Source organism: Heloderma suspectum, chromosome 7, assembly GCF_057233095.1.
Source record: "Heloderma suspectum isolate Gila_16-S chromosome 7, 16-S_ref, whole genome shotgun sequence".
In the NCBI taxonomy this organism is placed as follows: domain Eukaryota; kingdom Metazoa; phylum Chordata; class Lepidosauria; order Squamata; family Helodermatidae; genus Heloderma; species Heloderma suspectum.
The window spans coordinates 72,559,006-72,703,184 of NC_139464.1; the positions used below are offsets into that span (position 1 = coordinate 72,559,006).

At 42.8% G+C, this 144,179-nt stretch overlaps 1 protein-coding gene across 1 annotated transcript; it reads left to right on the forward strand.

Moving 5' to 3' along the window:
- Positions 1-26,502: 26,502 nt before the first annotated feature.
- Positions 26,503-104,456, forward strand: TAFA2 (TAFA chemokine like family member 2). Its single transcript, XM_084810614.1, has 5 exons — positions 26,503-26,608; positions 68,591-68,743; positions 70,131-70,255; positions 87,969-88,200; positions 102,341-104,456. Exons 1-4 carry the CDS (start codon positions 26,503-26,505, stop codon positions 87,978-87,980), a joined length of 396 nt encoding a protein of 131 aa, XP_084666740.1. The 3' UTR covers positions 87,981-88,200; positions 102,341-104,456.
- The last annotated feature ends 39,723 nt before the right edge of the window (positions 104,457-144,179 follow it).

Sequence of the window (144,179 nt, forward strand, 5' to 3'; positions counted from 1 at the left end):
AATAAAAGCTCAGTTAGTCTGTGGAAACTCACAATTGGTGTGATTGCCTGGAAGAGAACTGGTGGCTGAAGGAAGCAGTGCTTAGAGCTAGTAAAGGAGCAAGCCTTTGAGTCTGAGAGAACCTTATTGGAAGTTCTGAAGACCAGAGCTGGTTGCTGAGGGGAGTGGGAAGCCATGCTGTGAGTTTGTGGTAAAGCTTCAAGCAGGCAGCAGGGCCTAGCAGCAGAAGGTTTCAGGAAGAGGTCTGACCAGAGGAAATTTCAGCAAGAGTTCTTGACACTGAATCATCCTAGAAGCTAGAAGCAGCAGAAAGAAGTGGAGGCAGAGTACACCAGCTATACAGCATCTGTTCCTGGTTATGAGGGAATGGCTGGGGTAGAGTTTAGGGAGATCTGGTCTAGGGAAAAACTATTGAGAACATATTTGGTTGGGGAAGACTCTCTTGCATATTAAGAATGGCAACCAAGCATATTTAATCGAAGTACGTTTAAGCAATCTATTCTTTAAAGAGAGGATATTTATTCCCTTAGTAATAATTTTACTCATCTTTTAAGGTTGTCTCTAGTGGTGGTGTCAATCCCATGCTTACATCATAGGAACCAGGCTGTTGACTTTTTATATGATACAGGAGGTTTATTTTGGTGGAAGCAGTTGAAGATTTTATAGTTGAAACATTTCCTAACTGTAAAGTCTAATTTAGAACTTTATTAAAATTGTGGCAGGGAGTTCCATAGACCCAAGCCTCAAAGTTGTAAAAAGAACATAAGTCGGATAACCTACATCGTTCTGCCACATGTAGTGGCAGTAGCAGGATAACTGACGTGGTTTTGTCACAGTCATATAGTAATTTTGTTCCAACAATGAAGTAACCATTTATGTTATTCATGTGGTGAGATATGTACAGAACTGGGAAAGTTCCTCTATGTGTTTGAGTTCCCTGATCACCACAAAATCAATAAACGTCATGGTGGAAGAAAAACGCTACCTTTTGTTTTTTTGTACTTTAATGTTCCGCCTTATAAGATTAAAAGAAAATAATGTTTGCTGTGGTTTATCGATAGGCACACTTTTACTATGGGGGGAGGGGAGGGAAGAGGAAGGAAGTGTAGAACTTACTTAATTTAGAGACAGAGAATAGGTTTATTTTTTAAATATATATAATGCTTTTAAGCTGAAATACTCCCTATTATAGGAGATAATATTTTAAGAATCAGAACTGCTGCTATGTCAGATGGCATGTAGTGTTTGTACATGCAGAACATCACCTGCTTGATAAGACATTCATTTTTTAAGGTAAAATTTAAAGACATTTTTATTGTAATTTTTTTCATAAAAATAATACACGTAAATCAAAGAAAATAAAAACATAAATCTAAAGCGGACCATAAAATACAATATATATATTCTAACCAAAACTGAATATTATCATTGGGCCAAGCAGTCCTATAAACCAGTTTTGCTGGGGGTGGGGAGATGCAAGCTGGTCATGGGGCAGGCCTTTCCCCTTGTCTCCACCCCAGCCCTCTCCCCCAAACACTGTCCTTCCCCCGCACCCTGAAATTGCTGCCTCATATTCATTTTTGGCAGAAAGGCAGGATGTACAATTAATATTAATGTTACAATATATTATTATTAATAATAATATCATCATCAACAATAAGAGTTAATACCCCATGGCAGTAGCAGCCTCCCTACTTATGTACCCCACTTCCTCACAGTATAGGGTTCCTGACTGAGCAGAAACTGGAGGGGCAACTGGTCCGAGCCTTGAGAGCATCAAGGTTGCCAAAGCCAGATCATACTGGGGGAGGGAAAGGGTTCCCTATCTACCAATCCCTAGCAACAAAATAACACATGTGGCAGAGTCAAAGAGGTTTTTAAACAGTATGTGGCTTAGATAAGGTCCTTAAAAGAAAAGGCACATGTCTTGTGTTGCCAGGTGTTCACTCCAGCAGGGCTCCTGTGCCTTGAACAGATGCTCGACAAACAGCAGGGTAGCAAATTTCATGGTTCCCGCTCAATGCTAAGAACACCTTCACCTGTGGCATAACTGTCTTATCATGGAGCTTTCAAAGCTCCAGAGAGCTATAGCCCTATGCTGCATACCTTATAATCTGAGTTTTGGGGTCTCTGTGTGGGGCATATACTAGTGGTGGTATGCTGTGATTCGGTGGTGTTTTGTGCCAGATCCTATACGCTGCTGCGGCGAAGTGGTTGGGATAGTCATCACAAAGGGCAGTTTATGTTTTGATGCTTTCCCCTACCCCAGTGGTCGTGATCCAAGGCAGTACGCCATGCGGTGTAAGTGTGCTCCTCCTCTATGATGCTGCTCCTCCATCCACAACTCTGTCCTGTATTGGCCATTCAGCCAGCACAGAAGATGCACTGGTGGAATATTCCAGCATATTCAGGGAGTTGTGCTGATGCATCTGTCATAGCAGCAGCATATCTGGTGCTGGACCAGCATGGTGGGGCTTCAACCATATCCTTCAGCTGCTCAGGTGGTGAATTTCCAGCATAGGATTACACTTTTAGACTCATAACAGTCTTGGTTCTTGGGCATTTTGATTGGTAAAATTTTAATGAACTTTATGTTGGGAGTATGTCTGATGAAGTAGTATACAGATAGCTGTTTTGAATACTAAGAGCATTTATGGTACTGACATTTCGAAGTATTGCTATTTTTAAGATATACTTTGATTTCTTGGTAGATGTTCTTGAGCAACTATTTTGGGGTGATAGTTTTTAAATTATGCCTCTCTCCCCAACAACAGTATTAAAAATTAAACCAACCCCCATGGTGTTCCATATTTTGCTGAGCACTGATTGATCTCTTAAATCTTCATGTTTGCTCTGAGCATTTGATGGTCCATTTTTTATTCATCAAAGTGTAACACAATTTGTAAAACTGGAAAATTTCCATACAATTTAGCAGACTTCCTCTGAAAAAGGAAGTGACTATCGTTTTAAACAGTGTTAGAGGTGATGTTGTATGGCTAACATACAACACGTGAAAAAGACTGGTTACTCTAAGAGTTATACAATATTGTTACTCTAAGAACTATACAGTGTTTTATCCTCTCTACACAAAAGCAGGCTTCAGTTTATCATTGAGCAGTGTCAGCCAACCCCAGTTTATTGAAGACCAGACCTATGTTATATAGGCATTAGCCAACAAATGTTTGTTCCATTCATAATTTACAGTGTGGGTCGAGCACCATTTGTTTCTCCACCTCAGGCAGCAAAATGTCCTGAGCTGGCCTTGCGTACACCAATAAATATCTATATCTGAATCTGATTAGGGATTCCAACAGCCTAAATTAGATCTACACAATTGGGAGCGGGAGACCCTTCTCGATCTACAGGAAATCACCCAGAGATCTACCAGTAGATCCTGACCTATCTTCTGCCTATCGCTGCATTAAAGGATCCAACAACCTTCTCACTAACATTTTTAAACTTCATTTTTGCGGTTGAACACAAGATGGTATTTTTCTGTAAACTCTGAATGTCTAGCCATATTAGCAGTTGTACTGCAGTCAACACTTGCCTCAGAAATGTCACCTTTCAGTCTTCTTAAAAGGGGCATAAGCACTAACTTTTGATCAATATATCCCAGAGGCGTGAAAATACACTGGGAGTTACAATGGCTGTAGCTTTTTGTTAACTTCACAGTAGTTGGTTAAACCTCTCCACTGTTACTGCCTCACTGCAAATATACTGTAGCATTGTTGTCTTTTATCCTTTTTAAAAAGAGTGAAAAGATGACACATCTGCTTGTCACTCTTGAGTGGCAACACAGCTGTTAATGACTAAGAGAGGGTATTACATTCTTTTCTTGTATACTGTAATTGCTACCTTTTATATATCTATATCTATATCTATATCTATATCTATATATCAAGGTATCGGGTGTTCAGGGTGATGTAAGATAATTCAAATATGCAACTGTAGATCATCTACTAGCTACCATTATGTAAATTTTTCATACATTAGGTGCTGTTGAGCTTTTACTTATGAATATTGTAACCAATATTCAACCTGTGGCAAGCACTAATATAGTTGTATGTGAAACCAGCATATGTACAGGTACGTTGTGTAACTATTCACCCCCCTTTGACTTCTCCACATTTTGTTGTGTTACAACCTGGAATTTAAATGGATTTAATTAGGATTTCTTGTCTCTGCTCAGCACAGAATAGCCCATAATGTTGAAGTGGGGAAAAAATCTACATATTTTACAAAACGATTTACAAATAAAAAGCTGAAAAGTCTTGATTGCATAAGCATTTACCCCCTTTGCTGTGACACCCCTAAATAAGCTCTGTTGCAACCAACTGCCTTCATAAGTCACAAAATTAGTTGAATGGAGTCCACCTGTGTGTAATTCAAGTGTCACATGATCTCAGATTAAATACATCTATTTCTGGAAGGCCCCAGAGTTTGTTGGAGAGCATATCTAAACAAATAGCATCATGAAGACCAAGGAGCTATCAAAACAAGTCTGGGATAAAGTTCTGGGAAGCAACAGTCAGGGCTGGGTTATAAAAAATATATATCCCAAACTATGAACATCCCCTGAAGCACCATTAAATCCATTATTACAAAATGGAAAGAATATGGCACAACCGTGACTCTGCCTAGAGAAGGCTGTCCACCAAAATTCAGGGATCGGGTAAGGAAGGCATTAGTCAGAGAAGCAACGAAGAGGCCAATGGTAACTCTGAAGGAGCTGGAGAGATCCAGAGCTGAGATGGAAGAAACCGTCCATGGGACAACTATCACCAGGATGCTCCACAAAGCTGGGCTTTATGGAAGAGTGGTGAGAAGAAAGCCATTGCTGAAAAAACCCATATCAAATCCCATTTGGATTTTTACGAAAAGGCATGTGGGAGACACAGCAAACATGGGAAATGGTTCTCTGGTCTGATAAATTGAACTTTTTGGCCTTACCACAAAATGCTATGTGTGGCACAAAGCCAACAGTTCTCATCGCCCTGAGAACACCATTCCCACAGTGAAGCATGGTGGTGGCAGCATCATGCTGTAGGGATGCTTTTCATCGGCAGGGACTGGGAAACTGGTTAGGATTAAGGGCAAGATGGATGGAGCCAACTACAGGGCAATTCTAGAGGAAAACCTGTTTCAGTCTGCAAGGGACCTGGGACTGGGGCAGAGGTTCACATTCCAGCAGCTCAGTGACCCTAAACACACAGCCAAAGTTACACTGGTGTGGTTTAAAAACAAGAACCTGAATGTCTTAGAATGGCCCAGACAAAGCCCAACTCTCCGTCTTATTGAGAATTTGTGGCAAGACTTGAAAATTGCTTTTCACCAACGGTCCACATCGAACCTGACAGAGCTTGAGCAATTTGGCCAAGAAGAATGGGCAAGAATTGCAGGATCCAGATGTGCAAAGTTGGTAGAGACTTACCCCAAAAGACTCACAGCTGTAACTGCTGCCAAATATGCTTCTGCCAAGTATTGAATACTTATGCAACCAACAGATGCCAGTTTGTTTTTGTTTAATTAACTTTTGTGCTGCAATAAAAATATTTTGCACCTTCAAAGTGTTAAGTTTGCTGTGTGAATCAAATGGTAAAAATGCCAATTAAATCCATTTTAATTCCAGGTTGTAACACAACAAAATGTGGAAAAGTCAAAGGTGTGTGTGTGAATACTTATGCATGGCACTGTACAAACTTGCTAGAGCCCAAGATCAATAGAACATACATTTTACATTGCACACAAAACCATCGCTAGTGACTCAGTGTAGGGAAAACCTTTTCTTCATGATTGCTTCATGAAAGATTTCCACATTTGCTTTTAGCTTTTGTTAATGTAGCACTGGGAGTGAAATAGCACACAATACCTGAAGCAGTATAGTTTCTGACTGGATCCTTTGTGATTATATAGACTCTAGAATTGTCATTGAACTCTGGAATTGCCAGATCTAGTAACTGGATTTCAGGGTGTGTGTCCATTTTGGAGAACCAATTTCAAAATTCAGATCAAATTCCCAATCTATGAAATGGACCTCAAAAGGGAATGTGTGGCCTAGAACACACACAGTGACCTTACTGGGGACTTGTAAGAAAGGATGGGTGAGATTCATGCTGAGTGGATAAAAGGTTCTAGAAGGTCTTAAGCTCCCTTTGAATGCTTGATAAAATAATCTGGTGAATCAAGAACCTAGGTTAATTCAGTATTAATCTGATGATTAAAAATGAACATGGTGGACTGATAACAAAATACTTTAGTGTGGAGTGTTTCTTTTCAGGCTGCCAGTCAGCCATGCCCTTTCCAGTGATACTCCATTCCATTCCCCCTTCCCCACCTCCCACATTTTTACCCCAACTGACACTCAGCATTCTGTGATCGTTGAGCATGCTCAGGTCTCATTCAGCTCTCCCCCTCTCCAGGTTTCTTCTAAAGGTTTTTTTTTTTTGGTACCTCTGCAAATTTTGGGGTTCTGCCAAGTCTGCCAATTTTCTGCTCTTGTGTGTGGATGGTGCTGTTTTGGCTACATAAGAATTGACACTCAGAGAATGAGTTCACTGTTAGTATGTAGGATGGAACCAGGGCTGCCCCTCACCAGTGAACCCACCTTTAAAACAGAAAATTACTGTTTAAAACTTCATGTCAAATGTTATTTAAATGGATTACTAGTGTACAAAGACCCATTTCAGGTAACGTAACGTAACGTAACATTACAGACTATATTTGCAGTGTGGTTGCATGAAAAGTGTTAAATTCACCACCAGGCCCAAGGTCTTTTTTTTCTTGCCAGATAGTGCCTCCCAGTTCCATGGATAGAGTCCGACCAGACAGGTAGTTGACTCTTACTTCAACACTGGCGACAGGATAGCATCCTTCACTGCCCCTGAGAGCAGCCGGATAGCTTAAGTAGTGCAGTGCAGGCCGCACACAACTCTGTCCTCCCAGCATCTCCACACTGTTCACTCATCACTTTGCCTGTTCATCAGACCAGTGGTGCAATGCAGGAGCAGCAGCAGTGCCAGCATGTGCATGTGAGCAGAGCAACGCATGCATGATTCCTGCAGGACCGAATGGCCTAGGCTGGCGGCTTCTCTGTCTTCTCGCTTCATGAGGGGGCTTTCACAATGGCTCTGTCTGTGATATGGTGATATGGGAGAAGGCAACTAGGAAATACAAGCCTTGCTGGCATTGGGCTCAGGAAAAAGAACTTAAGGGCTGCCACCATCAGTCACCCCCCCGCCCCCGGTCCAGCATCCGGTGCCTGAAGTGACTGCGTCACTCTGTCTAGTTGTTGGGTTAGCTCCATAGTGGTGTTCATTAGCACTTTCAGTCAGAGAATAAGACCACCACACTCCACCATGTGATACGTTGTGATACATCATCTTTGCATGGATGAACAGGCAGTGATGGGGGGGGGGGGCGGAGCTTTCCACTGAGAATTTTCCAAAACTGGAGAAGCTGGATGAGGGACCTTGGACCCTTAGGGTCTGAGTAGGTAGATATGGGAGGAGCTGTTCCTTCATAACGTCTTACCTGGAGATGTTTGGAACCATTATGTTTGGAAAGAAACATCTGATATAAACTGGCCCTTAGAACCTAAAGATTACATTTGCAGTAACTTTCTTGCCAGCCTTTATTGTCTCTAAGATACATTCATTGAAGGATCAGTTCCATAATCAACAGAATCAGTATTTATTTTTTTCGTAATTTCAACCTGTTAATTCATTTATATACTGGCCTCTCTAAATGTTTGACATGGTTATGCATGGACACAAAGCAAGGTAAACCTTTGAATATCGGCACCTCATGTCTTGCACCTTTATTGACAACTGGTTGTCTTGGGATTATTAGTAATTTTTCCAGATATTCTACTCTGTGCTGGGCAAAGTCCATCAGAAAAGTAAACAAAATACAAGAAGAATTCAAAATATATTATTTTTCATCATTAAAATTAAATTGCTTTTTTTTCTATTGGATCATTGGTAGCTTCAGCTGAATGTGTGTTTTGAAGTATTCCAAATAGCACCTTGTTTTAACAACAAAATACCCCCGCCCCCAGACAATGCTGTATCAATGAAAAAGCAAACAGTATTTCATATGCAGCTTAACATGCAGTATCCAAATAGAGTTGTTACTTTCCAGTGCAGTCATATTACACATTGCTGTCAGTGAAATTGTCATTTAAACTGAGCCAGTGATAAGGAAGAATCTCAGCTGCAGTTTATAATAACAGTAATAAAAGAACTAGCTTCCTCCCCCCCCCCCCCAGTCAGTATGATTACATACTTAACCATCACCTGTATAGCTCTGACAAAGGTGCATGGAATTACATGTCTTCAGTACATTTTCTAGAACTGGAATCTGAATAATGTAAATGAAACTCAGGCCCAGCGTGGGGGGGCCCCAGCTGAACATGGTGCAGCTGCCACCACTATTCTCCTCCTCTTCTTCATCCAGCCAGCCATCCCACTAGCAAAACAAAGCACTGTGGCCAAGCAGGACCTGCAGGCCCCACAGCATCCCTTAAAAAAAAAAAAAAGACTTTCGGCAGCAGTGATCTTAACCAACCAGGTGATGCCTGGGGGCAGCGCATGGCCAATGAGGGCACATGGTGGTCTTTATGTTGCTCCTTTGCCCTCATTGGCTGTGCCCCCCCCCAAGGCAGCATCTGGTTGGTTCAGATTGCTGCTACTCAAACTTAAGAAAAGAAAAGAAAAAAGAACCTTTTAAAATTGTATGCTACAGGCTGGCACTTTACCAGCAGGGCCAGCTGGGTGAGGAGGACGAGGACAAGGAAGATGAGGAGAAGGGTGTGTGTGTGTGTGGGGTGGTGGTGGTGGTGGTGGTGGCGGTGGTGGCGGCTTGCTTCGGTGGGTGGCAGTAGGTGGGGTTTGGCAGCAATGGGTGGCTTGCGTGTGTTTGGGGCAGCAGGGGGGGCTCAGCAGTGACAGGCACCTTGCTTGGGTGGGCAGTGCGGGAGCTTCTGTAAGGATTGAGCCCAGCACCTTGCAGATGTGCCCCAAGAAGACATGGGAGCTGATTCTGAGTCAGATGGGGAAGTGGAGGTGGAAGGACTTGTCGAGCGTCAAGGGTGCAATTCTCCCGTGAGAATATCAGTGTCAGAGAGGATGAAGCCCAGCAGTAGACTAATCAGTTGGATTATAGCCTGGCTGAGCTGTCTTCTGAACTCATGGGAATGCAGGCATCTAGAGGAGGAGGCTGCATGGGTGGGTGGGAATAAGAGACCCCCAGAGTCAGACATCAGGTGAAAAGGAGGAGGAATGCAGGGTCTTGAGGCACTCTTAGGGACTTGCAGTAAGGGAGGTGACCCCATAGAAAGACCAACCTTGAGGGCAGGACTTAATAGGCCACTCAGTCTGAGAAGGGGGGTCTGTAGAAGCCAGCAAAAGTTTAGTAGCAACTCTCATGCATGTGTTTTCACCCACCATCAGAACTTGAGCACACTCCAGGAGAGAGCAGAGGACAGGAAGGCCTGGCGTGCTATGGTCCATGGGGTCACAAAGAATCGGACATGACGTAACGAGTGAACAACAAGTTACCTGAAGCCTGTTTGCTTATGCAAATCCTGGGTCATGCCCCCACTGGAGGAGTCCTCCTCAGAGGAGGAGCTAGAGGCCCCAGAAGCCCAGGCTACCCCACACCAGGGACTACCACCAGACCCACAGGAGCCTGAACCCTTGGGGGAAGTGGTTGCAGGGCCATCCCTGTCAGGAGAAAGGGACTGTGCCTCTGAGGCAGAGGCTGAGCCACCCCCTGATCCCAGGGAGCGTTGTCACCTCAAGCAACAGGCTAGTAGGGCTCCTGTGCAAAGGGGTGCTAGCCTCCAGAAAAGTTATCCTCAGGAGAAAGGGACTCCTCAGGAGAAGGCTCTGGAAAGGGAGCTCTGATTGCTGCAGCTGAGCTCTGGGTGGGGTCCAGCTGGCTTTGGGCTTAAAAGCCTTCACTAGAAACCTAGAAGCCTTCACTAGAAACCTTCACTAGCCAGGGTTGGAACAGCTTGGTCCATCCAGCCTCTGCTGTGTACCTTGCTTTCTGAACCATGTCCTGTGATTGATGGTCTGTTTACTGACCTTCTGGACTGCCTAATAACCCTGCTTCTGGACTGTGTAATGTACCTGACTGATTTACTGTGTTTGATCTCTTGTTACCTTGACAACTCTTGCTGTTGCCTGATCCTCACTGACTGACTGTGTTCTTGACCATTTGCTTGTCAACTTGACTATTCTATTGCATTGCTGCCTGGGGTTGGACTCGATGGTCTTATAAGCCCTTTCCAACCCTACTATTCTATGATTATTCTATGATTTGTTTACAAACAGCCAAGACTCAGAATAGAGCAGGACACCCTCCTAGAAAAGCTTGTTGTCAATTACTGCATAAGGATACTGTCTGTAGCCTGAAACAAGGTATGTTTGTTTGTAGTTTGCATAATAAAAGTAATTGACTGGAAACACGGCTTGACAGCTTGATTACAAAGAAAGCTAGGGCCCGGCACCTGACAGTTTTGGTGGTGGCAGGCAACTTGAGTGGGTGCGCTTTGGCAGTGACAGCCAGGCAGGGTGGGTCGTGGGTGGGGACTTTGGCAGTGGTCAGGGAAGGGGTTTGGCAGCAGGCAGCTTCAGTGCAGGGCCCATTGGCAGCACTATGCTGAGGTCACACTGGAGTTCTTTGTTTTTGTTTTTAGATCTAGCAACCAGTACTGTATGTTTATCCCATTGAAAAATGATGGAAATGGCTGGTACTGTGGTACTAGAGTAAAAAGCCCCTTAAAATAGAACAACTTCCTTAGAAGGAACAACAAGCCAACTAATAGAGGCACAAATCCATGGACTAGGCCTTTCAACAAACTGCATTTTCAACACTCTCCCCTATTCTACTCAGGATCATTATAGGAGGACCAGTTAACATCAGGTATGCCATCAGCAGCTTATTCACCAACATATCCTCCAATGTGACATATGCCAGGACCTGCCACCATGTCGTTCCGTGTTCATGTAGGTCAAGGATAAACCAGTCTGTCCCTGCAAAAGAGTATAGATAGAAGAAATGTAACATCAAAATGGCAGCACACAGAAACCAGTTGGAGAACATTTCAGTCTCCCAGACACTCTGCTGAACACGAAGTCACAATTTTTCCAATAAAAAGGTGTTAAAGGGAGATTCTAGTCTGAAGCTGCTAACCTACACTTCATTAGCAAATTTTATTCTGTTGAGTTCAGACTCAATTATGATTGAGTATCTTTCCTACCACTGAAAACAGTTGTCCTTTTTTAAGGTATTAAATTAGCATTGCAAGAAAGCAGGAGTAAGAAAAATAAACAAAGTGATTCAGTTAAAGCAATAGAAGGAAATAATACTGCTAAGCAACGTTGGATGTAAGATTTGAATTAATTCAGTTCAAGATTACCCACGGGGCTTATTGGACTCCAAAGTGACTTGCAGACAGAAAACCAAGCCTCTTGGAAATTCTGTGTTGAATGCTCATTTCATACATACACTGTGGTCCTGGATACGTGTTTCACTATTTTGGAAAGAGGTGACTCAGTACATACATACAATTTGATTCTAGCCCACAAGTGTTTATGCCACAGTTCATTTGTCTTCAAGGTACCACAGGCTGGCTTTCTCTACATCAGACTAATGCGGCTGTTCCTCTGAAATTAATTACAATGTTATGTTTTCCTGTTCCCCTATTAGATTAACATTCTGCTTGTTAAATTGAAATCTGAGTTTCCAAAATAGCAATGCTATGTGCTTCATTCTTGTCTACTGCCTATCTGCACAAATATCTTGGCAATTATAACTTTAATATGCTTTGCTGTCAATTGTATTAACTAATTAGAATTCTTATTGAAATGCACTGTAAAGTATATTTGTAAAATAGGTATTGCTCTGTATTTTAAAGACAGCTGTAAAGCATTAAATCAAGCTCTAGGACTCTCATATACTGCCAAATTACAATTCTTAGAGATAATAAAATAGCTGGCTTAGAGCCCAGAATTTGCCAATTAATTGTATTAAATGAAGAACTGAAAAAATAATTCTTTCTAATCCGTCATATAACAGGTACTGAACATAGTCCACTTTGTTTGAAACGAAGCTGTATGGAATGTCCAACAGCCTTGTGCCCAGTATCGGAGATCTTATGTTATATAAAACTCACAGAATTCAGTTAAAATAGTTTGTAGGTTGTATTTTCTTTGCGTAGACAGTGAGTATAAAGGCAACACAAAGCCTGTTTGAAATTGCTGATCAGCTTAATTATGTCAGTCTCTCATAACTTGTTCATCCATTAGAAGTGAAAGATAGGGGAGTGATACAGAATAATTCTGAAGTGTAATTCTGTAGTGTAGTGGTGAGAGTGATGGACTGGGAGCCGGGAGATCCGGGTTCTAGTCCCCACTTGGCCATGGAAGCTCACTGGGTGACTTTGGGCCAGTCACAGACTCTCAGCCCAACCTACCTCACAGGGTTGTTGTTGTGAGGATACAACGGTGAGGAGGAGGATAATGTAAGCCGCCTTGAGTTCCTTGCGAGAGGGAGAAAAGCGGGGTATAAATGCAATAAATAAATAAATAAATAAGTCTAAAGGAGAGGCAGACTGTTATGATTTTACAATAACTACAAGGAGCTCCAAGACAATCTATTTCAGGTATTATGTTTACATTAAGATTGCTAAATACAGACCTGAGAGGCACAGTGGGCTCCTGTACGTCTCAGTGCTAGGAAGGAATATTCCACCAGGTAAAATTTCTCCAATCACTGCAGTGGGAAACTGCACCTAGTATAGCTGCCTTTGATACAGCTCATCATTTCAGCTCAAGACATATGGCCTATGGCCATAGCAAGCTAAAAATAAAGATATTGGATAAAATAAGCCCAAAATTATTTTTTGCTTATCCCTCACATAGATCTGCACACACACAGAATATAATGTAATTTGTCCAGGTAACAATTTGACATGTAAGTATCATAGTAACTTGATATTGTTTTGCTACTGTCAGAACAAAGAAGGACAGCTTTGGCATTAACCCCTTTGTTATCATTTGCTAACAAGACTTCAGGGATGGTTTTTTTTGCTGGTTGGACCATTTTTTGTGTCACTTTTGGTAACAGGGAAAGAAAAGTGCTCCACACATCTTCAGAGATGGGGCAACTAAATATATAGTATGGAAAGAATGGTTTCTTTTCATCCCCTTTCCTCAGATAGAATGACACAAGTTAAAAGGGATATTTCTATATCTTTTAATTGTTTCATTTATTACATTTCTATACCACCCAATAGCCAAAGCTCTCTGGGTGGGTCACAAAGAGTAAAAACCTTAAAAATACAAGGTAGCACATAATATAACCTATTTACATACAAACAGACAACACACACACACACACACACACACACGATTTAATAACAATAACAAATCCCAGGACCAGATTAAAAACCTTATCATATGCTGCCAAATGCCTGAGAGTAGAGGAAGGTGTTACCCTGGGCCCTGTTTCCATGACAACGGAAGGAGAAAGGAAGAGCAGCTTACTCGCATTTTTCTAGGAGCCGCTTTTGGTCCGGGCAGGGCTCCATGGGAGTGTGCATCGTCCCATTTTAAGTCGCTTCTGCGAACATACTTCCAGGTAGGGTGAAGGTGGGGGTTGGAGTGAATGTCATCTGAGTGGCAAGGGTTGCTCAACCAATAAGAGAGGCTTTCCCCCACCCCAGGTTCTCCCCCCTTCTCCCTAACAAAAGTGTAAATTAGAAGCAATTACTTCTGATGTGTGCAAGAGAAGCCTCCTAACGAGCCCCAATCTTTCTATCCTGTTGCTGCGCTTGATCCCTGTAATGGGGGTGGGAGAAATGAATTACTTCCTATGTGGGCATTCGGGGGAGAAGCCTCATTGAGTACAATGTTACTTCTGAGTAGACACTAATTGGTTTGTGCTAGGAGTCACTGGGATGGGAGACAGGAAACACCCCTTGACTGGAGTCATGGTGAAAGGCACACCCCTGGGCAGGGCTAGCATACCCGCAATCAGTGCAGGGGTTGGGGCACACAGCAACTATACCAAGGAGAACCCGACGAGGAAAAGCATTGGACTTTAAGCAGTCTCAGGAAATCTGGTTTTTCCCTGATAAGCTCCGGGGTGGCTGCTGGATGGCCACAATCTCATCTATTCCTAATGATCTCAACATGCAGCCGGTTCAGAGTAGATTCTTGGTGGAAACACAGCCCTGGTGCCGAAAAGATAACATATTAATAATATTGCTGTAATATTGCTGAGGGCATTCACCAGTGTAGCATAGTGGCTAAGAGACTGAGCCATGAATCAAGATTCATGAAGTCCTCGATTCAAACCTCACCACTGCCATGAATTCACTAGGTTGAAAGCAATTCACTAAGTTCCATCCCCAGCACCCCACCTGTACAACAGGGATCATACTGACTTTCCTCAAAGGTTTCCTGTAAGGATTATGACATATGAATATATCTGAAGCACTTTGAACACATACATGTTAGGTATTATTGTTAGGTATTATGTGTATTTGCTGAAAACTAAGGAACATGAATGCTTTTCCTCAGTGGAAATTCACACAGAAAATTTAACAAAATTTCAGAGCTGTATTGAGAAATCTTGTCATCACATACCAAGGGACCACTCTTACATTTGACAATGTGCAGTAGATGAGTCACGTTGAATAAATATATCATTTAGTCTTTTATTGAACTCAGTTTTAGCAGGTAAATTTTAATCCTCAGAAAGTAATTAGCAGAGAAACCTTGAGATTGAATTATAGAAACAGTTTTTGATAACCAAAAGATCTGTGTAACAGAGTTTAATTGTAGCTGTTTAATTAAAAGAAAATCTTAGGAAGTCTTTCTCTTCTCTGGCAAATATATTAATTTATTCCAGTAGCTGAATATATATCTAAATGAATCCTAATTTCAGTTGGTAAGATGCTTGTTTCTGATCTCATTAATAAAGATGATATACTCCTAGGAGCACCTAATATAGTTTTCATGAATTATTCTGGAAGGATTCCAGTTCTGATGATCCATGGTATCCTCATAGTTTGTCACTTTACAAAATCTGAAGATGTAATTTGGATTCTAGAATGCTTGCTCCTATGAATTCTCCAGAATTTCAGGACACCACCACAAAATGGCTTCCATGGAAGATGTAGCTAGTGGGAACCTGGCTAGCTTCCTCAAAAGAGGTGTGTTGGGGGAAAGAACTAGTGAGGCTAGAGGTGGGAGGCAGGGGGAAATAGAAGGTTAGAAGGGAGAGAAAGAGCAAGGCTAGAGGCTACTAGAGGAGAGAAACAGCTAGATAAAGGAGTTATTGGGAGAGAAAGGCTAGGGGATAGGAAAGGAAAGAAAGAAGGAGGCTAGGGATGGGAAGGGAAGAGAAACAGTGTGGAAAGGGGCTGGGCAGAGAGAAATAGCAAGGCTAGAGGCTGGAAGTGGTGAGATAAGAGAAAGCGAAGGAGAAAGGTCTGTGGGTGGAAGAAGATTGGGTGAGGCCAGGAAGCAACTCTTTCCTTCTCTTCCTGCCTGCTGATCAGCTGTTCAGCAGCAGGTTCAGGAACAGGAAGGAGAACCTGACACCATAACATTTTTAAATTTTTTAAAAATTAAAAAATAATTTTTGAAGGGACAGGGAGTGGAGATCTTTGCAGGCACCGTTGGAGGTCCACATGGGCATCATAGCACCCATGGGCACTGTGTTGGGGAGCCCTGGCTTACAGCCTTTTCTCTTGAAAAAGCTCCTTTACCTATGATAACAACCTCAAGACCCTCTTGATAGGCTTCCTCCACTCACACAGCACCAGGCATTTTATTCATACAAATGCACACAGCTGCCTTTAGTAGCATACATCATACATCAACATTTGTTGCAAGTCCTACTTGCATGCTCTAGCACTGAGCTATGGCCCTTGAATAATTGCTGTAGCTATAAATGGATGCAAGACAGGGTTGCCAGGTCTAGACCTTGAGGTGATTTCTCTACTTTTAAGACACACAGAGAAGGTCCCAGGTTTGATTCCTGCCATGGATATTTTATTTTTTCATGTTTTAGAACGGGGTGTTGAAAAAATTGTGCCCTCGACAAGAACCTGACACCCTAACATTTTTCAATTTTTTAAAAATTAAAAAATAAATTTTTGAAGGGGCAGGGAGTGGAGAGCTTTGTGAGTGCTGTTGGAGATTCACATGGGCATCGTGGAGACCCCTGCTTTATATTATATACATATGTCTGTAAATCTCAATACAAGATGTCGGGGAGGGGGAAGTGGTCTCAGGCCATCAGTCTTCTCTCCATCTAAACTGGGGACCATATTCAGCAATAATAGCACAGGAAATAAATGTTTTAAACTCTCTACATTTTGTGGGTGTGTTTGGTTTTCCACACATACAGCTAACATTTACATAATTTAATGCTTCAAACTTGGGATCTTCCAGTTGCAGAAGTTTGTGGATGTGTGTGTGTGTGTGTGTGTGGTAGAAGTGATTCTCTGGCTTATGGTTTATGAGCATTGTGCTTGTGCATGCTGCCCAATTGCTCCCACTGTAAGTGGGAACAACTAAACAAACTATGGTCCTTCTGTCTGCAGTTTGTTTATTGTTATGTACAAAGTGGGAAGTCTAGCTTGTCCATCCACCAATAAGCCAGAATCGTAAGCCCCAGTTTGTTGTTGGCTTATAACTCTGGCTTGTCAGGGGAGAGATAAGCCAGAGTTCTCAGTTCACACATAACAGTAACCATGGACGGAAGTTCTGTGGTGTGTTGTACATGTAGTCCTCATTAGCAGTGGCCCCAGAACCCTGGCTTAACATTACATGCGAACCAGGGCAAAGAGTTCTGCTTGGTTGTTTTTCAGTGAAGCAGCCCATATAGACAGGCTACAATCCGTATCTATCCATTTCCAGATAGGTGTGGAAGTGTAGCATTTCTCTGAATGCTATATCCATTCTGCGAGCTGATGAAACAAGCAATGTTTTAAATTGTAGAGCAGTATACCTCATCAACAGGTGGGGCTAATGCTGTAACATTTCACAGGTAGCTCTAGATACATTCACTGTATTCACCATCAAGTTAGAGCTGACTAATTCTTTTAGTTGTTTTGTGTTACGGTTTTTATAGGGAACATGATATCTCTTGTTTATTCGTTGTTTTCTGTATTGCTATTGGTTACTACCCTATCTGAAAATTAATGAAGGTGAAAATTGCAATCAATTGTGTTACAAAGGCACTGATGCTAATCTGGGAGCACTGTTGATGAATAACGATACTGCCTTAGAAGAAACACCATTCATTAGAACCACAGTAGTTCTGAAAAGTGCGCCAACTATATTTTGTCATTATATTTTGTCAGAAAGAAGAAATATTTACCAAAGGGATTACTTTACAGCATACTAACACCAGCTTTGTGTTCCATAGGTTTAGGCAAAAATATAGTTTAATCAGTCCAAGTGCCTATACAGAATAGCATTATTTATTTAAGCTTTTCAGTGACTACACACTACTAAATAATTGAAGGTGATCCGAGTTGGAAAACATTTTTCCATGTTCTTGCATATTTTACTTAAATTTACATAGGTTGTAAATGCTTTTAACATGTCTTTTCTTGGCTGTTATATGTTCCTGTTCCAGTAAAGGCCACTCTTTCACAGCTGTGATATAGACTGAGTTGACACAGTCAGAATGTGTCAATGCTTCTCTGTCATTCTTCCATGGCTGAGCTTTCTCATAAAGGTCTCACTGTGTGGTCAGATTACTTTTAAATGTGTTCAACTATTCCCAAGAACTAGTGGCATTTTTGTTGTTGTTCAGTTGTTAAGTCATGTCCGACTCTTCGTGACCCCATGGACCATAGCACGCCAGGCCTTCCTGTCCTCCGCTCTCTCCCGGAGTGTGCTCAAGTTCATATTCATTGCATCGGTGATGCTATCTAGCCATCTCATCCTCTGCCATCCCCTTCTGCTTTTGCCTTCAATCTTTCCCAGCATTAGGGTCTTTTCCAGGGAGTTTTCTCTTCACATTAGGTGGCCAAAATATTTGAGCTTCAGCTTCAGTATCTGTCCTTCTAATGAGCACTCAGGGTTGATTTCCTTTAGGATGGACTGATTTGACCTCCTTGCAGTCCAGGGGACTCGTAAGAGTCTTCACCACCACCACAGTTTGAAGGCATCAGTTCTTCAGCGCTCAGCCTTCCTTATAGTCCAGCTCTCACAGCCATACGTTGCTACTGGGAAAACCATAGCTTTGATTATACGAACCTTTGTCGGCAAGGTGATGTCTCTGCTTCTTACTATGCTGTTCAGGTTTGCCATAGCTTTCATCCCAAGGAGCAAGCATCTTTTAATGTCATGGCTACAGTCACTGTTTGCAGTGATCTTAGAGCCCAAGAAAATAAAATCTGTCACTGCTTCCATTTCTTCCCCTTCTATATGCCAGGAAGTGATGGGGCCAGATGCCGTGATCTTAGTTTTTTTAATGTTGAGTTTCAAACCAGCTTTTGCACTCTCCACTTTCACCCTCAACAAGAGGCTCTTTAGATCCTCTTCGCTTTCTCCCATTAGGGTGGTATCGTCTGCGTATCTGAGGTTGTTGATAATTCTCCTGGCAATCTTAATTCCGACCTGTGATTCATCCAAACCGGCGTTTCTCATGATGTACTCTGCATATAAATTAAATAAGCAGGGTGACAATATACATCCTTGTCATACTCCTTTCCTAATTTTGAACCAATCGGTTGTTCCATGTCCGGTTCTTACTGTTGCTTCTTGTCCCTCCTACAGGTTTCTCAGGAGACAGGTAAGGTGGTCTGGTACTCCCATCTCTTTAAGAATTTGCCACAGTTTGTTGTGATCCACACAATCAAAGGCTTCAGCGTAGTCAATGAAGCAGAAATAGATGTTTTTCTGGAATTCTCTTGCTTTCTCCATGATCCAGCGAATGTTGGCGATTTGATCTGTAGTTCCTCTGCCTCTTCGAAACCCAGCTTTTACTTCCAGTAGTTCTCGGTTCACATGCTGCTGAAGCCTAGCTTGTAGGATTTTGAGCATCACCTTGCTGGCATGTGAAATGAGCGCAATTGTACGGTAGTTTGAACACTCTTTGGCGTTGCCCTTCTTTGGAAATGGAATGTAAACTGACCTTTTCCAGTCTTGTGGCCACTGTTGAGTATTCCAAATTTGTTGGCATATTGAGTGCAGCACTTGAACAGCATCATCTTTTAGGATTTTAAATAGCTCAGCTGGAATTAGGGATGGACGAAAGTCACTTACCTGTTCGCGGATTATGCTGATGCTGGGGGGGAGGCGCTCCTTCCCTCCCCCCCCGAATCCTGGCCGGCCGGCTCCGCTCTGCAGTAATTCTGCGGGGCCGCTGGCCGGCTACGCCAGCGGCCGGACATCCAGCCGCTGGCTAGCAGGGACGCAAATGGCAGCGGCCGTAGCTGCCGCCGTTTGCATCCCTGCAGTCAGCCGTGATTGGCTACGTAAATGTTTACGTAGCCTATCACGGCTGATTAAAAAACAACAATGCGCGTACGCAAATGGCGGGGCCCATGGGCGCCGCCATTTGCGTTCCTTATTTTGGCACGTCTAGTCTACATAAACATTTACGTAGACTACGGCGAAAATAAGGGGAACGCAAATACCGTGTTTTTTTTTTTAATCAGCCGTGATAGGCTACGTAAACATTTACGTAGCCTATCACGGTGTTTTTTAAAATTTAAAATACTGTCATCTCCGCTAGCTTTGTTGTTACTAATGCTTCCTAAGGCCCACTTGACTTCACTCTCTAGGATGTCCAGCTCAAGTTCAGTGACTGCACTATCATGGCTATCAGGGACATTCAGATCTTTCCTGTATAGTTCTTCTGTGTATTCTTGCCACCTCTTCTTAATCTCATCTGCTTCTCTTAGGTTCCGGCCTTCTTTGTCCTTTATCTTGCCCATCCTTGCACAAAACGTTCCCTTGATATCTCCGATTTTTTTGAAAAGAACTCTAGTCTTTCCCATTCTGTTTTTTTCCTCAATTTATTTGCACTGTTCATTTAAGAAGGCCTTCTTGTCTCTCTTTGCTATTCTCTGGAACTCTGCATTCAGTTGGATATATCTTCCCCTTTCTCCCTTGCTTTTTGCTTCCTTTCTTTCCTCAGCTACTTGTAAAGCCTCCTCAGACAGCCACTTTGCTTTCTTGCATTTCTTTTTCTTTGGGATGGATTTCGTTGCTGCCTCCTGAACAATGTTACGGACCTCCGTCCATAGTTCCTCAGGCACTCTGTCTATCAGGTCTAATCCCTGAAATCTATTCCTCACTTCCACTGTATATTCATAAGGGATATGATTTAGGTCATACCTGAATGGTTTAGTGGTTTTCCCTACGTTCTTCAATTTAAGCCGAAATTTTGCAAGAAGCAGCTCATGATCTGAGCCACAGTCAGCTCCAGGTCTTGTTTTGACTGACTGTATGGAGCTTCTCCATCTTTGGCTGCAAAGGACATAATCAATCTGATTTCGATATTGACCATCTGGTGATGTCCATATGTAGAGTCGCCTCTTGTGCTGTTGGAAAAGCGTGTTTGCTATGATCAGCATGTTCTCTTGGCAAAACTCTATTAGCCTTTGTCCTGCTTCGTTTTGTACACCAAGGCCATGCTTGCCTGTTATCCCGGTGATTTCTTGACGTCCTACTTTAGCATTCCAATCCCCTATGATGAAGAGGACATCTTTTTTTGGTGTTAGTTCTAGAAGGTGTTGTGGGTCTTCGTAGAACTGATCAACCTCAGCTTCTTCGGCCTCAGCAGTTGGGGCATAGACTTGAATTACTATGATGCTGAATGGTTTGCCTTGGATTCGTACTGAGATCATTTTGTTGTTTTTGAGATTGTACCCCAGTACTGCTTTTCCCACCCTTTTATTCACTATGAGTGTTACTCCATTTCTTCTAAGGGATTCTTGCCCACAGTAGTAGATATGATGGTCACCTGAATTAAATTCGCCCATGCCTATCCATTTTAGTTCACTGATTCCCAAGATGTCGATGTTCAGTCTTGCCATCTCATGTTTGACCACCTCCAGCTTACCTTGATTCATTGATCTGACATTCCAGGTTCCTAAACAATATTGTTCTTTACAGCATCGGATTTTCTTTTCACCACCAGACACATCCACAGCTGAGTGTCCTTTCAGCTTTGGCCCAGCCGCTTCACTCTTTCTGGTGCTACTTGGAAATACCCTCTGCTCTTCCCCAGTAGTATATTGGACACCTTCTGACCTGAGGGGCTCATCTTCCGGCATCATATCTTTTAGCCTTGTGATACGTTCCATGGGGCTTTCTTGGCAAGAATACTGGAGTGGGTTGCCATGTCCTTCTCCAGTGGACCACATTTTGTCAGAACTCTCTGCCATGACCTGTCCATCTTGGATGGCGCTGCACGGCATAGGTTATGGCTTCACTGAGTTACGCAAGCCCCTTCGCCACAACAAGGCAGTGATCCATGAAGGGGAGTGGCATTTTACATGACATTAAAAAGAGCCTTTGAGCTTTCCTTGAGCAATTTGTGCTGTGTGTGTCAATGCAGCATAAGACATATAAATGCACCATTTGTAAATGGAATGTACATTCTGGCTAGGATTTACTTTTGCAGTGCAAGGTAACCAGAGGCTTAAGGCTATCATTGCAGCCCATCTGTGGATTATAGTTCTCAAGGACCAAGGTGAAGCCTGGGTCAGGCTTCGGGCAAAAACTGACATTACTTTATATCCATATCTAATAGCTATGCCTTTTCCCCTTCATTTCCTCTAAAGTAGGTGTAGGATCCCAAATCTGGATCTTAAAAGCTTCCTACCCCCACACTAGGATCCCAATCCAGATCGGGGGGCCCACACCTACTCTACAGGAAAAATGGGGGGGGGGGAGCTGAAGCTGCTAAATACGGATTTAAAGTAATGATCGTTTTGCGTCACAGTATACTCTTCATTTCATCCACCATTCTCAGCTATAGTTTTCCAGGAGCTGGGTATGCCTTAGTGCTGCCCATTAGTCCCATGTCATATGTTTCCCTGAATGGCTGGAACAAACCACCTAGCGCCCTCCAGATATTTTGGACTATACCTCCCATTAGCCCCATCCAGGAATGCCAGTGGTCATGGATTATGGGAGTTGTTTTTCCTCCCATCCTTTACAGTGGCTGGCTAGTTTAAATTAATTTGTTAAATTCTGGTTTCCCCTCTCTTCCTTGGTTCTTGGACTGTCTAGCTGATAATGATTTCTAGGTTCAGACCCTGAGGGCCTCCTACCTCTGTTTCATAGAAGGTTTCATACCAGTACTGCAGCCTGGAATAATTTCACCATCTGTGGAACTCTTAAAAGCTACAGGAGATCCTCAGAGAGTAGGACTGGTAACCCTATGCCTTTTAAGCTCCCTGATGCACGTTATTCTGGCTTCCCTTCCTTCCTGCCATAACTTCCCTTCACTCTTTCATCACTGGGCTATAGGGAGGTTTGACTCCAGCCCAGTTTCCCATTTGGCCACTTGTTCCTTCAAATGCCCATCTTTCCACAAGCTCCACCTTTTCTAATACCATCGTACGTAACCTAGCGCCCTCCAGATATTTTGGACTATACCTCCCATTAGCTCCATCCAGGAATGCCAGTGGTCATGGATTATGGGAGTTGTAGTCCAAAACATCTGGAGAGCACCAGATTGCCTACCCCGATCTAATGCCTCTGTCTTCTCTGACTCACTTTCTACTCTCTCTCTGAGAGGCGATAGAGGGCAGAATGTAGTAGCTAGATTGGTAGAAATCAGAATATCCTTAAAATTAAAAGAATAGTTTGTTTAATCAGCTTTCCCTTTTAAAACACTCTTTTCCCTTCTGATTTTGATAGGCAGTGGAATATGTTCTTCTGGCGGATGGTACACTTCTTATCCTGCCTAGCATCAGTTTTTCACTGATGAAATGTGACCTGTTTGGGTTTTATTTTCATATTTTTCTCTATTTGAGTATACTGGCTTTACAGCTCTTTTGAAATGACTTTAGAGCTAGATTTGAAATGACTTTATAGCTAGATTTCATTGAATAGTATCACTGTTACATGATGGTAGAATGTTTTCTTCATGCCTATAATTTAATAATGCCTGGATTTGTCAGTCTATAATACAGCAGAGGATGATGTTTACAGCAGTCAAACATTCAGCTGACTCATTCACCCATTTTTTTGCTATAGATGCTAATAACAACACATGCGATAATGTGTGAAATGATGACTTACAGGAGAAAGGGTGGAAGCAAAGATCATCAGCTACAACAGATAAAGGGTGTCCCCCCCCCCCAAAAAAAATGTGTACACTAAGCACAGAGGTGAGGTTACCAAGTGGTAGGCTTTGCTGCTTGAAAACTTACCTCAACTGACCGCTTAATTAATTAATTAATTACACTTTTCTACTACCCAATAGCCAATGCTCTCTGGGCGATTCACAAAAATTAAAGCCACAAAATACAGCATAAAATACAATATAAAATATAAAAACTTAAAACTACGGTATAGAAGTAAAAGTACTCTATGACTTGAATATATGAAGCTGCCTTATACTGTCAGCCTGTTGATCCACATAGCACTGTCTGTTCTGACTGGTGGTGGCTATCTAGAGTGTCCAGAAGAGGACCATCTTTCCCAGCCCTTCTACCTGGGATCCTCTTAAAAACTGAAATGTTTGGGACTGAATCTGGGAACTTCTGACTCCAAGACATATGCTCTACAAGTGTGATGTGGGCATGTGGCCCCTCCCTGCTCAGAAACAAAGCTGTTTTCCTTGCCAACTCATTTACTAGACAAAATTTTTATTCCCAATCACATTATAAAACTGCTTAAATACAAGTCATGATTTAGAGCAGGGATGGGGAACAGCAGGAAGGGCAAAGGATAGGCGACATTCATTCACTTTTTTCCCTTCATTGCTTTTATATAACATTTGTTCTGGCTATCATGTTATATTGAGGGAATTATTAACAAAGATGACATTCCTGGAAAAGTCGTCAGATTTAACACTGCAAAATATTTTCAAGCTTTACAGCAAGGGTACACAACCACAGCATGCCGCCCTCCTGGGCCTTCATTATATCCCCCCCCCAATTCCCCCTTAGTGATCTCTTTATGCAGAACACTTTTTTCCTGCTGATGTTAGGAGTCAAGAAAAAGCAATGATCCTAATACAAATCACTATTTCCTTATCTCTGCTATTAGCAAGGAAAGAACTAGCTGTATCAGGATTGTGGGGATGTGTATATGCATGTCTGCATATACACATATAATTTATATGTACAGTGCCTTGCATAAGTATTCACCCCTTTACAAGAATAAATGTATTCTCGCCATTACAAGAAAAGTAAAAAAACAAAAACGCCCCTGTGATAGGCTACGTAACGATTAACGTAGCCTATCACGGCTGACTTTGCAGATCTAGCCGTGATAGGCTACGTTAATCATTACGTAGCCTATCACAGGGGTGTGTTTTTTTTTTCTTTTGAAGTTCGCGGCCGGGGAGACGGGGCGCTTCTCCCCGGCCTGAATTTCGGCCGGGAGAGGCGGGAAGCCTCCCCCCCGGTCTGAATTTCGGCCGGGCGAGGAGGGAAGCCTCCCCCCCCGGCCTGAACTTCGGGGGGAGCAGCGAAGCGCCTCCCCCCCACCGCGAAGCAAGCTGCGAGACCAGGTAAGTGACTTTCGTACATCCCTATTCACCTTCCAGCAGCTCAGTGACCCTAAACACACAAAGTTACACTGGTGTGGTTTAAAAACAAGAACCTGAATGTCTTTGAATGGCCCAGACAAAGCCCAACCATCTGACTTATTGAGAATTTGTGGCAAGACTTGAAAATTGATTTTCACCAACGGTCCACATCGAACCTGACAGAGCTTGAGCAATTTGGCCAAGAAGAATGGGCAAGAATTGCAGGATCCAGATGCACAAAGCTGGTAGAGACTTAGCCCAAAAGACTCACAGCTGTAACTGCTGCCAAAGGTGCTTCTACCAAGTATTGAGTTGGGGGTGAATACTTATACAACCAACAGATGCCAGTTTGTTTTTGTTTAATTAACTTCTGTGCTGTAATAAAAATATTTTGCGCCTTCAAAGTGTTAAGTTTGTTGTGTGAACCAAATGGTAAAAATGCCAGTTAAATCCATTTTAATTCCAGGTTGTAACACAACAAAATGTGATGTGGAAAAGTCAAAGGGGGTGGGAGTGAATACTTACGCAAGGCACTGTGTGTGCATGTGTGTGTGTGGTCCCGACCTCTGAGCCAGCGTTCCAGGCAGCCCTCAGGGCCATAAAGGGTGTGAACCCCTGATTTACAGACTCTTCCTGTGAATGTGTTCTGAATATGTGCTATTTATTCAGCAGCAAGTATATTTAGGATTGCAGCTTAGACTAAAAATTAGGAATCACCCTAATGATTATTCATGTGTTTGCTGTTTTGTAGTGTAGCACAGAACTACAAATTGTGAGAAGCATCCTGGGAAGATGGGCGCGTTAACATTAGTGCAGAAAGCTACACGTGTGGCTCAAAGCCCATACCTGTCTCTGATCAGCCATGTAGCCTTATGGGGGCAGAAGTTACCTGCCTTTTTTTTATCAGATGCACTACATCAACACAGTCAATCCTGTAATTCAGAGCTACCTGAACATGTGTACTGTAGTATGTATTGTTGCTTTACACTAGACGGGGGCAGTTTTGTTACAGTCCGTTGCCCCATTCGTTTGACCTGTGTGAGTCTAGATCAGGGGCTAGGAAATCTGTGGCCTCCCAGATGTTGCTGGACTACTCCCAACAGCCCCAGCCAAAATTGTAAATGGTCAGGGATTATGGGAGTTGTAGTTCAGCAACATCTGGAGGGCAACAGGTTTCCCATCCCTGATCTAGGGGAAGAGACTTCAGTGAGGAATTAAAAGGGCATTAAGGGTGCAATCCTATGCATGCTTAGACAGAAAAAAGTCCTACAACGCCCAGCACTCCCCAGCCAGCACGTTTAGACATTTTTTTTCTGACTAAACATGTATAGGATGCACCCTAATAGCCTTTTCCCCACATGGTATCCACCCTCCCCTTGTTATTATGTTGGTATAGTTAAAAAGCTAGCATTATTTGGGCTTGTGCCGTGGTAGCATCAAGAGGGAAGTCACCCCCTTTGCTGTCGGAAAGTATTGCCTACTCAGCTGAACACATGTAGAGCCAATATTGCAGCATTTTCCTTTTGGGCTAAAACGCCAGCTCAAGCAAATGAGGCAAGTTTGATCTAACTCTCTGGTAGGGCAGATAGACTAACATTCTGCCATCCATGCAGAGTGGCTGACACAAGGTTACCTGTCACCTATCTTAGTAATGCATTTTAACTACTTTTATAAAGTTGGAAAAAATAATAGATTGAATACTTCTGAACATTTTTCATTTTGTGTATTTTACTTTTCTCCCCTAGGATGAATAAAAGATACTTGCAGAAAGCAACAAAAGGAAAACTGCTAATAATAATATTTGTTGTAACATTGTGGGGGAAAATAGCATCTGGGGCAAACCATCACAAAGGTAAGAAACTGCATGGCATTGCATTGTATGGTACTCATGTGGCATTAATTTGCAGACTGCTTAAGACAAAGTGATCTAACTTAAAAGCATTTTTAAAAAATCATAAAATGATGCAATTGTTTTTTGTTCATTAGCTTCTTATGGTTTGGTTAATGTAGGAATCAGTGTTGAGAGACATTTCCTATATGTTTACGCCAGTTTCCTACAAATTATTTCTAAAAAAATGTTATGCTATGCCCATGCTGTTTAATGAATTCCTTTTTTCTTTATCACCATATTTTCTGTTTTGTTATCTGAAGATGGTAAACTTGAGAAACTGAATGAGGTTATAATAAAGTTGTTTCTCATAAAAAACAAATGCTATACATGAGTTCATGAATTGAGCCCCATAGAAAACATTCCTCAGTAACATGTGTGCTGCTGTAGCATCCCAAGTATATATGCAGATGAACTGTGTGAACAGAGTGTGTGGGCGTGCTCAGTAGTTTTGTCTGTTTTCTCTAACACCTAAGATAACTTTTTTCTGTAGTGTCTATAGAAACAGGGCTTTCCCTTTCTGGCAGTGCACTCCTTCAACTGGCACTACAGAATTATGTTTGAAGTTTGACAGGTTCTACTCTAGAGAGAGTTAACTCTCTCTCTCTTTCTCTTCTCTTTCACTTTTATGACTAGGGACCCTACTCAAGGGAACGGTATCCCTTGATTTATGGCTTAATAGGCAGAAGCTCACCAGTTTTGCCCGAATCAGAAGATGCTAGAGATGCTACTCATAGGTTTTGCTGTACGATACAGTTATGAAGTTTATTTCTTACTTTGTGGGGTCTGTACATTCTCCTAGTCAAGCTTTGAAAATTTGATTGCATAAACCACAGTGATTTAGTTAACAATATTGCAAATAAAAAGGGAGGGAGGGTTTGGCATGAATATGGACCAAACTAGACAAGAGATGGAAAACCCATGATACAATCTCCTGTTTCCATTTTTCTTGGAAGTCATTGCTGAAGTACAGGGGGAGAAGGCAATTTTGATTAGGGTTGCATTGCTGGGGAATGGGTTTTAAATTCTTCTGTACCCACCCTGCAGCTGGTTTTCTGATCTATCTAGCAGATCCTGGAATCACTATGAGAACCTCAATTATTGGGTGGTGTAGAAATGTAATAAATAAGTAAATAAATAAAATGTTTGACCCGTTGCAGAAAACATAGAGTGCTATGGCCTCTATTCATATTGGGCCCTCTTGTGGTGACTTGTAAGTAAGAAAGAAAATGCTTGGAAATATGATCATGTGCCAGGATTGATTCTTAGCACAGGGAGATAGTTAGCAGCTCAGATTCAGAAGAGGAACAGCCAGAACCGGGGGGTGCATTTTCCCAAGCCAGTTCAGATATGGGTAGGCATGCTTCTCAGGTTACTAACTCCCAGATTGCTGGACCTGAAGCCCCGCCTTGCACCCCTCTGTGAGAAGCTGGGAGGAGGATGGGGAGGAGGAGGAGAGTGGGGGCTGTGACCTAAGAGATGCTAGACTACAGCGCAGAGCTAAGAGGGAAACGTCAGGGGTGGAGCTCAGACAGTCGACCAGTTAACGATGAGTGAGAGGTGACATAGGGAAGCATCACTGGAAGGGCAGGACATCCCTCCCTAAGTCAGTCTAGCCAGCAAGCCTCACTTCAAACTTCAGGCAACATCGGTGTTCCCATGATTTGAATCCCCTGGAGGCATTCCTTTGTAGCCTGAGAGTTTTCGAGGATTTGCATTTGTAATGAACCTGTTGATAATGAATTAAAGGCCTGAGACTGAAGCCTCTTTATTTGTGTGTGTGAGTGCATCAGGAAAGAGAGGGCCCAAGGGAAACATGATATCATGGATTTTTGGTATTTTGTCGTGTTGGGTCCTAAAACAAATTATTGTGTCTCTGTAACCTAAAGAACATTTTATAATGTTGCTAGTGAAATGCCAGATAAGTGTTTAGTCAGAGTTATTAGACTTCCAGAACAATACCTCTTCAAAATACATAAAATGCTCAAAATTTTAAAATACCAGGGTATTTTGCAAATAACTGAATTATTGTCTAAGATAATAAGATTCAACTCTACGGGCCGATCTACATTGCACCTGCCATCGCAACGAAGTCGGGGTCCTGTCAGGTTAAACGCACTCACATTAAAACGTGATTATCCACACTCACCCATTTTCCCTGTTGGGGTTCTTGATCGAATGTGCGAGCTCGGTTCACACTCGAGAGCTGCACTATTTTCCTGCTCTTAAAGACAGCGACTCTCATTGGAGGAGCAGACACTCTCTTTGTTTCTGCTGATTCCCTGCCCACTGTTCCTCTCTTCCTCTATCCCTGTGTGTGTGTGTGTGTGTGTGCGCGTGTGCATGTGCGTGTGTGTAGGGATGGTGCGAGCATCCTGTTGGGGCCCAAAGCCCAGTGAGTGCTTGTCCCTTGCTTCCTGCACTGAGCAGGGGGTTGTTCTCTCCCTTCAAATGACACTAACTTTTACCGCCTTCTATCCCCTGCTTTGGCTTTTTTTTTAAAAAAAAATAAGGATCACAACTGAGTGCCTTTACACACACTGCCTTCCCCCCTGTCCCCCCTTCCCCCCCACATTCTCCCGGTAGTTTAACTGGTGCTGTAACATTTTATCATGGCCCCCATCCTGGGCACTCACTTACTTGGGAGTAAGCCACATTTAACTCAGTGGAACTTACTATTGAGTAGACATAAGATCACCCTGTAAGTCTGCAAGCCTCGAGTAAGCCCCATTGAACCCCATAGGGTGCTCTGGAACAAAAGAGGACATTGCTTCTAAGCTTGGTGGGATGGGGGATCAGAGGTGTCTCCCTTCATTGCAGCGAGGCATTTTACCCTCTACTCCCTCTGATGAGAAATGCAGAGGCAGGAAACACTCAGGTTGGGGGGGGGAGGTTGCTTGTGTCTTCAGAGACTGCCCAGTGAAGAAATTTATGCTTGTGCATGGAGGCATCAGGCTGGAGAAGCCCTATTCTTCGAAGATTTGAAGATCTGAAGATTTGAAGATAATGCCTTAATTTAAAAAGAAAAAAGAAAAAAAGATTACTTACAGAGTGATCTTATGTCTACTCAGTAGTAAGTTCCATTGAGTTCAATGTGGCTTACTTCCGAGTAAGTGAGTGCCCAGGATTGCGGCTGCAAGAAAACATTACAGCACCAGTTAAGCTAGAATGGGGGGGGAAGGGTAGGGGAAGGCAGCGTGTCTAAAGGCACTCAGGTGTGATCCTTAATTTTTTTTAAAAAAGCCAAAGTAGGGGATAGAAGGAGGTGAAAGTTTGTGTCATTTGAAGGGAGAGAACAACCCCCTGAAGCCTGATTCCCTTGCGGTCGTCAGTCTAAAATTCTGGCCAGGGCTGACCCTGCTCAGCTTCCCAGATCAGACAAGAGCCAGCAGCTCTAGCCCTCTGCTGGTTGGTGATAAAACTTCTAGTGCTAAGGAAGCTTTGCTATCAGTAGCTGGAAGAGCAGATGGGGGCATCTAGAGGTGTGATTGGACAGGAGGGAAATACAAACACCGCCATATATGGACAGGCATGGGAGGGGACTATGACCTTATAAGGTAATGAACACAGAAGAGCAGAGCACATGAATGGGAAATACCGGAATATCAGGGTATTGAAAGCGGGAGCACAGAAGTGGGAAATCCCGGTCCCAATTCGAGGCAGGTCCTGTGTAGTATGAAAGACGAGCGGTGAAACCTTATTGGAAGCGAAAGAAAATGTAAGTGTAGATTGGCCCTACGTTAGCATGTTCCACTAGCCGTTGCACTACCACTAGCAGAACAACTAGCATATGCAATACCTTGCTTAATGCAGTCATAATGAGTTATGCAACTTCTTGAAGAACGCCTTGTGAAACAGCTTGTGCAATACTGTAGTGAGTTTGTTGGTGAGCAATAAGGAGGAGTTCACAGCATTCCCATATGCTGTTGGTAACTACCTAGAGACTTGTGTAGCTTGGCCTAGCTGGCAGCTTTATGGTTAATAAGGAGACTGGACCTCTCACACAGGCTAGTAAATTACAGCTTTACCTTGAAGCTGTTTATGCCAGCTAGATGATGTCAGCTCCTAGATGATGAGATAGGTTTCAATTCCTGTGGGAAACAGGAGCCTCCCTTCTCCCGAGAAGAGAGAGTGTTTCTGTGTGCTAGTCTGTCAGCTCCTGAACTAGGGAGAAACCTATAAAATCCAACCTGCAGGCTTTGTGCTTTGGTCTTGCTCCATGGGGGAAAGCGCGCCATCAGCCTGGAGAAACTTGTGGCTCTAGGAATGACTACTCATCTACCTTGAGGACCCAGATAGACACCCAGCTATGACAGCTTCATGGGCTGATGAGAGGTGTGAGCTTCCTTCGCATATTTATTCTGCATCTATTTTCTATCAATAAACGGTCATCCTTTTGCACAAGCAGCCTTGTTTCATCTTGGAAATCCAAAATATTCTATTTTAACTGAGCCCCTGATAAAATCAGGACCCAAGAGCAATACAAACACCTTGTGAAATGACTTGTGCAGTGGCTCGCGCAAGTGGAATCAAAGTATTGAATTGACACTTGCACATGGATCAAAATAGGGTATCTTCAAGCACTAGATGCTTTATGGAATGACAGCATTGCACACAAGCCTATGTATTTGTAGCCCAAACAGATAATATCATCCAAGTGAAGTCAAGTGGGCCTTAGGAAGCATTAGTAACAACAAAGCTAGCGGAGATGACAGTATTCCAGCTGAGCTATTTAAAATCCTAAAAGATGATGCTGTTAAAGTGCTGCATTCAATATGCCAACAAATTTGGAACACTCAGCAATGGCTGCAAGACTGGAAAAGGTCAGTTTACATTCCAATTCCAAAGAAGGGCAACACCAAAGAGTGTTCAAACTACCGCACAATTGCGCTCATTTCACATGCCAGCAAGGTCATGCTCAAAATCCTACAAGCTAGGCTTCAGCAGTATGCGAACCGAGAACTACCGGAAGTACAAGCGGGGTTTCGAAGAGGTAGAGGAACTAGAGATCAAATCGCCAACTTTCGCTGGATCATGGAGAAAGCAAGAGAATTCCAGAGAAACGTCTATTTCTGCTTCATTGACTACGCTAAAGCCTTTGATCGTGTGGATCACAACAAACTGTGGCAAATTCTTAAAGAGATGGGAGTACCAGACCACCTTACCTGTCTCCTGAGAAACCTGTACGAGGGTCAAGAAGCAACAGTAAGAACCAGACATGGAACAACCGAGTGGTTCAAAATTGGGAAAGGAGTACAACAAGGCTGCATATTGTCGCCCTGCTTATTTAACTTATATGCAGAGTACATCATGAGAAACGCTGGGTTGGATGAATCACAGGTCGGAATTAAGATTGCTGGGAGAATTATCAACAACCTCCGATATGCAGACGATACCACCCTAATGGCAGAAAGCAAAGAGGATCTCAAGAGCCTCTTGTTGAGGGTGAAAGAGGAGAGTGCAAAAGCTGGTTTGAAACTCAACATTAAAAAAACTAAGATCATGGCATCTGGCCCTATCACTTCCTGGCATATAGAAGGGGAAGAAATGGAAGCAGTGACAGATTTTACTTTCTTGGGCTCCAAGATCACCGCAGATGGTGACTGTAGCCATGAAATTAAAAGACGCTTGCTCCTTGGGAGGAAAGCTATGGCAAACCTAGACAGCATAGTAAGAAGCAGAGACATCACCTTGCCGACAAAGGTCCGTCTAAGCAAAGCTATGGTTTTCCCAGTAGTAATGTATGGCTGTGAGAGCTGGACTATAAGGAAGGCTGAGCGCCGAAGAATTGATGCTTTCGAACTGTGGTGCTGGAGAAGACTCTTACGAGTCCCCTGGACTGCAAGGAGGTCAAATCAGTCCATCCTAAAGGAAATCAACCCTGAGTGCTCATTGGAAGGACAGATACTGAAGCTGAAGCTCAAATATTTTGGCCACCTAATGCAAAGAGAAAACTCTCTGGAAAAGACCCTAATGCTGGGAAAGATTGAAGGCAAAAGGAGAAGGGGACGGCAGAGGATGAGATGGCTAGATAGTATCACTGATGCAATGAATATGAACTTGAGCACACTCCGGGAGAGAACGCAGGACAGGAAGGCCTGGCGTGCTATGGTCCATGGGGTCACGAAGAGTCGGACACGACTGAACAACAACAAATACTATTATTGCATAGTAAATGCAGATTTTAATCATCCATTGATTGCAGCTAGTTTTAGTCTCCCATTGACTATCATCTTGGTCTGGATCCAACGAGCCCTTTAGATGCCATCTTCATGGGCTTAGCAAGTGCAGCGTGGCTTCTTCTTTTCCCTAATAATAGGCCCTCACAGTCTATTTCACTTCATTCATTTATTACGTTTCTATACTGTCGAGTAGCCAAAGCTCTCTGAGTGATCTAAAATGACTAAAAACAAACAAAAAATACAGTATTGTAACATAATATGAAAATCATTTACATACAAACATATAAACACACACACACACACACACACACTTTTAACAAACAACAATACGAAATCTCAGCAGTCATTAAAAACCCTCTCATATGCTGTTAAATGTCTGAGAGTAGAGGGAAGCCTTAACCTGGCAGCGAAAAGATAACTGTGCTGGTACCAGGTGCGGGTCTCTGGGGAGATCATTCCATAATCAGCGGGTAACCACTAAGAAGGACCTCTCCCTTGTTGTTGTCCTCCGAGCCTCCTTTGGAAGAGGGCCTCGGATAATGGGTAGGTTTATGCCAGGAGAGGCGCTCCATTGGGTATTGCAGTCCTGAGCTGTATAAAGCTTTATAGGCTAAAACCAGCACCTTGAATTGGGCTCAGAAATGTCCCACCAGCCAGTGGAAGTGGGCCAGAACCATATTTATATGTTTGTACCTTCTGGTCCCCATTATCAATCTCGCTGTTGCATTTTGCTCAAGGTGCAGTTTCTGACCCATCTTCAAAGGCAGCCCTATGTAGAATGCATTGCAGTAATCTAACTTGCCATTACTACAGCAGAGACTATGGAAGCCAGGTTGTCCCTGTCCAGATAGGGGCATAAGTGGGTCACCAACCAAAACCAGTAGAGGGCACTCTGTGCCACTCTGTGCAGCTTCAAGTGACAGAGATGGCTCCAGGAGAATCCTTGAGCTACAAACCTGTTCCTTCAGGGGGAGTGCACCCCATCCAGAACAGGTTGAGCACCCTCCATCTGGTCAAGAGAACCACCCAATAACAGCATCCCAGTCTTGTCTGGACTGAGCTTCAGTTTATTAGCCCTCATCCAGTCCATTGTCTCATCCAGGCACTGATCTAGCACATCCACAGCCCCACCTGAATTAGATGAAAAGGAGAAATAGAGTGGCGTGTCATTAGCATACTGATGACAATGTACTTCAGAACTTTGGATGAGCCCACTTAACAGTGACCCCACTCAATGTTAAATATAATGGGGGACAGAATCAACCCTGGAGAATCCACAGGGCCAAGCTATACCCCCAAGCACCCACAAATTATTCTTGCTTACAAATTACCTTCCATACACCCACACTTTTCCTGGGTCTTTCAGGCCCAAATCCAGATAGGGAAGATGGAGTTCCTGGAACCAGCAAAGATATCTCACATTGTCTTGGGCCTGTATTCCTTTGTGAAGCAGCTGAACCTTACTGTATTACTACAGGAATTCTCCTGTGAGTTAACCCATGCCTGTTTGTTGCTTGTAAGCAAGCACAATTTGTGATATTACACAACATCATTACTGATCACAGGGCACGTCTGTTAAGGCATCAACCTAGCTTTCTATTTTCCTGGCTTTGTGGAGCTTTAGCCAACATGAGATATCGTTAACTCTGATCTTAAACCAGCAGGTTTTTTTTAATCACTGAATTTCCTTGGTTTTTAAAAAGGAAATTTCTTATTATGGTGTTGTGAAAAACACACAAACACAAATAAGTCTTAACTGAGTAGATGTGTACAAATGAATAGATATGTTCCCTGTCCCTGCATGTTCAGATAGCTTACTTTTCAGTAGGTCTGCATAGGATTCCAGCATAGCTTTTTACAGTTTCCTTCCTCACTTCATTCCCTCACCCTTAAAAATTATCTCACTTTTATCTCAGTTCCCTGCTCCCCCTCCCTCACTGTCATAATGCTGGCAGGAATAGTAGAATTCAGATCACTGGAGTGAACTAGCAGCATTCTAGCTTCAGAGTGAAGCTGAGCATTCCCAACATAACTTTGCCAGGAGTTGCTGCCATTAGGGATGGCACAGGTGCCTGATTCAGTCTGGGAATCCGGCAGACCTCCTGCCCGCACCCCTGAGCTCTGTTCACCGAGGCCCTGCCCCCGCTTGCCCCCGGCCCGCGCTCAGCAAATGGCCTGCACTCACCCCGGCAGCCTTGTCGAGTTTGCCATTTTTTGAGAAAGAAAATGGTGATTGCAAACATGCACAAATTTGCACACCCACAAAAATGCACATTTTGCGAATGCACATATTCACATATGCACGAAAATGTGTAAATTACGAAAAATGCACATTTTCGTAAACACACTAATGTGTGCCTTCGCAAAAATGCACATTTCACACATGAGAATATGCACATTTGCAAAATGTGCATTTTCGTGCATACAAAAACATGCATGTTTTTGCAATTGCCTTTTTTTTTTTTTTTAAGAAATGGCGACCATGGAGCTCAATGAGGCTGCTGGGGTGAGTGCAGGCTGCTTGTCGAACATGGGAGGGGCTTGAGCGTGGTCCAGGGACTGGCGAGCAGGGGCTGGGCAGGAGTCCAGAGAACCCAAACAGGTGAGTTCGCACATCCCTAGCTGCCATAGGCTTTCATAGGGCTGAAAAAACTTGATAATGTTTAAACTGCTGCTCAGAATTTCACCAAACCAGTGAAAGGCACACCTCTTCAACAAGCCTGAATGAAGTATTTGAAAGAAATATATGATATGCCAAGCCGTACCTTGAGTAAAAAGTATGAATGTGTCAGTTTTCAGCACTTTTTAACATGCTGTATCTGTGGCAATTTGTATGGGATTGGTTTCATATTTTGCACAATTGTAGACTTCATCGGGTAGATTTATGGATGGCAAGTGTCATTATTAGCTTTACAGATGTCATTTTTATAAGCAGTAAAATTTGCAGCTTATAATGGCAGAACCTTTTTTTTTTTTTTTTTGCAACTCACCTTAACTAAAGGGGTACTTCTGTGCCCTTTCAATGAATGATATCTGTGAAGTTGCCCTGATTGAGGGAGGGGAGGGAGAGTTTGTTGGGGAGCAGTATGGGTGATGGGAGAGGGAAAAAGCTGGGAAAGCCTACTTTCTTAGTTATTCATCTTCTAGACTTCACAAGTAAGAGTAAAAATATTCCTATTAAAGAATGAGTGGCCGTGCTGTGCTGCAAGTGGCATGAGTAGAAGGAACATGTCTCACCCTCAGGATTGCCAACCGTTTACAGGCCCTGTAAATCTGACTTTAGCAACACCCTGAGACACAAAATTTACCTTGTGAAGCTTTTCCTACTACATTATACTCTTCACTAGGAAAAGCTTTGCTTGCTTAATTTCTGAATGCCAGGCTGCTCTTAGCCACCATTGCAGGGCCAGTAAAAAGTCGACAGCCCAAACATTTCTGGACAGGAACAGATGGGTATGTAACATTGGCTATGATAAAGGGTTAGGTCTGTCCTCTTAGTGGCCTCTTCCAGATTGTGCTGCTGTCTGCTCCCCAGCTTAATAGACTAATAGGGAGAGAAGGATTTCACTGTATACATACTGTAAAGGTAAAGGTGTCCCCAGCAGTCGTGTCCGACTCTAGGGGGTGGTGCTCAACTCCATTTCTAAGCTGAAGAGCCAGCGCTGTCTGAAGATGCTTCCGTGGTCATGTGGCCATGACTGAACACCGAGGTGCATGGAACGCTGTTACCTTTCCTGCCAAAGCGGTACCTATTTATCTGCTTGTAATTCCTTGCTTTTGAACTGCTAGGTTGGCAGGAGCTGGGACTGAAGACGGGAGCTCATTCCAGTGTGCAGCACTCGGGTCTTGAACTGCTGTCCTGCAGACCTTCCGGTCTGCAGCTCAGTGTCTTAACCACTAAGCCACCGCAGCCCCGGTATAAATACTGTAATGTGCACCTAATTGGATCACTCTCATACTCTGGATATGATTTCTTGCACATATGTCAAAAAGGTTGGTTACCATTGTACTAAAACTTGCAAAGGAGAAGGTATGTCTGTGTGTTTCCTGAAAAGTTCTTGTGATTGAATGTCAGAAGCTGATCTATGCTGAGTTCAGTATGTGTTGTATTAGCAGATTAACGTAACCGGCTGAGCACAAAGTAGCATTGTTAAAAGTCAGCAAGGCCTGATGAAAATCTATGGCTGCCACAGACTCAAAGAGTTGTATGAACAGGTTGTAAGAAAAATAGGATGAGTAAATTATTCTTACAATCCTGCATTTAGACTTAACATAGCTTAGAACCCTAGGGAGTACTTGTAGGTTCAAGAAGCTCCAAATGTTTTCATGGCAATGGTCAACCTGTTGTTTACTTGTTGTTTACTTGATAGCAGGTAATGTTGTATCCTGTTGTTTACTTGATAGCAGGTAATGTGGTTGTATATAGCTGCAATACAACATCACAGGATATAGCTGTCATAAAAGTGTTTTTGTCTACAAGGTGATTTAAAGAAAATGCTCATTTATGCTTACTAGAAGTCATTTCCTCATTTTAAGTTAAAAAAAGAACAGCAAGAAGAAATAGTATTTCTTGATACAGTGAGCAGTATCCAGTACAGTGACAACGCTAGCGTAAACCAACACTAGTGCAACTTCATTAGTGCTTGCTAGGGAAAGGAAAAAAGTAACAATTTGCTGCCTAAATTTGGCATGAAATCAACACTTTTTCCCTTTGTCTAGCAAGGGCTAGAGACATTGCACTAGTATTTTTTTAAACTGGCTCTGTGACAGCATTGGATACTGTCCAGTATTTTTTTTTAAGATTCACACATTGCCTCAGTGTTTATTTTATTATTTAATTAACTTATACCAAAAGTGGCCTGTAGATATTACATGCATTAGGATGCAGAAGCAAGACTCAGGCTTACCGTGATCGTCCCACCATGCATAGAACCTTCACTGTGAACTAGGAGTGATGTGAGCAGAACTCCGCATACCAATCTGTCTGCACCTTTGGTTCCTGCTCACATAGGTGTTCCCACTGAAGTTTTTACAGGCAGTAGAGAAAAGTATGACAGTCTAGAAGTTTCTACCATGACTCATCCCATGTAAAACCTGCACACTGTGTTAATTGGACCTTACTCAGATAAAATTTACACCAGTTTTTCATGTGTAGAACACCACAGTTACACCCTAAAACCTCCTTAGAGCAACCATGAGATTAAGGCAGCCTTCCCCAACTGTGTGCCCTCCAGAAGATTTGGATTACAACTCACATCATCTCTCTGACCATTGCCCATGTTGGCTGGAGCTGATGCAGGTTGTCTTGAAGGCACCAGCTTGAGGAAGGCTATCTTAATGGCCTGGATACTCCTACATCAGTGAGAGTCTGTGTTACAAGCATGCTTCCACCATGGATTTGACATGCTACTCAAGAATATAGTTGCTACATAATTATATCTTTGATTAAGTTGTACATGCCTGTATTTCAGATTTTGAGAGAGCTGGATAAGATTGTGGACTATTTTTCTATCTTTTCATTTCTTTGAAATGTTATATTTCTAGAATTAATTGACTACACGCATATATACCAATCAGCAATTTAAATTTCTTTAGCCATTTTTCCTGTTTTGTAGGATTAAACTTTCTCTTGATCTTGCCTGACTTAGACTTTTCTAAATGCTTGGATTTAAGAAGCTGATATCATGCTTACTCAACTGATTATTTTTCTATAGATTAAGCATTCTGTAATATAGGGGAAAGACCTATTTTTTGAATTCTATCACTCCAAGAAGTAGAGACATATAGTTGACACCAATCCCAACATCCTGAACTAATGGGACCTGTAGGCATGAAATTAAAGACATCTTAGAGAGCTGTTTGGAACATGGCCTAGTATTTGGTGCAGTCTAGCCTAGATGACATTATGTCATAAGATCTCTACCAATCTACTCAGAATCTTAGAGATAAGGACAGGCTCATAGCACACATTTGTCTTTCATCTCCTTAACAGGACCTTTTTTTCTTAAGCAGAAGTAGATGATATGGAAAACAGGTAGCTGCCAACAAAAGCTTGCATTTGTGCTGTCCTAGGCCCCATTTACACGGAGACGCTTTCCAACACGATTCAGTTTAAAATGACATTCTCATCCATTCGGATTTGCTCTTCCCGTGGCACACGCAGCCAATTAAAGCTGCTTATACTTGATGGGGGGGGGGCGCTTTCATGTGGCAGACTGCACAAGAAACTGCATTAGTCAGGGCATATGTGGGTGGAGTCTTGCAGCATCAACAACACACTTCCTTCTTTAAAGTGATTAAACTTACGCATAAGTCTGGTGCAGCAGATAAGGGGAGATTTAAAAACAAAAAGACGAAGCAACCCCCAATTTACCCTCTTGTGCTGAGTAAGTGCAATTGAAGACATTGTGATTTACTTCTGAGTAAACATGTTTATTCAGGCTGTTTTCAGCTAGTTGTTCCTTGAGGGCGAATATGAGTACTTGTGCAGAAGGGGATTTTTTTTAAAAAAAGAGATCTCAAAAGCAACATGAAAGCAACTCCTTTCTCAGGAGTAAGGCTTATTTGGGAAAAAACAAAACACAGTCAGTGGAGGGTGAAGCCAATTCCTCTCCCTGGATTCACGCTCTGCTGACATAACTTTCCCTGTCTCCTCGCAGCGCTGTTCTTCCTAGCTGCTGCCGAAACCAGTATCGCAAGTTCAGGTCACACAGACTTCCAAACTGCACTGAAGCCGGTGTGACAGGAAAATCCATCACAAATGACTTTGCAAAACGACAGGTTTTACAGCATGAAAACCTGCTGTTGCTGCAGAGAGGGGGGAATATCATGTGCCATGACCATGTGTGAGGCACAGAAACATGTGTGAGGCGAAGCAAATCCCCCATGTAGATCAGGCCCTGGTAACATCTAGTATATCTGACAAGCCTCATAATCATCACCCTTTATTACTCAGAGACCATCTTAATGGTAGGCACCTCCTGCCTGCAAAGGTTACATGGCCCCACCCATAAGCATACAATCCAGTATCCATTGCAGTCCTCACATTAACTATATCCCCTCAGTCAGCTCATAGTTGTCTGTCATACAGAAACTGAAAATCTTTTCATTTAAATACCTAGTTCTGCTATTTAAAGTCATTTTTATTGCATCTTTTCATGGTTGTTGTCTTTTAATTCTGTGCGCTTTTTATAAAATATTGTATGTTTATTCTTTAATATATTATTGGGTTTGGTTTTTTGTAAGCTCTTGGTACCTATTGGTAAAAGAAAGGGATATAAATATTAAACAACAACAATAACAAGCAGCGGTCATAGTATTGCTGTGCCTGTCCAACCAGATTTTTGTTAGGCAGATTACTGGTTAGTGGCCCAGGCTTATCAGTTGATGCTGTTAGGAGCTTTTTTTATGTACTACCTTGAGTATATTGGATAGAAAAGCCATCAGAACTTGGGCGGTTTGTATGGAGGGTAAAAAGGGAGCAATTTAGGGATAGAGACAGTAGCAAATAGAGAGCTGACAGTTGGTTGAAGGCTGGAAATACCTTGAGGTATAGAGTGCCTTTTTCTGGAGAATGGATGACTGCCTGGGAGGAACACTTGCTGTTTGTCTCCTCTTATGCTCTACCTACACTCTGCAAATGCCCGAAGGGCTGTCATGCAGAAGAGGGCGCGTCCTCATTCTCTGCTGCCCCAGATGGCAGGAATAGTTCTTATGGGATTAAGTTACAAGAGGATGGATCTTGGTTGAACATTAGGAGAAACTTTTTAGTGGTAAGAGTAGTTCAATGATGGATTCAATTACCTAGAGGAAGGGTTGTTTCCATGGTGCCTGTGGGAAGTGATGTGCCCTTGGATACCTCTCTTGGCACCAAACAGCCTCCATGCCCCTCCATATTTATTTATTTAATCTAAAATTCTTTTTTAATTGGAAGGGTGGCCTGTTGCAGAGTGAAGCTCTGCCCTCCAACACCATATTTCTTTAGATTCAAAAGAATGGTTTTGTGTTTTGGAGCTCAGCCCACATCTCTGCACTTAGGTTCTTGGGCAAATTACTTTTCTTTTAGTCTCACCAGTTTGTGTTCTAGAAAATGTTTGTGGTTGGATGCTCCAAGCATGGCAGCCATTCTGTGAATGGGCAAGTCCCCATTGGTGGCCCTTTTGTGAGAGTGCTCATGACATTCTCTCAAAATTCCAAATGCACCCACTTACTGAAAAAGGTTGGGAACCCCTGACCTAGGGAGTTGCTGGTCAATCTGTCACACTGGGAGTCTTCAAGCAGGGGCTGGTCAGACATCTGGGGATACTTTAGGTCTGGATTTCTGGCATCAAGCAGTGGTTGGACTAGATGGCTTTTATGGTCCTTTCCAGCTCTGTGATTCTATGTATATTGGTAAATGAAGCAAACATTACAGAAACACCATACATCTCACATATTCTCTGCCCCGAAGGAAATCTGGGAATTCACGGCTGGCCCAGCCTACCTAGTTATTTTAAAAGCTGGACCCAGCTTACCTAGTGATTAATATCTTGTAGTCTCAGTGTTTAACCTTTCGCTTGTGTCAGGGTCTCAATATTTAATCCTGAGGAAAAATTATTTTTAAATCTATACTTTCTCTGTTGGAGGGAGGGAATATACTTGGCAGGGGGATCCATTTATGATTATTTTTTATTATAACTGTTGTTCTTAGAGGTCAGAAGGGGAATGTAATATTAGTGTGAGTCAGGAACTCTATTTCCCATTATTAGCCTGTCCTGCTGGGAATGTCCCCCTTTCCCAGCAGTTCTGGCTTTGAAGTAGGAGGACTGGAAAAGTAAATGAAGGTTCAAGGGCTTGGATGGAAGAAGGCTTTAGCTCAGGGAAGCCCATTGCTCTTTTGGACTCTCCAATTATATTCATTTATTTATTACATTTATATCCCACCCTTTTTCTTCCTTAAGGAACAAGGCAGCATAAATAATCCTCCTCTCTGTTTTATCCTCACAACAAGAACCCTGTGAGGTAGGTTGGGCTGAGAGTCTGTGACTGGCCCAAAGTCATCCAGTGAGCTTCCATGACCGAGTGGATCTCTCGACTCCAACACTCTAGCCACTACACCACACTGGCTCTCCAGTTAGAGTGTTGAAGGCCTGAATTGAAGGAGATTTGAAACTTTGATCCCAGGTAGGCTTTCTACTTTTTTGTAAAGTCCCCAGAGCTTGGCCTAGAGGTCCAATCTGCAGGGTGGAGGGGAGGCTTGTCACTTTACTAAACTGACAAAATCGGGGCTGATCTAGTATCATCACATCTAGTTTTTAAAAGCATTAGCTTTCTCATTCATAGTTTGTATGGGTCTTTCCCAGTATTACCCTAATAAATCACTTGTTTGGATTTCATAGAATCATAGAAGAGTAGGGTTGGAAGGGGCCTATAAGTCCATCAAGTACAACCCCCAAATCATTCATGGCTGAGTTAGGGGAATACTGCAGTTGAATGCTAATATTTCTGTGGGGGGGAAGGCAAAATTAGTAGTTGAGGCCTCAGTTAAAAAGTTTAGGCAATGAAATGAAAAGTTTGAGCAGATTCATTAGACCCTAATAATTCTGTATCTGGGGTTACATGCTTAATTCATTGACCAAAGTGTGTGTGTGTGTGTGTGTGTGTGTGAAGTTAACCTGTAGCTTATGGTTCTTGGATTTCTTGACTGATCTGCTCAATATATATTTTGACTCAGCTCTCTGTCAATGATTCACTTACTACTAATTTTAGCCTCATCTAGTGTGCACCATCTGCAAAATGGGTAATTTTTTCTAGCCTGGCTTCTAAGACAGGCTACAAAAATTTGCCCATTTTACAAATGTGTAATTTATTTCTTGATGACATCTACACATATATGCATGTTATATGTTTTGTGACTTGATGTGCCTGTGGATGAGATCATTTGTTTGAGTTACTGGTTCTGCAAATATTTCTAGTTCTTTTTTTGTGCTTGTGGCAAATCACTCTGGATTATGGCAGATTGATAGCAGTGATCTCATATCATCTGTGGAGGCCTCCCTTCTTCCTGATTTTGAATTCCACCCCTGACCATGGAATTAAGGTCTGTAGTACTGCTCCTGCCTTTGGTTGTGGACTCTACCTGGTGGCACACTGAGCAGAAAAAGGCATTGTAACCATAGAGCTCATCAGCACCTGACACTTTGCTCTGAATTCATCATATTCATGCTGGAAATGTGGCACCCGTTATACTGTACATTCAGATGGTTGCTGTTTCATTTCACCCAAACTGTCTGAATCCAAATCAAGGGGTTTCAAACAGCTGTAATCTCAAATGTGCATAGTGATCTACTATATGGTCTACATCACAGTGTTTCTATGGTGCCCTGCTGATTTCATCTTATATATTCTCTCAGATTCTGTTATCTTTGCTCTTCATATACCTGGCAGATGTTCTGGGGCAAGTAATGCAATTAAGCATCTAAAAGTTTCCCTTTTCCAGATGCCTTATTTTCCTCACTAGTCATTCATTAGTGACGGCACGCAGAAGAAATGTTCTGTTTTTAATGTTGAGTACTTTGGATTTCTTGCTTTCCCTTTTATGAAATTTCACCAGCTAAACCAAGCCATTTTCAGACTGCCTCAGAAGACTTTTTTTTCACTGCTATTTTTTTTTCTAGATAATGGAAGTTTGCAAAAATTGGCAAAGTTGGCAGAGACACTGAAGAACTGTTTCTATTTTGTGGGCCCCATCAGACCTACAAAGACCATTTAGATTGGTCTGTTGAGGGTGAAGGCAGATGTACTACAACAGTAGGACCCAAAGTGGCTTCTGTATGTATAGGCAGTTCAAAAGAAAATCAACTCATTCTATGTTAAGTATGCCCTGCCTGCCTGCCTGCCTGCCTGCCTGCCCTTTACCATTGTTGCTGCTGCAACTTACTCCTTTGACTAGAGAAAGTTACCCAAGCACTCTGTTACCCAGATGGTTGAAACAGGACAAAGCTGCAGCAGTCACATGAAAGGACTGCCTGCTCTTCCCAACCACAATATGCAGCAGAGGGAAGGGTGTATATGGCAGCTCTTGCTTTCTTGCTTTGAGAGATGCTGCTTCCTTCTGAGTCAGGCATCTGGTGGTGGAGCGTGTGCTAACATTTCTAAGCTGGATGTAGAATAAGGTGGCTCTAGAAGGAAATAGCCAGATGAGCGAGCAGGAAGGGCAAGTACCAGAATTTGATTTGCTGGTGAGCATGTCTTTTCACCTGTCTTTTCACCAGAGGAGTCAGGCCGACAGAGTGGCTGAAGGACACATGGTGAGTCTCTTCATATTGTGCCTGTGTTTCACTTCCTCTCTTCCACCTGTTATCAGCATTACACATACGTATGCTATTCTCTTTGTTTGCATGACGTAACCTACTTTTTGACATGATAGCCAAGACTGGATTGTTGGTAGCCACTAGGAGCAGCAGGTTAGCTCCAGAGGTGACCAGGATGGCAACTCAAGAGTTGAGACTGGCCTGTTTGATTGCTGAGTAACATTTCAAAATAATAATAATAATAATAATACAACAACATGAGAACCAATCTGTGCAAGTGATGTTGCTAAAAGCAAACATAATAGTAGCAAACTATGGGTCACGCTTCATAAAACATGGGTCACGCTTTAACTGACTTCATAAATGTCAGTTAAAGAAAACTTTCCTTCAAAACCCAAGACTTGGGTCCCTTTTGGCTTATAACTCCAGTCTAATGAGTCTATTTACATTTATGTAGGCCATGATTTATGTTTGTTGGTCCCATGTAAGGCTTCTAAGAAAATACACACTTCAGGATAACATGACTGGTGGCAAATGGGAGAGATAAAAAATAACCATAAATTTGCTCTTGACTATTAGCAGTGCTTCTCCAAATCTCTGCTGTAATGTCTCAGCAGAGCTACATGAGTGACTACAACCTATTTTTATTATTTTGCTTCACAGTTGAAGGTTACAACAGCTTACTTTTAAATAACAGCAAGGCTGTGATCCAGACAAATACAAGAAGTGAAATTTCCTAAGGGGAGATATGCATATTCTGTCTCTACACTGGGAGAAAGTTTATCTCCCATAGTGGACATATACACCTCTTTCTAGGGATGAGTGAATCTCAAATTGCTTTCTCTCACATTCAATTTTTTCAAAATCTCAAATTCATTCTTTCTGAATATGAACATTGTGAATTTTGGTAAATTCTTACCAGAGATGAACTGAACTGAAATTCTCACCCACATGCAGCAGGAAATTCAATAAGTACAGCTATTCCCAGCATGGAGAGGACCAAAGTGTTGGTGTCAAACTTGAAAGCCCTAAAATACTCATGGGAGTGATTATCTAAAGGAGCATCTCTTTCCGTGTGTGCCTGCCTGAATCATTAGATCATCTTTGCAGGACCTTCTCTGGGTGCCTCTACCGAATGAAGTTAGGCAGGTGACAAGAGAGAGGATCTTCTCAGTTTTGGCACCCTGCTTATGGAATGCTCTTCCCAAGGAAGCTGACCTGGTATCCACATTATTATCTTTTTGGTGCCAGGCAAAGACATTTGTTTTCTCTCATACCTAAAGGCATTTTAGGTATCTTAGATTCTAGATTTTACAGTTTAGATTTAGCATTTTAAGGTATTGTATATAATTTGTATTGTATTTTTGTTTATTATTGGTTGCTATTTATTGTGCATTCTTCTAGTATCATGTAATCCACACATAACTTCTGTTACTGGGTGGAGTGAAAATATAATAAATTAGGTCGCAGTCCTATGCTGGCTGGGGGATGCTGGGAGTTGCAGGACTTGTTTCTGTCTAAGCATGCATAGGATTGTGTCCTTAATTAATAAAAAAAAATCTGTAATATAGCTGAGCATTACAAGCTGGGCAAATTCATATTCAGGTAAGTTAATTACAAACTTTGGTGACATCTCTAAAGAGAGCAAGTCTACATTTGTTTATTTATCAATTTATTTTAATCAATTTATATTCTGTTAACTATATCAAAAGAGATCTCTAAGCAGTTTACAGAAACATATTAAAATGCATAATTACAAATGCAAAAATTCATCTGTTAAAATGTATCAAATTATTTAAAATATTTTAAAACCAGGGTTAAAAGCACAACGATTAATAAGAGACTAACCGGGAAGCACAATCATTCAGGTAAAGCTTGGGTAAAGAGATGGGTCTTTAACAAGCATCTTTAACAGGCTGAATATCAAGGGGGAAGGCATTCCATAAGGTGGCTACCAACACGGAGAATGCCCACTTCTGGATTGCCACCAAGTGGCAATCTGCAGGTTGCAATACGAAGGACAAGGACTTCTTCAATGATCTTAGGGATCACACAGGTCTGTATCAGGAAAGGTGATATGTCAGATAACCTGATCCAAAGTTGTTCATGAACAGCTATAGCATGAATTGTACAGCAGAAATAAGTAATAAGAAATAAGGAGACAGATGTGAGAGGCAGTACTCCAGTCATACTATAGCAAGAAGGCACACATCAGGATGTAATTGGATTTCCTGGTAGAAACTTCAGTAGGGTGCTAGGAACCTTTTAAAACAAGAGCTTTTGGATAAGGATAGAGATTGTTCACAGATAACATCCAAAATAGTGGAGACGTTTTGGCCCCTTTTGCAAGCTGCTTTCCCATCCCCCTTCATGCCAGTTTAGTTCTTTGACTTTGTTGAGGTATGTTATTGATTCATCAGGCCTGTGGCTTAGAGACTCACTATTTATATGGGATCAATAATACGAAGGGAAGCTTATACCAAGGGAGTTCACTTTAAAAGAGACGATTTCAGAAGACAAGCAGTGCATCTTGTTAGCCTTTTTTTCCTGAAGGTCTAAGCAGAGTTACTCCCCTCTCTAAGCTCATCAAACTTTGCCTGAAGCCTACTGAATGGGCTGAGCTTTAAAAATTAGGATTTTTTTTTTTCCAGCGAGCAACTAAGTTGTGAGGTGTCCTATGAAGCCACTTCATAACTGTTGAGGTTACGGAGGTTGGAGAAATCTGCAACAGATTCAAATGAGTTTGGATTTCCATAACTCTGAGCTGCAGATTCCTCAGTGGACCAGCTTTTCCCGAGTTACGTGGATTCTGCAGACTTGCAGACTGTTTTTTTTACTTTGGGGGAGACGTGCTAATTCGCAAGTGTGAATTAGCACTAATGTGCATTTGCACAAATGCACTGATGCAAATTAGTTATTGTACACTTGCCCTAATGCACATTAATTAATTTGCATTAGCGCACTTGTGCAAATGTGCCAATGCAAAGTAGTTAATGTGCATTTGCATGTATGCAAATTAGCCCAAATAGAACAAAATTCTGGTAAAAAAAAAATCAGATACTGTCAATGAGTGGATGATGGAGCAAAAGATGCCTGACAGCCCATAAAATGCAGATGAAATGGATTTAACAAAATCTGTACATCCCTAGTTGAGGTGGGCTACCCTTGTGAAAAGTCTGAAAGCGTGCAGAAACAGCTGAAAAGTCAAGAAGGGGTGATTAAAAATGAGCACAATATTTTAAAAGGTTTGTTTATGCATGCTGGCACTTGGTGGGAGGTGTATTTAGACACAAAGAGACATGGTTATTCTAGTTTAATTGACAGGTTATTGAAAGAGAAAATGCATTTAAAAGCTGTATTTATTTCACAGTTTGGTTCTAGGAATGGCTTGGCAGCTCCTTTTTTAGTGAAATTATGTGGGCCAGGAGACTGCAGTGTCAGTCTCCCCAGCCACACTTTGAAGATTATGGGAGCAAAAGAGACCACCAGATCAATGGCACATATGTACACATGTGATATAAGTCTGGACCATCTAATAAGGGATAAATGGAAAACCTAGAGTGATAATACATACGAAGTTGTGGCAACAAGCCTTTAAAAATATGGTTAATTTACTAGAACATATTATTTCTTAATGGATGATATTCTGGAGGTGACGGACTCGACCTTGGGGGAGCTGGGGGTGGCGATGGCTGACAGGAAGCTCTGGCGTGGGCTGGTCCATGAAGTCACGAAGAGTCAGAAGCGACTGACCGAGTAAACAACAATTATTTCTTATGGCATTTGTATATTGCTTTCCCACCACATATTTGGCTCTCAAACCAAGCTTACAGTGAATAAAATCACATCACAGCTGATCTTAGATTTTTTTCTTGTGGACCAGTGGAAGCCTAAGGGCGCAATCCTAACTAGATAGGCGGCCGCCTCTGAACTCGGAGGTGACCGCCTATCCAAAGCAAAGCAGGAGAGGCACGGGGGGGGGGGATCATTCCCTCTGTGCCTCTCCTGCCTTGCTATTTTTCGCTAGACACCTGTTTTCAGCTGTCTAGCAATGGGGGGCCCGACTGGGAGAGGAAGCTGCCGTATGACACATTGCCGTACGTGCAGCTCCACTCTCCCGCCCCAGAACACCCCCAGCCCCGCCCCTTTTCAGTCGCACCATGCTCCTCTTCTGAGTGTGGAGGACGGGGGCTTCTCTGCTCTACCTCGGAGGTCAGTTCCCAGAAAGGAGCATATCCTATGGCCCTCTAGTCTAGACAGTGTCTAGTGGCCATAGGATTGCTCCCTAATACTTTGTAATTGTAGCTTATCATAGCAACCTGCCCACTGCCAGTAAAGCTGTTATTGTTGCTTCCAAAGAAGCAGTTATGAACCTTGGAGGTTCACAGTTAATTCTGTTTACATACTGGACAGGTGAATCAAAAGGTCAGCTTCTGATAGGCCAGTTAATGACCATTCTATCGAGATTCATTCATAAATATAGGCCAGCGTACTGGCACCAATAGCATGTTAATAGATCACTGATCAGAGGGTTCTGGCTAGAGTGCGTAACAGGACAGTCCCCAAACTGTCTAGGGTCACTTGGAACAAGTCAGTCAGCTTAGGCAGAGCAGAACCTGAGGAGATAGAAGGCAGCAGACCATACACAAGAGACTGAAGAAGAGCGGCTGGAATCAATGAAGGTAGAAGCTGTGAGAGCTAACAAGGAGAGGAAGATGGAAAGCTCCTGACCAGAATAACAGCAGAAGGCATTTAGCCTCAGAAAATAAAGAAGACTTTGGAGGAGACAACTGATTGATTTCTTCTTTGCTGTGTCCTGGTAATTAAGGAAGACTTCAGGGAAAGCTGGAGCAGATTTCCAGTTAAACACTGTTTATCTCAAGAAGGTGGTAGTCCATTGTGAGAGACAGCTGAGAGACTTTGATCAGCGCTGTAGCCTTCCAGCAGGTTCTTGACCAGAGAGTGATCTTGAGATCTAGACCTCTGAGACATTCTGGGGGAGCTAACTAGTGGTGGTAGTAAAAGGTAGAGCTGTGTATGGAAACCCAATCTGACTCAGAAGCTATTTCAGGGCTTCTGAAGTGGGCTGGATTTGGCTCAGGCTGAATTGGGGGTGGGTGGGGGTGACCCACCTTGGCCTACGAAGCTGAAGCAGAATTTGGACATCTGAATCCTGCTTCAGCCCCCCCCCCCCAACATGCTGCCCAGCTCCTTAGCTGGGCCCTTGTTCCATGGAGGGGGCACTGCCAGGGGCGCCACCACTGCCACTGCTGCTGGTACTGCCAGGGAAGGCACTGCTGGGGAAACTGCTGCCCATCGCAGCCCAACAACCGCCAACAGAGATGAGGGCAGGAGTCACCCTTCAACTGCACTGTCTCCCTTGGAAAGAGGGGAGGGTGCCCGGTTGGAGGACAACTCCCTCCTCTGCTCAAGCCTTCATAGATTCCTTGCTTGAGAGGAGTCCGTGAAGGCTTGAGTCAGGCAGTGGAGGCAGGAGTCACCCTCCAACTGCACACTCTCCCTTCCTTAGAAGGAGGGGAAGGTGCCTGGTTGGAGGATGACTTCTGCCAATGAGGGCAGGCTGCTGCCGCTGCTGCCACCTCCTCCTAAGCCCTCTGGATGTGTGCCAGCAGCTATCTTGTTCTGGGGAATGAGGGGAGCCATTTCCCCCTATTTTTGTGCCATGGCTGTGCCCACGAGTGGCAGATCTGTGATTTTCCTGGGTCAGTCCATGGAGGTTGGACTCAATGGTCTCATAGGCCACTTCCAACCCTACTATTCTATGGTTCTATGAGGGAGATGTGCTCTGTGATGTGTTGGTGGTTTGTGGGATTTGCTCTGCAAAAATCATATGAAATCAATAGGATCCCTGACAAGGATCCATGTTTTTGCACTGTGGCTGCACCCACGAGTGGTGGATTCATGATTTTTCTGGTTCAGTTCACCAAGGCAGATGTGCTCTGTGATTAGGTGGTGGTTTTGTGGGTCTCCCCTTTAAAAATGATATGAAATCATGAGGATCCCTCTTTGATTTTATGGATCCTTGTTTTACCCAGTCCCCATAGCATGCACTTTCTTCTTGGCTTCGTTCTGCCAAAAGAGAGTGGGAAGGGTTAAGGCTTCCTCTGCCATGTCTGGCAGAGACTGGGGCAGTTGCTTCCAGTGGCTAGGACTGGAGTGGAGACAGAAGTGCCATGGGACTTCCCTCTCAGCTCCCATCCCATGCTGCTGCCATTGTCACCACCATCATAATTGCACACAGTGGCAGCTTGTCAGGGCAGTGGCAGCCTGCTCAATTATTAGGCAGCTTGTGCACTCCAATGGATTGTCTTGCACCCCCCCCCAGGGTGCATGTACCCCGCTTTGGAGACCACTGCTCTAGCCAAGTAACGTTCAGACAGTCCTCTCTTCTCAAGTAACACCACCTGTCTCACAATGAGCAAACGGAGGCTGACTCACAGCAAAGCTCACTCCTTTCTCCTCCTCCTCCTTCTGCCCCTCTGTGTGATCTTTTGTTTTGGAGACAGCCTGTCTAGGCTGCTCAGAAGGCATAAGAAGAACTCTGAATATATGAGGAGGACGAGGCGCTTTGTGGAGGAGCCGCTTTGCTTTGGGGCTCCACGGTGCTGGTCTGATCTGCTTTGTATCACAATGAGGCACCTCCAAATCAGCCCACTTTGCCTCATTATTCGGGCTTCGTACTGAGGCAGTGAACAGCGCTAGTAAAGGGGTAATTGGCGAATGGATTTTAATAGGGAACTGAACAAGGATAAGGAAATGTGGATCCCAGAGGCATTCTTATAAAATAGTGGTTGGCTGCAGCCCAGTGCTTTCATTTGAAGTGTGCCCAGCTGCCCAGAATAAAGAAAATGTAAGGTCGATGGTAGTCAGGAGCATTGGGGGGGGGGTAGGGGCTAAAGGGTTAGCAGAGAGAAGGAGCATGTTTTGCTTGTGCTGTATGCATTTCTGTGTATGGATGCCACATTTTTTCTATGTGGTGCATGTGTTGTTTTGGTGTGGTGTGTGTTTTGCCTGGGGGGTGGGGTTTGTGGGTGGTATAGGTGGGGTTTTATGTGTTGGTTCGTGTGTTTTTTACAGAACAACACTGTCAAGAATGACAGCCTGTTTTCTACTATAAGATTAAGTCAGACAGTATTGTCAGATGTGTTATCTGGGATTGTGTGTTATCTAGAAGCTCCTCAGCCCTTAGCTCAAGGCCAGGCACAGTCCCTGCGAATTGGGAAGTGAAAACAGCTGGAGTTGGTGGGGAGTTCCAGCTTCTTGGAGGCAAGGGCAGCCCACCCAGGGGCTGAGCCAGTGATTGGCTGAAGGAAAATCTGCCCTGGGTTGCCAGGGCTGGGCTTTAAAAGAGGGCTGAGGTCGAGGCATGGTGTCTCCCTTTATCCTGGTGGTCCTGGACCTGCAGAAACGACTGGTTGCTGTCTGGGGAGATCCATACTTAGGTATGTAAGGATAGGCCAGGTAGATTTATTATTTTGCTTGGGTGTGTGTTCATGAAGCTCTCTGTTTATAGTTAAGTGACTTGGCTTGGTACACTCTTGTGTAACTTGCTACTTCCATTCTTCCCTTTCCCTCTACCCCTTTATTTTGGTCTTAATAAACCTTTATCCAACCTTTCGTCAGTGTGATCTCTCTGCATAACCTCAGTGTTAATTTCAGTGCCTCTTGGCTTAGGAGGGTGGGTACTGGGAATTAGGGGGGACTGAAAGGCAGGGTTTGGCCAGTCCTATTTCTGGAAGGGGATCCTGGGATTGGGTCCTGAGCAGTCCTACGTCACAGGGAGCTTGCAGCCGGTCCCAGCAGCGGGATCCTCCTACCTTCGCAATCACCAGTTTGCTTTCTTTGAAATAGAAGCCTCAGTGCTTAGTCTGATCTTAAAAGAGAAAGGATTATTTCTCTGCTCACTTACACACAGCCATTTCCACATAGTAAATAGCCTCTGCTCAGAGCATTCTCTAAAGCAGTGGTCTCCAAACCTTTTTGATCGCACACCCTTATCGGTGAAAAAAAAATTGAGCATGCACCCCCAATATATGTGTATTTATTTATAAATTACATACATGTCCTATTGTACTAATATACTATGTACATTATAAAACATACACAAAAATAAAAATTAAAAAGAATCAGATGCAGAAGAAGTAAACAATAGGTTTTTTTTAATTAATTTATTAATGGTACAAAACCCCTGTTTGATCTCACTTAAAAATTATTATTATTGGATATGGTTCATTATTTTTGAAAATCTTGGTTTAACACTTTGTGATACAGTGATTTAAAGGTCTGGTTCTAAGTTCAGTTTATTTCGATACTTGGTTTCAATGGCTACCATAGCTAAAGACACCTCAGAAAGATATGTAGATCCAAATGGAAGAAATGCATCATTGGCTGCACTTAACTAAATTATGATACTAAATCAATCCCATCCACCAATAGGAATGTTAGAGAATTCTGCCACAGACCTCCGGAGTCTGTGGCGGAACGGAGCAATCCTCCCTGCCACCCTGTGAAACTTCCCCGGGACGGATCTTACCTTGTGTCAGCCATCCAGTCCATCTGCTGCCCCTGGTCTGTGGCCACGAATGGCTGCCCCAGTCTGCGGCTGCCATTTCCCTCGCTACTTTAGCCATGATAGGCTACGTAAGTATTTATGTAGCGCATCACAGCAAAGAGCAGGGGCGCAAATGGCGGCTGCTATGCCATTTGCGTCCCTGCTGTTTTCGTGATAGGCTACGTAAATACTTACATAGCCTATCATGGCTAATGCAGGGATGCAAATGGCGGCTGCTATGGCAGCCGCCATTTGTGGCCACAGCCCGGCACTGGACGGAGATCCGGCTGTGGGCGGCCCTGGCCGACGGCTCTGCGGATGTGCCGCGGAGCAGAGCCAGCTGAGGAGGATTCCGGGGGGAGGGACGGATCGCCTCCCCCCCCCCACCGCTGATGCCCCGGACCAGAACAAGGTAAGGGATTCGTACATCCCTATCCACCAATTATGCAAAGGTTTATGTTGAAATTCAGCTAGTAAATTTCCATCTTCCCTGATGTCAATCAGTTGATCTTGCAAACTAATTGGAAGGTGTTGCATTTTTTATATCTTTAACAAATGGGTTCAAAACCCACTGAAATCCTTTGTTTGGAAGATTTTCAAACCGTCAGAAAATTCTGTTTCCAAGGGTTTTTTTTACCTCATAATGTGGCTGATGAAGAGCTCATACTAGGAGTAGGAGAAGTGTCAGCTCTGCCATGTTCTTCTTGCTCGCATGTGCTCGCATTATTAGTATTATGTTCGATCTGCGGTTACTTTGCAGGAATCTTTTTAAGTCACTTGTCCATTTTGTGAGGGTTAGTTTGGTTAAAACTAGGTAATATAATCTGTAAATCCACTTAACTGGGCATACGTCATTGCGATACACTGACGATCGAGTGAGGGCACCACTGTCAACTTGCAAGGAGAGGAAAGGTCTCCTTGCAAAGAGGGGAAAGGCGTGCTTAGCCAGGCTCCTGCCTGCTCCAGAGCCAGGAGTCCTGGTCACCAGCTCCTCACCCTGCACAGAGTCCCCACTCCTTGGCCGACTGGTGGCCTGGCCTGGGCAGTTAACCCTTCTCGCCCTCCTTTGGCAGGATGGCAGCTAAGAGGAACGTGCCCGCTTCCTTCTCAGTGTCATTCTGCGAAAGGAGAATGGGAAGAGTTAATCTCCTTCCCGCTGTCCTTCTGCAGGATGGCAGCTGAAAGGAAAGCACCTGCTTTCTTCTCCGCTTCAATCTGCCAAAGGAGAGTGGAAAGGGTTAACTCCTCCCGGTCTGTTAACCCTCCCCACTCTCCTTTGGCAGGATGGAAGCTGAGAGGAAAGTGCCCGCCTCCTTCTCGGCTTCGTTCTGCAAATGGAGAGTGGGAAAGGTCAATGTCCTTCCCGCTCTTCTTCAGCAGGAAAGCAGCTGCTCCAGTGCCACAGCCCAAACAAGCAACTGTGCCTTCCTCTGCTGTGCCTGGCAGGAACTGGCACAGTTGCTCTCGGTGGTCATGGCAGAGGTGGGACAGGACCGGAGCTGAGAGAGAAATGCCAGTGGAGCTTCCCTCTCCGCTTCCGTCCCATCGTGCTGCCACCACCGCTGCCAACATTGCACACAAAGGCAGCTCGTAGAAGCAGTGGAAAGCTACTCAATTATCAAGCACCTCGCGCACCCCAATGGATCATCTTGCACACCCCACGTTGGAGATCACTGCTCTAAAGGACAACCCTCTTTATGGAGGAACCAAGCACACTTTTTAATTGTTTTTTATTTTTAAAAAGTGTTTCAATGTTCGTAGATATGTAGGTTATTTGTTTTATGATTATATATTTCTTTGAAAACTGTTAGTAGAAAAGTGACTGATAAGTAAAATACAAACATACATAACATAGGTTAGTAGACAGAGCAACATTGTAGTATTCACATGACAGGAGATTTGAAACATAATATTTTGACCCAACCTTTTGGAAGATACAGTCACTTAGTTTCCTGTGGAGGTTGCTTTTGGATTCCAAAACCTCAAATATAGAGACTGGCCAGTGAATTCTGATTTGTAACCTCCATCATGAAAAATTGCTGTACCCTTCATAGGCGATGTGACTGGCTTATGCCAGCAACATTCACTCACCAATACCAAAAGAGTGAGTGAATGAAATTATCTTCGCTAAGCCCAACAGGATAAAATCAGATGGCTGAAAATGCTCCCAGTCCAAAAGATTCTAAACAAAGTCCTCCATCTGGTGGATTTGTGCTTTCTAAAGTTTGCATGTCCAGCTGAATGTGAGCCAGTTTTTTTCTATTAATCCAGCATATTTCCCTCCTTCCCACTTAACTGAGTTAACTTAATATGAAGTCCATTTCTATAGCTAGATGATACATTTGATATATCCAGAACTTTTCTGTAGACCATCCTGAGAATCCAAATACAATACAGTTTTCCTTGATTTTTTGCCAAGGGGGCAAAAGTCTTCCTGTACAGATGGCAGTAACTGGTGGTTGGCAGATAAGCTGAGGAATGAGATTTATTCCTGGCACAATGCAGCAAGTTTGGCAGCTTGACCATAGCAAACTTTTCATTAGCTGTTTTTGTAAAAGGTTATGGAGGCACTCTTAGCTGTGTGTTGTCATATGAACCCTTTTTGCCATCCTTCATGCACCTGGACAAAGCAGGTTAATTGCATTGCAGAGGCAGCTAAGCCTTGCTGGACAAACATCTGTGAGATTAACGCTTAGCAAGGCCGGTTTAGGGCTTCTAAAATGTGTTCTGTAAATAGCTGTCCTGAATCTTGTCTATATTTGTTTAAGACCCCAAATAGAAGCTGCTTGAAATACACATCTTGTAGTGCTCCATGGATAATGGTTGTATGGATCACTGTTACGACATTAATAATTGCTATACCATTTCAGCGATCCTTGGAGGCTACTTACTCTGGTGTGGATGTTTTCTACTCATATGGTAACACACAGAGGCTATTTCAGGTGGTTTACATCTGAGGTCTATAATGTATGGGTGAGCCCCAGTGGTGTGGTGGTAAATTTTGAAGGACAGGCACTCATCATGACAGCCCCTATATCCAGGCCCCCAAGGAGAGTCCAAAAATGCAGGTAGCTGCATTGATCTCTCTGACCTGGTTCGGATGATCATCATCAGCTAAACAAGCCACGGTGGCTGGTTTAAACCATGGCACATGCCGGTCACGATTTGCATAATCACCCACCCAGTTTCAGCTTGTTGTGTCACTCACACCCTGGTGGTCTGGCTTATTTTATTTATTTATTTATTTATTTATTATTAAATTTATTAATCGCCCATCTGGCTGGTCACCCAGCCACTCTGGGCGATGTACAGAGTACAATAAAGCAGTTTAAAACAATAAAATTCTACAATAACAACATTTTCTAAAATAACCTAAAAAAAAGGTAAAGGTGTCCCCAGCCAGTCGTGTCTGACTCTAAGGTGCGGTGCTCATCCCCGTTTCTAAGCTGAAGAGCCAGCGCTGTCCGAAGATGCTTCTGTGGTCATGTGGCCGGCATGACTGAACACTGAGGCGCTCAGAACGCTGTTACCTTTCCTGCTGAGGCGGTACCTATTTATCTACTTGCAATTTCTTGCTTTCGAACTGCTAGGTTGGCAGGAGCTGGGACTGAAGACGGGAGCTAACTTCGTCACGCGGCACTCGGGTCTCGAACTGCTGTCCTGCCGACCTTCCAGTCTGCAGTTCAGCGTCTTAACCACTAAGCCAACCCACCCCAAATGCCTGCCTGAACAACCACGTTTTTAATGCACGACGGAAGCTTATTAAAGAGGTGAAAACAACCTTCAAATAACCCATGGGCTGTTGTTGTGAACCAGCCCCCCCTTTCTCTCTCTAGAACAAGATTTATAGATCTAGATATAAAATTCATTCCTGAGAAAATCCATTTCCCCCTAGCTACAGTGAGGATTGTCCCTAAGCTCAGAGGGAAAGGGGAGTTCTGAGGGAGCTGGCAAATGATGTCATCAACTTGCTAATAAAAAATCTCCTGATGCTTCAACCCTGTGAGCCCTGGCTCCACTACAGCACTGATGAGCCTTCAGGCGCCACTGAAACTAGCCTTCCATTTTCATTTCTTTTTAGCTTTTTCCCATCCCTCAACTACCATTGATTTTTTTTCAATCTCTTTCGAACCTACTCTTACCGATAGAAGTACCATCTTGCCATTATGATGACCACAGCATTGTGCATGATGATTATGCACAGCCAAGTTTGGAAGCTAGCAAGGCAATAAAAACAGCAATGGCACCAGAAGCGGTAATGGTGGGACAAGCACAACAACTAATTTGGGGATTTTCAGTCTTGTAGCAAGCTCCAAAGAACAAAAAATGAAGACGTGGGCACCAAAACATCTTTGGAAGACTTCAGAATTTGGAAAGATTTGTTCACAGAGTGTGACATATACAGTAGATGTTCCTATTATTACATAGGTGATTCTTTTTCTTTTTTGCAATGTCCCCCAAATTCACTTATTACCATTGCCATGGGCCCCATCTATATGGCACCGCTTTGACCCCCCCCCCCCGTCGCAACTGCACAGCAATGTGGCTTCGAATCACCACGCCCTGCAATACACTCGGGATGTACTGCATGCTTCCCTAACAGACTTCCCGTCCCCCTTTTTTTTGCCATTATACTGAAACGTGCAGCTGTGCAGTCCTGAGAGTATGAGGATGTGACACTTCAGTGGCTGTTTTGTATTTGAGGGGCTCTGCTTTGTCTTTCTGACCCTTTTAAGGTCAAAATTGGGTGTTTTGTGGGCCTTCATTTCCGCACCATCAGTTTGTCAGTTCCCCAGCTGGAGACTCTCGTGATGGTTCGCAGTCACAAGCGTGAGCGCTACGTGCCTAGCCATCACTCCGAAATGGTGCCCGGAGCGATGTTGTTCCTCCTCCAAGACCGCCCTCCCAGCCCTTGGGTACAGAGTCCAAAAGCAACCGTTGCGAAGATACAAAGCTGCAAATATGCGCAAAGTGTGATTAAATATGAAAACACCCCTCTGTGCCTCTGTAACTGTACAGCTGTGAAGGGATGGGGGGAGTAAAGGGACGTCACAGAGTGACGCAGGCACTAGGCATGCCTACAACATGCCCGCTGCAAAATGTGAAGTCAATTTGGGGAAGGGACAGATGGCCCACAAGTGTGAGGAAATCCGTAGCAAACAAACAACATCGCGGCAAAACAACTCCTTGGAACTCCGCATTTTCCAGGCGAAAACCACGGATGGCTGCAAAGTCACAACTGCGTCATCTATCATGAGGGACCTCAACTCTCACCCACCCCGGAGTAAAAGCTGGGTGTAAATGGGCCCCATGGAGGTGAGTGAGTGGTTCTCTTAAGCTGTAGTATAAAGCTGAGCATGAGAGGAGTGACGAGGAGAGTGGGATATTTTCCCTGCAATTGCACTGGGATTTGGAGGTACTTGAAAGATCACTTCCAGTTGGTGCCATGTCATCTTGATAGTGACCTGCGGCGCTCCGCAGGTTGCTAATCTCAAACAGCTATGAAAAGGTTGAGAAACCGTTTAAAATTCCCCTGGAATTAAAAGGGGAATCTTACAGTACCAACCGGTTGAAATCTTGGAAGAACAGCTGCTTTTGTGCTGCAGCAGAAGGGCTGCAGTCTAAGGGCTGTAACTTCTTTTGCTTCAAACAGAATGAGACAAATGATGACAATTTTGGGGCCCTACAAGTCTTGAACAAAATGTGTATGATTATTGATTATGGAAGGCATCTATTGCAACCTTACTCTAACTAACAAAAGATATGTGTGCATGTATACACACATCCACAATTTAAATACACACATGCATGTAATGTACATACACATGTATATATGTAATGTACCTATATGTGTAACGTATATACACACACATACACATTTCTAAAATGTATACCACACCTTTCAATAGCCATCAGCTTTCCCAGAGGAGCTAACTAACTAACTAACTAACTAACTAACTAACTAACTAACTAAATATTTGGCTGTGTTTTACTTGACATTAACTAAAGGAAGCTTAGTTTAAAACCTCATCTTGACTACCTACGTATTTCAACTGGATCTTGCAATCCACTAGAAAATCCACAAGCATCTAAAGAGTATACACCAAGGCTTTAAAAAATGTAGGACTGTTCATGTTCTTGCTTTTTGGAGTGATACATTGAGACTGATATGGCATATCAAGACTGCTGAAGTGTGGAGGAAAGATAAGGTACATTTGCTCTCCTTGTCAATCAGTATAACCAAGCAAATTTTCACTGTGTTGCTGGGGGGGAAACCCCCACCTGGCCATGATCTGTGGTCATGGAATAATAACACGCTGATTCAGGCTTTGAGTTGAAAGACATTTTAGTCACACTATGATTTCTATTTACTTATTTGTTGCCCATAAAATGTCAGTGTTTTTTGTATGTCTTATGGGTACGAAATATTGAATAGATACATTAGGGAAACCAGATGGACAAGGATGAAATCTTATCATTAATGGATGTCTAATTTGGTACCAACCCAGTATCAACTTAAATATGGGTGGACCAATGTTACTATTGTGTACTGATCCTCTAATATGCATTAAACACAGTATATTTACAAATAGCATGACTTTTACTGCCGCCATACTGTTAATAACAATCATTAGTTAATATTATTATTGGTTAATTACTGGTTTAGGGAAAATAGAACAGTTTCAGAACTTTTCTTATGGATGAAGCAAAATTAATAGGAAGGAATTTTCAGGTGTGCAGGGTGGGGAGATATGTCTGATAAACCCAGTTGCTTCATGAGCAAAAATCTTGGCTTTGGATCCGAACTTCCATGAGCAGCTCACGTTCGCAAGGATGAGACTTTTTTGCCCCCTCAGATATGCTCCTGAGGCTCGGGAATCTCTCCAGAACAGCCTAGGATGTGATCTGGGTGGCTGCAATAGGAAGGGAGAATTGGCAAGCACCGTGGGATGCGCAGCCCCTTGTGTGAATGGAAATCCTTTCTGCTCATGCAGGGCACATTGGGTCCAAACCTATGATAGCTTCCTACACATTAGCGCAGTAGGCTTCTTCTTATCTTAACAATTTATAGTTTGAAGACTAGATCACAAGTTGTAGATCACAAGCTGAATATGAGTCAACAATGTGATGTGGCTGCAAAAAAGGCAAATGCTATTTTGGGCTGCATTAATAGAAGCATAGCTTCCAAATCCCGGGCAGTACTAGTTCCCCTCTACTTAGCACTGGTTAGGCCTCATCTGGAGTACTGTGTCCAGTTCTGGGCACCACACTTTACGAAGGATGCAGACAAGTTGGAGAGGGTTCAGAGGAGGGCAAGAAAGATGATCAGGGGACTAGAAACAAAGCCCTATGAAGAGAGACTGAAAGAACTGGGCATGTTTAGGCTCGAGAAGAGAAGAGTGAGGGGAGATATGAGAGCGCTCTTCAAGTACTTGAAAGGCTGTCACAGAGAGGAAGGCCAGGATCTCTTCTCCATCATCCCAGAATGCAGGACATGGAACAATGGGCTCAAGTTACAGGAAGCCAGATTCCGGCTGAACATCAGGAAAAACATCCTGACCGTTAGAGCAATACGACAATGGAACCAATTACCTAGGGAGGTGGTGGGCTCTCCCACACTGGAGGCGTTCAAGATGAAGCTGGACAGCCATCTGTCAGGGATGCTCTGACTTAGATTCCGGCTTTGAACAGGGGGTTGGACTCGATGGCCTTGTAGGCCCCTTCCAAGCCTACTATTCTGTGGTTCTATGACTAGAACATTTCCAGAATATCATATATTCATCTTTGTAAGCTATCCTAGTGTTCCTCCTCATCTTAAAAAAACAACACCTGAAGTCCCTTCCACCTTCATAAATCCTATATGTAAAATGAAAATGTTTGAGAGGTGTAGAGGGACCTTCTGGTATTGGGTTGAAGTTACATGTCACTTCTGTTATTAAGATGATCCTAATCACTGCATGAGGTGTGTTTAGTATGTCTGCATAGGCTTCAGTGTTTCTGCCACACTATGTTTGCTCACAGGAAACAATGCTCAACCATTTTGTTGGGCTGTAATACTGTACACACTGACTTGGAAGTAAATCCCATTGAACTTAGTGGAAGTTAGTTCTGACTAGGCATGTACACAGTGACCGTTAAACCTTATTAAGAGTGCAGGCATATGGTGACACTATGGTTTAGTTTGCTGAACTACGCTCTAACCTGGAGGATATGTATAGGCAGAAATTACTAAGACCCACTTGCCATCTTACAAGCAGAGAGTGGAACAGGAGGGAAATGTCAGCAACTCCAGCTGAAACCTGATATCACATCCTCTGCTATAGACTTATTTGAAATGTCTGCACAGGCCCCTCCTCCCCCATTCCCATTTCTCAACTTTAAGTCAGTCTTTTTTCCTTCTCCCCAATCCTGCTTTTTGTAACGTCTTGCACGATGAAGAGATCTGATCTCAAATGCTTGCACATTTTTTGTGATCACTTTTGTTGGCCAATATGGATTTTGGAATTTTTCTTATGGTCAGCACAGTTATCTTTGCTTTTTGTTGTTAACAATAGTTTGCTATGTGCAGAGGTAGTGATTAATCATACACACTTTAAAAAAATCACATTAAATATAGATGGAAAACAGAAGTTCATTGCCCATATTTTTTATTGCACTGAAATTATTATTATTATTATTTATTTTATTTCTATACCACCCAATAGCTGAAGCTCTCTGGGCAGTTCACAATGAGTCAGCAATCTCTTATATGGAAAGTTGTTGTTTTCAATAGAAATTGAACAAAAGTTATATTTTTTTCTGCACTATTATTGGCAAGTCTTATCTACACATCATTCATTGAAATATATTTCTATACCATTCATAAATTTGAATGGCCGTCCCATTTAATTTGATTACATTGGCATAAAAACCTAAAGGGGCCCCATTCTTTCTCACTAATAGGTAAAGACTTAGAAATTCGCTGTCTTGAAAAGTTTCTGTTTCAGCACTAATTTATTTTCAAAGTGTTTTACAATGAACTAAATCTGTTTAATAGCTTGCATTTCAGTTCATGTAGGTGATGCTTGATTTCTGCTTAGAAGGTATAATGTGGCGTCTCTGGGGTGCTAGTTGTTCTGTGTAAAAACTATTAAATAGAAATGTGTGGAGGCAAACAAAATCTAACAATCAATGAGAAAACTCAGAATACAGGTAAGAACTTCAGAATGAGGAGTAAGCAGGGGTAAAGCTACTAATTTTACACTTCTGTTATATCCTTATTGTCCTGTTTGTGTTTTAACAACATAACTGACCAGGTTTGTGAGGTAATGCACATGATTGACCACCCTGCTTGTGGTGGCTGCGTTTGTTTCTATTTGTGCCTGTGAATACATGGAGTTCCTTATACTGAGTCTAACTCTTGGTCCATCAAGTCCAATACTGTCTACGTTAACTGGCCGTTGCTGTCCAAGAATTCAGTCAGAGATGTTTCCAGCTGTACTTCCTGTGATCCTTTTAAGTGGAGATGTGTGGAACTGAACTCAGGACTTCACTGCATTTCACCACTGCAGCCCATTCCAGAGAGAGCCAATAGCTTTTGCCACATAGGTCATCATCACACAACTTGCTAAAAGTGATATATAGATATTGGTCAGCCCTCACAACATAAAGCACTGCCTAATCTACATTTAAAAAGGCCAGGGGTTAAGAAGACATATTTGTTCATGATTGAAACATGAAGGCAGACATCCAAATCAGTGGTTGTTCCTTCCAGCCTCTGCTGTGTGTGTGGGACCTCCCTCCCCATAAGAGCCACATTCCCTTTGAGAAAAGTCATTGGGGCCTGCATGCTGGTGGTGGACAAGGCAAAGTCCAAACTGGGTGTGGCCAAACCATGCACACACACCACATTCGCCTCACTCACACAGCTCTCACTCACTCACTCAGTCACTCACTCACTCCCCCCTCTCTCTCACACACACAATTCCCCCCACCAACATCCAATATCTACACACCCAAAGATATAGCATCCATATAACATACACCAGAAGCACGTGCACACACACACCACACACACATACAGCATGCACACACCCTCCCTGTGATCAAATTTCCCTCCCTGTGATCTCAAACAAACACACACACACACACACTGCCCACAAGCCACTGCTAGGGAAACAGCTGAGCAGTGGCAATGAGGACATGATCCATCGGGAACCACCACTTCGAGGAGACTTGAGGCAGTGGCTCCTGCTGGATCTGGGCAAGGGAAGCCGTTGGAAACTGTCCCTCCTGACAGACCCAGTTTCCTTCCCTTTTCAATGACTAGGGGGGCGGGCCAGGGTGGGGCGGGGGGAGGCTTGGCAGGCCAGATGGGAACACTTCCAGTCTGTTGACCGGGGGGTCCATATTCCTGCTCTAGTGTTAAATTAGGTCATGCTTATTGTACTTCTGCCTCCCAGGTGAACAAAATTACAATTTGCCTGGGGTTTATGTAGCAAATGTTTATACCCATTGGTGTTTTTATTTGGAAGGATATAGTCCCAACTGACAATGTGGAAATGATTATTCATATACTGACAGCTGCCCGTATGGCAATAAGCCAAAGGTGGAAGAGAGTTAACCCTTCAACAATTGATGATTGGTGTATGAGGGTAAAAGATATGGCCTCTATGATGAAATTAACTAATATTATAAGAATACGAATGGATATAATAAGGGAATTAATTGATAAATCTATTTGGAATGGTGTAACAAAAAAAGAACCAGAATTCAGAATTAAAAAATAAAGTTTTGTGATAATAAACACATAACATGCAGTGGTGCAAATCTGTGGCAAATGGCAATCCATTGAAAGCAGCTCAGTTCATTTGCATGAACAAAGTGTCATTTGAAAGCCTGTGATATAACAGCAAGGGTTATGAAGTTTAATGTTCCAGTGTTGTTCACTGATCTTAGAATTTCAATTCTAAGGCTGCCCAAGTCTATCTAAGCAATTAGATATCTAGCCCTAAGCTTCTTTGTATCACCAGAGCAGCTAAGCCAATGGCTGCCAAATGGCCACGATTCCTCAGTCTTCCAAGCTTTGCTTTGTGATATCAGGCAGAAAGCTTCAGTCCTGAAGGACACTAACAACCTGTAAGTTTGAAAAAAAAATCGGTTTCTTCCATAGGGGTGCTCCATCACTGCCTTTCAATAGTGGTGGCCCATCTTGAACCAAGTCCCAAGATGTTAGGCATCCATCACACATCCCAAGACAACTGGTCCTGTGCATGTATTAGAGTGATTGTGTATTACAGCTCCCACCCCCCAAATCTAGTTTTAACCAATAGCTAGATACTTCTGCATCTGTTCTGTTTTTTAGTAACACAGGAGAGTAAACAACTGCATTGAGGAGAATCACAATAGAATCAACTGTGGTTTGACAGTGTCATTTCAGACATAATACTGACTTAAACAGGACAATATATTCTGTTGCGCTATTCCATCTCTCACTGGGCAAATGCTCTCGAAGAAAACCCCAGGAGGGCTGGATTGGCCTAGGGACCTCACCCTAGGCCTGAGGTCTCCCACACCTGCCCTAATCCACTAGGATGAGATCAATATTTCAAGAACTAGTGGTTGGTCCACCTACCAAATTTTATATTATCACTTCTACTATCACACTTTCCTTCATTCTCCTGAATTAAACATTCCATCTTTGTTCCTCCTCTGTCATCTTTTGTTAGGAACAATAAAGTTCTCAGATTGTGAATCAGAACATTCCAATGGTAAATTTTATAGTGATTTATTCATAAAAGTGACCATAGCTCCTTTCTGATATTTAAAAAGAAAAGTCAGCATCTTTGTTTATTATTTCACAGAAGTACAAGTTTCCTGAATTAGATGCTTCTTCCAGTAAACTAGCTATTGCTTCCAATTGGTGTATCATGAAATTCTGTGTAAGTGTCATTAACATTCACCTTGAACTAGAAAGAATATTGATACTGTCTGAATATGTTTGATTTCCCAGTCTCAGCATTGTTCATCATATTGAACGTTCATCCCTTAATAAATCTAGCTCAGAACAAAATGATACTTGGCATAGCACAGCATCTACAACAAAATGTTTCAAAAACTGTTATCAGAATAAAAATCTCTTCGATTGATGAATCGAAACCTCCAGTAAAGTTGGAGGTTTTGCTTCACTAGCAAGGGAAAAGTTTGAACTGACTTCTTCATTTCCCATAACACAGGATGGTTCAGTGTGACATGCAAAAGATACAATTGCAAATGAAATATAGAAAACATGCTAACATGTAAACATAGAAAGCTATCTCAGGCTCTGGATCTCCCTGGCTAAGGAGACCTGTCTAGCTATCTCACCATGGGCCTTTCTTCCTGGGCCAGAAGTCTTTTGAATTGCTAGGTTGATTGTTGTTTTCTTACTGCCTCATTGTTTTTAGTTGGCTGCTGTTTTTATCTCCTCTTTTTGTAGTCTGTGATAGGAAATTTTACTATGCTTTTATTGTGAGATTGCGTTTATTGTTCACTATTAGGAAAGAAGTTTTAAGAAATGAAATGTTTGTTTTCAAGCTGTCACACAGGTTTCTTTTCTGTAAAAATAAATGTGCCAATGTATTCTTGACTCTGTGTTATTATTCTTATTAACTATATTTATAAGGCTGTCCAATAACCTATGTTTAGAATGAGTCTAGTTCTTATGATATCAGAGAACATCGTGTACGTGAACAGCAAACTCAGCTGGTAAGTGCTGAGAGGTTGTAGCCAGAATTGGGCCATTGAGAAAGAAGGGGTAGATACAGTGTAGACCTGTTTGGGGAATGCCAAGGTTTTCAGAAATTCAAACACAACCCATTGAGGACTAAGGATGCTCATTGACCAGAGCATGCTGAATGTCTGTTTTGAGGTGGGAAGAGAGAAAGATGCAGGGTAGATGGAATGGAATAGCATGGCTGCCTGGCTGGCTGGAATCTTGAATAGGATTCAACTCTAGGAATGTCTCGATGATGAGGATAATCAAGATCTATTTCAATATGGCTTCAGGACTGGTTGTAGGACAGACCCTGCTTTGATTGCCTTGATGGACAATCTATGCTGGAAACTGAATGGGGGAGTGTGTCCCTGTTGGTTTTGCTCTCAGCAGCTTTCAGTACCATGGACCATGGTATTCTTCTGAGGTGTCTGTCTGAGATGGGACTGGGAGGTACTGTTATGCAGTGGCTCTGGTCCTTCTTGGAGGGGCAAACTCAGAAGGTGCTGCTGGAGGAATCCTGTTTGACGCTGTAGCCATTAGCCTGTGGTGTCCCTCAGGGTTCTATCTTATCCCCCATGCGATACATAAAACTGTTGGGAAAGGTTGTCAGAAGTTTTGGAGTTCTGTGCCACCAGTACACTGATGATTCCAAACTCTGTTTCTTCTTTCCATCCAAATCCAAGGAAACTGTTCTAGTTCTAAATCAGTGTCTAATGTTGATAATGGACTGGATGAGGACAAACAAATTAGGGATGGGCAGATTCCCTACCTTCCGGTCCGTGGGGAATCTGCCTGCGGGGGGATTCCTCAGGCATTCCTGAGATAGTGACCCTGGCAGTGAGAAAGTGCGTGAAGGGGGCTTGCTAGACACTCGTCTCTCCCTGCATCTGCGTCGAGTGTCTAGCAAGCCCCCTCCAGCTCTCTCTCACTGCCAGGGTCACTATCTATCTCAGGAATGCCGGCAGGAGGAATCTCTGCCAGCTGCTGTGCCTGTGAAGGATGAGCTGGCTCCTTTCCCACAGATTGCTGATCCTTCTCAGAATCAGAACTGCTCTGGGGTTCTATCGGCTCAGTTTCCACCCTCACAATTCTGCGGGGAGGTGGAGGTAAGTGTTTCATTCTGCCACGGACTCCGGGGGGGGGGCAGATTCTTTGGAATTCGGCCTCATTGGAGTCCGTGGCGGAATTTTCCGCCACCCCTAAAACAAATTGAAGCTTAATCCAGACAAGACAGAGGTGCTCCTGGTTAGTCCAAAGGCAGATCAGGTAATAGTGATTCAACCTGTCTGTGCTGGATGGGGTTACATCCCCCCTGAAGACTTAGGTTCACAGTTACACTTCTGGACTTGGCTTAGAACATGAATGCCCAGGTGTTGGCAGTGACCAGGAGTGCATTTGCATACCTGAGGCTAGTGCACCAAGTACACCTGTTCCTAGAGTTATCTGACCTGGCCACAGTCACACATGCCTTCGTTACATCATGTTTCAACTACTGTAATGGGCTGTACATGGGGCTGCCTTCAAAAACTGTTCAAAAACTTGAGCTGGTCCGGAATGCTGCAGCCAGATTGTTGTCCTGGGCTACTTACAGGGAGAACACAACTCCCTTGTTATAACAGCTTAACTGGCTACTGATGCTGGATCTGCCTTTTGACTAACCAGGAGGACCTCTGTCTTGTTTGAATTCTGTTTGAAGAATTCAAAGTGCTGGTTATGACCTGTACGGCCATATACAGCTTGAGACCAGGCTACCTGAAAGACTACCTTCTCCCATATGAGCCTTCCTGGTTCTTAAGATCTTCTGGAGATGCTCTTCTTTCGAGACCACCACCTTTAGAGGCACATTTGTTGGCAATGCAAAAGATGGCCTTCTTGGTGGCCGCTCCCTGGCTGTGGAACTCCCTGCTGAGGGAGGCTAGGTTCTCTCCCTCTCTGCTGTCCTTCCACCAGCAGGCAAAGACTGCTTTATTCAAGTGGGCCTTTTGTATGTAAGTGGGTGTGTTGAGCTGGATGCTATTTTTACTCAGTCATTGTGTTTTTAATAGGGCTGTACAGGGACCCCCCAAACCGGCTCAGAAGCTGCTTTGGGGCTTCCAAGGTGGGCCCAATTTGCTTCGGGCTGATTCAGGGGGGGCCAGTCCAGCTCAGTCCTGAACCTGAAGTGGAATTCAGATGGCCGAATCCTGCTTCGGGGCCCTCTGATGCTCCCACGCAAACCCCCAGCTCCTTACCTGGGCCGCTGTCACCTCCACTGCTGCCACCACTGCCGCTATCACTGTCATCGCCACCTTCTGCTGCCAAGCTCTGAGCCCTGCCTGGGGGCACGCCAGCTCTCATTGCAGGGAGTTGCCATTTTAAAAATGGCGACTCCCTGCAACAAGAGCTGGCATGCCTCCAGGGCTCAGGAGCTGGCAGTGGAAGCGGCAATGACAGAAGCAGCGATGGTGGTGGCAGCGACGATGACACCTGTGATGGCTCAGGTAAGGAGCTGGAGGTGCTGAGCTGGGGTGCTGAAGCTCTGAAGTGCTTTGGAGAGCCCACGACCTGCTTTGGGTCGCTTCGTGCCCCCTCCTCTTTGCCTCGGAAGGCAAAAGTGGCCCAAAGTGGCCCACTTCGACTTGGGGTTCGGGCCTCAGGCCAAAGTGGTGCACAGCCCTAGTTTTTGATTGTTTTAATTGTGTTTTAATGTATTTGCTTATTGGTTTCATCAATTTTTTTTAATGATTGTAAGCTGCCTTGAGTGCTATTTTCGGTAGAAAGATGGGGTACAAATCAAATCAATCAATAGGAGTACTCTACACTGCAGCTTTTTGTTGCAGGTCCCACTTCTCTAAATGCTGTATGCATTTCTGAATCATAGGAAATGGGGAGCACATGTCAAACTAATTCTAGTTTCCTGACCTTTCTGATTCCTTTCTCTTCTCTACTGCAGCCAGCTGCACAGGGCCAGACATAGTTGCCTGAAGATAGTTGCTATGTTTGAGTTACAAGAATAATAAAGTATCCCAGTCTAGGGAACAGGTTAAGCCCCACTCTCAGCACAGAAGAACTTTCTGATGACATCTGCAGGGCAGAGGACCTTCAGCTTATTCATTTCTGCTTTAAAAGAAGTATGCTGCATCGTATACTAATGCCATCACCGCTGTCAACATTTTGTTTCCGCAGCTCATCATGTTAAAACTGGGACTTGTGAAGTGGTGGCTCTCCACCGGTGTTGTAATAAGAACAAGATAGAAGAAAGATCACAGACTGTCAAGTGCTCCTGCTTTCCTGGGCAGGTAGCAGGTACCACTCGAGCAGCTCCTTCTTGCGTTGATGGTGCGACATATTCTGTGGTTTGCCTTCCCTCTCGCGTCATTCGCTCCGGAGTTCTCTAAATGACTGCTTTCATTTGTTCCTGCTGCTAATATTTATAATGATAAGGAGGATGTTGAGAGTTCTTCGAAGGTACACCCAGGAGGAATGGTAGCTGGGGATCTTAAGATGAATTACCAAGCCTGGCAATGAAATGAGCCTCTAGAGAAGCATAATGGGATGTTAAAAATTTGAACGCCAAAGTGGTGTATCAAGTTTGTTCATTTTAATACTGCTGCTAAAGCCACAGCAGCTCCCCCCCGCCCCCATTGCAAACAGCAGACGTGATGGAAGGGCACAATTCTGATGAGCAGGGCCAGCTCCAGGTTTTTGAGGGCCCTTGGGTAAGACACCCTCAATTAACTCTCTTCCTTAATAAGTCTACCTTCTCACTGCCATTGTCATCAGCTGCTATAGCTCTTCACCTGCTTTCTCATAATTGCTTGCCTGAGAGAGAGAAAGAGAGAGAAAGAGAGAGAGCGCGCAAGTAGGCAGGGGCATCGGTTGCTGCTCCTTCTCACCACCACCATTGTCTGGGCCAGAGTGAGAGGCAGGTGAACGAGTAGGCTGCCATGGGGAAGTGGAGAAACAACTCCAAGGGGCTGTTATCAGTGGGCCCCTGCTGGAGTGTGGGCCTTCAACAGCTGCCCGATCATGCCTACTCTTTATGCCGGCCCTGCCAATCAGGAATGTGGGGAGGGCAAAGGGCAACCCCCCCCCCCATGCCACAGTCCCAATCTGGTCAACCCCCCACCCATGCTGTGGCTATTAAAAAAAAAAAATTAATTAGCAAGGGTGAACTATGTGACAAATGTCACATCTAGTATGGCCCTTATATGAGTAATTTCTTTACATATTATTTTTACAATTAAAAAAGCTACATGCACACTTCCTGTGAAGAGCTTGTGAATTCTTTCCTGATGTTGTTATGTTGTCCGCTATCACAGAAGCAGTAAGTGTATCAGCTTCAGAGCGCTAGAAACTTCAATCGTTAATAAACGGAGTCTAACTGGAAGTGGGGGGTGGGGGGATTAAGCTTTAAAAATGAGACCAGGGCAAAGGAACAGGATGATTGAGAAATGCAGAATTGGTTCTGAAAGGCTTTTCAGGAGTGTAAAGGAGATACACACACACACATGCTTGACAATAAATTGAAAGTTTCACAATCCTGGGGCAGATCTCTATGACCTTATAGATGTAATTGTCCTCCTATTATTATGACATAGATATTAAACATATATTATGGTAGACATTTAGAGCTTTGCCACTATTTGTCTTGGTAAAGTTTTTATGGAATAGCCAAACAAAAAGTATTGCCAATAAAAAAACAATATATCTTCCCCTCCTGTAGCTTCGATTGTGGAACAAAAATGGTGGTGCAACATGCAACCATGTCTTGAAGGGGAGGAATGCAAAGTTCTTCCAGATCGAAAAGGATGGAGTTGTTCTTCTGGGAATAAAGTGAAAACAACAAGGGTAAGTATTGTATTCACATGAAATCCAACTGGCAGCTTTTAGAAACAGAATGCTGCAGTCAGCGGATCTTTGGTCTGATCCAGTAGGGCAGTTCTTAAATATGGAACTTAAATACAGATAATGAAAATATTGAGTTGGATCCAGACTTAACCATACTTAGACTAGACTCATTGAAATCAATGGGACTTAATCACATTTATTCAGTGGACCTACCCTAAGTATGACTAACTTTGGATCCAATCCATCATCATTATTATTAATAATAATAATCGTGATCTAAAGCTGCATGCATGGAGCTCTTTTTAAAAAGGTTAAAATTCCACATATCAGGTGTTTGGTGGGGAAGGGGAACAAAGGGAAGAGAGAATGGAATTCAGGTTCCCATTCTAAGCCCTAATAGCAACCTGATTGAAATTAAGCCCAATAATCTGCACATCCTCAGGGGCATTGTATTGTGGAGATTAATTCAGGCATTACCTTAAAAATAAAACAAAACAGGTTGATTCAAGGGCTGAATCCCTAACGCACATTAAGCCCAAGGAAGAAGGCATTAAGTCCAAGAGTGAGCATGGAGCTTGTGCATTGACAACACATCCCTAATGTATTGGTTGGTTGGTTAGTTAGTTAGTTAGTTAATGTTATTTATATCCCAACCTTCTGCCAAAAAAGAAGATTGGAAAGATATCTGTGTAGCCAAGTATGTGAAACCCATGAGTAGATTGTCATAGTAACTTGCTCCTAGTATACATACGTATAATAAATTACATGAATGTAGAATTATTGCACATGACAATGTGCATGTGCATTTCATACATTTTATAAGATGGTTACATGTAGGAAAATCATTCATAACACACAGAGAAGAACATCTATTCAACCCAGTACTTTCTCCCCTGATTTAGAGCATATTTCTAAAAGGGTTCAGAGATGGGGTTGTTTATCTGAAAATGCTAGAGATCACACCTAGGAATCTCAATATGCAAAGTGGTACTATGCCACTGACCAATGGGGGTTTCATTCATGGGAAAACCCCTAAGTTATAAAAACAAAGGTGCTTTTCTCAGTGAGTAATTCCATATTATTACCCCCCCACACACACACACACACTGCATGTTGACTTCCACAAACATCACATTGTTGGTTCCATGCATAGCTGGGCTTACGGAAAGAATCCAATGCATACGGTGTGAGGACCACAGAGTCCACCATACATTTTAATATTTCAGACAACCGGCTCTAGATATGAACTACTACATGATTTTAAAAGTCACTGTAGTCGGGGTAGGGGGTGGTGCGAATCATAGTTTTCTGAAGACATCCAAGCTCTTTTCATATAGTAAAGAACCTTGTTTGTCATTCATCTGCTCCAGCTTATCTATTCTAAAACCTTTGGGATATTGATATGAAGCCAACAGATAGAGCCAGGAGATTTAATGTGATACCTGGCCTTGATCCAATAGCTGAAGGAGATTAGACAATGAAAGTAGAGCTCTGTGTGTGTAACTGAACTGTGATTGAAAGGGAATTTAAAGACTGCACCAATTACCAAAATAGTTCTGAACTGATATATCCCCCCCCCCTCCAAATGGTTACAGAGACTATGATAACTGGTAAGATTAATGTAATCATCTGGTGCCGACAACTGTTGCTATCACTCTCATGATCCCCATTTGTTCTGCTAGGACTACTTCTGCTTAGTTGCTTGCCTGCTGAGGGGGAAAAAAAAGGATGGATAAGGAGCAACAATACAGAAGGGTTGAGAATGAGTCCCTAGATACAGAAGTGGAATTTATCTTGAAACCAAGGCTGATATTAGTGTCAATGAAGCAGCTATATCGGTTGATGATCTGTCCTCCTCTGAATTACAACAGATGCATAAGCACTTGAGGCAGCTGCAAAGAGGAAAAAACAGGACAAGTACTGCTGTCTGTGCTGGTTAAAAAAAGAAGAGAGAAATATTGCTCTCTTGCTAGCTTCTTCCCTTTTGAGTCTTCTTGTTTGTTCAATTTCTTCTCAAAAATAGGACCATAGCTCAGATTAAGCTAAGGTTTTTTATGGTGTATCATTTGTCTTGAAAACTAGTATGCAGTATGTGTATTGCAGTGTTATTGATAGATTAGATCCTGTAGGACAATAGAGTAATAGTGGTCAGCACATGAGAAGGACAATGAAACATTTCTCACATTCCGGGTGCTGTTCTCAACTGACTTAATCTGGAATAGCAATTGCTGACCAAGGGAGAAACTCCAGTAAATGCAATTTGAAGAATACAAAAAGTTTTTCCCCTTTCAGTGTTGGATCAAACATCAGCTTCACTTGTTCATTTCAGTGTTCCCACCTCTTTCAAACGTAGCACTTCCTTTCTGCATTGCGAATCTATTCATAGAATCATAGAATAGTAGGGTTCGAAGGGGCCATCGACCAAGACCATCGAGTCCAACCCCCCTGCTCAATGCAGGAATCCAAGTCAGAGTATCCCTGACAGATGGCTGTCCAGCCTCATCTTGAATGCCTCCAGTACAGGAGAGCCCACAACCCCCCTAGGTAATTGGTTCTATTGTCGTATTGCTCTAACAGTCAGGGAGTTTCTCCTGATGTCCAGCCGGAATCTGGCTTCCTGTAACTTGAGCCCATTATTCCGTATCCTGCACTCCGGGATGATCGAGAAGAGATCCTGGCCTTCCTCTCTGTGACAGCCTTTCAAGTACTTGAAGAGCGCTCTCATATCTCCCCTCACTCTTCTCTTCTCGAGCCTAAACATGCCCAGTTCTTTCAGTCTCTCTTCATAGGGCTTTGCTTCCAGTCCCCCGATCATCTTTGTTGCCCTCCTCTGGATCCTCTCCAGCTTGTCTGCATCCTTCTTAAAGTGCAGTGCCCAGAACTGGACACAGTACTCCAGATGAGGCCTAACCAGTGCTGAGTAGATGGGAACTAGTACTTCCTGGGATTTGGAAGCTATGCTTCTATTAATGCAGCCCAAAATGGCAATTGCTTTTTTTGCAGCCACATCACATTGTTGGCTCATATTCAGCTTGTGATTGACAACAATTCCAAGATCCTTCTCGCTTGTAGTGTTGTTGGCATTCATTCATGCCGACCCACTTTGAGAGCTTTCTGTCCATACCTGGATCCTTATAACCTATCCAAACAGGGTAATAGCTCTCAGGTGCACTGCCTCTTCCCACTGTTTCATGGCCCTCATCCTGCCAAAATTTATTTTCTCTTTATAGTGTATCTTTGATCTGTCACAATCTTTTCTACTTATAGCTGTGAGTTAGGGCCTCTGACTGCTATTTATTTAGCACTAAAGCATGTGAATGGCTTTACAAGACCTAGATAAGACCCAATTATTTCTCCAAAGCGCTTACATAAAACAAGAATTAATCACAGACAAGGGAATGATCAGGGGTCAAAAAGGCTGGGATCGTGATTAAAGTTGTGTATCTACTTGTTTATACTACTGTGTGCAGTGGCAGGTTTTTTATGTTTGATAATTTAATAGTATAGAATATTTCAGATCGAATCTAATTCAAAATACAAAGCATGCATATTTCTTCCTGATAGGCTAGGGATACACATTGAAGCTGACTAAAACCTGAGGATTTCCCTTCAGCAATTTGGTTTTCCTCATTTATTTCACCAGCGCTACATGCTTGCAAAATTATAAAGGAATGGAAAAAAGAAACAGCACTAAGTGAGACAGTGGCATAGAATGCCTCATTAAAAGGTGTGTAGCACTTGAGAATTACGAATACACATTGGCTGCCTTTGGATGTGATGAGAACCAGTCATGGTGAGCCTTAGCTGCTCCCAGCATAGTTGCGAGAAGGAATTTGAAACTTTCACTTCCAGTTTATATGGACTGCAGGTTGTTGCTTCATTCTGGACCTGACAAATTGTGGTTAATCTTAACTATGGTTTGTTTGAAACAAGCCAACTTCAAAGCATGGGTTGTGAAGCTGGCTTGTTTAAACAAACCATGGTATTTCTTATTTATATTATTGTTATTGTTTTATCGCAGCTTCCTCAACATGGCTATGAATTATGGGAGTTATGATCCGACATAACTGGAGGACACCAGGTTGGGGAAGGCTGTTGTATTGTGTTTTGCAGTTTTAAATTTTGCTGTACACCACCATGGTTTACCCTAAAAGGCAGCTTATAAATCTTCTTATTTCAAAATAAATTTACATTAACCACAGTTCAGGTGTTGGATGGCACACTAAACTGTGGTTAATGGAATCAGAAGTGAAGCTTCTGACCTGATCACAGCCACACTGGAGAAGGAGAAGGAAGGGGGCTCATCTATGCTCATTCTTGTCATGCTAAACTATGGTTACCATCTCAATGTGGCCACTGAAAATATTCTAAAATTTGTTTGAAGATCCTTTAGTCACTTACTTCACATGTAACTATATAGTTTAAGGAACACTTTGTGAAACTTGGCCTCTCGCTACATAATGCAATACTATATTTTTAGTAGTTAGTAAGCCACATTGTAATAAATATACTTCGAGCATTTCCAGATGAAGCTTTATTGTGCACTCACCATTCCTCATTCACGGTTGTTTACGAGTGCTTTAGGCAACGTCATCATCCTCCAGTTTTGCTCCTGTGTTTTCCAAGCACTTTTGCAGGGATTTTTGGGGGCAGGGAATATCCAGTATATTTTGGCATTGTAACACAAAATGCAACTCTCCACCAGTAGTTAGGGATGTCGGAGAATTTATCCACGAATCTCCGAGAGGCCGAATGCCAACTCATTCGGCCCCCCAAAATTGGTGGGGAAATTATCTGACACCCTCCCGCCCCCCCCGGGATGGGACTTACCTCTTGCGAATGTCCCTCGCGGCGGCGGGTCCCGGCGGCGGGGCGGCGGCAGCGGCCGGTCTTCCGACCAGCTGCCGCTGCCGCCATTTCCAAGTAAAGTAAAAAAAAAAAACATGATAGGCTATGTAAAGATTTACGTAGCCTATCACGGCTAGATTTTCAAAGTCAGCCGTGATAGGCTACGTAAATCTTTACGTAACCTATCACGGCTGACTGAAGAAAAGAAAAAAAAAGCGCTTACGCAAATGGCGGTGCCCATGGGCGCCGCCATTTGCGTACGCGCTTTTTTTTCCTTCTTCAGTCAGCCGTGATAGGCTACGTAAAGATTTACGTAGCCTATCATGGCTGACTTTGAAAATCTAGCCGTGATAGGCTACGTAAATCTTTATGTAGCCTATCACGTTTTTTGGTTTTTTTACTTTACTTTTTTCTTTTGCGGCCAGAAAGGCGGGGCACTCCCCCCCGGCCAGAATTTCGGCGGGGAGGGGCAGGGCGCCTCCCCACCCGCCAAGAATTTCGGGGGGAGAAACGGAGCGCCTCCCCCCCCCCGAAAAAAGCTGCGGGACCAGGTAAGGGACTTTCGTCCATCCCTACCAGTAGTTACGTTATTCTGCTATACCACAGTGCCACCTAGAGATTATGTAGCAGAAAGTACGGGAATGCAGGAAACAACAACAAACCCCTTTTTGTAAAGATATCACCTTCATTCTGCAAATAAACTGGAAGATGAAGCAGCAGATTAAACAACCTCCTCTATAAAAGCTCTTCAGTTCATTTTAGAAGGAACACTTTTCATTAAGTAGAAGCTCATCCAGCTTCCATTATTTAGTCTTTGTTTTAGCATCTAATGAACTAAACATTATCATATTTAGCTGGAAGACAAAGACAAATATTTCTATAGTAAATAATCAAATGCAAATATATTCAGATATTTCTTCACACATTTCTTTCTTTTATTTATGAGTCCACTGCTTCACCATATTATCATGGAGGGATTTAGAGTTCCAGGAAATTTGAAATTATTGTCCTGTAGCGGTAGGGCACAATCCTATTCAGATAGGCAGCTGCCTCTGAACTTGGAGGTGACCACCTATCCAAAGCAGGGCAGAAGCACAGAGGGGATCGTTCCCTCCACGCTCCTCCTGCCCTGCATTTTTGGCTAGACAGCCGATTGTGGCTGTCTAGCTGCGGGAGGGCTGAGCGGGGGAGGAGGCTGCTGTATGACACATTGGATGTGTCGTACAGGTATTTCTGCCCTCCCCGCCCTGGAACGCCCCTTTTTGGCCACTCCGTGCTCCTCTTCTGAGTGAGGAGGTTGGGGTTGTTCCACGCCGCCTCTGAGGCAGTGCGAAGTGGGGGGAGGTCGGCTCCGAGGTTGGTTCCCAGAAAACCAGATATCCTATGGCTGTCTAGCCACTGTCTAGTGGCCATAGGATTGCTCCCTTAATTGTCCAAATTTAAAGAGTGTAGAAAGCTTGAATGCTGTCCTTAGCCCTACAGCAATGCTAGGCTCTCCAGAACTCCTGAAAAAAGGCAAGATGAGGCTCTTTTGGCATCAGCATATTGCTTTTTCAACTAGCTACCATTAAGATGTTATCCAGTCCATGAATAACAATGATGGATGGAATGTGCCCATAGTTTTAACTTCTGACACTATGCTTGTATGATACAGAAATGCTCCTTCAGGTCACTTATATATATATTTTAAAATGCATTACATTACATTCCTTTTAGTCAGTTTACTAGAATGCTGCATCTCCTGGCTATGCAGAGAAACTTCCAAAACTTTGAAGAAAAAAAGTCTAGCCATAAAAGTCTATGATTGAACTGTTTCACTAAATTTCTACCTCTTTACATGGACATAAGTGCGAAAACGCCTTTTTCTATATTGTTTATTTTTTAAATTTACATTATCCAAGCTGAAGCAGTGGAATCCACAGGTGGAATCGACATAAGAGGGCACTACTTTATATTGAAAGTAGGGAGAGCTCTTAAAGAAGGAATGTATTGGTTCATCTAGTAAGTGGCATGATTATGGGCCACAAAGGGAATCATTACTTCTGAAGTCAAGATAAATTTGGATGGATTTGGCTAAAAATGGATTTGGCTAAATTTGGCTAAAAAGCCCACCCAAATTGACTTAAATGAATATTTACTTTAAGAAAACAATTTTGGAGGTTTTTTTTTCTGTTTCTACAATATTTATTTATTTATTTATTTCATTTCTGTACCGCCCAATAGCCGAAGCTCTCTAGGCGGTTCACAAAAATTAAAACCAAACAGCACACAATAAAACAATATAAAATATATAGAACATTAAAACCACAATATAACAATACAACCACAATAAAACCTAGCAGCAGTTGTTGTTGTTTAGTCGTTCAGTCGTGTCCGACTCTTCGTGACCCCATGGACCATAGCACGCCAGGCCTTCCTGTCCTGCGCTCTCTCCCGGAGTGTGCTCAAGTTCATATTCATTGCATCGGTGATGCTATCTAGCCATCTCATCCTCTGCCGTCCCCTTCTCCTTTTGCCTTCAGTCTTTCCCAGCATCAGGGTCTTTTCCAGAGAGTTTTCTCTTCGCATTAGGTGGCCAAAATATTTGAGCTTCAGCTTCAGTATCTGTCCTTCCAATGAGCACTCAGGGTTGATTTCCTTTAGTATGGACTGATTTGATCTCCTTGCAGTCCAGGGGACTCGTAAGAGTCTTCTCCAGCACCACAGTTCGAAAGCATCAATTCTTCGGCGCTCAGCCTTCCTTATAGTCCAGCTCTCACAACCATACATTACTACTGGGAAAACCATAGCTTTGATTAGACGGACCTTTGTCGGCAAGGTGATGTCTCTGCTTCTTACTATGCTGTCTAGGTTTGCCATAGCTTTCCTCCCAAGGAGCAAGCGTCTTTGAATTTCATGACTACAGTCACTGTCTGCGGTGATCTTGGAGCCCAAGAATGTAAAATCTGTCACTGCTTCCATTTCTTCCCCTTCTATATGCCAGGAAGTAATGGGGCCAGATGCCATGATCTTAGTTTTTTTAATGTTGAGTTTCAAACCAGCTTTTGCACTCTCCTCTTTCACCCTCAACAAGAGGCTCTTGAGATCCTCTTCGCTTTCTGCCATTAGGGTGGTATCGTCTGCATATCGGAGGTTGTTGACAATTCTTCCAGCAATCTTAATTCCGACCTCTGATTCATCCAGCCTGGCATTTCTCATGATGTACTCTGCATATAAGTTAAATAAGCAGGGTGACAATATGCAGCCTTGTCGTACTCCTTTCCCAATTTTGAACCAATCGGTTGTTCCATGTCTGGTTCTTACTGTTGCTTCTTGACCCTCGTACAGGTTTCTCAGGAGACAGGTAAGGTGGTCTGGTACTCCCATCACTTTAAGAATTTGCCAGAGTTTGTTGTGATCCACACAATCAAAGGCTTTAGCGTAGTCAATGAAGCAGAAATAGACGCTTTTCTGGAATTCTCTTGCTTTCTCCATGATGCAGCGAATGTTGGCGATTTGATCTCTAGTTCCTCTGCCTCTTCGAAACCCAGCTTGTACTTCCGGTAGTTCTCGGTTCGCATACTGCTGAAGCCTAGCTTGTATGATTTTGAGCATCACCTTGCTGGCATGTGAAATGAGTGCAATTGTGCGGTAGTTTGAACACTCTTTGGCGTTGCCCTTCTTTGGAATTGGAATGTAAACTGACCTTTTCCAGTCTTGCGGCCATTGTTGAGTGTTCCAAATTTGTTGGCATATTGAATGCAGCACTTTAACAGCATCATCTTTTAGGATTTTAAATAGCTCAGCTGGAATACTGTCATCTCCGCTGGCTTTGTTGTTAGTAATGCTTCCTAAGGCTCACTTGACTTCACTTTCTAGGATGTCCGGCTCAAGTTCAGTGACCGCACTATCATGGCTATCAGGGACATTCAGATCTTTCCTGTATAGTTCTTCTGTGTATTCTTGCCACCTCTTCTTAATCTCATCTGCTTCTGTTAGGTCCCTGCCTTCTTTGTCCTTGATCATGCCTGTCTTTGCACAAAACGTTCCCTTGAGATCTCCGATTTTCTTGAAGAGATCTCTAGTCTTTCCCATTCTGTTGTTTTCCTCGATTTCTTTGCATTGTTCATTTAAGAAGGCCTTCTTGTCTCTCGTTGCTATTCTCTGGAACTCTGCATTCAGTTGGATATATCTTCCCCTTTCTCCCTTGCTTTTCGCTTCCCTTCTTTCCTCAGCTACTTGTAAAGCCTCATCAGACAGCCACTTGGCTTTCTTGCATTTCTTTTTCTTTGGGATGGATTTCGTTGCTGCCTCCTAAGCAATGTTACGGACCTCCGTCCATAGTTCCTCAGGCACTCTGTCTATCAGGTCTAATCCCTGAAATCTATTCCTCACCTTCACTGTGTATTCATAAGGGATATGATTTAGGTCATACCTGAATGGTTTAGTAGTTTTCCCTACATTCTTCAATTTAAGCCGAAATTTTGCAAGAAGCAGCTCATGATCTGAGCCACAGTCAGCTCCAGGTCTTGTTTTGACTGACTGTATGGAGCTTCTCCATCTTTGGCTGCAAAGGACATAATCAATCTGATTTCGATATTGACCATCTGGTGATGTCCATGTGTAGAGTCGTCTCTTGTGCTGTTGGAAAAGAGTGTTTGCTATGATCAGCGTGTTCTGTTGGCAAAACTCTACTAGCCTTTGTCCTGCTTCATTTTGTACACCAAGGCCATGCTTGCCTGTTATCCCAGTGATTTCTTGACTTCCTACTTTAGCATTCCAATCCCCTATGATGAAGAGGACATCTTTTTTTGGTGTTAGTTCTAGAAGGTGTTGTAGGTCTTCATAGAACCGATCAACCTCAGCTTCTTCAGCCTCAGTGGTTGGGGCATAGACTTGAATTACTGTGATGTTGAATGGTTTGCCTTGGATTCGTACTGAGATCATTCTATCGTTTTTGAGATTGTACCCCAGTACTACTTTTCCCACCCTTTTGTTGACTATGAGTGCTACTCCATTTCTTCTAAGGGATTCTTGCCCACAATAGTAGATATGATGGTCACCTGAATTAAATTCGCCCATGCCTGTCCATTTTAGTTTGCTGATTCCCAAGATGTCGATGTTCAATCTTGCCATCTCATGTTTGACCACCTCCAGCTGACCTTGATTCATTGATCTGACATTCCAGGTTCCTAAACAAAATTGTTCTTTACAGCATCGGATTTTCTTTTCACCACCAGACACATCCACAGCTGAGTGTCCTTTCGGCTTTGGCCCAGCCGCTTCACTCTTTCTGGCGCTACTTGGAAATACCCTCTGCTCTTCCCCAGTAGTATATTGGACACCTTCTGACCTGAGGGGCTCATCTTCCGGTGTCATCTCTTTTAGCCTTGTGTTACGTTCCATGGGGTTTTCTTGGCAAGAATACTGGAGTGGGTTGCCATTTCCTTCTCCAGTGGACCGCATTTTGTCAGAACTCTCTGCCATGACCTGTCCGTCTTGGGTGGCCCTGCACGGCATAGCTTATGGCTTCACTGAGTTATGCAAGCCCCTTCGCCACAACAAGGCAGTGATCCATGAAGGGATCACTAGCAGCAGTGCAGGAGTTTAAAATACAGATTTAAACAGCAAAGCTAAAAGTCTAGAAAGCTAAAATGCCTGGGAAAATAAAAAGGTCTTCACCTGGCGCCGAAAGGAATACAATGTAGGCGCCAGGCGAACCTCACTAGGTAGCTCGTTCCAGAGCCGCAGTGCCACAACAGAAAAAGCCCTCCTCCTAGTAGCCACCCACTTCACTTCCTTTGGCAGGGGCTCACGGAGAAGGGCCACTGACGATGATCTTAAGGTCCGGGCAGGCACATATGGGAGGAGGCGATCCTTCAGGTAACCTGGCCCCAAGCTGTTAAGGGCTTTAAATGTTAATACCAGCACTTTGAATCGGGCCCGGAAATGGACTGGCAGCCAGTGCAGCTGGATAAGTACTGGCGTAATATGAGCTTGCTGGCCAGTCCCTGTTAACAATCTTGCTGCCCTTATATAATATAAGGGCTGCCCTAATATATCAATATTTTAGATATATTGCTACTGACCTTCATACGTCATAGATTTTTTGTGTAAAAACTAGACACAGGTGGGTAATCTATGACCCTCCAGATGTTTTGGTCTACCACTCCCATCTGCCCTAGCCAGTGTAGCAGTGGTGAGGGCTGGTGAGAGTTGTAGGCCAAAACATCTGGAAAGGCACATGTTTCCCACCTCTGAAGTGTGTACTAAACAATTATGTTCTGTCATTTGAGATTTTTATTATGGAGAATCTGGAGCTTAATCCAGTTTTATTTGGGCATGGGGTGGGTTCTTTTGTAATTTTTTTGGCACCACTGCCTCACTTGTCTGCTATTAACAGAATAAACAGAAATCACAGAGACGGAGTCAAATTGCCAAACACTGCCAATGTGTCTTTCCACTAAGCCTGGTTTTGAAATACAGTTTTTAAATTTTAAAATAATGCAGGCATTAGACCATTTTTCACCTGGATGTTTTCGCTATTGCTGGAATTTATGATACTTGCACACAAGTAAGTGTGCTTAAGGTCAGGATGTTGTGTGGATTTCCATGACCTGTTCAGATCCAATTTCCATATAAGTTTACCATACATTTTACTCCCAAATGACTTTGACTGCTTTCTCCTAAGAAAAAGGATATGAAAACCTTGCAAGCATGGGAGAGATTATAGGTGAAACTAGAGATTTGATTGCTGGTTTTTGTTCTTTATTTCATTCTAGTGATGAAAAAACTTGTCACTGTTAATTTAAACAGCAGTTTTTCTTTTCACCTGTAGGAAATGCTGTAGCAAAACTAGGAAGCAAAGTGCAAGATGTACACATGATTACATACATGGCCTCTTTTTGTTGTTTTGTTTTCATCTCACCCCTTCTTCCAAGGAGCTTAGGATGGTATACATAGTTTTTCTCTCTTGCCCCCATTTTACTCTCACAAGTAGCCTGTGAGGTAGGTTAGGATGAGAGATGGTGACTGTGCTTAAAGGCACCCAGTAAGCTTAATAGCTTAACAGGGATATGAAGCTTGGTCTCCCCAGGTCTAGTCCCACACTGGATAAAGCCTTTTGTTACCAGGAGACATCCATGTTAGGTAACATTTGATAGACGGTTCAGACAATCCGGCTACCACATAATGTTTAGATTATGAAATCCATTATAAGGTGACTTCACCCATTAGCAGTTATGCTCCTGTATTCTGTAATCTACTTTAACCTTTCATGTGTGGGTGAATTAAAGTTGAAAACTGACATTTAATCTGAGATTCTCAAATGAAAACTTTTGTCTGTGGTGCACAACAGAAATGTGGTACAAGAGATAAGTAGACATTAGTACACAGTATGCGTGTGTAACAGTCTCCCTTTTGGTTTTTGTTTTTACAATGAAAAGCAACTATAGGAGGCTACTAGTTGGAAGGAAAGAATGGTGGGAAGGAGTGGGCACCTGCAGGAGGTTCAGGGACCATTTTTTTACCCTCACAGCTCCCCCATACCTGCCAAAAAAAAATGGCTTCTAGAGCAGCTACGGTCAAAATTACCGTGTTTGAAAGTTAATTTTGACCCAGAGTGTCAAAATGGCCATTCTAGATGCCATTTAAAACAAAAATGGGGAAGGGGAATGGGCCATATGTTGCTCACCCTTATCTAAAAGGAGAGGGAGATTTTGAGCAGAAAAATGGCTAGAGAAGATTAAGCAGCTCCTCTATGCAACATTCCTCTTCCTTTTCATTACCCTCCCCAAAAAAACATTGAGACTGTTACACAAATCTTCAGTGTAATATCTAGTTTGTCTCTCACAAATAGTTTTGAACTTTGTTGATACTGCAATATTATTCCATAGTGTAGGTCTGATTACAGTGTGAACCAAAAATAGTCCTGTAAAAATAAGGTTGAACTTTAAAATAACTGCAAAATAAATTATTTTTTGAGAGAACAATTTGACCAGCATGAGAAATAACACAGTAAAGTTGCAGTGTCCAGCTCAATGCAAAATAGTTTTTTTTCATCCCTAGTTGTTACTAGAACTGCCTGAAAAGTCCAAACTGGGCATTACTGGCATGGGTGTACCATGCTTGACAGTGTCTTATGCGTAAATCAAGTGATGGGCCAGATGTGGTTCTATCCCATCTATAAAGAACACACTCTTCAAGGTGTGGGTATATGATCTGGGGTGGTCCAATGCTTAATCTAGTGTGAATACCTCTAGTTCTGTGTGTGTGTTATTCACATTGGGGCCATACACATGACTGTGTCTTGCACCAAAATGAAACTCAGGGCCACATGGGATGCTGTGGCATATTGCAGAGGCAACTCTCCTAGAGGTAAGGGTGTATGATTTGGGATGGCCCAAAGTTTACTGCAGGCAGAACACCCCCAGTTCTTTATTCATTTCTACATACAGTAGCTGTTCTGGACATTGGGGTGCCATGATTGACAGTGTCTTGCGCTGTCAATGGGTCACTTCCTGTTTAGTTGGAGTATGGCTCCTCCCTTTCTCAGAGCCTGAGAAGAGGCCTCAATAATCACATGGGCCTTCTAAATATCCCACAGGAAGGTTGCCTGCAGTGCCCTGAGTGGCTGCCCCTATCCAACCTGTAATACAGCTAGCCTGACACCTGAAGATTACAAAGATGTGTTTTTCACTGAGCTGGATATTGCAGTGTTTGGTATGTTGTTTCTTATGCTAGTCTGATATCTCAAAAATAATTTCTTTTACAATCATTTTAAAGTTAGCACATGTATTTTTCGCTACGTTTACTGGAGTAACAGTGTAATCCTGTGCATGTCTTCTCAGCAGTAAGACCCATTGAGTACAATGGTCTTACAGCCAGGTAAGTGTGTATATAGGATTTTACCCTAAGGGTGCAATCCTATGCATGTTTATATTTTTATTTATTTTATTTTTATAAATGAAATAAACAGTAGCAAAATTACCAACAACCTAATCAATACTTCAATTTCCCAGCAGTACAATATTCTGATGAGGACACCACAATAACAAAGGGAGAAGAAAAAAGAGAGAAAGAAAAAAGAGAAAAGGGGGAAAAGGGAAGAGGAAAGGAAGTGAAGACAAAAAGAAAGAAAAATTCCCTCCCCTTCCCTCCCCTCCCCCTCTCCCTCTCCCTCCCCCTTAAAAAATTAAGTTTAATCTCCAACACCCCCCGGCCTCCAATGCCATTCTATTTTAAAAACTATATCTATAACGTTAACAGTCTTACAGTTTAATAAACAACCTTACATTTCTATATCATATCATCAATCTTATATCAAGGAAACAGGTCTACAATTCATTCCTAAAAGCCTATATTATTATTAATAATAATAATAATAATGAAATATATATATAGTATTATATAATAATAAAACTTAATATAAACCTTCAACCATCAGTAATACATTTTATACTAGATATATTATCTATTTTAAAATAAATACAAAGAAAAGCAAGAAAAAATAAAAGAGAAAAGAGAATAAACCAATATAAATATCATCATTTATCTTCTGAATTAGCCTGAGTCATATAGACTAAGCACAAACAATTAACAAAGCTTGTTTAAAGATTCCAGTTCATGGGGTTGTAACAGAATTCTCACGCATTTTTACGAAAAGCCAAGCCTCCGCCATTTCATGATTTAAAAACTTCTTCATCTGACCTTCAGACATAATACAAAGTGTAGCAGGATATTTTAAGTAATATTGTAAGTTCATTTGTTTTGCCATATTCTTTGCCTTGATAAATTGCCTTCTTTTATTCGCCACCTCTTTGATGTAGTCTGGGAATAACATAACTTTATCTTGTTTCCAGGAAAGGCTTCCAGCCTCCCTTGCCAAGTGCAGGATATAATTCTTTGTGGAAACTTTTGCAAATTGAATTATGATGGTGAATTCAGTCCCTTTAGCATTTGGTGCACAAAATGCCTGCTCAATCAAGTAAATAATATCAAGTAAATAATCATATGAAATAGGGAGTATCTCATGCAAGTTTATCCACAAAAATAGGCAATTTTACATCATTAGGCAGATTTTTAATCCCAATAATCCATACATTGGATCTTTTCATGAAGGCCTCCAGTTGAGAGATTCTATCAGAGATATTTTTAAAACAAATTTGTGATGTAGTTTCATTTCCTGCCACTCGGTTTTCAAACTCAATAATTTTCACCTCCATTTTTTGCCGTGACGCATTAATTAAATCTACAGCTCCTTGCAGGGCGGTGATGGAATTTTGGATTAAATCCAGCCTTTTGACTAGCTCCATAAATTGCAAAGATAAAGTCTTTATCAGCGTAAATAATTCCCCTAAATCTTCTGTCTTCGACACTTTTGACACAGAGGATGCGGGGGGAGTAGATGCCAGCTCCCTTCTTGTCCTCAGCACAGACATGTTTCTCTCAAACATATCTTACAGGTCCTCAGGTGTTCTCAAATATTGTTAACGTTTCTTAAATCATCCCTCAGATGTTGTTGATATTTCTTAGAGCATATATTATTATGGAACACATCAGCCCTGTTTTCTCCTATAAAATAGGAGTCTCAGTACAGTTTTTGCATTGGTAAAACTGTGGAGAGATAAACCTGGAATCCAGCCCCCCCACAATTGCATGAGAGTTACCTTTCTCCAAGATGTTGTCCAGAGCTGTTGCCTTGCCCCCCCTTTCCATTCCAGGGTGGAGATGAAAAGGTTTTTCAATCTTTTAAAAAGCTGTTTGAGAAAGCTCCCACAGAGCCCCATGGGAAGCTACCAGAGCGACATCGGTCCCAACCGGAAGTCCAATCCTATGCATGTTTAGACAGAAAAAAGTCCTTCAACTCCGAGTCCCAACATTCCATGCTGACTAGGTAATGCTGGCAGTGGTAGGGCTTTTTTTCTGTCTATACGTGCATAGGATTGCACCCTAAAACTAAGTGCAGTTTTCTTTTCAGAAGATCTTACTTTCAGCAGAAAGATCAGATACTTCATATAAGTAATTAGATCCATTCATGATAATATAATTAGAAAAACTTACCTAGAAAACTCAGCTAAGTTTTAATGTTTGTAAATATTTTCCTAATTTAGCTTTCCTTTCATTTGGTTAAATTCTAAAATATTCATTTTATAGGTCCTGTTGAGGTTCATGTTATCAGTGCACATACTGTAGAATTGTCTCTCTGAAGATACTGAGCAGCATTTAGCCTCTAATATCAAATATGAGAGTGATATAATTTTCCAAATTGTAGTCCCTGATGCTCAGAAAATTAATCATTATACCATGATCACTGCCTAAATAGGGATATAGGCAATACAGGAAATGTATGTTAACTTTACTGTATAGTTTGCCTATTTGGTTCCCCACCCCTATGATTTTCTAACATTTCTTATAAGCTTTGTCACTCTGTCTAGAGTCCATCTGAGAGGTCTTTGTTCACACATTGGCTAGAGTCTATCCTTTCTTTGGTTAGCAACAGCAAAGAAATGGGAACAGAATCCTTTACATGTCTGACAACTGGAAAATTCCAGCTGTGGTCATAGCACTTACTCCCTGGTTCTCAGCCATTCTGCTTTTGAGGAAGAATTGTCTTCGAGTAATAGATTTCAGTTCTTACATTAAACCCAAAGACAAGGGTTGCAGTTACATTCTTGTAGATTCTTACTTAACTCTGGTGACTTACTTCTAGCCAGTATTTTACAGGTAGGCTTTCAGCAACCTACAGGTAAATATTGGTAATGGTATCTACAGGTAAATCCAGCAGTTATATCTCATATAGGTGACTCCATATGTGCAGAATAATGTGATTGGGTTCCTCAACTGAAATGAATGGGGCAGACCATCCACATGGATTTCTGTATGAGGGTAAAGCTTGAGTCAGGATATATGTATTTTTACTTGTTATTCCCTTATTAACTGATTTGCAAAAACTGCATGAAAATAATGTAAGTGCTGAAGCCACATTCTACCAAAATTTAATTGTGACCAAGGCTGCAGTCTTATATCCATTTACCTGGGAGCAAGCTCCAGTGAACTCAATAGGACTTCTAAGTAGGCATTTATAGGATTGCATTTTAAGTCTCATTTATTTAGACAGGTGTTTAACTTCTCAGTTTGAGGTTTTTAGTGGCTGAATCTTGTTCTTAGACTGTTTTATCTGCTGCATCTGTCTCCACTTTTTATTATTTATTCATGTTATTATTGTTTTTGTTTTAAATTTGTTGTATGCTGCCATGAACCCCGTGTATACAGTGAAGGAGCAGGATAGGAATTTTCTGAAATAAACACATTCCATTGCTTTCACTGAGACTCACCCATGACTAACATTTGCTGAATTGAGTTCTCTGTCTGTATAGAAAACATAATATTCATTTCACCTTGCTTGCCTATTTTAAATAAACATTATTTGCCAAGAATTTTTCAGCTGTTTGTTCGTCAGAATTATTTCAATTTAATGATTGACTTACTTTACTTTAGTTTTATGTATGCTGTTAATCTGCTACAAGATGATTATATTGACAATATATTTCATAAACTTGGAAGAGTAACATTTTCTCTATCATGCATTTTGGTAACAAAACATATTTATTTAAGACAATAAGGGTGCGATCCTATGCATGTCTAGACAGAAAAAAAGTCACACATAGGATGCATAAGATCGCACCCTAAGTCTGCAATCCTATACCCACTTACCCAGGAGCAAGCCCCATTGTACTAAATGGGGCTTACTTTTGATTTGATATGCACAGGATTGCACTGTTAAAGACACTATGTATCTTTTCCTTATAAGCCAAATGTTCTGCCACTAATCCCCATTTTATTTTATACAACTCATCCTAGTACTTGACATGTGTTTGTTTCTTAGGCAAACGTGTAAAACCCTTCGAGAACAAGGAGATTTCTGCTGTGCCTGATGACAATTTTTGATTATTCCACACACACACAATATTCTGGCTCCACGTTTGGGGCAATAGTTGTGGTAAATCCTAGTCTTGGTCGGATTCTCAGGAAGGGCCAGAAGGTGCGTTGAGGAGTAAAGAGTCAAAACTACTCCTGAAAGATGTTCCAGCCTTGGTTAATTACTGAAAGAGCAGCAGGTGTGTACAAATACAGGTTTCTGTAGTTGTAGCAGAATTTGATGTACTGTTTCTTACACTTTACTTTACTTGATTTATTTATTTATTTATTTATTTATACAAACATTTTTATTCTGCTTTTCAACCCTAACAAGGGCCCTGAAAGCAGTTTACATAAGAGAACAAAACCAAAAGAAATCATCAAATAACAAAAATTAAAACTAAAACCTTAAAACAGAAAGGAACAGAGTTAAAACCTTCAGTCATATATTAAAAACCATTAAAAGCCAAGCAGAATAAGAATGTTTTCACTGCCCACCTAAACACTATCAGGGATGGCATTAGTCTTACCTCCTTTAGGAGGGTATTCCATAATTGGGATGCTCCTGCAGAAGAAGGCCATGTCGCACCGAGCAACATGCAATCACAAAATTTAGATTACCATTAGGATTGTTTTGATAAAAGAAAAGCATTCTGGGGCTATTTGTGTAGATAATAGCTTTAAAAATAGCATTGTAGAGCCATTATTGCCTATAATACAGACGTGTGTGTGTGTGTGTGTGTGTGTGTGTGTCCCCTGGTCTCTGGTTAAACAGGTTTTGTGTGTTTTGAAGAGTTTTACCCTGGTAAAACTTTGTTGTCATCACTGCTCTACAATAGATATGTGTACAGTTTAGTGTGCTTGTTATAAGCATCTAATGGATAGTTCCCATAAAAAGGAGTACTCTCCAAAATTTACAAATAAAATCTAAAACTATTGCATAATGTGTTTAAATATCTATGCAGTTCTAATAACGTTGAAATGGTGGTGTATTTAATCCTCCCAGCTTATCCTGGTCTCCAAGGCTTCTGTTCACACAGTATAAACTTAGTAAAAAAAAAAAAATGTATTGAGGTGAATGCTGCAGCTGCGATGGTATGCAGATATATATCTGCCGTAACTGTGGTATTTGAACCATCCGTAACAGCCAGCTCCATATTTTACGTTGCCTCCCAAAATATGTTCAGGTTGTGGTTTAGGTCAATCTCCAGTGCTTTGGCTTTGGTGAATGTGCCTTTGTTAGACAGCAAGCATGGGGAACCTCTGGCCCATGGGGGCTCCTCATCTAGCTTACTATTATCTTTCCTAGGCCTTGAACTCCTATCCCCAGGCAGTGAAAAGCTCTTATTTCTGACTGGCAGCTCATCAGAGATAAGAGCTTTTTCAGTACTGACCAGGGATTTTAATTCCCTTTGTGTTGCACTGGGCAGGAAGGTTTAAATTTGCTTCTTTGTGACCTTTAAGTTATTTTAATAAAGGTATTGCACAATTGCTACTTTATTTTTATTTTTTCTAATTGACCCAAGCTATTTTCATATCATTTTGGGTTTGTCACAGTATTTTGGTCTTAAGGTTTGTTAAAAGTATGCCAATATGTTTTTTTTAATCAACATGTTTGTGAGATGCATTAAATCAGGGGTAGGAAACCTTCTGCCCTCCAGGGTTGTTGTTGTTGTTGTTGTTGTTTTACCATAACTCCCATAATCCCTAATACTTGAACATGCTGGCTGGGGCTAATGGGAGCATGTGGTCCAGGTTTCCTACCCCTGCATTTAGAGGAAGGATCCTGTCAGACCTTTAGGCAGAATCAGGCTTACGGAGCCAGGCCAGGTACTCCACAATCAGATTAAAATCTAGAGATGTGCATGGAGCATAACCAAATCCAGGAGCAATTTCAGCCTATAACAGCTGACACCCAAGGAAGCAGAAGTCATAATAATTTTATGAGTGTACCTATTTATCCCCTTCATGGATCACTGCCTTGTTGTGGCGAAGGGGCTTACGTAAATCAGTGAAGCTATAAGCTATGCCATGCAGGGCCACCCAAGACGGACAGGTCATGGCAGAGAGTTCTGACAAAATGTGGTCCACTGGAGAAGGAAATGGCAACCCACTCCAGTATTCTTGCCAAGAAAACCCCATGGAACGTATCACAAGGCTAAAAGATATGACGCTGGAAGATGAGCCCCTCAGGTCAGAAGGTGTCCAATATACTACTGGGGAAGAGCAGAGGGTATTTCCAAGTAGCGCCAGAAAGAGTGAAGTGGCTGGGCCAAAGCTGAAAGGACACTCAGCTGTGGATGTGTCTGGTGGTGAAAAGAAAATCCGATGCTGTAAAGAACAATATTGTTTAGGAACCTGGAATGTCAGATCAATGAATCAAGGTCAGCTGGAGGTGGTCAAACATGAGATGGCAAGATTGAACATCGACATCTTGGGAATCAGCGAACTAAAATGGACAGGCATGGGCAAATTTAATTCAGGTGACCATCATATCTACTATTGTGGGCAAGAATCCCTTAGAAGAAATGGAGTAGCACTCATAGTCAACAAAAGGGTGGGAAAAGCAGTACTGGGGTACAATCTTAAAAATGATAGAATGATCTCAGTACGAATCCAAGGCAAACCATTCAACATCACAGTAATTCAAGTCTATGCCCCAACCACTGATGCCGAAGAAGCTGAGGTTGATCGGTTCTATGAAGACCTACAACACCTTCTAGAACTAACACCAAAAAAAGATGTCCTCTTCATCATAGGGGATTGGAATGCTAAAGTAGGAAGTCAAGAAATCACTGGGATAACAGGCAGGCATGGCCTTGGTGTACAAAATGAAGCAGGACAAAAGCTAATAGAGTTTTGCCAAGAGAACACGCTGATCATAGCAAACACTCTTTTCCAACAGCACAAGAGACGACTCTACACATGGACATCACCAGATGGTCAATATCGAAATCAGATTGATTATGTCCTTTGCAGCCAAAGATAGAGAAGCTCCATACAGTCAGTCAAAACAAGACCTGGAGCTGACTGTGGCTCAGATCATGAGCTGCTTCTTGCAAAATTTCGGCTTAAATTGAAGAACGTAGGGAAAACCACTAAACCATTCAGGTATGACCTAAATCATATCCCTTATGAATATACAGTGGAGGTGAGGAATAGATTTCAGGGATTAGACCTGATAGACAGAGTGCCTGAGGAACTGTGGACGGAGGTCCGTAACATTGTTCAGGAGGCAGCAACGAAATCCATCCCAAAGAAAAAGAAATGCAAGAAAGCCAAGTGGCTGTCTGATGAGGCTTTACAAGTAGCTGAGGAAAGGAGGGAAGTGAAAAGCAAGGGAGATAGGGGAAGATATATCCAACTGAATGCAGAGTTCCAGAGAATAGCAAGGAGAGACAAGAAGGCCTTCTTAAATGAACAATGCAAGGAAATCGAGGAAAACAACAGAATGGGAAAGACTAGAGATCTCTTCAAGAAAATTGGAGACCTCAAGGGAACGTTTTGTGCAAAGACGGGCATGATAAAGGACAAAGAAGGCAGGGACCTAACAGAAGCAGATGAGATTAAGAAGAGGTGGCAAGAATACACAGAAGAACTATACAGGAAAGATCTGAATGTCCCTGATAGCCATGATAGTGCAGTCACTGAACTTGAGCCGGACATCCTCGAGAGTGAAGTCAAGTGGGCCTTAGGAAGGATTAGTAACAACAAAGCTAGCGGAGTTGACAGTATTCCAGCTGAACTATTTAAAATCCTAAAAGATGATGCTGTTAAAGTGCTGCATTCAATATGCCAACAAATTTGGAACACTCAGCAGTGGCCACAAGACTGGAAAAGGTCAGTTTACATTCCAATTCCAAAGAAGGGCAACGCCAAAGAGTGTTCAAACTACCACACAATTGCGCTCATTTCACATGCCAGCAAGGTGATGCTCAAAATCATACAAGCTAGGCTTCAGTAGTATGCGAACCGAGAACTACCGGAAGTACAAGCTGGGTTTCGAAGAGGCAGAGGAACTAGAGATCAAATCGCCAACGTTCGCTGCATCATGGAGAAAGCAAGAGAATTCCAGAAAAACATCTATTTCTGCTTCATTGACTATGCTAAAGCCTTTGATTGTGTGGATCACAACAAACTGTGGCAAATTCTTAAAGAGATGGGAGTACCAGACCACCTTACCTGTCTCCTGAGAAACCTGTACGAGGGTCAAGAAGCAACAGTAAGAACCAGACATGGAACAACTGATTGGTTCAAAATTGGGAAAGGAGTACGACAAGGCTGCATATTGTCACCCTGCTTATTTAACTTATATGCAGAGTACATCATGAGAAATGCCGGGTTGGATGAATCAGAGGTCAGAATTAATTTAGCTGGGAGAATTATCAACAACCTTCGATATGCAGACGATACCACCCTAATGGCAGAAAGCGAAGAGGATCTAAAGAGCCTCTTGTTGAGGGTGAAAGAGGAGAGTGCAAAAGCTGGTTTGAAACTCAACATTAAAAAAACTAAGATCATGGCATCTGACCCTATCACTTCCTGGCATATAGAAGGGGAAGAAATGGAAGCAGTGACAGATTTTACTTTCTTGGGCTCCAAGATCACCGCAGACGGTGACTGTAGCCATGAAATTAAAAGACGCTTGCTCCTTGGGAGGAAAGCTATGGCAAACCTAGACAGCATAGTAAGAAGCAGAGACATCACCTTGCCGACAAAGGTCCGTCTAATCAAAGCTATGGTTTTCCCAGTAGTAATGTATGGCTGTGAGAGCTGGACTATAAGGAAGGCTGAGCGCCGAAGAATTGATGCTTTCGAACTGTGGTGCTGGAGAAGACTCTTACGAGTCCCCTGGACTGCAAGGAGGTCAAATCAGTCCTTCCTAAAGGAAATCAACCCTGAGTGCTCATTGGAAGGACAGATACTGAAGCTGAAGCTCAAATATTTTGGCCACCTAATGCGAAGAGAAAACTCTTTGGAAAAGACCCTGATGCTGGGAAAGACTGAAGGCAAAAGGAGAAGGGGACGGCAGAGGATGAGATGGCTAGATAGCATCACCAATGCAATGAATATGAACTTGAGCACACTCCGGGAGAGAGTGCAGGACAGGAAGGCCTGGCGTGCTATGGTCCATGGGGTCACGAAGAGTCGGACACGACTGAACGACTGAACAACAAACCTATTTATAGTGGATGGCAAATTCAACATTTATTTATTTATTTATTCTAGTTTTCATCTACCCAATAACTAATGTTCTCTGGGCGTATGTTAGGAGATATTGATAGGTAGAGTAAGCAACCCAGTTAGTATTTTTGGTGGTCTGGTCATCTGAGTGTTTGACATGTCTTCAGTCTCTACCTACCTACCTACCTATCTATCATTATTTCTAGGCCGCATTTAAAGGTGGAACCCTCTCAAGGCAGCATGCAGGATAAAAATGACATAAACGGGATACAATCAACATCAGTGAAAACATAGTCAATAAGGATCCATAAAAACAGCTCACCAATTAAAATCAATAAAAAACAAAACTTACAAATAAATACCAATAGACTTACAGGAAGGCCAGCAAAAACAAGTGCGTCTTCAGAGCAAAGAAAGGGCCTTCACGGAAGGTGAAGTGTTGAACTGGTACCCCTTAAGCTGTAGGAAGTACCTTTTCCTCTTTTTTGTAATCTCATGTCCTTTTTCACACAGCCTTTGTCACATAGCGGCAACACATCATGCCACTGAAGTGGCTATGGAGAACTGTCAGTGTTCCATTGATGAAATGGCTCTCAAGCAGCAAAGCCAATTACCCTTCCTGACTCAGTTCCTAGTTACAAGGAAGTTTGAGTTGAGGCAGGTGGAGAAAATGGGGCAGGAATTGGGGAGCAGGGGAAAACTGGGGCAAGGATATGACTATTAGGGGTAGAATCTGCGGAGGATAACTAGCAAAGGAACTAGACAAGCATTAAAAGCATACAGTAGACTTCAGTATAGTCAGCTTTAACATTAGGTTATATACAACTCCCAGGTTCCCAGAAACAAGTTTGGTAGGGCCATTGTGTGAACTCAAATGTTTTTGCTTAGATTCTTGCAATTATTACAAGATAGCCTGATAATCTGGAACTTCCATTACAGTCCCCTAATACTATTTTCAACAAACAATAGCATCAGTGGGGAAATGGTTTGCCCATTCAGCCAAGTGAAATGGATGTCAACTTCTCATCTGAATCCACCATAGTCTGTAAGAATTAATAAGCATCAGAAGACATAAATTGCTTAGATAGCATTGCTACTAGGCCACTAGCTAAGCTACTGAGGGTAAAATTATCAGGACAGATAGAGCTAGGAATCAGCAACTACATTTACTTTAGAAAGTTAAGTAAGTGACATGATTTACAGATTTATAAAATGGGCAAGATATTAGTTTCCCTATGAGAATAAAATACTCAGCAATGAGGTTCAAATTGGAAATAAATTCTGTGTGGCAGGACTGCAGTTCATTTGCATGTTTTGATGGCAATTAATATAACTTGTCAATCATTTGTATAAATGTTGCAGATGACAAGAAATAGGCATAGGACATTTTGCACTGAGTTTATAATACTCCTGTTCTGGGAAGCTTGAAACTGAACATGGTTACAACAAAAAGCAAGACGGTGAATGATACTCAAGCCAAGAAGTTCCCGCCCCCCTCAGACTGAGTGACTGTGAACTGTGTTAACAAATCTCCTTTGCTTACACAAATCACATATTGTTGATTATTTATGGAAAAAATATTATTCACATTCCAAAATTCCTGTAATGAATGCCTTCCCATCTGTTCAGAAATGTGTTTCCAGACAATCTCTCCATTCTATAAAACGTGGAAATGATAAACTGTCAAAATTTGTTGTTCTTGTGATCTAATCTAATACAATGCAGACTGCTTGTAGCAGTCATGTAGGCAACTGACTTCTTTCTTTGTTTTTAGATAATGTATACATGCATTCCAACAGGTACAGTCCTAGACAAGGCTTTCCCCATTCCCTCGCACACAGGAGGGAATGACTCTTTCAAGGTGGTGGGTGCCAACTGCAGTTTTTGTAAGCATGTCTGGTAAAAATACATTTTAAAAAATATCTGCAAACCATTTAATCAGGTTTTGCTGTTCTAGTGGATCAAAATGGTTTTTAATATATTAAATTAACTGATTAATCATCCATTGTAGCCCTAGTTAAAAAACTTTTTTTTTAAACACCACTTATTTGTATTGGATTTTATACACATTTTTATATAACCAATGTCAAAATAAGAATATTTTTGACAATGCTTAGACAATAACGGCCATGAATTACATGGCCTGTAGCCATGAAGACGCTGGCATGGTACAGCCACCCTGCATCATCACCGCCTGAAGCTACTAAAACAGACCAGGACCCTTTAAGCCATAGTCAGTGTGAAGATGGGGTTAACTTGCTTAAAGAAAGCCAAACTCCTCCTTAAAGCTCAGGCATTATTTGCTGTTTTTTGTTGAAGCGATATACAGACAAGTGTGTCTGTCTTTCAGCACCTCTCAGAACTCTCTATTGTGCTGTCCTATTCCCATCCTTGCATCCCTGAAAAACCTGACTTGCTCAAGACCTTGGGGAAAACTCAATCCATAGAGGACACCCTGCAACCCAGGCCTCACCAGTGCCCAACAACATTAAACTCTCACTATGACAGAGGCAGAATAGAACAACACCCCTTACCTTATCTTGATAGTTAAGGAATTTTTTCCTCACCTGGTCACTTCCACTATCAGAGATGAAAAGGGGAAAACTCCTTAAAAGCAGTGGAAAACAGTGGGTAAGGTAGTGGGGGTGGGGTTCATTCCCCTGTCTCACACGCACCTTATTGTGCAACACGTAGAACCCAAACCCCGCTTTATATGTGAATAGGGCACAGACATGCTTAAGATACATGCAATTGCAAGTATGGCCTTAGAAAACTCATTCAAAGGGTTGGAACCAGAGGTGCCCTTTTGCAGACAGAAAGGCATTCTGCTCCTTAGTGATAGTTCCTTATATGAGAAAAGAAAACTGAAATCCAGTGGTGTACTTCTGTTAGTACAAAGCATTGTGTAATCTCTTGCACAAGCTCTGCTAGCACAAGACAGTGCACAATCTTATGTAAAAGATCTTGCACAATACCTCAAGATGTGAGCTAGCACAAGTTATTAGGCAATATCTTGCCCAAGGTATGCTAACACAACTTGCTGCATAATCTTAAGTACGAGGCATTGCACTATGAACTGGTTCGCATGTAACACTAAACCATGGTTTAGCATAACATGAACAGGATCAAGCCCACAACAAGCATCAGGCTCACCCTTTCGTCCTGCCACTGTTAATTCTAGCTCCTGCACATAGAGTTAAACCAGGGGTGGGGAATCTTTTTCCTGCCAAGATCTGCATTACCTTGGTAATTACCTTACCTTGCAGCAGTGGCCATGGCCAGAGGTGGAACTGAGGGGAGCTACAGATGTGACTCTTACCTTTGTTCAGTACAGACACACGCGCACACACACACACACACACACACTTGCATCCAGACATTCTCCTTTCCCAACTTGTGCAAGGTTATCCCCATCAGTTTTGTGGTTGGGTGACAGAGCAGGATGGAGTAAATAATGTCAATAACCTGGAGCAGGGCCAGTGAGGGGGCATAGCCTGGAGAGAGTCAGGAGGCCCACATCTGTCCTTCAGGCCAAAGATTCCCCACCCCTGTGGTAAGCCATAGTTCAGCATTATACGCATATCCTTCCCAAGATGTTTGCTAGTGCTAAGTTCATTTTGTGTGAAGTCTTCTGTTCGCTATTGCACTAATCTCCTACTTATGGGTTTCCACAGGCACCTGGTTGGCCACTGTGTGAACAGAATGCTGGACTAGATGGACCCTTAGTCTGATCCAGCATGGCTCATCTTGTGTTTTTATGCTCTTGTACAACAATTTGCAGAACAGCACCACCAGCAGAATGTATTTCATTTCTGTCTCTCTGGATCCAGAGTTATAAAACAAATTTCCATATGGCAGTGTTCTGTGATTAAAAGGGGTCTTTGGGAAGAGCTGTAATTCAGTGATAGAGTACATGCTTTGTCATACAAACAGTCCCATTTCAGCCAGTGACATCTTTAGGTAGACCTGGAAAACGCTCCTGGCTAAAGCCACTGTCAATCAGTGTAAATAATACTAAGTTAGATGAACCAATGTTCTGACTCAGTAGAAGGAAGCTTCCTATGTTCCTGTGCCACACTTTACTTGTGGTTGGAATAAAGGGCACACACACAAGTGTAAGTATATGTACACTTAACACATCTTGTTTTTACTTTCTTCACCCATTCTACCTTATGGCCCTCTGAGTCTCCCTCATTACCCTCTTGTATCCACAACCACAGCATAAAGTCTTCAGTCCCCTTAGAGCAGGGGTGAGCAACATCTGGCCCTCAGGATATTTTGGCCTGCCACTCCCTTTAGTCCTAGCCAACATAGCCAATAGTGACAGACTATGGGAGTTGTAAGCCAAAACATCTGGAAGGCCACAGGTTGCCCACCCCTGCCTTAGAATCTCCAACTCATCTCTTTTCCACAATGCTGTTCATCACACCCAGCCTCTCCTCATGTGACTATCATGCTGCCTGGTCTTATCCGCTTCTTCCTTCATTCCCTTCAGTTTCTAAACAGTAGAAACTAATAAACCACCACCTGTCATTTGCTGCTGCAGTGAAAAGGCTTTCCCACCCCACCAAATTTATCCTGTGGCCAGGATTACCTAGTGATGCAGCTGGATTTATTTCCAAGGAGAGATGCATGGATGAGACACAAGTAGACATGATAGCAGTATGACCCACCGCTTGTGCTGAATATCTATAAAGCCAAAAATGGGATTGGGTGTGGGTAGGTAAATTGCAGGAATGGCCGACCTGAATCTTTCCCTCCATACCCCTCCCTCCAAAAGTCTTCCTCCCTCACCACCATTTTCCCTGTGGAAGTTTACTTCCTGACCTATAGCCCCACTGGGAGGAAAACAACTGGGAGGTAAATTTTGTAGGGAAAGGTGCACCTGGGAGCGAAGTTCAGCTGCCTTTTCTACCCACCCTTGCTATGTTTATAGGGAATTGGCAGCAACTCAGATCTGACACACAGGTCTACTGCCATTATTTCCTCTTTGGCCTCCAGTTTTGCCTGCTCCAGAAAGAGCTACAGTTCTGTACTGCAGTGGTTAATTGATAAGTTTATCCTTCAGGGGACCTTCCGATAAATGATCCAAAGCGAGCTGAGCATGCACTCATCCAACTTCATCCGAGGTGTAAAATTATTTTAGATTTAATTATGCACTGTTGTTTTAATATAAAACTAGTGAGTTCACATGCAATTATGCTCAGCTCAGAGCAGCCATTCACCAATTTAAATTAAAAAGTCTTGAAACAGCAGAGTAATTATACTGTAATTGCACATTGAGCACACAGAAAATGAAAAGAACCTAATTCTTTGTATTTATAACGTAACAACCTATATGGAGGGGGGGAAAGACATTAGCATAAAGGGAGCAATTTCTTGCCAAGTATGAACAAATTAATTCAAATAAATATTTAGGGTGTTATATCATGTCCCATCTGTAGTGCTGAGCAACAGCAAAAGTTAATTTTCAGATGTATTAATAATTAATTGAAAAGTTGATTGGAATTGATTGGAGCACATTTGGCATGTTACTGTTCTCCTAGGATTTTTAAGATCAGCTCCGTGCCACTGTCAAATTCTGGCTTTTTTTCCTACTAAAAAAGAAAGAAACTGGCACAGGATTGTACCTTCCAGCTGCTCTGTTGGAAACCTTGCATACCATCCAAAAATAAAACCTTCCTGTAAATAACATGGATGGATATTAGCTAAACTTTTACTGCATTTTTATGAAATTAACCACCACATTCAGGCAATCTACTCTTGCCTTAATGTGGAAGTGGATAGATGCCATTAACACTAATGGTTGATGTGTGCTGCCTAAATATTAGGATTTATGCTCCCAGATAGTGGCAAATGCAGACGATTCCAAGTGTTACACAGAGTAGCAGCGTGTGACCTGCATAAAATGAAGACGAGGAAAAAGAAAGGACAGGTGAAGCAGCAGGAGTGCTGGCGACAGGAAGCTATTAGAGGCTGCAGTGAAACAACAATGATAATGATAATGATGGTAATAACAAAAATAAGCAAACTACAATAAAACACACCCAGTGAAGCATGAATTAATCTTCTGGATAAACAGAGATGCCACTATATATGCTCATGCACCATGTATTGGTACATTGTGCAGCACATAATCAGTTAATTGGTTGGCACATTGTGTGGGTGGAAGCCAGAATGATTCTGTCTGCTGGGGTGCAAACATGCAGTGACACATCCTTAGCTGTACAAGGCCAAGGAGACTCTTTGAAACAGGACTGGTTTATGTACTTTTGCAAAGTCACCCACAATCTAGCCTAAGAATAATGCTAACTTTTTGAATTTCAGTCCCTACCCTTCAATAACCTTACATTCTTTAGCCAAGGAGGGAAACTCTTTAGCCAGTCCTCTGGGCTGGAACCCTGTTCCCTTCCTTTTGAATGCACAGAAGAGAAGAGAGTTCTTATATGAAAGTGGGTATCAGCAAGTGAAAGGCGATAACTGTAAACTATAACCAGCTAACCATAACTATGATAAAGCATCAGGACACTGCAGAAAACAAAGGTGGTGCTTTATTTCTGTGGATAGCCCCATCTGTGCCTGCTCAACCAATTTTGATGTTAGGGATAAAAATCAATAAATGTATTAATAAATCTAAACACCACTTTTCAACAATAGTTCTCAAACTGTCTCCCAGGAATGGAAATGGGGAGGAAAAGATGTAGTTCCCAAAACAAAAGTGGCATTTAGGATGATGCATTTGCTTCATTTAGAAGTATCAGCTCTGTTAAAATTCCATCATTATATATTGTCGGAATAATCAGAAATAAGAGTTGGTCTGAGCAGTAAAGAGGACTTGCTTAGAGTTCTCAGTGAGACAAAAACTGAGGTCCTATCAAATGCAAGTCTTCCAAAACCAGCTTTTAGTGTTCTTAAAACCAATTCAGAATTCTTCTTATGTACTGATCGTACATGTAATAGATAGGAAAAGTTGTTAAACTCCAAAGCCATGCAGAAAATCATTTATTTGTCCAAGAGTCACAGCCTACCCATCTGCTATGGCCTGTTCCTCCCCAACATTGTGCCACCAGGTAGCAGCGTAGCTCAGACTTTGCATGAGGAAGCTCCTGCGTTTAATCTGTGGCTTCTCAGAAGTTCTGGCAAGAACCTGTTCCTCACTTCTTGGAAAGCTGTTGTCAGTCAGACTAGACAATATTAGGCTAGGTGGTCTTACTCACTATACAGCAGATTCATCTGATCAATGCTTCTCTTTACCTACCTTCATAACAGAAATCACAAATCACAGGGTTGGATTCAGTGGTATCATTCCATTAGTGCAAAGTTTCTACTGCTTGCAGAAACCCTGTTTTTATTCTTGCACAAGGGTCAAATCCAATACTTTGATTCCACTTGCACAAGGCATTGCACAAGCAGTTGCACAGCTCACTGTGACTTCAGTAGGCTAAGTGTTGCTTGCACTGGTTGTTCTGCTAGAGGCTGTGGAACCACTAACAGAACAATGCCAATTCTTGTAATTTTTCTGCTAGTGTAACCTTGGATTTAGCCCATAGTTCCATTATTGCTTTTTTATATACATAAAAAATCCGATGTTTGTGTTAAAGAAAGTACTAAACTCCTAAAGCAGCCCTTTTAGTATTCGCTCAGTGTTCCCACTCTCCAGAGTTGATAAAAGAGCTGTATGCAGATGGTTTTGCTGAGGGCAAAGGAATGTTTCATCATTAAGGAGCATGACCCTTCAAAATCTGAGATTTCCCCTGATATACTATTACCATGGCCAATCCAGTGGGTCAGTCCTCCAGTGAAAGGAGAGCATTGCTTAATGAAGTTTTATACCAAAAAGTAGCAGGATTATTAATTGTTTCCATTGACACAGCAGAAATAGTCCTTAAAGATGTTTCTCTTTGATATGGCAGAGATTTTGTTTTCTTTCCTCTTCATATTTTAACTCCAGGTCAGGCATAGGGAAAAATCCAATTACTGTGAAATATTCTGTCTTGCGTGTTCTTTCTCTGTGGTGCTTTTGTTTTTATGTTGGCTTGGATGAAAGTGAAGTTTTGAGAGTTACTTTATATACAAGGCATAGGAGGATGAATACATTCTGTGTACACAAATATTTTTCCCCTCCAATGATGCTGGTTCTCTCTCCCCCAAATGAGTTCTGCTTTCTGACTAGCTTAAAAGAAGCTGAGCTTAAAAGAAGACATCTAACAGATTTTGGAAGTAGTTTTGAGGAACAAATTTCCAAAATTCTCAATTCCTAGACAGTAATACTGTTTCCAAAGATAGATTATTTTAACTCTTTCACCTTCTACCTATTATTTAAAAAATATTCAGAGAAATATTTTCAGAAGTTATGACATTCCCATGAGCACCTTCTTTTTGAATGGATACAATGGATACATTCTTTTTGAATGTATGTGCTACCAAACAAGCCCCTCCCTCTTTGGAGAGAATTTCAGAAGTGACCTCTCATATAGCAATAGGAGTTATTTAGGAATGTGGGCAGAGGGAACTATGAGGAAACCCTGGTATGTAATGGGGGAACATATAATTTGGACATTTTTATTAACTTCTTTTCTGTGCATAAGGGACTGTTGGATTTTTTCATCACTGAATATGTTCTTAACAGAGTATCATTGGCTGTGTTCATTATTTAGTGTTATCTGCCAACTGATATTTAGGGAATCTGTGCCGATTTGTTAAAAATAAGCCTCAAACTTGTTTTACAGTTTTAGGGAGAAATGTTCCACTATAGAAATTTACTACACCGGGCAGAACACTAGTTTTTGATGGGTGATATACATGACGGGGGGAATGCTAGATCTCACCTCAAGAGGGTGTACTCAAATGGAAATCTTGTGGTAACTTCAAAAGGAACACAACTTCAGGTCTCAGTCTAGCTATAGAACACACCCACGTTCCTCTCCAACAGTTCAGATAACTGTTTTTCTTATTCATGTCCATTCCAGCTTAAGTGTGGTCTGAATAGGAATATTTTGGAATACACAGAATTAATTGCAGTCATATTGCTATGTGCATGTTTAAAAATGCCTTCTCTACATAGGGGCTTAGTAAACATATTTGTGCCATTATCAACCTGATGCACAACATATACAAATTTGACCTTGTCTCTTTTTTATATTTTTATTTTTACAGGTAACTCGATAGCAAAAGACAAATCAAATCAAACTCAAGACTGATAACATTAAATACAACCAGTAGGAAGTTTTAAAACCCAGCTGTGGTTCTTGAGGTTAGGCTTGGAATTGCTGGGACATACTAATTATTTCAATGAGAACATGCACTGTAATCCACAGCCACTTGAGATCAAAACTCAACCTCTCTGCCTGTCATAAAGATTTCAATGGACTGAACTGTGTACATTTGTAAAAATAGCAAAAACTTGAAGGAATATATGGCTAAGGAAGTGAAGAGGTAATGCTTAAAGGACACCAAAGAAACAGAAGTTTGTTGGAACCTGGGTGTCAGACTTGCGACATTTCACCTCTACGAAAGAAGTCTTTGAACTATACTGATCCATTTCCTCCAAAACTGTTTTGGTCCTCCATTCAACTTACTGGTGGGACTGTGCACTGCTTTAATCAAATTACTGTTCCAGAAATTGTCCTCTGACACAGCACAGTTTTAGACACTTTTAATTTGTAATCTAATCCTGAACCTCCAAGGCTACATATTTCAACATGTTGAAGTTGCTTTTCTTATAGGAATGAAAATATATATCCATTGTTAATCATTATTGTTGACAAGTAGTAGTTATCTGAATATGTCATTCATATACGAATGTATCATTAGTCAGACATGTTTCCCTAAGGCTAGCTGGCTACTGCAACTCCTTTCAGATAATAAAGGGTGGTCAAAACTGAATTTTCATCCCTCCCCCAATATTTTATGCCACTAAAATATGTGTTTTGTATAATTTCAAGAAGATGGGTGTTTCTTGTATACACTTGAGTTTATTAACGATAAGTTCTAAAAATACTATGGTAAGTAATAAATGACACTAGCTAGTCCCTTTATGAAGGTAGACAGGGATGCATGTTAATTTTTCGGTTCTGAGATTTAATAGTATTCATTCCAATGGGTCTTTTATTTTTATTTTTTAATTATTATCTCTTGCTTGGACAGTATTACTATCTGAATGCTTAAGTAGATATCTGCTCATCTCTATTTCTTGATAGGAAGAAATAGTTTTCTTCAAATCTGGAATCCATTGATGTTTTCCTTGGCCACTCCAGGTACTTTAGATTCATTCTGTGGTTGTTTTGTTAAATCAGAAATTCTTTTTCTATATTCTATTTCAGTATCTATTTTTTAATCTTGGTGATCCATTGTTTCATGAAAAATCTTTAATGTTTAAATGCCTTAAGCAGCTATCAACTTTTTTTTCTAAGTTATTACAAAATGTATAATTTTATATTCCATTTAATATATACTATGTTTTCTGGAAATATGGAGAGAGCAGACTTTTTCTTTTGCATCCCACACTGATGCTGCCAAAGCAAGTTGGACTTACAAAGGCAAAGAGAGACATTTCTGCTTATTTGTTTTGTGTGTTGATATGAAGACTACACGGACTCAGTCCTAATAGAAATAATTGTGTCCACAACCTCAAGTTGTTTCAAACAGTTACCAATGTTTGTGAAATAAGGGAATTCTTTCTCATTGTTACAAGTCACTGACATGGCTAACTAGAAATAAATTGGGTTCTGTGATGATGAATACCCTAGGGTACTGTGCTCTCTGTCACATGATGCAAGATTGTTCCACAACTATTTCATTATCTCCATTGTATTATGGCACTGGATGGTGGAAAACTAATGATTGTTAAAACTTGATTTGAGATGTATAGTGTATCATTCTGCTACAGAATAATCCAAAATTTTGCAGGAAATGTATTCTTTTAAATTAAATTTTAATTAGGAGAAATTGGTTGTAGCATCAGTTAGCTATCTTGGTATTTTAAAAGGATTAATATTGTATGGATTTTGTTTTAAAAGGTATATGTAATGGGGGAACATATAATTTGAAAATTATGATTAATTCCTTTGCTTGGGATAGTACAAAGTAAAAATGTGTAAATTTGTAGCAGTTATGAGTTTGGCCTCAGTTTAGGCAAAATTCTACAACATGCTTCTCAGCATTTACTTCCTTTGTGTTTATTCTTAAAACCAACACTGAAAATATTGTATTATATACAAGTGTAAGACATGCGTATCAATAGGTGAAAATAAATGGATTTTGAAATATATTGAACTGAGTGTCTGCAGTAGGTTAATGTTGTGATAACTGATAACCAGTGAATAAATTTGTAGTATAAAAATAACTCACCTCAACATGCTTATGCATTGGAAACTTCTTTTTAAACCTTAAAATATAATTGATATTTCAAGATTCAGACTCCAGCCTAGGAAATTTAGTTCCCTTCTTTGCCCTATCCTTTTTGTGCCTCCTTGAATAAGTCACCTTAACAAGAGCCCCAGTGATGAAGCATCTCAGCCCAGTGAAAAAACGTCAGCAAACAAGGGAGTTAAGCAATGGTGCGGGTTGAGCAACAGGTTCAAGGAAGCCAGGGCAGTGAACTCTTGCCTTCCTACTCACAGTAGGAAACTGTAAATAATCTCCCCACCTTCTCGTAGTAAACAACTAAGTTTTCCAGGGAAAATGCACCCAAAGAAAAGACCAGTTGTGAAGGTAGCAAGCCAGCAGGGGGTGTGGGGGCTATCCAGTGTATTGAACTGAGTGCCACGTGTATGACTATCTACCTGCTGGATGGAAGTCATGGGTGTGTGCTTGGTGTAATGAGGTCCTGGTTCTTAGGGAACAAGTTTGTTCCCTTGAGGCCAAGGTTGCTGACCTGGAGAAGCTAAGAGAGGCAGAGCGGTTGGTGGATGAGACCTTCAGGGACCTATTAGCTGTGTCCCAGTCCCAGGGTGACAGCTCCTCTGCTGTCATGGAGAATGCGGGTCTCAGGGAAGGAGGGCATCATTCCGAGGAAGAGGGAAATGATCCCTTAGAAGGGACCCATCCCTCGGAAGGTGAACAAACATCATCTCTTGCCGATGATGTGCCTCCAGAGGGAGGGGGATTGTGGTAGTGGGAGATTTGATCATTAGACGCATCGACAGCTGGATTTGTGATGGGCGTGTAGACCACATGGTGAATTGCCTGCCTGGTGCAAAGGTTACGGATATCACGCACTGTCTGGATAGCCTAATAGATAGTACTGGGGTGGAGTCATTGGTCATGGTCCATATTGGTACCAAGAATATGGGGAAATGTAGTTGGGAAGTCCTGGAAGCCAAATTTAGATAGGAGGTTGCTAGATAGGAGGTTGAAATCCAGGACCACCAAGGTGGCTTTCTCTGAAATGCTACCTGTTCCACGCACAGGGCCAGCTAGACAGGCGAAGTGGAGGAGTCTCAATGTGTGGATGAGACAGTGGTGCAGGGAGGAGGGGTTCAGATTAGTTAGGCATTGGGGAACATTTAACGAGCAATGTTAAGGGAACTATTAGAGAAAAGAGAGCTTCCTTCAGAAAATGGAAGTCTCGCCCAAGTGAGGAAAACAAAAGGGAGCACAAGCTTGCACAAAGGCGATGCAAGCAGACAATAAGAGATGCAAAAAAGCAGTTTGAAGAGCATATCACTTAGAACATCAAGGCCAACAATAAAGAATTCTTTAAATATATCAGAAGCAGAAAACCAGCTAGGGAGGCTGTTGGACCATTGGATAATAATGGAGTTAAAGGAGTACTGAAGGAGGACAAGGAGATTGCAGAGAAGCTGAATGAATTCTTTTCATCCATCTCCACTGCAGAAGATATAGGACAGATACTTGTGCCTGAACTGGTTTTCGGGAAGGGAGTCTGAGGAACTCAGGCAAATAGTGATGACAAAAGATGAAGTTCTCAACCTTATTGATAAATTGAAAGCAAATAAATCACCGGGCCCGGATGGTATCCATCCTAGAGTTCTCAGAGAACTCAAATATCAAATTGCTGATCTTTTAACCAAAATATGTAAGATGTCCCTAAGATCAGCCTCTATACTAGAGGACTGGAAAACGGCCAATGTAACACCAATTTTTAAAAAGGGACCCAGGAAATTACAAGCTGGTTAGCTTAACGTCAGTTCTGAGTAAATTGGTTTAAGGCATTATTAAAGATAAAATTAGTAAGCATCTAGAAGGACAAGCCTTGCTGAAAAATAATCAACACGGCTTCCACAAAGGTAAGTCCTATACCACTAACCTTTTAGCATTCTTTGAGTGTGTCAATAAACATGTAGACAGGGGTGGCCCGGTAAACATTGTTTACTTGGACTCCCAAAAGGCTTTTGACAAAATCCTTCACCAAAGACTCCTGAGCAAACTTAGCAGTCGTGGCATAAGAGGACAGGTCCTCTTATGGATCAGTAACTGGTTAAAGAACAGAAAACAGAGAGTAGGAATAAATGATAAATTTTCCCAATGCAGGGAAGTAAATAGTGGGCTCCCACAGGGATCTGTATTAGGACCAATGCTTTTCAACCTGTTCATAAATGCTCTGGAATTAGGAGTGAGCAGTGAAGTGGCCAGGTTTGCGGATAACACCAAATTATTTAGGGTGGTTAAAACAAAAAGGGTTAAAACAAAAAGGGATTGTGAAAAGCTCCAAAAGGATCTCTCCAAACTGGGGGAATGGGCCTCTAAATGGCAAATGCAGTTCAATGCAGGCAAGTGTAAAATGATGTCTGCTGGGGCAAAAAATCCCAACTTCAAGTATAGCCTGATGGGATCTGAGCTAGTGGTGACTGACCAGGAAAGAGATCTTGGGGTTGTGGTGGACAGCTCAATGAAGATGTCAACTTAGTGTGCGGCCGCTGTAAAAAAAAAGGCAAACTCCTTGTTAGGCATAATGAGAAAAGGAACTGAGACTAAAACTGCCAATATCATACTGCCCCTATACAAATCTATGGTGCGGCCACACTTGGAATACTGTGTACAGTTCTGGTCACTACACCTAAAAAAAGATATTGGAGAGCTGGAAAAAGTGCAGAAAAGGGCAACTAAAATGATCAAGGGACTGGAGCATCTCCCCTATGAGAGAAGGTTACAACAGCTGGGATTGTTTAGCTTGGAAAAAAGGAGGGTAAGGGGATACATGATAGAGGTGTACAAAATTATGCATGGTATGGAAACTGTGGACAGTGAGACATTTTTCTCTCCGTGTCACAATATAGATCCCAGGATCATCCTATGAAGCTGATTGGTGGGAGATTCAGGACAGATAAAAGGAAGTACTTCTTCACATGGGGCATAGTTAAACTTTGGAATTTGCTACCACAGGATGTGATGGCCACCAATTCAGATGGCTTTAAAAGACGGTTAGACAAGTTCCTGGAGGAAAAGGCTATCAATGGCTACTAGTCTTGATGGCTATGTGCTACTTCCAGTACCAGAGGCAGTGAGCCTATGTACACCAGTTGCTTGGGAACATGGGTGGGAGGGTGCTGTTGCGCTCATGCCCTGCTTGTGGGTTCCTGGTTGATGGCTGGTTGGCCACTATGTGAACAGAATGCTGGACTAGATGGGCCCTTGGTCTGATCCAGCATGGCTCTTCTTATGTTCTTATGTGATCTTTCTCCCTAACTATCATTTTTGCAAAGTTTGACTGACGAATCATGACTGTAATGGTAGTAACATTTGTGAAGCATGGATGTTCCTTTGGCTTTTTTGGCATCTTAGAAAAGAGTGGTATCCAGAATTTTTTCAATAGATGAACAAGTGACTACTCTGTCTAAATAAAACTATTTAAGGAACAACCCAAAGCTACAAAAAGATCTTTCTCCACATGAGCCCCTTGCTTGCTGAATACTTTCAGGGGCCAGGCACCTTCACTACACGAGATGAAAAAATATCAGTGAAGAGTAAGACCTTTAGTGTTATTCCGGCAATAATCTGCTAGAAGAGGTACAGCGGGGTGCATCCATGGCCTTCAGGAGCAGAGATAAAACATTTATTTTGGATGGCATTTCTCCAATGAATGGCATGTACGTTATTGTAGATTCTGGTTACACTATTTAAATTTTCTGCTATTTGTTTTTATTAGTGTTTTTGTTTTGTATTGTTATGAGTAGAGATTTTTGATTCAGTTTGCTGAAAGCTGATTTGAGTTTATGGCGCAGTGTGATAAAAATGTGTTAAATACACAGGCAAGCAAACCAAGGGAGGGAGGGAGGGAGGGAATGAATGAAAGAGGAATGAAGGGTCAAGCATCTTATGTAGATTCTCCTGATATAGATTCTCCCGCAATCATATTTATAGCCTGTTCAGATCTTAATCATTTAGTTTGTCTTGGGACATAATATTAATTACCTTTATATCCCAGTAGGGGTGGGCAGACCAATCTCTGTCTGGGGCGGGGGGAGCTTGACGAGCTGCCCCCCCCGGCTTGTGTGGCCTGGACCTGCTCAACGAGCCTCCCTGCTCACCCTGCCCACTGAGCCACCCTTCCTCTCTGCAACAAGGACTCTGGCAGTCAAGCACGTGTGCTTTATGCGCACAAAGGCTTGACTGCTGAGTGCTCGGGGCAGGCAGCCCCCAGCGTTCGCTGGTGAGAGCGCTGGGGTGTTGCCAAGGCTGTTCCTCCCCATGCCGGCTGTTAAGGAAGCCCTTGACAGCTGGTGGAGGCAGGATGGGTCCCAGAATCTAACTTCTTAGATTCAGAGCAATATGAGGGTGCTGCCTGCAGTGTCAGGGTTACTTTCCACCATTTAGCTAGAAGTAATCTATATTGTTTTCTTTATTTTGCTTGGTTCCTTCCTTGAGGCCATCCAGAGTCATTTTGTCTGCAGAAAACTCTGCTGCCTTGGGTTCCTTGCAGAAAACTTTTCTGCAGTGAATGTGTCTATTGGTTATGGGACACTGAATGCTTTGTGGCAAGGTGTTTAAACTAGATGGCCTCTTGGTCCTTCATGACTCCTTAATATTTTGATGTTGTTGTTGTCAATTCTTCGATCTCTCGTGTCTGGCATCTCAGCACATCCAGGCAGAAAGCCAAGATAATGGCAAATGGGGCATGCTTTTAATTTTTCAGTGCAAATGTCATCCTAATCTTTTTGTCGTTGCTGTTTGTTTTCTTGCTGATAGTTACATCGACTGAGCTCTGCATTGAGAAGATGACACAGCTGAATAATCTGAAGGAATTAAATAGTTCCTCATAATTTTGATGCTGTTAAATGGCATGAAGAACATTACCTAATCACGACTTGTCACCCTTCACTGTTTAATTCCAGTCCTTCAGATCACTTACGTTTATTCTTCTGTGCCACTGGAAAATGCTCCCAGATCATGTATTCTAAACTGGTTGTAGTTGATCTTACAAACCTGTCTGCTCCCATTGCACAATCTTTCATTGTAAATACTTCAGTGAAAATTTTAGCTGTGGACTCTCTGTGTATGTCAATAGCATACTTATTATGATATATTATATGTAAAAGCCTAGACGTCCTGCTACCTCAGTCAGCCATCTAAACAGATGCTAATATTTCTAATATTTGCTAATATTTCTAATTTCAAAGAACCCCACTAACTGTCAAGAAGAATATTTCCAGTGACAGAACAAATACTAGTCTTGTCTCTTTGCTCCTCTTAGAATCTTTGCTACCATGATGAAACAGGACATAGTGGAAGTTAATGGTGAACTTATATTGGCAAAGTTTTATCCAGATTCAAATCTCTGTTCAGCCATAAAACAGGTAGCCTTGGGGCAGGTCATTATCTCTCAACTTAACATATCTCACAGCATTATTGTGAGACTAAAAAGGGAATCAAGCCAAGTGTGCTGCCTTACACTCTTTGGAGGAAGGCTGGGATACAAAAGTCAGACATACATAAGTGTTCGTTATGACAAGGAGAGCCACTTCCCATCCCACCTGAAGCAGAAGATAAATCTTGCTTCAGAAACAGATGGGTCTCCCAAAAGTAACCCTGACTTGTCTATAATGAAGAATCTTCTCCTTCTTGGGGCTCCATTTCCCTTCTTGAAAGGGGAAGATCTGGTATCCAGGATGTGATGTGACCCTCAAAAGACCTCTCCTTCATTTTTAACCAACATAAGAGATGCCCCACTGTGTAACATTGTCTCAAAAGATTAATATTAGCCTTCTAACCTCTATGGACCATGCAGCCAAAGGATATTTTCCCAGACGCTGTGCCAAAATGTTATGGGGACAACAGAATTCATCTATTTTATGTGCCAAAATTAACCATTGTTATTTCTCAGGCATAATCCCTTGATATCTTTCATATGAAAAGCTCATTAGATTCCGAGTGGGAGAGCATATGGAAAGCCAAGATGATAGAAAACATTGTGTAAGGAGGTGTATTTACAGCTACATTATGAAATATCTCATTGCACACACAAAGGGCCGATCTACATTGCCTCCGCCATCACAATGAATTCGGTGTCCCGTCGGGTTAAACGCTCTTGCATTAAAATGTGATTATTCACACTCACCCATTTTCCCCATTGCAGTGCTTCATCAAATGCATGAGCTCGGTTCAGACTTGAGCACTGTGCTGTTTTCCTGCTGTTTTCCTGTGCGCGCTTGTCTGATCTTGGATACTAAGCAGGGTCGGCCCTGGTCAGTAGTTGGATGGGTGACCACCTGGGAATCAGGCTTCCTGCACTGAGCAGGGAGTTGTTCTATCCCTTCAAATGAGACTAAGTTTTACCCCCACCTATCCCCCACTCCGGATGTTTGGTTTTTTTAAATTAAAGTGTTATCCTTGCAGGATTGAGGCTTCTCCGTGATGTTTTTTTTCCTAATTCAGGCATGATCTTCAAAGATTCGAAGTTGTGAAGCTTCAGAACTTCAAATTTTCGAAGATCATGCCTGAATTAGAAAAATGGAGTATTCAAGGTGAAGTACACCGCAAAACTAATGCTTTGACCCTGATTACACATTAAAAGGTTGCTATAAATTAGTTCATTTACAGCGCAATCCTACACATGACTACTCAGAAGTAAGTCGTGCTGAGTTAAATGGAGCTTACTCCCAGGTAAGTGGATATAGGATTGCAGCCATAGAGAACTTTTCTGGAATGTATAGTACATCTACAGGATCTTCACTGATTTGGATTAGGCTTTAATTTAATACTAGTTTGTGCACTAACTGTTGTAGTGATATGTATTTGTACCTGTTTGTAATGATTATTTGAATTTTGATTCTTTTTATAAATAGGCCTAGATATGTAGCATCTTCATTATAAGAATTTATTTTAAAAATTGTCTAAAAGAGGCACACAAGAAATTGTGCCAGTTCAACTCTGGAAGTTCTCACGTGATTGGGATAGCTACCATGTGGATAAATCTTAACTTTCTGAATCTTAAATAACTTAAATAAAATATTACATAACTTTCTGTGTTATTGTCAGTGCTTCCACAGTCCAGCAAAAAAGACTGAATCTAGCAGTTTCAAGGGAAATGTTGTGAATTGTGTACTTGACAAATTTGATTTCTCTATATTCCTTCAGAGGTTCGAGCCCACTACGGGAGCTTCCGCCTCTAGCTAGACTCTCTCACTTAAGCCTCACTGGTTTGCCTTCTGGAAAATGGGTGTTCTGTGACTTGCCTAGGGTCAGAAAACACTACAGCAGGGGTCCCCAATCTTTCTCAGCCAGTAGGCACATTTGGAATTTTGAGAGTGATGCGGGCGCTCTCACAAAATGGTTGTCATAAAGGAAGCTTGCCATTAATAAAATGTCTGCCATGGTGGGCATGGCAAGTCACAAAACACACATTTCCCAGAAGGCAAACTGGTGAGGCTAAAAGAAATGTAACTTGCCCCCAAACCTCAGTAAAAGGCAGAGGTGGACTGTGACTTCCAAAACATAAAACACTGCTTTGAATAGTTTTCTGCTCCAACACCCATTTCACAGAAAGCAAACTGATGAGCCACAGAGACGCGTACTCTGTTTCTTTGCCAAGTTACAAGACAGATGTGGGGTCTGAGCCCCAAACAGCAAATTGCTTATCCCCTGCCCCATGCACACACACACGCACGCATGCATGCGTGCGCACACACACACACACAGCTCAACAAAATACCCATTTTACAGAAAACAAACTGGTGCTGCTCAGAGAAACACACACAGGGAAAACACCCCATCATCCTTCCCAAAACCACACAACACACAAACCACACAGCAACAACACAAGGCAAACACACACACGAAACCCCAGGGAAACCACACAGCACATTAAAAAGCACAGGGCACAGGCAAAGCACCCTCTCACTTCCCACTGGTGCTGTAGCCTCCACAGGAAGTTCCCCACCTCTAGCCTCCTAGGATGCTCCCAGCCACCCCCAGCTTAGCTTTGTCTTTTCTTTTTCTGGGTGGCTGGGCACACTTCAGAACAAAGCACTGGGCTGCAGTCACCAGCTGTTTGCTAAGAATGGATCTGTGGCCCCCGAGGCCAGAAGCATTCTCGGAAATAAAAATGGTGCTAGAGACTGGTGCTTTGCTTTGCAGCAAGCCAACCTCCCAGTTAGACATTTAAAAAAACAAACTATTTTAATAAACATCTCAGGAGAGGCAGGGAGCCTGGCAGGTGCCAAGGAAGGTGCACACAGGCATCACACTGAGGATCCCAGCTCTAAAGTGTACTCCAGTGGCCCAGCTTCCTTTACCCATGCTGCAAGTGCATGCCCCACAGAGCTGCAAGGGAGCCCCAGGTAACTCCCCTTCCTTTCCACTGCATAGCTGTTCCTTTAAGCACTATCATTTATACCACCAAATTTGAATATATGAAAGAGGCAGATTTAGGGCTAGCTTCGTACCCCCACCTTCAGTCACAGCTCCCCTCCGCATTACCTCCACTGCCTCACTCCTCCTCCCCCCACCCCAATTTTAAAAAAGGAGGTGTTTGCAGAGGGAGCATCTAGAGGTGTGAAGGACATTATCGAGAGGAACAAGATCTGGATCAAACTGCTCACAAAAGGAGGAAGATCTGTACCTTGCACAAAATGTACGTTACACACTTTGGTTGTTTTCAGGATTTGAAAATGTAGCAGCTCTTTGCACAGATGTGACTTTCTTTCCTTGTTTCTCTACTCCTGCAACCAGACCATTTCCTCCCAAAATGTTTGGTGTCATCCCCTCCCCCCCCCCGCCCCCTCTATTCTCAATATTACACAGTCTGTCTGGGCTGCTCTGAAATCTCTTTTGAAAAATATGTTGGTTCTCTGCAGTAACTGTAGAAGGCCTTTGGAGGCCTTATGTCACACCTTTAAGATTATTTAAATGTACTTTGGTGCTTAGACATAAACTCTGTCAACTCATTCACGGTAAAAAGCTGTGGTGCCTTAAGCTACTTTTTTTCTTTTTTTAACCAGCCATAGGACTGCCAAGGTGACCTTTCCTGCTGTTTCAATTACAGAGTGTTGCCATCATTTAACTATTAGAATGATGGAAAGTGTGCACTTTGATATCCAAGTGGCAACGTTTCAGGCAAGGGAGATCTCTGCGAATGAGCGGACAAGGGGAGATTATAGATCTAAAGAATCACATCGAGGAATTACGGGTAAGAAGCCAAAGGAAGATGAACAACTGGTAAACCAAAAGCTGCCTTCTCGGACTGGAATCTAAAAATCCATTTGGATAGCGCTGGGGGAAATCACAATATCTCTAACTGATTTTAATCATCAATAATGACAGTTTTGATCTTGCTTGATTCTGGCTCCATAAACTGTGGTGAATAAGAAAACTATGCATTTGGGTTTCCTTTCTGGGAGAAAAATCTCACATGCCCTTCAAAATAAGAAAGTAATGGACCCTTATAGGACTTCTTTTCACACAGTTTAAGCTGAAATACATTACAACTTTATATGACATTCAAAACTAGCATCTATATTTTATTCAATAAACTTTATAAGCTCCATTACCAAATTTCTCAGCATCGTTTGGCTCTGCAGTTCTGACTATCAGTCACTATTGAAACAGGTAGGAAAACACCCACTCTGAAATTCTATTAACATGAACATGGTCATATCATATTGAACTGATGAGCAAAGGAGCTACAATTGCCCATCTGTATAAAACACAGGAGAAAGCTCCAGCTAATTGGAAAATATGCTGTAACTCCTTGAGCACATATCCCCGACTAACTAGACATTTGTATCTTCTCAAATGTAAGGGAAAAAAAAAACACATTGGCATTAATGTCTGCAAATAAAAATGTAATAATAGATAAGTAAACCTGGGCAAGCAAACTGAAAACATTTCACTCATGAATAATTACGTGAAGAAAAATAATATTCAAAGTTGTGTACCAAGTCTGATGAGTAAAAATTATTCTTGAGCAACTATTGAGAAATCAGGTACAGAATTTTGCAGTGATTTTCATTTGCAATGACACTGAGGTGCTTACTTACACTATTGTATCATTTAAACAGGGCTGAGGCAAAATGCCCCCACTTTGCCAGCCTATTCATGAGGGGTGAAATGGGGTGATTTAGGGGATGGGTGGGGCTAAGACATAGGAGGCTTGTAGGCAGGCATAGCAAGAAGAGAAAATTTTCCTACAGAATTCATGCAAGCTGCCAGGTGATAGCAGCTAGAAAGAGTTCTGTTTGCCATACTAGTATAAAACTGGTAGTGGCAACAAGAACAAAAATGCCAAAGGAAAGAGTGGTAATTCAATTTCACTCTACTTTTCACACCCTTGACTGACTGCCCCCATCCAAATCTAAGTGGGACATCCTTCAGTCAGAACTTTCTGCTCACACTTATAGAATGCTGCCATGGGTTTAGATCAGGGGTGCAGAACCTCTTTCAGCCTGCAGGCCAAATTCCATTGTGGAGAGGCTCTTAGGAATAGCATTTTAGTGGTGGGTGGGGCCAACCGCTCTCAAAACCAGCATATTTTAGCTTAAAGGAGCAATCCTATGGCCCCTAGACAGCATCTGGGGGGCTATAGGATACTTTGGATTCCTGGATCCAAGGTCGGAGACAGAGTTCCAACCTCAGATACAGGAATCTGTGCTCTACCCTCCCTCCCCGTCAGCCAGAGCAGAAAGAACTGCACCACCTGCCTCTCCAAGGTCAGGGGCTCGACCATGGAGAGGGGGTAAAGGGGGCATGACAGGGGGAGGGGAGGTGACTGGAAAGGCTGGAATATAAGCTATCCCGAGGACTCTCCAGCCTCCTCCCCTCCCCCTCTGGAATGTCCCAGCTGGGCAGGCAGAAAAGCCTATCTAGCGAAAAATGCAGAGTGGGAGGAGTGCAGACATGATGATCACCTCCGCCACTCCTCCTGCTCTGCGCTGGATACTCTTAAGGCTCCAAATGTGGAGGCTTATGGCCATCCAGGGCAGGAGATATAGGATTGCACCCTAAAACTCTTATTGTCGGTAAATAGGCCTTAAGAGAGTTATTTCAACCTTTTTAGAATGGGGGGAAACTGCACAAAAGCCAGGTTGGGGAAAAGGGGGCATGGCTTTCTGGGGAGCCCAAACGAAGCAGGGGTGCAGAACTTCAAGCCCTGGATTTGGCCCTGGGCTTGAAGTTCTGCACCCCTGGTTAGTTTGGAATTATGAAGGGGGCAGGTAAGAAATGTCTTCCTAGTTTAAGAGTTTCTTAATTTTTAAAATATTTTATTAATTGTACAATGGTTATATTTTACATGCATTATTATTTACAGAATGTTTTTGAACTGAAATCTTGTGATATCATTTTCTCTCCCCTCCTGAGAATTTACAGAGTGGTGGAAGTGATCGTCGCCTCGGCGCTCCTCCCACTCTGCATTTTCCTGAGAATTAAAGAGGGTGATAGAACCTAGTAGGGAAGTTCTAATATTCTGGAATTGCGAGGCTCATAACATGTGGAGAGAGGCAGCTCACCATCTCCCCTCTTGGAAAGGAATGGCCAGTCTTCCATGCAGCTTCCTTGGTGAACAGCCAAAGGTTGTGGTTGTGATTGTTCAGGAAAGAGACTGGTCTGCTTCACCAAGCAAAGAGCCCTAACAAGACTTTAGAGCTAGGGGCAAATGATTCACATGCAACATGAATGCGTCCAACTGCTAAAGCCAAATGAACGTCCCATTAGGCATTGGGTTGAAAAGTAACACACACACACACACACACACACACAGAGATTTTAGGTATATTCTTCTGAACCACCTCAGAGAAATACATCATTTCTCTTTCCTCACTTCATATACTTTTCATTAATAATTGCTTGGTCAACCCTTTCATCTGTCTTAATTAGCACAGTCATAATTTAAATGGAAAGGACATCCCTGGTCTCTGTACAATTTCACTAAGTATAAAAAGAAATGAAAATGAGATACTGTTTCATATAGCTATCTATTCTTCCATTACTTCACAGAGAAGGAAAAACCTAGCATTTTAGCTGCTGCTTCTTCTTCTTCTTCTTCTTCTTCTTCTTCTTCTTCTTTCCTTTTACATTCACCAGGAGGTAATGTTGAAAATGTTGAAATACTGAATCTCATGATTTCCAGATTTACAGTATCTACGTAGTTCACCACTTGACTGAAATGCATCAGGATGTTCCTGTTATATTTGTGTTAAATACTTTCTGTAGAAACATACAATAAAATTCAGTGTTTACATTTGGAATCACTTAATACAGTGCTAAGGTAACTATTTCTTTGCTAAACAACAACAGCGAAGAGTCTTCTGACACCTCAGGGTGCAATCCTATGCATGTTTAGTCAGAAAAAAGTCCTACAATTCCCAGCATTCCCCAGGAATCCATGCTGGCTGAAGAATGCTGAGAGTTGTGGGACTTTTTTCTTTCTAAACATACATAGGACTATGCCCTTAAAGACTAGCAAATGTATTATGGCATGTATTTCCGTGGACACAATATGTAGGTGCACAATAGGAAGGTTCTGGTATGCAACCATAACACCCAAAGTTTTTTAAAGAGTATCTTCAATTGTTTTCATATGGCATCTCCTTATAAAATTCACCATACATAAGAAAGCTTACAGTAGAAAAAACAGTCCCGAGGAAATTGACTTGACAGATTTTCTCTCTCCAGTTGCTCAGAACTTCCCCTTCTATTATTGTTTCTTTTTGTACACCTTCCTCTTATTAAGTCTTCCCAGTAAGGAAAATCAGAGAGAACCTATGACATATAGCATGCATAACTGGGCAAACAGCTGGCAAGCCTTCAATGGTGTAAACTCTGAGGCATATCAAAAACTGTGTGTTAATTTCATGTCAGTTTTAGAAGCCCAAGGTAGGGCTGGGTGATTTCCTGTCATTTGTCATTGTCATTTCTGCACGTGTTCACCCATAAATCTGTTCTGTCCTGTTTTCTTGTTAATTTGGCAGGGCGGGGGGGGGGGTTGTTGTTGTTGCTTGTTTTGTGTGTGTGTATGTGTGTTTTAAAAAACCTGCACAAATGTAATTTTAAAGAAATGTTTATCAAAATATGCATTTCCAAATGTATTTTCTCTCAAAACATGTATTTTAAAATGTATGTCAATATGTTTCCTTGAGCTGTGAACTGCATCAGAACATTCAGGAACCACAAATACTGGTTGACAACTAAGTTATGTTCCACACTTTTAATGTGGGAGGTTGTATGCCCTGGCCGTGAGCTGCTAAGGTTTGGAGGTGCCTCGGAAGTGATAAGCCAGACCCAGGTTTGCTTACGAGGTGACTTTATTGAGTACTTACAGCACACAGGCGTACCCAATAGGGATGTTAGAGAATTCTGCCATGGACTCCCCTGGAGTCCATGGTGGAACGGAGCAATCTCCCCCCCCCTTGAAATTTCCCTGGGACGGACCCTACCTTTTGTCGGCCACTCAGTCTGTCGGCTGCCCCGGTCTGTGGCCGCGAATGGCTGGCCCGGTCTGCGGCTGCCATTTGCCTCCCTACTTTAGTCACAATAGGCTACATAAGTATTTATGTAGCCTATCACAGCAAAGAGCAGGGACGCAAATAGTGTCCGCTATGCCATTTGCTTCCCTGCCTTTTGCCATGATAGGCTATGTAAATATATGTAAATATATGTGAATATATACATAGCTTATCATGGCTAACACAGGGACACAAATGGCAGCTGCCATTTGCGTCCCTGCATTAGCTGTGATAGGCTACATATATATTTACGTGGTCTATCACGAAAAGAGCAGGGATGCACTTGGCGTAGCCGACGCCATTTGTGACCCTGCTCTTTGCCATGATAGGCTACGTAAATATATACGGCTAATACAGGGATGCAAATGGCGGCCACTATGGCGGCCGCCATTTGCAGCCAGAGCCCGGCAGCGGACGGAAGTCCAGCTGCAGGCGGGCCTGGCCGGTGGCTCCATGGGCTCGCCGTGGAGCGGAGCCGGCCGGGGAGGATTCCGGGGGGGAGGGACAGATCGCCTCCCCCCCCAGCGGATGGCCCCACCCAGAACGGAGTGAGTAATTCGTACACCCTTAGTACCCAATGGTGGGATCAGACAGCATCTCTGAACCCAGAGCCACGGGGTAAAATGGGTTTTATACCACACATGTCAGCAGTGAGGCAGCATGACAGCAGCAAGCATTAATTAGCGTTCATCTGCAACTTTCCCAGCACAGACTAACACTACTTGGTCAGAAGGAAAACAATCAGAACTTTCCCAGCACAGAGACCTGTAGCTCAGCATAAACGTAGCCTCACTTTTGATACTTCTGATCATATCACTTCTGATATGATGTGCACCATACATTGGTGCAGATCAGGTGAATTTGTATCAGAATCCACAAAAATCAACTTTCTCCAGCATCTGTAGCCCAAAATTTGTGTTTCTTGAAGGCCTTTTGACTAAAAGGCTGGAATAGTTAGATCAGCGTTACTAAACGCGATAACTGCTTGACTCATGGCTTGCTTGCTTGCTCAGAGAGGGCAGGTGGCAGGCAGCAACAGCAAGGAGGAGAGTCTCTAAGCACTGGCAGTTGGGACCCCCACTGGCGCATATGCCAGCAAGAGCCCAATGACGCCAACCCACCCATCACCTCCAGCAGCATCAGTAGAAACAGTAGCAACACAATAGTATATGTACAAACACTGGAATCAAATCTGATATAACAAAATTAACTGAAATGTGACTGGATTTCTAAGTACTGATTTCACTTTTAAACATGAATAAAATTACTGTTTCGATAGCAGTTCACTGAGGATCATAAGTCTGTATGTTTTCTTTCTTTCTTTCTTTCTTTCTTTCTTTCTTTCTTTCCTTCCTTCCTTCCTTCCTTCCTTCCTTCCTTCCTTCCTTCCAATATTTGTATACCACTTAGTATCAAAAACAGATTCCGGAGTGGTGAACATAAGAGGTAAAATAGTAAAAAGATTAAAACATCATATTAAAACTATTCTTTTTAAAAACAGAATGCCAATAAAAAACTGTGACTGGTCAGTTAAGGAATGCTTCCTGGAATAGAGCTGTTTTCAGGAGGTGCAGGAAGCAACACAGTGTTGGCGTCGGCCTGACCTCCAGGGGCAGGGAGTTCCGAAGAAAGGGGCCACACTCTGAAGCCTCTTCTCTGGGTGGACTCCAGTTGGACCATTTAATTTATACATACATTAAATACATTATTTAATGTATGTATACCAACCACATGTGAAAGCGTCACTATGACAGAAATATACACCATAATTCCTATCAGATTCCTGGCTAGTGCATGTAGTTTTGCACCCAGAAATAAAGAGTTAACAAACTTTGCAGCGGGTGAGGAATTAAGCAATATCAAATTATTCTGACTGTATATTTTGATCCTTTAAGACAGCGTTTATGAGCTGCCAGAAAAATTATAAGACACACAATTTGCAGCTCCAGTACTCCAGATAAATTAATATAGTCTTTCTCCCTCTCCCTCCTTCCCTCCACCCTCCTCTCTCTCTCACACACACACACACACACACCTCTACCGTTGCAGTATGCCCACTGATCTGCCTTGGATTTATTGTGAACAGGACATTATCTGTTGTAACCAAGAGCAGGCAGCAACCATTTTGCCAGGGCTGGACCTTCTGGGATCCTGAGGTGTGAGAAAGCAGCTTCCCAAAGGTAATATGTAGGGATGTGCAAAAGTCACTTACCTTTTCGAAGGGGTGATTTGCGGTGGCGGGGAGGTGCTCCGGACCTCCCCCTGAAATCCTAACCCGGCCGGCTCCACTCTGCGGCAACTCTGCGGAGCCGCCAGCTGGGTGCATTTGCAGGCGTGCGGAGCCTGCGGATGCAAATGGCGGCAGCTACGGCGGCCACCATTTGCATTCCTGTTTTTTTGCCGTGATAGGCTATGTAAATATTTACGTAGCCTATCACAGCAAAAAAACAGGGGCGCAAATGGCGTAGTGGCTGCCATTTGCACCCGTCTTTCGCCGTGATAGGCTATGTAAATATTTACGTAGCTTATCACAGCAAAAAAACAGGAACGCAAATGGCGGCCGCCATAGCCACCGCCATTTGCGTTCCCTTTTTTTGCCATGATCATGGCCTCCACAGGGATGCAAATGGCGTCCCTGCATTAGTATTTACGTAGCCTATCACGGCAAAAATGGGGAAGCAAATGGCGATGGCAAACATGGCCGCCATTCACAAAGCAGCGTGAACGGCACCAGGTAAGTGCTCCATTTCGCGCACCTTTCGCGGGGTGGTGGGGTGAAAGGGCTTCGTTCAGCCACGGATTTCAGGGGGCTGAATGCACTGGCATTCGGCCGCACTGAGATCCGTGGCGGAATCCTCTGACATCCCTAGTAATATGCATATTCCTACCCCTTCAAGGATAATGCTGTAATTCACTCTAAATTGTTTCTCCTCTTAATACTTAAGAGCTGGCCAACTGGAAAAGATATTTTTCTTGTTTTCGCTTATGAATTATTGTATAGCAACACTCTGAGGCCTTTTAAAATTGTCACATCTTCAACAACAGAAATAGCAGCATTTGAGGATGGATTCTAATAGCACCTTTTCCAATGGGATACAACAAAATCAGAGGTGTAGTGGTGGCGGGTTGTGCCAGGGCTTCACTCCGGCACTTTTTTTGAAGCCAGCCCTCAGCCAGGTCGCAGTCTGCTAGGGAAGGAGGAGGGAGCAGAGGGGGTGCAGGAGGCTGCCTCTCATCTACTATGCAGAGCTGGCCAGACAAGGGACCAAGCGAGAGAGGGAGCCTGAGGGAGCTCTGCAGCCTTCCCCCCTTCTCTACCTCAGCTCTTGACTTCTCCGGCTGTCCCTGCTCCGTGCCTGTGTGCCTAGCGCAGCATGAGGGGAGGGGGGCTGCCACCATTATTTACTTACGGGGCAGGGCAGGTGGCTGGTTTGTGCCCGTTTTTAGGATTTATCACACAATCCTATGCATGTTTACTCAGAAGTCAGTCCCACTATGTTCAATTGCCAATTGGGCCTTCTCCCAGGTAAGTGTGCCTAGGACTAAGGATGTACGAAATCCCTTACCTCCAGTCTGCCAGGGGTCTGTGTGGGGGGGAGGCGATCCATTCCTCACCCCAGAATCGTCGTCGGCCGGCTCCGCTGCACGGTGAGTCTGCGGAGCCACCAGCCAGCTCTGTTCCGCAAGTGATACGGCCACCACTGCGGTCCATATCACTGTCTGAGTGGAAAGAGGAAGTGATCCGGACGCAAATGGCATCCGCTACGCCATTTGCATCCCTGTTTCTTCTCGCAATAGGCTATGCATCTTTATTTACATAGATATTTACGTAGCCTATTGAGTGAAATAAACAGGGACACAAATGGTGCCCACTACGTCATTTGCATCAGTGTCTTTTTCACGTGATAGGCTACGTAACTATCTACGTAAATAAAGACACGTAGCCTATCACGAGAAGAAATGGGGACGGAAATGGTGTAGTGGACAGGATCACTTCCTGTTTCCGCTCAAGACAGCAGAACAAAATTGGCCGGGAGGGGAGATTCGGCCTGTTGCGTCCAGGGTGGCAGGGGTAAGTATATTCGTTCCGCCATGGATTCCGGGGGGCCTAATTCACTGGAATTCGGCCTCATTTGAGTCCGTGGCAGATTTTGCAGACATCCCTACCTAGGACTGCAGCCTTAGCTGCCTTCCCAAGATCTCTGTAAATGTAATTTGAAATAAAGCCCCACTGGATTGCACTGTTAATTCTCGAACATTAATTTCTACAGTAAGTGGAACTGCCAGATGCAACCTGCTCTGTCAGCTACACTTTTTGGCACAAGGTTGGCATGGACCTGGGCAAACAAACCCTGGTGGAGGGGAGGGAAACAGAAAAAAACCAGTTGCGGGAAGGGGAGAAAGGTGTGTGTGTGTGTATCAATCCAGCTGGGTGTGTGGACGTTTCTGTTGCGGGATGGGAAAGATATAATGAAGGAACTTAGGAAAGGGTAATGGGTCATGTTGGGACGCTAAAGGAGTGTGCAAGGGGGGCTGTTTCAATGAGAAGGGATCTGCCCATGAGGGCTGAGTTGAGTGGGTGAAGCTTCCATAGAGTATCATATTTTGAAAACCTAAAATGTTTGTGAGTGAGTGAGTGGGTGAGTGAAAAAGATTAACACCCCTGCATTTTTTCTCAGATGTCCAATTGAAATATCCCTGCCTTACTCTCAGCTGCACTGTTTTTGAATTCCAGTTGAAGGCTGTATCTCTTACAAGGTTGTGCAACCTTAGAAGGGGGCGTGGCTGTGCGGGGGCGTGGCTGTGACTGTCAGGAAGGGACCCTGCACTTCTGAATTTGCCACTACACTACTGACCAAAATGCAGTGTCAAATGCAGCAACACTTATGTCTAGAGCTTTTTACCATACACTGGTAGTCTTAAGGAAGTTGTATATTTGTCAGGTTTTTAAAAACAAAACTATTGAATATTTGCAATTTTGTAGCCACAGCAGTCCAATTCAGTCTCCCTGGCCTTCCATTAGCAGCCACTTGAGGTTGGTAACATTAGCAGGAACAACTAATTGTAACTCTACAGTCCTATACACATTTACTTAGATGTAAGTCCCATTGGAATTAGTTGGGCTTACTGCTAAGTAAATATGTATAGATCAGGCTGCAAATCAGACAATTTCTCTTTTCACATTTACTGAGGAAGCACAGTGTATATTTGTAACTAATAAATAATTCTACATAATTTGTTCTATTTTTCTGCATGTTTGAGTCCCATCATGGCACTTTAAATGATCCTGTTACATAAACATGTGGAAAAGAACCAGAACCAGAACTTATACATTTCTAAGGTGAATATAGGATTGCAGACTTTTTTGATCAAGTAAAGCCTGCAAATATATATATTATATTTTACATATACATATATTTTACATATACAGATATATTATATTTTACACACACACACACACACACACACACACATTACATATACAGATATATCTGCCAGTTTTCATGATGTATCTCTGAGATGATAATAAGCAGAAGACGGTATCTGCTGTATCGTACACTCTTGGTATGCAAGTCATTTCTCTGAAAAATGATAGTATAATCTAACAAAGCACAGTACAATCTATCATGTCCTGTCACTGTGTATAAAAGAGCACAACAACCTCAGAATGCATTAATTGTGCAGATTATACCCCAAGCCCTGCTTCTAGGAGAGAAGACACTTCCTACATCTACATCCTACTTGTGTCCTCAAATGTCACACAGATCACACACCAGCTCTTCTATCTCTGTCTAGCCAAGGATGCTTCCCTCATGTTCTTTTTCAATTAGCTTAAGTGCCCCTGTCTGTTCCATGGCAGGATGCTTTAAGTCATCCTCTTTTATATTTTTCCCACCAACCATGGCTTTTTCTTCATCATTTAATTCCAGTCATACATTGTATGGCCTCACTCAGATGATCCTCCAAACTTTGGCCTTGAGGATCAAGAATGTGGTGTGCAGTGGTGCAGCTCAGGTTGGACCTCCAGGATGAAGGCCAGAGCCCTGTAGCCCAGCACCCCCCCCCCCCGAATTCAGTAGGTGTTTGGCAGCCTGGCCTGGCTCAGCCCCTAGGCCAGCATGAACAAGCTGGAGCCCACCGGGGCTGATGATGTACCATCTTTTTTGTCTTCTAATTAAAAAAAATATATATATAGTTAAGGGGCGGCTAGCTTGTGTCTTCACATACATAGTTACAGATGCTTATTTTATCATTTTAACTTTTAAAATATTTTATCCTTATCTACGACAAAATAGTGCTTTTCCTTAAGTAAATGTGTTTAACACCAGGGCAGCAGAAGCAAACTCTATTTTATTCCTGTAGTCATGATGGTGCTATGATTTCAGTGAGTTTAAAATGTCAAACTGCACATGCTCAGAGTTCTTTAAAAAAAAAATCAAGGTTGGCAAGCAGGTTTTGTTTGTTTGTTTGTGCTAACGTGTCAGGAACATAGAAGCAGTTTTAAAGCATGGAATGGCAGTTGAAGGGGGTGGGGAGAGAAATGTCAGTTGTGAGGCTCACATGGCTGTCTAAAGCCTCCCCACCTCCCCACCCCAATAAGAACATCAAGGGACCAATACTATGGCTGCTAGACAGCGGCTAGACAGCCATATGATATGTTGTTTTCTGGGAACTGACCTCCCCCCACTTCCGTGCTGCCTCGGAGGCAGCGTGGAACAACCCCGTCCTCCGTGCTTGCAAGAGGAGTGCGGAGTGGCTGAAAAGGGGTGTGGCTGGGGGCGTTCTGGGGCGGGGAGGGCAGAACCGCATTCAGCAGCCTCCTTCCCCGCTACGTGCTCCTGCGGCTAGACGGCTGCAATTGGCTGTCTAGCCAAAAATGCAGGGCAGGAGGAGCACGGAGGGAACGATCCCCGCTGTGCTTCTCCTGCCCTGCTTTAGATAGGCGGTCGCCTTTGAGCTTGGAGGCGGCTGCCTATCTCGATAGGATTGTGCCCTAAGTCTAGCATCTAAAATTACCTAGCTGCACCACTGGTGGTGTGGGCTTGTATATCCATCCCATCCTCCTCTCTTGCACATTAATTCCTTCCTCCATTTCTGAGCTGCTCTCGTAATAATTTGCTACATTGTCCAAATCAGGTAGTTGTGGTGGTTAGCATTGACTTCCAAGCCATGGTGTGCAAACCAGCTGTAAAGTTAATGCTAATCATAATTGCTCAGTTTAGATATCATGGCAAACTGGTTAGAGCAACCTAGAAATGGAGGAGGGACTTGACATGCCAGAAGGGAGGAAAAAGAGCGCTGGTAAATCTGAGTATGAGGTGGAGTACTTCAGGTTGCAGGAGAAAGTGTCTGTGACTAAATGCTTCTTCACCCCACAGCAATCCCTGAACGTGCACATTGAAAAGTGGTACGTCATGGAAAATGTTTGGACAGAACACTTCTCCCTGAAATCTAGTTTTCTATATGCAGGGATTTCTTTCCCTCCCTCCCTCCCTCCCTCCCTCCCTCCCTCCCTCCCTCCCTCCCTCCCTCTTTCTTTCTTTCTTTCTTTCTTTCTTTCTTTCTTTCTTTCTTTCCTATGCAAGACTATACACTTGCAGCCTGAAATGATATATCTGAAACACAAGTTTACCACTTCAAAACTCAGCCCAATATATGAACAGCATAATCCTATCCATATTTACTCAGAAGTAATCCCATTACATTCAATGAGTCTTACTCCCAGGTAAGTGAGTATAGATTATAGGATTGCAGCCTAAATGTGCCATAAGTCATGTTAATGAGCTATTGGCTTTCTGAAACTGCTTCACAGAACACACCAGAGTAGAGTCAATGGGATGATACATACATACTTAGTAATTGACCAGTTCTAGGGAAAGCTGTCCTCAGACGTAATTGTTAATCACTGGTAAAGTTTAATCAAATGATAACACGACCATCATAGTGTGACTGTGAGTAATGTAATTAGGTGAAAGTTAAAAGTAAGACTGAGAAAACAAATGTACACATCCTGAATACACAAGGAATTGTTGTTCTTGAAATGAAATATCTCATTGTTTGTGGCACAGATTTCAATTCCACCATCATTAATCATTTCCATAGTACCAGCCAGTCTGGCCCAACCATTAGGCGGAGTGAGACAGTCGCTTCAGGCAGCAGATGCTGGAAGGCGGCAGGAAGGTGTTGGAGGAGAGCTGTGTGCTCTGGGGCCTGCCCTGTGCCTTCAAGCTAGCCTGCTGCCTTCGGGAGCTGTGGAGGACGCTGCTCCATCCCCAGTATCGAAGCAAGATTCAACTGTCAGTCTATCAGCATGTACATGGAAAAATTACATGGAAAAGGAAGGGGCACCATCTTGTTCTTCACTTCAGGCAGCAAAAGGTCTTGTGCCAGCCCTGCATGGCACTTCATATAATCATACATTGTGCTTCACAACCATAATCTTATTTGCCTTCCTTCATTGTCCCCTTGTGACATAGGCCAACATTACTCCCATTTTATAGATGGGGAACTGAGACTAGCTCTCCGAGGTCAAATTTGAGGTGTGTTTGGACAGCCACACACTATTTATTTAGCCACGCTCTCTCCCTAGTCTGAAGGTGCAATCTGAGCATTACCACTTGTTCTTTTCGTTTCCAAGTCCAGGTGGTGGGCTTATAGGCATCCTATTAGCTGTCATCCAAACTAAAAGCACATGGTTACATTGACTGAATTATGTAGCATTTGCATTATCACAGGCCAAAGAAAACAGGGTGAAACAGTGTTCTGTATAAATGCAGCAAATTACACAATCATCATTTGAATGGGCCCTACGTTCTCCTAAGGAGCAAGAAAATCCTTCTGGACCTGGACATAGTTATGACTATGGCACACAGCATGGCACACAGCAAGCGCTAGGTAGGAGCACAGGCCTTTTAATCCTACAGTGCTCTGGAAAGGAATGATTATCCTTGTTTCTTTCTTCAAGCCACTGCTCAGCTAGGGATGGCAGAGAATTCCGCCACGGATCTCGGTGAGGCCGAATGCCAGTGCATTCGGCCCTCCAAACTCTGTGGCGGAACGGCCTGCCCCTCCTGCCCCCCCTGCGGATCCTCCCCAGGACGAGACTTACCTGGGGCGGATCTTCCAGGCGGCGGAAGCTCCAGCCGCGGCTTCAGTGGAGGCAGCTGGTCTTCCGACCAGCTGCCATCACCGCCATTTCCACTCTTGTTAAAAAAAAAAAAGAGTGATGTTGATAGGCTACGTAAAGATTTACGTAGCCTATCATGGCTAGGTTAAAAAAAAAAATGATGTGATAGGCTACGTAAATCTTTACGTAGCCTATCATGGCTGGCTGGGTTTTAAAAAAACAAACACCGCGTACGCAAATGGCGGCGGCTACGGCCGCCGCCATTTGCGTTCCTTATTTTTGGCCATCTGAATCTACGTAAATATTTACGTAGACTAAGACGGCGAAAATAAGGGGAACGCAAATAGCGTAGTGGGTGCTATTTGCGTCCCTTTTTGATTTGCCGTTTTAGCCTATGTAAAGATTTATGTAGGCTAAAGCGGTGAATCAAACAGGGACGCAAATAGCGCCCGCTACGCTATTTGTATTCCCCTTTATTTTCGCCATCATAGTCTACATAAATATTTATGTAGATTCAGATGGCCAAAAATAAGGAACGCAAATGGCGGCGGCCATAGCTGCCACCATTTGCGTATGCGTTTCCCCCCCACAGAGCCCTCCACGGCCGGAAATCCGTCTGCAGATGGCTCTGGGCTGGGCTGGGCCTGGCTGGCTGCTCCGCGGAGCTGCCGCGGACACAGCCGGCCATCGAGGATTCCGTGGGGGGGGGAGGAACAGATTGCCTCTCCCCCCCATCGAGGATTCCGTGGGAAGGGACGGAACGCCTCCCCCATCAACATAATCCATGAAAGGTAAGTCACCTTCGTACATCCCTATGCTCAGTAGAGATGTACGAAAGTTCCGCCACGGATCTCGGGGAGGCCGAATGCCAGCGCATTCGGCTCCCCGGAATCGGTGGTGGAACGGCCCCCCCCCCGTGGGACGGGACTTACCTTAGGCAGATCTTCCTGGCGGTGGCAGCTCCAGCGGCGGCTCCGGCGGCGGTTCGGCAGCGGTGGCTGCGGCAGCCGGTCTTCCGACCGGCTGCCACCACCACCATTTCCAGTTAAAACAAAAACAAAAAAACGTGATAGGCTACGTAAAGATTTACGTAGCATATCACGGCTAGATTTTTAAGAAACACCGTGATAGGCTACGTAAATCTTTATGTAGCCTATCATGGCTGATTTAAAAACAAAACCAAAAACGCGCGTACGCAAATGGCGGCGCCCATGGGCGACGCCATTTGCGTTCCTTATTTTGGCACGTCTTAGTCTACATAAACATTTACGTAGATTAAGGCGGCGAAAATAAGGGGAACGCAAATAGCGTAGCGTCTACGCTATTTGTGTTCCCCTTATTTTCGCCATCTTAGTCTACGTAAATGTTTACGTAGACTAAGACGTGCCAAAATAAGGAACGCAAATGGTTCAGAATCAGAACATTCATGGCCTCTCCCGATTCAGATATTACAAAGAAATAGACTTTGTTCCCAAACTCCTAATGATGTTGTTGGACTGCAACTCCCATGAGTCCTAGCCAGCATTGCCAATGATGAGGGATGATTGGAGTTGGTCCCACAACATCTGAAGGGCTACAAGTTGCCCACCCTGTCCTAGGAGCGCTCTCTCTCTCCAGTCCTCTTCCCTCAGCATTTCTAGGCATCATTAAATATCTCAAAGCTTTCAAAGCCCCCCAAACCATAATTACAAAATTAAGCAAACTTAAAAAGTATGTAGATTGATACAGAATTTAGGGTTCTTTGGCATGGAATTTGCTGTGCAATCCCATGTATGTCTACTTAGAAGTAACTTCCACTATATTCAGTAGGTTTCACTCCAAGATAAGAGTGCATGGGACTGCAGTCTTAGGCTGGAATCCTTACCAAGGAGTAAGGCCCATTGGACGCATCTGGATTTCTGAGTGGAATTGCAATCTAAGGCTTATTGATAGCTGAGTATACCTGACCCCTAGTAATGAGGATAATGGCAAGTTTACTTTTGTAACATTAATCGTATCTGTGTGACCAATATGCTTCAACGGAATTTCTGTCCACACCAAACATAATAGAAAAGATTCTGAGATTCAAGGGACTCTGTGTGTGTGTGTGTGTGTGTGTGAGAGAGAGAGAGAGAGAGACAGAGAGAGACAGAGACAGAGACAGAGACAGACACAGAGACAGAGACAGAGACAGAGACAGATTCATTATTTTTACAACCTGCTTACTGCTTACTCATTAAATGATTTTAGTTACAGCTGTTTTGTGTGAACATGAGCAAAGCCCAAATGACTGCATACTCCCATTCAGGGATGACACGGCGTGCCCTGAACTCTCAGATCTGCCATTCTCTACCTGTCTGAGAGCTTCCAGTGGCTGACATATTAATAACCCATTAAAGTAGTTCTCTGAGGGAGTGTAATGTAACAACTATTCAATATATGTCTATCATTTGTTTGAGGTTATTCCTTTGTGTGTGCTAACACTTTATTCCATCACTTAATTACAACATTGAGTGCTAGGATTTTGCTACTTTAATCTATATCAACCATTTCTAGGTATATGGGGGAGGTGGGGGGGGGGAGGAAGACAGTGTCAAAGACAGTGGAAAGCAAGAGATGGTTGTGAGTGATAACCGTCCATACTATACATCCCTATCTTTTAAAACGTTGTTGTTGTTGTTGTTCAGTCATTCAGTCGTGTCCGACTCTTCGTGACCCCATGGACCATAGCACGTCAGGCCCTCCTGTCCTGGGTTGATTTCCTTTATGATTGACTGATTTGACCTCCTTGCAGTCCAGGGGACTCGTAAGAGTCTTCTCCAGCACCACAGTTTGAAAGCATCAATTCTTTGGTGCTCAGCCTTCCTTATAGTCCAGCTCTCACAGCCATACATTACACATTCAATATACTGCTGGCATAGTGTTATTTCCCACTTTTTATTCCACATTATCCAACATACCGCAACAAATGCCATTGTGTGTCCCACGAGGTATAAATGCGCAAGAGGGATATAGCATTACCATGATGGGACTGTAGTAATATCACACAAGGTGTAGATCTGGCCCAAAATCAACCAAAGGTGGGGTGGGGGTAGGGGGTACCCTGATCAGCTAAAATGGGGTATGGACCCAGGTCCAAAAATGTCGAAGGGAACCATAACTCCCCATTCATGTAGCTCTGACCAAAGCATGCAGTTTTCTCAAAGCAATCAAAGGTGGCGGTGGTGTGAATATTTGACTCAAAATTTTGTATATGACTGCACCTGCGAAGCTAGTGAATTTAGGAAAGTGGATTACAAATTAGAAATGTTCTTCTGAAAGGAAAAGATGTTAATGCTTAAAGACAACATTAATGGCATTTTCCAGACTGTATGTATATAACATTCCCAGTGAATGGGCTATTATAAATACTTAAGCAAGGCTTACACAAGAATTGTGTTGTTACACAAGAATTGCCTTGTTACAATGTTTTACTAAATTTTTAGTCAAAAAGTTGTATGTGTGCTAATATTATAAATATATGCCTTTTACTCTTTGTCCTTTCCAAGCAAAGATCCACTTGACCAGTTTTTCAGGAGAATTTTCTTTTCTCTGGCCTTCCCTTGTCACACTGTTCACCTCTGTCCAAAACTCCTCTTGCTGCTTCGCCATGGCACTCCTGCGCCCTAATTGGGGTGGCTGCGGGATGTGAGTGAGGAGGGGAGTGAGCCTGTCTGGCAAGGACGTGTCTTAGTTCAGTTAGGCGCCTGCCTGCCCCCCCCGCCCCCCGCCCCTCTACCTGTTAGCCTAGTGCCAGGATAAAGTGGTGGGGTGTAGGGAGTGTCCCTGTGGCCCCTCTCAGGTCTAAGTCCTCTGGCACTTGCATCTGGCACTCGTTGCTGCCAACTCTCCCTGCTTGCCTCCTTCCCCGCTACTACCACAACTGCCTGCGCTATTACCCGGGTGTCACACAAAGTGAACACTCCCTCTGCTCTTCAGCACTGTGGGCCATAGATGCAGCTACCAGCACATTCCCATTTTTCAGGCCTCTAGTACAGAGTCCTGGACTAGATCTACATGAGTGCTTTTTTCGGTATTGAATTGCACTGCTAAGTGCTGGGGCAAATTATGCATTCCATACGTATACCGCTTTCCTGGTGTTATTTCCCACTTTTTAAAGTCTGTATTATCCAAAATACCACAACAGATGTAATTGCGTGTGCTACAAGGTATAAACGCCCAAGATATAGCATCACCATGATAGGATCATATCAGTAGAACACGAGGTGTAGATCTGGCCCTGTATTGTTATTTTTCATCATGCAATTGGCTCTTTGCTACCTACTGGCTGCTGCCGCTCTCTATCACTGCAAGCTCTTTCCACTGCAGTTACTGGGCCAGCAGAGTCCTGCCAGTTATGCATTGCATTATTTACATGCGCATTGCCTGCTTCTTGCATGGACACTCCAAAGAGAGATTCTTTATGGATATGTCAGCAGGTAGCACCAAGGAGGTCACACCATGCTAGTAAGTTGCATTTTCATGTGTGTGTGTGTGTTCATGGCTATGGATATATACACATTTATGTATGTATATTAAAAAAAACATTTAAAATATTTTTTAAAAAGCATCCATTGGATTATAAGAAAGTAATTGGTGCTCTGGTCTGTACTTTCTAAATGTACTTATAAGGTGGACATGTTATTCTTTGATTGCTGTTTTCATTTCTTTAGGGTTGCTGCCCTACCTCAGCTTCAGAGCTCTCTGAGACGCATGAGCCCAAGAGATTTCATAACATGTTAGTAAGGAAAAGACTGCCCAATCCATTCTATTCTCCTGGGCTTGTTCAGTGTTGGTATTAAAGGGCTTCCAGCCAAAAATTGTTTTATGCTACAGTAGATCTCCTCCCCCTGCCAACAATGTTTCTGCATAAATTATTGTCAGAAATTATTTCATCCATTTGCTCCATGCCTTGACCTTTAGGCATTAGCAAACTCGGCATGTCCTTCTTAGCACAGCTATAGACATTTAGCTCTTTTAATCTTTTCACAGAACATATTCCCTCCAGCTCCTCATTATTGCTTTGAACTGGTTTCCTCTATTTTTAATGGATAATCTCTCTCTGTGATTATCAGTAGATCAGAACTGACAGCATTATTTTAGATGCAATGCATACGAAGGACTTATTCCATACATGCTACACAACATTTACTTCTTCCTGACCCAATACTAGTGAAATTCCACCCTTCTGTACACTGTTATATGTGTCTCTCTAGCCTTCTACTCACTTTTGTAGTAATACGGACCACCTATAGCACACATAATTTATATATAAGTAACATATGAGACATCTGCTTATACCAGGCAATAACTGTAATGACAGTAGGAGGAACCAAAGTGTTCCATGAGAGGGTGCATGGATGTCAGCACAGAACTGAAGGGTAGGCCAGCAGTCATTGCCATTTTGAGATCGGTTATTGTACAACTTGCACAGTGTTAAAGTTCATTTGTTCCACTTAAGTCTCTTATGGTGGCATTTTACAGGAACTGGTATCCATTTACTATAGATCCCCCCCCCCCCCCCCCGGTTATAGCTTTTACTATCCAACTGTTATACCAAACAGTGCATATTTTTTACCATCTGTCTGCATAGTTTTTGATGATCCTACAGTCAGGGCCTGAAATATTGGAACAAGGATAACTGTTTTGGCAGTTGGCCTCTGTACACCACCACATTGAAGTTGAAAGGAAACATACCCAATGGGAGTGAAGTCAGGACTTTCAGCTGTAATTCAAGGGGTTTGACAAAAGTGGGGCACTACCATTCAGGAAGGACAGCCAGTGGCATACATCCCCCCCATCATTGGTGGCTTGAATGCCAGTGCATTCGGCCCCCCGAAATCCATCACGGAATGAAGCCCCCGACCCCCAAACCACGAAAGGCACACGGGGCGAAGTCCCCGCTGCCCCCAACCCACAAAAGGCACGCGAAACGGAGCACTTAACTGCTCTTGTCTGCGCTGCTTTGCGAATGGTGGCTGTCCTGCGGCCGCCATTCACTTCCTCTTCATAGCCGTGATAGGCTACGTAAATATTTACATAGCCTATCATGGTTAAATACAGGGATGCAAATGGCAGTGGCTACGACAGCTGCCATTTGCATCCCTGCAGGGCTGTCCAGCGGCCGGATGTCCGGCTGCAGGCGGCTGGAGCTGGCCGGTGGCTCCGTGGCTTGGCCGCGGAGCAGAGCCCACTGGGCAGGATTCCTGAGGGGAGGACCGGATTGCCTCCCCCCCATCGAGGATTCCAGGGGGAGGGACAGAGTGCCTCACCCCCAGCGGAAACAGAACGGAACGGAAGGTAAGTGTTCTATCCATCCCTACTCATAAGTAATGGAACGAACGGCTGACGAGAAGCTGCATGGCCAGGTGTGGGCTGTTTCCTGGGTACCCCATGACCAATCAAGCAGATAAAAAGCCTGGAGGTGGTTCTGAGTGTTACATTTGCATTTGGTAGCTGTTCACTGGAACTCCCAACATGAGGTGTCCATGCGAGCGAAGGAGGCCATCATTAGGTGGAGGAAACAAAATAAACCCATCAGAGAGATAGCGAAAACAGTGGAAGTGGCCAACACAACAGTTTGGAACATCCTGAAAAAGAAGGAATTAACTGGCAAGATCAGCAACAGCAAAAGGCCTGGAAGACCACGGAAGACAACTAAACTGGATGACCACAGAATTCTGCTTATGGTGAAGAGGAACCCTTTCACAACATCTAGCCAGGTCAAGAACACTCTTGCGGAGGTAGGCATGTTGTTGTCAACATCTACAGTCAAGAGAAGGCTTTATGAATGTAAATACAGAGGCTTCACAACAAGGTGCAAACCACTGGTAACGCTCAAGAACAGACAGGCCAGATTAGCCTTTGCCAGCAAACACCTAAAAAAGCCTGCCCAGTTCTGGAATAAGATTCTTTGGACTGATGAAACCAAGATTAACTTGTACCAGAATTATGGGAAGAGAAAAGTATGGAGAAGGAAAGGAACAGTTCATGATCCAAAGCATACCACATCATCTGTCAAACATGGTGGAGGCAGTGTTATGGCATGGGCATGTATGGCTGCCAATGGAACCGGGTCTCTGGTGTTTATTGATGACCTGACTGCTGATCAAAGCAGAAGGATGAATTCTGAAGTGTATAGGGCTATACTTTCTGCTCAGATTCAGCCGAATGCTGCCAAACTGATAGGATGCCGCTTCATATTGCAGATGGATAATGACCCAAAACATACAGCAAAAGCTACCCAAGAGTTTCTCCAGGCAAAGAAGTAGAATGTTCTTCAATGGCCAAGTCAGTCACCTGATCTCAACCCAACAGAGCATGTTTTTCACTTACTGAAGACAAGACTGAAGGCAGAAAGACCCACAAACAAGCAGCAGCTGAAGGCAGCTGCAGTCAAGGCCTGGCAAAGCATCTCAAGGGAGGACACTCAGCATTTGGTCATGTCCATGGGTTCCAGACTTCAGGCAGTCATTGACTGCAAAGGATTTTCATCCAGGTATTAAAGGCGATCCTTAAGTTTGAAATGATGTTGGTTTGTTCCATTACTTATGAGCCACCAACGATGGGTGTGTGTGTATGCCACTGGCTGTCCTTCCTGAATGGTTAGTGCCCCACTTTTGTCAGACCCCTTGAATTACAGCTGAAAGTCCTGACTTTGCTCCCATCTGGGTGTGTTTCCTTTCAACTTCAATGTGGTGGTGTACAGAGGCCAACTGCCAAAACAGTTATCCTTGTTGCAATAGTATAGTATACAGTTTATTGCTTTTTAGCCAATCAGGCCGTCCGCACACAAAACAAATAGAATTCTCACATCAACCCAAAAGGGAGACCAAAGTACAAATTATTAATAAAATAACTAACAAGAGCAAGTTAAAAACATTTTAAAATCCTAAAACAATATCTGCCAGAATATTATTACCATGTTTACGGATTTAGTTTTTTTATAACAGTCAATGACTTTCGCCTCTCCAGGGCTCGACTGCCAAACTTAGCTGTCCTATATGATGTATAACGATCTGTTCCAGCTAATAATAATCGAGTTATACTTGCACCAGAAGTATCCTCAAGCACAGCTAATAGGGGCTCAAGATATTGCTTCCACAAATCGATATACAATGGGCATTCTGCTAAAAAGTGTACCATGTCCTCTACCTTGGGGCAACCAGCTGGGCAATCTGCATTCATGCCATGATGGATCCTATAACGTGCCTTCACCTCCATCAATTGGAGTGAGTTCAGTCTACACCTAGTCATGAGCCATCTCAATTCATGTGAGGTGATGGAAATCAAATACGGGGGAGCCTTCCCCGGAGAGGTCATGATGCTTTTATAGATCTTGTTAGAGCGACTTTCAGCAGCAACAGCCATTGTTGTTTGAATATCAACATCCTGTAACCTCTTTGAAATCTCATCCCTAGCTCTATCATAGCCCCTCGCAAGCAAATATGATTGTGAAAAGCCCAACGCAGAGATAGATGTGGTTATCTTGTCTGCCCATGAGCCCCTTCATATGCTAATAAGACCAAGGGGGAGGCCAGTTGGAACACTGTCTTTAACCAGAAGAAAGTGGCACCTTTTTGGACAAGTATTCCCACTGAGTGACAAGCTGTTTCTAGTTGGACAGTGGCCTTAGAAGTGGATCTGGGAACCCCGAGTACTCTGGATAGAAATTTATGCTGCACTGACTCCAATGAAGCAGTGTTAGCATGGGTCCAGGCAGGTGCCTCATATAATATTTGGGGAAGTAATTTGCCCTTGTATAGCTCTATTAAAGGGGCCACCATCTTACCACCTGGTCCAGCAGCAAAACAAAGAATGGCATTACTAGTTACATTAGTTGTCAGGGCTATTGCATTCAAGTGCTCCGACCAAGATCCTGAACTTTGAAATGTCACTCCTAGGTATTTATATTTGTTGACCTGATCAAGCAGATGGTTATCCAGCTGCCATCGGTATTTTTTCCTCCTTTTGCCAAAGACTAAGATTTTAGTTTTTTCGTAGTTGACCTGAAAGGCTTCTCTCACACAATATGAGCTTAGGGCTCTTAAAAGCCTACGCATCCCCACCTGGGTGTATGACAGGAGAACAGCATCATCTGCATATAATAACACTGAAATATTCCTGTCTTTTAAAAGAGGTGGGAAGAAGTCTGGATTAGATAAGTAGGGAACTACTTATCTAATCAAAGGCTGCTCAAAGGTCTACAAATGCAGCAAAAAGTGAGTGATAAGGGGGAGATGTATATTTCCCAGCCAAATATTGTAGTAGAAAACAATGGTCTACTGTAGATCTGCCACATCGGAAGCCTGCTTGTTCTTCAACAAGGAGATTCTCCCTGAGCACCCAATTTTCCAGCTTATCTAAAAGATGTCTTGCATACAACTTACTTATAACATCCAGTAGACTTATAGGGCGATAATTCTTAGGGTCTGACCGGTTGCCCTTTTTATAAATAGGCACTACAATAGCTACTGCCCAATCTTGGGGAAATTTCCCAGTTCTATCAATAAGTGTAAGTAAGGTTGCTAACACTGGGATCCACCAATGAGGATAATCGATCAAGAAATCTGGTGAAATGCCACTCCTTCCGGGGGCCTTTCCGTGCTTCAACTTCCGTATCAGCATAGCTATTTCCTCACAGGTGACTGGGGGCCAACTAGATGATTCTGGGTCTTCCTCCTGCAGTGGGGGAAGACAAGCCATCTCATCATAAAAGAGGGAATGGAAGTGTCATTCCCATTCATGTGTTGTAATAACAGAGTCAATGGATGGAGTCCCAGAGTATCTTAAGTCTGAAGTAAGGTGCCAAAATCTAGGTCTATCATTTCTTTCGAGTGCTGATGCTAGTTCCACCCATTGCAACCTAGCATGTTGCAATATTTCTGGCCCTAACTCTATGTTTCTGTCTTTCTATTGGTATTTCTAAACAGCTTTGGATCCTACCTATGATACCAAGAAAGGGCATTTGCTACATTTCCTAATTTATTATCCTCTCCTAATTTAATTAGCATGCCAATTAACCTCATATCCTCGATCATTAATGAAGACGGATCTAATAGGTCTGACCCATCTCTAACTCCTATGATTATTTAAATATTAAAAGATGTAATCTAAATCTGCCACACCTGATAAAATTCCTTCATTTCTACTTCTCTTTGCTTTCTTGATGGATTTTCTTTCAAGCTTTGTCTAAGTGCCAGCAAGCCAGAGTTTGATCATAAGACTACTGTTAATATATACTGCTACCATTTATTATTTTAGTAGAGGTCAGTTCTTACAATTCTTTTTTTGCCAAATGAATGGTTGGGTACATGCTTCCCTGGGTACATGCATGTTTAGAAAAAGGTAATTTGTGAATTGGCAGATCATGGAATGTGGCAGCTGGAAAATTACTGTTGATTACATGCCTGTGATTCACCTGCTCACATTTTACACTTCTCCAGTTCAGCATGTATTTCAGGATGGTTGCAGGTAGAACCTTGGTTCTGGGGACAGGACTTCCTTACACATCCAGAATGTCCAACATCTCATCAGTTCTATTACTGTGTGTGTCCTTCCTTGATCGCGTGTGTACATGAACTTACATGTACACGTGTCACAAAAAATACAGGAATCTTTCTAAGAGGTATGGTGTGCACACAGTAGTACTATTATGCACTTTGCTTCAACAAGTGAAGTGAGGAAAGAGCTACTTCAAAGAGGGGAAAATTAATTGAACAAATGTTCAGAGTAAGTTTTATTACAAGAATTATTTTATCACAAATATCTTACAGAAGAGAAAAGTGTTTAGTATACCAATCCGGGAGCCAGTGTGGTGTAGTGGTTAGAGTTTTAGACTGGGACTTAGAAATCCAGGTTCTAGTCCCCACTTGGCCATGAAGCTCACTGGGTGACTTTCAGCTAGTGGCTGACTCTAAACCTAGCCTACCTCACAGGGCTGTTGTTGTGAGGATAAAATGGAGAGGAGGAGAATCATCTATGCTGCCTTGGGTTCCTTGCAAGAGGAAAAAAGGCAGGATATAAATGTAATATAAATAAATCCCCTAGTACATGGGCCAGTATAGTACTCCTAATAGCCTGACCATGGAAATAGAGAATGACAGAGATGAGGGAATTAACATCTGCCAAATAAGGAGTGGGGAGGACAATGCTATGGAAATGGTAAGGCAGGGTTTGAGAAGCCATATGCAGGGGCGCTCAAGTGCTGGTGACCAAGGTTTATTATTTATTTATCACAAGTTTTTATCAATTGCTTTTATGCTCACCAGGGCCCTTAAAGCAATGTAGAAGTAGCGGGCCATGTGGGAGTAGAAATGATAGATTGGGGCTGCAATCTTATGTACACTTACTTGGGAGTAAGCCACACCAAATTCAGTGGGAGTTACTTTTGAGTAGGGATGTATAGGATTGTACTGTTAGGGAATAAACAGGTCAAACTGGTTATAATTACCTTGTTTTAGAGCAAGAGAACACAAAGGACCTTACTACTTCCTTGTTGGTCACTGATACTTAGAAACTCACTGTGGGCACAGTCTACCCGCCGGTCTCCTGGAATTTGGTTACATATTCAAAATGGAATAATCCCGGAAACAGCTCTGAGACCGAATTATCCAGCGGACGATATATCCAGAAGGCTCTGCTGGACTCTTGGTAGTTGCAGTGATGATGGCGAGACTGAACAGAGGCTAAGCTGTTATTAGGAACCCTGGAGCCCAAATAATTTGGTTGCAAAAAACAGAATTTAGCATGGAGAGCCTAGAAGCAAGCCTTCTCCTTACACCTGACTGCTCCAAGGAAAATAATGAACATGGGTAGACACAAGGGAACTGTGGGGAGAAGGCAAAGAAGAAATACTTAAAAAACTGGAAAGCATGGCTAAGGTGGTCATGCTTGTCTCTAGACCCTCATAAGAGCCTCCATACAACACTCTAGATTCCTTGCTTGACCTCCACCACTGGACTCAGAACCAACAACTCCTGCAGATGAGACAGCTTGCTGCAAGGCACCAAGTTCCATCAAACAATGCAGTGAGCTCACAAGGTATCTGTGTTACGAAATAGCTCTCTTTTGAGGTAACAGTACTGACTCCATTTTGAGACACAGCTAATAAGCCAGGCATCTTTATCCTCAGCTTCAGCAATAGTGGGAGAAAGGCACATAAATGGGGTTGAGAGTGATCACGTAAGACTAGATCAAGCAATTCTATTTCTAATGGACTTCCTTAAAATACATGCCCCAAAGGCAAAGGTGGGGGGTAAAAACTGAGCAAAACATGAATGTGCTGGATAGCAGGAGTGATATCTGGTGAGGTACCCGGTCAACTACCTGCGATGTGCTCCTATTGTTGCACTCCAGCCTTGATACCTGTTAAGGTCATTTTTGTTAACAGAATGGAGAGAGTAGGAAGAACCCAGTAGGACTTTTGTTTTCCAGCAAGTACAGCCATCATTCCCAAACACCCTGTTTAGTTATATGGGATGAAAGGCAAGTTCAGTCTTAATCCCAGAACAAAAGTAGCCCCATTTCCAGTGCCTATGAGCATTGTTGTCTGGTTCATCAAAGTTGTAATGTCACAGCTTTTCTCTGAACTGTATAAGAAACTTCAGGTTTGGGCAGCCACAGTTCTCACATCTCCCTCTTCCCAGAGGCATGGGGCCATGCTGCTGAAATCACTAGGTGCTTCACCCCCCCAGGAGTAATATGCCATACTTCTGCTAAAATTGCTCAGTATCTCCTCTGAGAAGAAGGGCTCCATGCTGAAATCACTGAAGGATTCGCCTCCTTCCTCCTGAAATCACTAGGCTCCTTGCTTGCCAGATCAAGGTGCCATCATTAGGTGCTTTGCCTCCTATAGTCAAGGATTCCAGTTTTCCTTCCTCTTCACCTGAGAGCAGGAATTGCTCGCTCACTATCTTCAGTAAATGGCTTCAGACCAGGGAAAGATATATTGCCTTCACCCCCTCTATCCCCTCTTTGTGTGTGTATATGCTTCAAGCCTTAGGAAGACTCCATCCCAGAGTCTCAAAAACTACCTGTAGGCCTGGAGCTCAGCTTCACCAAGAGTGCAGCTAATTCCCCCATCACACATAACTCGGTGAAGGCTGGAACATCCCCAGTTGGTGTAAGAGTTAGCAATTCCATTTGCTCAGCGCATTTCCCCAAAATCAGCTTGTATGTCTGAAGCTTTGGAAACCTCAATAAATGTGTCATTGTGGCGCTATCATCTTCAACAGCATCTGAGTGTAGATCTCTTTGGATGCGAATCACCTTCTTAGTCACAGAAGTTTTATTTGCCAATGTCTAAAGTTTCCTTATAGGCAGGTGGGTGAGTCTCACTGGAATGTGCATGAATGTGTACATGGGTGTAATGAGAGCATATCACATAACAACTGCATCCAGCATGGAATTTGCCAGGAGGAACTCTATCTGAGCATACAAGACGGCGTGGATCTATCTGGGCAAACATGGTAATAAGGTGGCTCAAGAGGAGGAGGGAAGGATTATAACCCTTGGAAATGTGGGCTAGGTGGCAAAGTAGAGTGGGGAGAGTGCTAGGACAAGGATCATGAGGATCAGGCCTAGCAGCCGAACAAATCTTGGGCTGATCTTGGAGCTATGCAACAGCAATTCTGTCCGTGCTGAGACCTAAATCACAAGAAAGAGCACTAGGTGCCTGAACATCAAGGGCGACTAACTATAGATTTCAAAACAAACAGTACAAAGGGGTCAGTGGCTTTCAGTCTGGACTCAGGATGGGGGAGAACAAAGAGATCAATAGTTTGACCCTGGGGAATGAAAGATGAGCTCAAGGAAGTTCCTGCCAACTTGACTGAGTTAAAGCTAGCTGACTTAGCATTACAAAAGCCATGCATGTGGGAGACAGCTGGAGGTATGCAGACAAAAGGAATCATGAGAGTTGTCCAGCTGGTGCTTTAACGTAATTAGCTGATCTGTCTTTGGGTGGTGACTCTTGAGGACTGGGCCATGCTTCCCACTAAGGTTCTGGATTGAGGAACTGAAAGGTAGCCTCATGGGTTGTCTGTCTGGAGTGGTGACTTGGAAGTCAGATAGGTATTTGCATGGATCCACACTTCCATGGGAGTGACTCCATTTAATTTAAATAGTGGAGGATGCACATAGACAATTAGATACGGGCCCACCTGCTACCATCCAGGGCCTTCTTGTTCCTAGCTGTCTTCAAGCCTGCCTTTCCCAGTACAAAGTGGATTCTTTAGCCAAGATGTTGCCAATCGAATATAATATCCGGTGTATAGAAAGCTGTCATGGGTGGGCTTCTCTACAACAGTTCTGAAGCACTGAGTCCAGTAATAAATGCACAGACTTTCACAAAAGCAGCACCAGATTAATTTGTTAGCACAAGGTCTGGGCCAGTCTGAGAAGAAGAAGAAGAAAACCCTGTTATACAATGGTGAGAAAAACCATGGGGCAAGGAGGCAAAGCATAAGGAGTTGGCCACAGAAACTTTATTAACTTGCAACAAAGGAGGTCAACAATGGTTGTATCTGTGCAAGAATTGTTAGCATTAGCTAATAGGAATGAGCCTGACCTGGGCTCAAGGCCAGAGACAGTGCAGGGGTTGTCAAAAGGTAGTCTCCTGAGCCACTACTCTTTTGAGTCCAACAACTCTAAGTGGGTGGCCCACTTGGGCCCCAAAGGGGTTCCTCTCTACGCCCCTGACTCCCATGGCCCTGGATGGCAAGTCATGGGAATCCCATTTCACCTTCTTGGTGCCCTTGGAGCTCATCAGCGATGTGTGCCTATGTACCCTACCTGCCCTGGCCTGCCAGTGTTGTGACCAAACCTAACCTGTTTCGAGGGACCATCACTGCTATTAGCCCATTACCCCAAGTTTGTTTGTTTGTTTGTTTCTATACTGCCCAATAGCTGAAGCTGTCTGGGCAGTTCACAAAATTAAAACCACAAGGTATAGCATAAAAGAATATAAAATATAAAAGCTTAGAACTACAATATAAAAGTACAACCAGAATAAAACCTAGCAGCAATGCAGAGATTTAAAATACAGTTTCAAACCAGTAATGCTAAAAGACTAGAATGCTAAAATGCCCTCTCTAGGGAGCTCATTCCACAACTGGGGTGCCACAGCAGAAAAAGCCCTCTGCCTGGTAGCCACCATCCTCACTTCCTTTGGCAGGGGCTCCCAGAGAGGAACCCCTGAACCTGAAGATGATCTTACGGTCTGGGCAGATGCATATGGGAGCAGATGATCCTTCAGATAACCTGACCCCAAGCCATTTAGGGCTTTAAATGTTAATACCTACTAATAAATGTGCATTGGGGCTGATGGGAGTTATAGTTCAAAACATCTGGGCGGGGCACCAGGTTGCCTACCCATGCAATAGAGAGTAGGTGAAAAACACCATATACCTCTTCTGTATTTTGGCATATGGCAAAACATTCCTACTTGGCCCCTCTGCAACCAGCAATTTCCTGTACTGGCTCCTAAACTGGGTGAGATGGTGGGCACTGACCTAATGGAAAGTGTGGTGAGGGGAAGGCAAGGCTATGCTTAAATAGCCAGTACTGACCTGCCCCTGATATAGGAATGATGCCCCCAATGTCAAGCTTTGCACGCCAGGCTCAGCATGCCTACTTTCTTCTGGGGGTCACTGCAAAGGCAGTGAAACAGGCCCTCTGGAGGTATTAGGTTTAAAATGCTTATTGAGGGCAGAATCCAATACTGCCCTTGTGTGCGCAGCCAGGACTGGTGGCAATTCTGGTCCATAAGCAGCCCCTTGTGTACCAGAATTGGCAGAATTCTGCTCCACAAGGAGCAGAAATGCTTGTTTCTGCAAGGGGGCAGGTTGGCTGAGCTCACATAAGGGAACTCTGCTGACCTGCCCTCTTCCAGAAGTGAGCATTTCCACTCGTTTGGGGGCTCGCCTCTGGAAGCGCTAAATTGCCATTCCGCATTGTCTGTTGTATCAGAAACATTAAGATTGAGCTCTTAGTGAAAAGCAATCCAGTATCTTCACAGCAAGGCTGGACAGACTAGTTCAATCATATGTTCCTTTGACATGGGCAATAAGAATTGTATTGTCTGGAATACTTCTGGAGCTTTAACAGTATAAGGGATGAATGTAATGTAATGTTAAATGAGGATATCTCTTTGCAGTTCATGGGTATCTTGACTTGTATTGATACATTTTCTTTGATGAATAAATAGGATATATGGGGGGGGGGGAGAGACTGTAGGAATTATACAATGTCACTCACAAAGATCAATAGCCATTGCCAGCAGCCTGATGACTTGCTAGATTTCTTAAACTAAGTTAGGTGCATTAACACCTCAGATGACTCTAAGAACATTTAGAAAATCACTGCAAGATAACATACATCAGACATGCATTAAATGTACAAATGAAAATGAGGAGGGGGAGGAAAATGGGCTTATAGCCACCATCCAGCCTTTCAGCATCCACACATTCAAAGTCCTCTTTGTACAGAAGCCTATGTATGTTCACCAGCACACGATATCTACTCTCCAATCTCTATCCTTCAATTGTACAGGTTATATAGGGAGCCTATGGGCAACTGTGTCCAGTTCTGGGCACCACACTTTAAGAAGGATGCAGACAAACTGGAGAGGGTTCAGAGGAGGGCAACAAAGATGATCAGGGGACTGGAAACAAAGCCCTATGACGAGAGACTGAAAGAACTGGGCATGTTTAGCCTCGAGAAGAGAAGACTGCGGGGAGATATGATAGCGCTCTTCAAGTACTTGAAAGGTTGTCACAGAGAGGAAGGCCAGAATCTCTTCTCGATCATCCCAGAGTGCAGGACATGGAATAATGGGCTCAAGTTACAGGAAGCCAGATTCCAGCTGAACATCAGGAAAAACTTCCTGACTGTTAGAGCAATACGACAATGGAACCAATGACCTAGGGAGGCAGTGGGCTCTCCCACACTG

Coding starts and splice junctions, on each gene's coding strand:
- TAFA2 (XM_084810614.1), top strand. CDS start 26,503: ATGAATAAAAGATACTTGCAGAAAGCAACAAAAGGAAAACTGCTAATA. Junction 26,609..68,590: donor TGGGGCAAACCATCACAAAG/GTAAGAAACTGC, acceptor TTGTTTCCGCAG/CTCATCATGTTAAAACTGGG. Junction 68,744..70,130: donor AGCTCCTTCTTGCGTTGATG/GTGCGACATATT, acceptor CCCCTCCTGTAG/CTTCGATTGTGGAACAAAAA.